This window comes from Hyaena hyaena, unplaced genomic scaffold, assembly GCF_003009895.1.
Source record: "Hyaena hyaena isolate Hyena2069 unplaced genomic scaffold, ASM300989v1 scaffold_562, whole genome shotgun sequence".
Taxonomy (NCBI): Eukaryota; Metazoa; Chordata; class Mammalia; order Carnivora; family Hyaenidae; genus Hyaena; species Hyaena hyaena.
The window spans coordinates 1,887-126,339 of NW_024081198.1; the positions used below are offsets into that span (position 1 = coordinate 1,887).

A 124,453-nucleotide genomic window follows, 5' to 3' on the forward strand; every position below is an offset into this window, starting at 1 on the left:
CTCAGTCACAACTGTAGCTTAGCTCATTGATAGAACATTCACTGCACGTTCTCTGCAAAATGCTGAAGACCTGCAATAATGTTATTATTGGGCATCTGATAGAAAGCCTAGAGAACCACAAACCAGTCAGTCAACTATTCAATACCCAAAGTGTTTGCAACAAAACAGTGAACAATTGACTTGCAACAAAGCTAAAATCAAACTACATTAAAGAATAGGTGTTCGAGCTGGACTTTCTATAATGCACTCCACAACCATGGATCAATGAGATATTAGAAAACCCAAACCAATCGTGGCTGACTGCTATGTGTTTATCCATGGTGACGCAATGTTGCAAACTGAAACAAAACAACTATATAAAGTGGTTTTCGGAGTGAAGTCAAAATTTGTTAACACAAAGAAAACTTCGTGCAATTTTCAATTTACTCAAATTAAACAATTCACAGATTTTGCATGCTCCTCATGAACAAAAACTTCTGTTAAGGTCAGCCTTAGGTCAAGTTCAAAAGCAGCTTCTGATTGGCAGGCTTCACCTCCCCAGTCTTCCTCCCTTATGTTTCACTTTCTTTCCCTTCTGGGTGTCACAGATGCTGTGAGTTAATCCATTAGGTCACCTAAGGTGTACTGGCCAGTTGGGGAAGTTCTCTCTAAGGAACTAACACTGGGGCACCTGGGTGGCTCAGTCAGTTAAGCATCTAACTCTTGATCTCAGGTCATGATCTCATCATTCACGAGTTCGAGACCCACGTCGGTCTCTCAGCTGACAGTGTTGCTTGGGATTCTCTCTCCCTCTTTTTCTGCCTCTCCCCTACTCGTGCTGTTCTCTCTTAAAATCAATAACAGAAAGAACTAACATTTAGGGGGCTCCTGTGACTCAGTTGGTTAAGCATCTAGCTCTGGGTTTCAGCTCAGGTCATGATCTCACAGTCGTGAGAGTGAACCCCATGTAGGACTCTGTGCTGATAGTGTGCAGGCTGCTTGGTATCCTCTCCCTCTCTCTGCACATCACCCATACATGCTTTCTCTCTCTTTCAAAATAAACTAAAAAACAATGACCAAAAAAAAAAAAAAAAACCCACAAAAACCTAACACTGAGGCTGAGGTCTAAAGCAGAGCTTCTCAAACTTTCCTGTGCATGTGAATCACCTGAGTACTATGTTTTAGCGCAGACTCTGATTCATTAGAGCTGGAGTGGAGCCTGAGTCCTAACAAGCATCCCCAGATGGCCATGCTGCTGGCCTTCGACACCACTTAGCTTAGCAACAATACAAGTAAATGCTAGCCAGCAAAGGGAGAATGGTTCACAGCACAGGCAGCCCACACAAGGCCAGCACATGGACCTGAAAGCAATGTGACCAGACAGATAATGTGAGAGGTGAGTCCAGTCAGTGTGTAAAGTGCCTACTGGGTACTGGGCACCAGGCTAGGCTCTGGGTAGCCATCAATAAATAAGGCAAACCTAGTCCCTGTGCCCTTAGAGCTTGCTATCTAGCAGAATTACCTTGTGGGTGGGAAGCCACTAAAGATTTTTAAACAGAGAAGTGAGGTGATCTAATTAAAATCTTTAAGTGTCTGGATGCTCTGTGGAGAAGGTAGTAGAAGGGCATAAAGTCGAAAAGAGGACTTGATGTTTGCTGACCAAGTAGGAGATGTCAACAGGGATGGTGGAAGATTACTTTAGGACATGCTTTTGAGGTAGAATAGCAAACAGTTATAGTGGAAGGGTGGCAGGGAGAAGGAAGCATCAAGGATTACTCATTGTTGGCAGAAGCAAGGAGGTAAAAGAAGGTGACTTCTAGGAAGAACAATAAGACCAGAGAAGAAATAAAGTTACAAGAAGGAATAGATACAGCAAGAGGCATAAGTTTGGGGGCAGAACTCAAGAGCTCTTATTTCTGAGATGCTTATAAAAACGCAAGTGGAAATTTTAAGAAAGGACGTGGACATAATGTTTAGGCACTTAACCAGAGAGGTCTCTAGGACAGATTTCTATTTGGGAGTCAGAATTTAAACTGTATTTAAAGCCCTAGGAATTAATAAAGTCTTGAGTAGATCAAGAAGAGGATTGGATCACCTGGGTGACTCTGTTGGTTAAAAATCCAACTCATGGTTTCAGCTTAGGTCATCATCTCACAGTTCATGAGTTCAGGGCCCTCTTCAGGGTCTGTGTGGACAATGAGGAGCCTGCTTGAGATTCTCTCTCCTTGTTTCTCTGTCCCTCCTCTGCTCACACTCCCTCTCTCTCTCAAAATAAATAAACTTAAAAAAAAAAAAAAGGAAGAACAAGAGGGTGTAGAAGCAAACCCTGAGGAACTTCAGCATTTACAGTTTAGAGGCACAGAAGGAGGAGATGGAAGTGTGAATTAGCCAAAGAAAAGGAGCCAAGTATAGAGTCAAAAAGCACCCCCCTAAAAGAAGAGGGTTTGAAACTGGAAAAAGACTACCCTACTGAATGTTCCTGAGATCCCAGTGAACTTAAAAACAGGAAGGCTATTGGTGACGTATGGACTTGACTGTGTTCCCCTAAAATTCACATACAGAAGTTCTAACCCCAGTACCAAAGGATGTGACTGTATTTGGAGACAGAGTCATTAAAGAAGTAATGAGGGTTAAATGAGGTCCTGTAGGTACATGAGAGACCAAACCTGCAGACACCTCCATCTTGGACTTCTAGCCTCCAGAACTGTGAAAAAATAAATTTCTGTTGTTTTAGCCACCCAGTCTGTGGTATTTTGTTACAGCAGCCCATATAAACTAATATAGTGACCTTAGCAAAAGTAATTTAATGGACTTGGTGAAAGTAAAAGCCAAGTTGCCCCGAATAAAAAGTGAAAGGAAAATGAGGAAGGGGAGATGGCAGAAGTGGAATGCTCTTGGGGTGCCTGGGTGGCTTAGTAGGTTAAGCGTCCGACTTTCGCTTAGGTCATGATCTCGCGGTTCGTGGGTTCGAGCCCCGCGTCGGGCTCTGTGCTGACTGCCAGCTCAGAGCCTGGAGCCTGTTTCAGTCTGTGACTCCCTCTCTCTCTGACCCTCCCCTGCTCACACTGTCTCTCTCTCTCTCTCCTAGAAATAATTAAAAAAAAAAAAGTGGAATGCTCTTGAGGAAACTGGCATGGAGGGAGAGGACAGATGGCTTGGCAGCTAGAAAGCCATGCAGAGTCAAAGGAAGTCTCTCTCTCCAAGATGGAAGACACCATTTTTTAAATGAAAGATTTATTTACGACAGAAAACATGGAGGTGGTGAAAGATTGAAGATATGGATGAGAAGTGGAAGAGCAATGAACAGAATCCCTGAAAAGCCAGGAAAAGAAGGGGCCCGGAGATCCTGTAGAAATCCTGTAGAGGGATCTTTACCCAACGAAGGATACTTCCTCCGTGGCCCCAGGACTGCAGAAGCTTACAAATGGCAGGTAATGTTATATGTCAAATGGCAGGTAATGTTATACATCATTACAGAATTTTATGCCTTTCAATATACTTGGTTGTATGTGATCTAAGACAGCCACTCTGTGAATTAAGTGGGGCAGACAAAGGTACCTACATCTTGCATATGAAGAAAGAAGGGGCAGAAAGATGAAATGGTTCGCTTGAGGTCATACACAGGGTTAGTCACACTGTCTGTCAGCTTTAGATCCCAGGGCTCCTGACAGTATTTCATACCAGAAAAGTAGACTGAATTAGATACAATGTCAGTTATTATATTTTTAAATCCCAAAAATGAAAAAACCCTCAGTAAGATTTTTATTCATTAACAAAGTAAAATCAAGGGGCTAGCCCCACAAAATATTTTGTTGCATAAATCACAAGACACAAGGGAGGTTCCTTTTTCAGCTTATTTGCAAGAGTTAAATAGCTCTGGGTCAACCAGAGGAAACTCAAATAGAGGGAAATTATTTTGGAGTGATGAAACTAAAGCCAGCACAATAGGTGAGCAAAATTCTAATGAAGTTAAAATGATGAAGTTAAAAATGAAAGGATTTCACTTTCAGGAATCTGAGATTGGGGGGAGGGGGATACAAATGACACAGAATCAGAAGCAGGGGGTGGGGTGGGCAAGGAATATGGCAACCATCAATTAGAAAAGCTCTTCAAATTCAATTGGACTATTAAAACTATGGAATCCCCACAACTAAACCCCAACTGGGAAAAACTCAGAAGAAAATGATCTCCCGCCCCCATGAGATAGCAAACATGATTTAGGTAAAAAGCTTTTAGTTTTATGGCTGGGGAGGTAGCAATAAAGAAAATGAACTTCCTGCCAGTGATTCTTTTTCAAGCCCTGCCAATTCCTGTGTCTGGGGAAACTATAAAGAATATCCAGTCTCATGTGAAGAGAATTGCTGCAAATCTCCAGCTTTACCTGCATTCAACCATCGGAACATCCGTGAGCCTATTCCTAGCCCAGCCTGGAAGGGACGGGACCAGGGGACCCTGTGCTATTCCGCACCTTGAACTACACTGTCTATGCGTCAGCACAATCAGGGCCATCGGCAGTAGGTGCTAGAGAGATACAGATTGCTGAAGCAAACAGCTGATGAAAAGCAGAATCTTTCCTCTTTGGCAGCAATGCCAATACCATGAAGCATGTTTCTTTTGGAGCTCTCCAAACCACTTCAAAAGCAAGTTTTCTGGTGTGGATCAAGAAAGCTAGGCAAACTGTCCCCAAGCGCATAGCCACCGGCCAAGATCCTGATGAGGGAAGGCAGCTGGGGACAATGCTCAGGCTGCAGCACAGCCCTACTCAGTGCTTTGTTGAACTCCAACAGGCATGGGAAGCATGTGAGGAAAGCACAGTTGATTTCTGTGATCTTTGGCTAACCTAAATGTGGCCAGTTGCCTAGACCCCTGGCACCACCCTTCCCCAGCCCCCGGCCTGCTTCCTGGTGGCCTGGCCCGGCTCACTATCCCCAGACTTGTCTTCTGTCCCTGTCCAAACTGACCAGTGCAGTGCCTGCTTCTCTTTGGACTACCCAACTAACCAACTGGTTTGGTTACTCTGTTAAGTGAACTTTGGTTAGCTAGGATGCGATGGGAAGTCACTCAAATAAGAGGGCTGAAAGCTTATCAGCAGAAGGGAGAAGGCGAAGGGACAAAAGCAGGGAAGGAATGTGTTTTGTGTTGCAGAACCAACAGGTCTGGCCAAGGAGACGCCCAGCTGGGTGTTTCACCTGATAGCCCCTTCCAGGTGTGTCTCACCCACAGCCCCTTCTGTGAGCCAGTTTGAGCTGGATCTGAGCTGACAACCTGCACAGAAGCCCCCCGAATTGTCCTGAGGTTACCTTCAGCTCAATATAATACAAAGATCTCCTATGCATGGGGCTTTCCATCACTGTTGGAGTATACGATGTATGCCCTGCCATGTCGACGCACATGCACACCTGAACCAGAAGTGCCCGAGTAACAGAGTATGTGTAAGTTCCTTAACGTATATGCAAGCTGCCTGCCTCCACCCCCTAATATACTGCATGAAAGTTTCCTGGACCGACCCCATGGGCGCACAGTGCTTTGAGAGCTATCTCCCTGTCTCCTCAATTGGAACAAGACGTAAAAAAAAAATTCTGTTTCCAGCACTTCCTTGGGTTGTGTTCCAATCTGATGCACCCCAAGCAACGGACCCACCCCTTGAGTTGGGTTACACTCTAACTCATGGTTTCATGAACACTGAACACAGGCAGGTATGCTGACAATTACCAAACTCTATCCTGCCTTCTTCAACGTGTACCAAGGCCTGTTTAGGTTGAACAAAATTCTGAGACCTAAGTATAAGGTCTGAGTTGGCTTTTTATCTCTCTCTCAGTCCTTTTTTTTTTTTTTTAACTTTTTACAGAAATTCTTTAATTTAACCCAAAAGGGACACTTGTATGACATTTGAACTAATATGGAAAGTCAACAAGACAAAGAATTTGGAAACAGTCTTTCAGGCCCCCACAAATGACATGAAGTTTATCTACAAAACACTCCCCTGTGCCTCTCTCAAGATCCAAGTCTCTACTTTCAGCCACGAAGTTTCACTCGGCAGTTTCTTCCTGTGAAATCTAAGAAGATTAATTCCTGAAAACCAAGGGCTTTGAAGAATCACAGAAAGAACTCTCTAGCAAAAAGACGGCATAAATATGGTGGTCCAGAGTTAGATAGAAGGGCTACACACCTCAACACCATCTTTTCCTACCTGCAGTTCTAACTCTCTCTGAACCTAGGTTTTGCCGTCTCTAAAATGGGTCTAGTAACAGGTACTTCAGAGTATTACTGTGAGGATCAAATGTGAAGATACTCAAAAATTTTTTAATATGGTTACTCTGAACCTAGGTTTTGTCGTCTCTAAAATGGGTCTAGTAACAGGTACTTCAGAGTATTACTGTGAGGATCAAATGTAAAGATACTCAAAAATTTTTTAATATGGCTAGTGCTTACCATTCAGTAAATATTAACAGGCTTCCAAGCTCCCTTCTCCAAATAGAGGGATCTCTAATAGACAAGAGAGAGTTCCCAGTAGTCCTATAGGTGGTGGTCTAATTTATCACTAACCAATCAGACCTAAATACCATTTTATGAAAGTCTAGAACTTGGTGAAAAGCAAAGGGGGAAATCATCAACATCCCTCTAAGAAGATGATAAAGGATCTACTTTCTCAATTCTTTCACAGTACTTTTTCTCAAACCTCCATTTAGATTTCAGTTCCACAAAGGAAATAAAATTTGTTATAATGGAAGTGGTTAAGATGGTATTTAGCCAGGGAACAAATTTCCCCACTATGTCCCTAAGAAAGGTGTAGAAATAACATTTCATTACTCCCCAGAGATTTTCTCCAAATACAACGAGAGGTCTAACGAGCTGAACTTAAGGCTGAAAGGACTCTGTTACTAACATGGTCTAATGCCAGAATAGACCACAGACCTCCTCCATCTACTCTCCCCACACCCAAATGAACTCGTAGATCTGGTCACGCTGGTACGAGAAAGGACTAGAACACCTGTCAGAGAAGAGGACAAGGAAGACAGCCAGACAGAGACCTGTCTCAATAATGGCAGGGGAGCTTGCCTAGGCTTTGTTTGTTTTCTGTTTTCCTGTTTTTGACTATGTGTTAGAAGACTATGTCTTCAGATGATGCTTATGCATGCATTGACAATACCACAGAACTCATTCTTTTCCCACTATGAATATTTAAGATTGGAAAGAATTTCTTGTCTGCTTTACAGTGCCCTATTCACAGATTTAAAGAGCTGCTACCCAAAAAGACGTAAGATTTCAAAAGAAAAGATGTTAGCACTCTCAGGGGCTTAAAGAGTATTGTAAGAGAATAGTAAATAGGCTCTGAAATCAGATAGACTTGATTCAAATCCCAGTTATACCACTTATTAACTGTGCAGCCTTGGGCGAGTCTCTCCAATTTAGTTCCGCTGCAGAATTGGAACAGTGAGAGTGGTCGACATTAGGGTTTCGTGTGGATCAAATTATATAATATATATAAAGCACTCAGCATTAGCTTTGTTCATAAATTCTGCCATATGATTTCAAAGCACATACTTTTACCAACAGTGTTATAAAGCCTTCTATGATAGATTAAGCTATTAGAAGGCTTGTGGAGGTCATTCGGTAAAAATTTGGTGACTATAATAGGGTAAGAATAAACAAATCTTTAGAGGAAATAGTCCAATGTGCTTTGTTATTAACAAATCCAGACAGACAATTTGGACAAGAATCAAGGCATAATTTTTTAAGTCTTTTTCTAGAAGCTAAGTTTTTATCCAAGGGACACTGGCTGTTCTTAGATAAAGGTTCTGTGAACTGCATGTTTGCGTCCTCCCCAAATTCATAGCATGAAGCCCTGTGGTGTTAGCAGTGGTATTGGGAGGCTTGGCTTTGGGGAGGTAATTAGGTTTAGATGAAGTTCTGAGGTAGGGAATGTAAAATGGGCCTCGTGTTCTTATAGGAAAAGAAAGAGACCAGAGCCTTCTGGGCCATCTGAGGATACAAGCCACCAGCAAACCCAGAAGCAGGTCTCACCAGACACTGGATCTACCTTGATCTTGGACTTCCCAGCCTTCCGGAATGACAGAAATAACTGTTCATTGTTTAAGCCTCTCAGTCTTAATAATGTGTTATAGAAGCCCAAGCAGACTAAGGTTTAAGGATTCTCTTTTTTTCAGAAATCCAGTTTAGTGAGTCACCCGTCATCCTGAGATATGGTTTCCTCCCTTCTCCCTCCCGGAAACTCCGGGACTCTCACTCCTCAGAGCCGTACCTCTAACCCACATCTGAAGAGTCTGTCTGTGCTCCTGTGGGGTGGTCCTGTCTAACACAGACAATCAAAGAATGTTTGTTAATGAAAGGAAGCGTCTCCGCGGGGCTCACCAGCCAGCATCCCTAGAAAGCACCTGTGAGACTACTTAAGCCCGCCCATCAGAATGAGGTCACAGATTCACCAGAAAGTTCAGATTCTGGGGTCAGCCTTGTCCTCAGAATGCACATTAGCACCATGGTTAGCAGTGGCCACTGAACACCTGGCCATAACCTCTGGCCAGTGAGTGGTCTCTCTCTCTCCCTGTTCTGATGCCAGTCAGCTGGATCCCCAGTCACCCTTGGCCTTCACTGAGGCCCAGGCCTGCTGTGACTCGGTCAAAGTCAGAGCATGGTCTAGCCCCCAATCCAGGGTTTCCCTTCAACTCCATCAGCACATATATTAAACAACTAGGCCAGCTTTATTTTCGTTTTCTCACTTTGCCACTTCTTAGAATTCTACATTTCGAGAATCCTGACCTCCCTACATTCCATAATCCCCTGGAAAGTGACACAGCAAATATGCTGCACTCACAGTGCAAAGAGAAGCTGATTTCATTTTCCCATCATCTAAAAAGCACATAAGGTAATTTCTAAACCAGCAGTAAAATCTATTTATAAAGAAAGCTGATTTGTTTTCTGCACTTTCTAGCACAGAGGTTCAATTTATTTCCTTACCATAAAAAGAACCATTACTTTTTTTAAACAATCATAGTTAGTGCATTTTAGAAATGTTTTAATTTCAAAAAAAAATCAACTTGCAAATTACAGTGTAAATAGCTTTCTTAAAATGGTCCCGTTTTAGACCCGGTTTGTTGATTGATGACTTCTCTATGCTTCAAGGCAGATGATTTCACAGTCATTGGGTATATAATATAATGATGTTTTTATAAGGCTGTTAGTATCACTAAAACATAATTATTGTAAATAAAATTATAGGGGAAATAGGGAGACCCTCACTCTAACAATGCTGAATTTGGGGCTAACTTATTGTTAAAATTTGTGTTTCTACAGGAAAAACCCTACACATTCCCTCCATGGGACAAACCTAATAGCACTTTGAAAACTGAATAATTATGAAACAGGAGCTAAGGCGATTTTTTAGAGTACTTGGTGTTCCTGGAATCTACTGCCTTGTGTTACTGGAAAGGAAACAGCAGCCCCTTGTGGACAAATAAGAAAGTGCCTACATTTTGCTCCAGGAGTATCGGGTTGTATTTAAATTCCCATTTTTTAGGTTTGTGTAGCCCTTTCTCCAAGAGATGTAGTGTCATGCTTATATTTAAAGGATAGCATAGCATTACTTATAGAGATTTAGAAGCGATCCTAAAATGTATTCAGGGAGACACATCACCTGAATGTAGTTGCATGGACTCTCTAAATTCCAAATTTGGGTGGGGACAAAAATGATCCAGATTTCTTTGAATATACCGAAAGTTAGAAGACAGGAAAGAAAGTCTTTAATCAGGCAGTCTCAGTGATGCGCATTCCCACAGTTCCTAGTTTATGGTAATATCATAAGCTAAAAAGCAAATTCCAGCAAAAACAGCACGAAAGGAAAAGGAAGGAAATGACAGCTGAAACTCCACCTCCATCCTCCTAAACTCCTCCTCCCCCACCCCACCCCCCTGCCCCCGGAGTCAACAACAGCAAAGCCCCCAACCTCTGCTTCACCCCTCAGCTCCCCTCGCCTCTGTGCACATGCCGGCCAGGGAACGCTGCGTGACCGGTCAGAGCATTTGGAAGTCGCTTCCTCCCCAAGGCGGGAAGCCACGCCCTCCTAACCAGTGGGAATTGCCCCTTATGTCATACCTTTAACAAGACATTCCCCTCAGCCTGGCTAAACTTGAGACAGACTTCTTTCTGACACTAGGCCCCTGGCCTCCCTTCTCTTAGAATATCCACTTTACAGAACTTGTGACTATAAATATTTCTGTCCTACTGAGATGTAAATCATTTTTAAAGCCCCCTGTCACTTTTACAACCCAGGAATATCTTACTCAGGGATCTGGGAGCCATTCCTTTGAAATGTAATCCTCACAGGAGAGAGTATTCCTGTCTCCCAGTCTCTGTGGGAGAGTGTGAGTCTAAGTTTGGTGGTGCCTTGATCCACATTATAAAACTACCTTCTGTTATAGAGATACAAGAAAGCTTCTTTTTCCTTTGGTTAAACTCAATTAGCAAACACAGACGGCCCAAGATCTCCCTTGCACTCCACCTCTTAAAATCCCCACAACCCTTTGTTTCAGTGGGGCGGAATTCAGACTGGATTCTCACGTCTCTCCCCTTCTGCAATAGCCTTGCATAAAGTCATCCTTCCTGGTTTAGCTTCCGTGACATATTCTCTTTGACACCTTCCACCTTCTCCAACTAAAGTGCATAATCCACCCCTTATAGGATGCTATGCAACCAATCTTGACTCTCCAACATGCAAAAAGTAACTTTTAGGCTTTTAAAACCCAGATCAGCCTGGTAAGTTGTTGCTCATAACTATCGTTGGGCTATGGGTTTCAAGTTCTTATCTCAGAATTGATAAGGAGAACACTGAGTTTTAATAAGTTGCTACCTACTTCTAATTTCTGCTATCATATTCCTATTGCTTTCCATGGCAATGGATGCCTCTGGTTCAGTCAGAAGAGAGCACAGAAAAATCTCACCAATATGTTTGAAAAAGTTACCTTCATTTAATAAGGAAAGCCTCACTTAACAGTCTTAACATCCCTATGAGGTGGATGCTATTATTATCCCTATTTTATAGGAAGTTAAGATTTATGATTTGTAAATAGCCAGCTTAAGGTCATGTAGGATTATAGATATGGCAGGAACACAAAGAAGCAATCGCACTAGAAGTAGGGGAAGGAAAAGGGTTGATGGGTTTTATCTAGGTTGGTTAGGAAAGGAAAAAAAAAACCTAGGAGGAGCCAAATTCTTGTTATAAAAAGGAATTGTCAGGATACTGGGGACTCAATAAGATAGAAGAAAAGGTGAACTGACAGTAAGAAAAGGAGTCAAAAAGAACAGAGACATTAGAGAACTCAACATTGGAAGTAGGTTTTGGTTACAGAAGAGTTAAGTTTATAGCCAAGGGAGCATGCAGTTCAATTGAAGTGGAAGTAAAAGACAATGAAGGATTAAATTATAAAGCATAATACATTGCTCGACATATGGTAGATTCTCCAGGAATGTTAATAACCTTAAGAAAATCAGGAACTTCAAGTCTACTTACAAATAGTAAGCCATTTTCATCATACTCACATACATGGACATATTAGTATTCTCTCTAAGGGGGGAAATCATTCAACAGCTTTGATTACAGGCTACTTAAAGGATACCTCAAATTATGACTCGTTAACCACAATGTATTAGAATCGCCAGAGCAATGTATTATAGGGAAAAATTGTGAAAGAGTTTCAGATGGACCAAAGAGATGAACCAGATATCTTCAGTGGAAAACTCCACCTGTCTACCACAAACTTTGGGGTTATCTGATTCTATGGGGACCTTGGGCCTTTCTTATGTTTGAGGTATTTGCAATTCTTTAAATTGCGTATCAGTGATACCATGCAAATGATTCTTTTTTTTTTTAATGTTTATTTTTTTATTTTTGAGAGAGAGAGAGAGTGAAAGCACAAGCCAGGAAGGGGCAGAGAGAGAGAGAGGGAGACACAGAATCCAAAGCAGGCTACAGTCTCTGGGCTATCGGCACAGAGATCATGAATTAAGCCACAGCCAGACGTTCAACTGACTAATACACTCAGGCATCCCACAATACAAATGGTTCTTGTGTATAGACAAGAAAATGACTGACTTCTGATGGAAGTATAATTAATTTTCTTCTTCCCTCTACCTCGCAGCAAGAAGTCAGTTTTAACTCTACGGAAGCAAATCTATTTCAATGTCCCTTACTGCATAGATATGTGCAGACTTTTGAATTCTCCATAGAACTCGCTGTAACATCTTATTAGATTGTTCATTAATTACTGAGTTAAATAAAAACCTTTTATAAGAGTTGTTGTATATACAAATATTTGTACATATAAATATACACAATTTTTATATTACCCTCTTTTAAACAATTGCTCTCATTTAAATAACGATTATCCTCTTTTAAACAATATGCCTTTAACGTTACTAAAAATGTAATTCCTGTTCCCCACTAGACCTATTGAATTGAAATCTCAGCCTTAAAGCCCAAGAATGTGTATTGTTGGTAAGCTCTTCAAGTGATTTTTAGGCACACTTAAGTTTATTCACTGCTGAGGTCTATTAATATAATCCTGCAGGCTCAAATAAATTATTATGTTTATAAATCCATCCTCACCAAAGTAACTTTTTGGTTAGCAAAAATGGAAGAAACCCTTTTATTCAATAAGAGTGGGACCAGTAATGGGTAGATTAATCAAACATTTCAGTTAAGAGGAGGAATCATAAAAAGTATCACATGTGTACCTATAAAACTTATTTTTAACTTAAAAGCTACCTGTGTAAATAAATTTGCCAATATTTTGATACACGTTCAAAGCCTTGTATAGATTCACTAGAGTTTCTTCCAGAAACCATGCCAATGATTCATTGTCCCTGCTTTCTAGCTTCACATCCTATAAAGTGAAAACTGGGGCGAAGCAATCCAAGAACTGAGTCACAGATTTTACAGATTTTTCCTATGTGTTTCCAGTTGTTTGGCTTACAATTTAATCTCGCAGCAACTGTTTTATTGTCTCATCTTTCCAATGCATTCAGCTTATTTTTTAGAGAAACAATACTCTTATTATATTCATTTTCTCATCTTACATACTATTTCATTAAATTATGTAATTGTATAATTATACAATTATAGAGCAGGAACAAAGGAGATAAACACATTTGGGAACAAACACAACTGTGTCTTAGAAAATATACAAGGTGCTGTGGGGATGAGCACTGGGTGTTATATGGAAACCAACTTGACAATAAACTATTAAAAAAAGAAAATATACAGGGTGCATGATGGGAGAAGAAATACATGGGCATAAGAGATCAAAACAATAAAGTGTAGCTCAAGAGTTTTCAGCTTGCAGTGGTCGTTAGTTAGTAGGCTTTCTGGGAATACCAGAGAACGTTGGTTTGTTGGGTAAATCAGTTAGTGGAGGTCAACTAAAGGAGTGCCTACTGTGTCTTAATTTATGAAGGAGATACTCCAGCACAAGAAGTTGTTTGAAAACCTGTTTTAAAGAAAGTACATTTATTTTTTTGTTACTTACCTTATTTTTAATTAAATATATATAAGGCTATGCATTAGAGATTCTAACCAATGAGATAACCAAAATTAATATACACCATTGACTTATGAATAAAATTAAAGAAAATATCCATATTTCAAAAATCTGTATAGCTTTATCTTTTATAAATGTATAATTTATTGACATATTTAAAATATTAAATACAACTTTTGGATATCACCAGACCTGGCTTCCCATTCTTACATTCAAGGATTCCTTAGGAGTTTAGGATATCATCTAGACAAACAATAAATATGGACACAATGGACTTGAACTACACGTCAGACAAAGAGATATTCCATCCATAATTTAGACTTAGTAGACATACACAAAACAGTCCATCCAACAGCAGCAGAATGTGTATTCTTCTCAAACACACAGAACATTCTCCAGGATAAATCAAATGACCTAGTAAATTTAAGAAGACTGAAAGCAACTATATTTTCTGACCAAAATGTTATTAAACTAGAAATAAATACAAGAAGAAACCTGCAAAATTCATAAATTTATGGACGTTAAATAACAACTCTTAAATAACCAATGAATCAAAGAAGAAATTAAAAGAGAAATTGAAAATATCTTGAAGCAAACAAAATTGGAAACACAACATACCAAAACCTATGGATGCAGCAAAAGAAGTTCTAACAAGGAAGTTTATAGTGATAAATGCCTACATTAAGAAAAAAAGAAAGAGCTCAAATAAAGATCTTAACTTTACATCTCAAGGAACTAGAAAAAGAAGAACAAATTAGGCCCAAAGCTTCCTGAAGGAAGAAAATTATAAAGATCAGACCAAAATAAATGAAATACAGACCAGGGAAACATTAAAAAATAACAACAAAACTAAGATCTGGTTTTTTGAAAAGATAAATAAAATCAACAAACCTTTAGATAGACTAATAAGGGGAAAGAAAAAAATTCAAATAAAATCACAAATGAAAGAGGAGGCATTGCATCTGCTACCACAAAAATACAAAGGACTATCACTTCTCGGCCTTTTGGCTAAGATCAAGTGTAGTATCTGTTCTTATCAGTTTAAAAATACAAAGGACCATAAAAATCACTGTAGCAATTTATATGCCAACAAATTGGATGACCTAGAAGAAATGGCCAAATTCTCAAAAACATACAACCAATCAAGAATAAATCATGAAAAATAGTCCAATAAAGAATAAGATTGAATCAGCGACCAAAAATCTCCCAGCAAAGGAAAGACCAACACCACATGATTTCCCCGGTAAATTCTACCAAAAATTTAAATAATTGACACCAATCCTTGTCAAACTCTGACAAAAAAATTGAAGAGGAGCTGGGGCAGCTGGGTGGCTCAGTTGGTTAAGCGTCTAACTTCGGCTCAGGTCATGATCTCAGAGTCCATGGGTTAGAGCCTCACGTCGGGCTCTGTGTTGACAGCTCAGAACTTGGAGCCTGCCTCAGATTCTGTGTGTGTCTCTCTCCCTGCCCCTCCCCCACTCACTCTCTGTCTCTGTCTCTCAAGATAAAAATAAAAGACATTAAAATTTTTTTTTTAAATATTAAAGAGGAAAGAACACTGCCAAAGTCATTTTGTGAGGCCACCATTATCCTGTATCAAAGCCAGATAAGGACACTGCAAGAAAGAAAAACATAGGCCAATATCTCTGATGAATACGAATACAAAATTCTTAACAAAATATTAGCAAACTGAATTCAACAACACATTAAGAGAATCATATGTCATGATCAAGTAGGATTTATCTCTGGGAGGCAAGAATGTGTTAACATACACAAATCAATAAATGTGATATACCACTTTAACAGAATGAAAAATAAAAATCATATAATCATGTCAGTATGATGAAGAAAAAGCATTTGACAAAATACATCCTTTCATGACAAAAACTCTTAACAAATTAGCTATAGAAGGCATGTACATCCGATAATAAAGGCATATATGATAAGCCCACAGTGAACATCAGTCACAAAGGTGAAGGTTGAAAGCTTTTTCTCTAAGACCAGGAACAAGATAAAGGCTCCCACTCTTGCCACTGCTATTAAGCATAGTACTTTAAATTCTCGCCAGAGCAATTAGACAAGAAAAAGAAATAAAAGGCATCCAAATCAGAAAGGAAGAAGCAAAACTGTCTTTGTTTGCAGATGACATGATCTTATATATTAAAAACCCTTGAGATTCCAGGTGGGGAAGTGGAAATGTTAGAATTAATCATTGAATTCAGTAAAATTGCAGAATATAAAATCAACACACAGAAATCAGCTGCCTTTCTATATAACAACAAAATATCTTAAAAAGAAATTTTTAAAAATCCCCCTCACAATAGCATCAAAAACAATAAAATACTTTGGAATAAATTTAACCAAGGTGAAAGATCTATCTGTATATTACAAACTACAAGACTTTGATGAAGGACATTGAAGAAGACACAAACAGAGGAGCCTGGATGGCTCAGGTTGGTTGATCATCCTGCTCTTGATTTTGACTAGGTCATGATCTCATGATCATGGGATCAAGACCTATGTCAGGCGCTGTCCTGAGCGTTGAGCCTGGGATTCTCTCTCCCTCTATTTCTGCCCCTCCTTCTCTTTCTCAAAATAAATAAATAAGCATTAAAACAATTTTTTTTTAATTTAAAAAGAAGACACAGGCACTTGGGTGGTTCAGGCAGATAAATGTCTAACTCTTGATTGCAGCTCAAGTCATGATCTCACGGTTCATGAGATCAAGACCCACATCAAGCTCTGAGCTGCACACTGACAGTGAGGAGCCTGCTTGGGATCCTCTAACTCCCTTTTTCTCTCTCTGTCCCTCCCCCTCTCTGGTTCTCTCTCTCAAAATAAATAAGTAAATTTTTAAAACTGTTTAAAAATTTTTTTTAATTAAAAAAATAAGATATAAACAAATGGAAAGAAATCCTGTGTTCATGGATAAGAATTAATATTGTTAAATGCCTATACTACCCCAGAGCCATCTAGAGATTCGACGCAATCCCTATCAAAATTCCAATAGCATTATTCACAGAAATATTTTAAAAAATTTTTAAATTCATACACAACGACAAAAGACCCCAAATAGCCAAAGCAATCCTGAGAAGGTAATAAACCTGGAGATATCATACCTCCTCATTTCCAATTGGACTACAAAGCTGTAGCAATCAAAACAATATGCTACTGGCATAAAAACAGATGTAGACCAATGGTACCTAGTTGAGAACTCAGAAATAAACCTTTACATATATGGTCAACTAGAGGTTCACAAGGGAGCCAAAAATATTCATGACAAAAGGATAGTCTCTCCAATACATGATGCTGGAAAAATTGGATAATTACATGCAGAAGAATGAAACTGGACCCCCGTGTTATGTCACTCACAAAATTAACTTGAAAGAAATTAAAAACTTAAATATAAGACCCAAAGTGAAAAAAATTAGGGAAAACATCGGAAAAAGTTCTTCGACAGGCTTGGCAATGCCTTTTTGGATATCACATCAAAAGCACAAGCAACAGAATCAAAATAAACAGGTGAGACTCTATCAAACTAAAAAGCTTCTGCAAAGCAAAAGAAACAATCAAAGAAATGAAAGGACAATCTAAAGAGAGGAAGAAAAATATTTGTAAATCACATATCTAATACAAGGTTAATATCCAAAATATGTAAGGAACAAAATATATAAGGAACTCATGAAACTCAGTTACAAGTAAAAAAATAAAATCCTATTAAATGGGCAGAGAAAGTAAATAGACATTTTTCCAAAGAAGACATACAAATGGCCAACTGGTACATGAAAAAATGCCCAACATGACTAGTCATTAGGTAAATATAAATCAAAAGCACAATGAGATATCATTTCACACTTTTAAAATGGCTATTATCAAGAAGACAAAAAATAACAAGTGTTGGTGAGGAAGTAGAAAAAGGGAAATCCTTGTGCTCTGTCAGTGGGAATGTTTTCCACTATAGAAAACAGTATGGAAGTTCCTGAAAAAATTAAAAATAGAACTACCATATGATCCAGCAATGCTGCTTCTGAGTATATATCCAAAGGCAAGGAAAGCAGTATCTCAAAAAGATATCTGCACTTCCATGTTCACTGCAACATTATTCACAATAGCCAAGATATGGAAATAAACCTTAGTGTCCACCTGTGGATGAATGGATAAGTAAGATGTGATATATATATATACATACACAATGGAATATTTATACACACATAATGGGCTATTATTCAAGCAATGAGAAAGAAAGAAAAGCTCCATTTGCAACAACATGGATGGGTCTTGAGGGTATTATGCTAAGTGAAATAAGTCAGACAGAGAAGACAAACAACTGTATGATCCAACTTATGTGTGGAATCATAAAAAAAGCAAACTCATAGAGACAACAGAATGGTGGTTATCATAGGTGGGTGAGTGAGGGAAATGGAGATTCTGGTCACAGTGTACAAACTTCCAGTTATAAGATAAATAAGTTCTGGGGATGTAATGTACAGCACAGTGACTATGGTTAACGATACTGTGTTATCTCCTTGCAAGTTACTATGTCTTAATGATCTCACTGCAAAAAAAAAAAAAAAAAAAGTAATTACGTGAGGTCTTGAGGTGTTACCTAGTGATACTGTGGATGATAATTTATCAAAATATAAATGTGGCAAACCAATACCTTAAACCAATACAATATTGTATGTCAACTACATCTCATAAAGCAAGATAAATAAATAAGTAAATAAATAGCGATGTTGCTGTGATGTTTTAATGAGAAACAAAAATAACAGAGACTTTGAGAATAGAATAACACCAACAAAAATGTCTTCAGGAGTCTCAGGATCTTATACTGGAAGCCATTGCTCCATGTAAACAAATGAATAAACAGACAAGTAAATGAAAGAGGGAGGGAAGAAGGATGAGCACATCTAAAAATTATAAATTCATCAATGCAAGTATATTTTATTAATTAATTTATCAACTTTTGGGTGCCAGATCCAACAAGATACCAAGATAGATTCACAGTGATACCACCTCTAGCAAGATTTTATTTTAGGTCACTGACCATATTACCAACATCATCCTGAAATGTTCTGAATTTCAGAGTTAATTCTGTGAGCAATTCTGTTATCAGTCACCCTACACACTCCTTAAACTTAATGGAAGGAATGATGCTGGGAAAGACAATACTTCCAGAAATAAAAGTTGTTGTTTTTGGCTCAGAAGAGACAAAAAAATGAATTTTTTTTCATTAAGGGATTCTAAAAATCAGGACGTCAGAAAAAACTTAATATAACTACAGATGTAAAGTGAATGAACGCTGTTTTCTGGTAGCAGCAAGATGTATAACAACTGTAGCTTTAATTTCATTAAATAGAGTTGAAAAGTCACTATAGCCTTGTAGTCATTGTGGGCTACCTTCATGTAGTCTTTTTCTTTCTTTTTTTTCTCCTCAATAATAAACTTAGCTAATTCAGTTTTTTAATTTTTTTAAATGTTTTGATTCATTTTTGAGAGACAGAGAGATACAGAGCACTAATGGGGGAGGGGCAGAAAGAGAGAGGGAGACACACAATCTGAAGCAGGCTCCAGGCACTGAGGTGCTGCTGTCAGCACAGAGCCCGACGCGGGGCTCGAACCCACCAACCGCGAAATCATGACCTGAGCTGAAGTTGGACGCTTAGACTGAGCCACCCAGGTGCCCCTAATCCAATTTTTAAAACATAGTATTTTTAACAGGCCAATGGCTTTTGACATAATCACTGACTATCAGTTTCAATAATCTTAGCTCTATTTCCTCCGTTTTTCCTTCTGCATCATACATACTTGTTGATGTTTTTTGTTTGTTTGTTTTTTGGTATCAGATCTAAATGTTTCTCTTCTGAGGTGCCTGCATGGCTCAGTCGGTTAAGCATCCGACTCTTGGTTTCCTGATGTCAAGCCCCGCGTTGGGCTCTGCGCTGAGAGTGAGGAGCCTGCTTGGGATTCTGTCTCTTTTCCTTGCTCTCTGCCCCTCCCCCACTTGTGTTGTCTGTCTCTCTCAAAATAAATAAACTTTAAAAAATTTTTTAAATTAAAAATTAAAAATAAATATTTCTCCTCTATTTTTCTTTTAACCCAAACAACAGAACAGGGTTCTAGTGACGTTAGTGCAACTGCAGTGGACCCAATGTAGACTTCAATGCTCTCACACTGAAATCACTATTAAATGTAATCTTTGCCACCAGAAAACTGAGGAAGAAAGTACGGTATCCCTTGTCACAATGAATTATTATACCTTGCTTTAAAAAAAATCAACGGAGTAGTTTATGCCTTCCAGAAAAATCAAGAAATAAAAATCTGGAATTGTAAAACATGTTGTTCAGTCTTTGCAAAAGGATGCTAATAGAGCATAAATAACAACTTAAATTTTCATTTCAAATGAAAGACAATTTTTAAGAGATGAAGGGTTAGTAATTTGTTAAAAGCCTTCAATTTAAATTGCTGCAACCACATATAAGGATTTTCCTTCATTGAAAGCCTTTTACAAGAACACTTTAAAGCATAATTGGTTTCTCCCCTAAATCTAGTCCAAAGTCACCATTTACAACTGAACATCAAAGAAGACTGCAGACATGATTCTGAAGCTCTTGCACTTTACAAAATGCTGTAATGTTAGATTTCTAACATTTTGGCTTCCTTTTCTTTGCAGCAGCAGCAGCAGTAAGCTGCATTTCTCTCCACCCCTACGCTCTCCTCTTTTCATTTAATATACAATCTGAGTATTCTTACCCATCTTTAGTTATAAATATGACAGAAGTATACAATATATATAGTGTATGTATAAATATTTTACCTAGTCATACAATTTTCCCTTTAAATTTTATTTTTTTAAAAAGCATAGAAGTCTGGGGAACAGGCTTCTCCAGCTGCCAGCAATGAATATATAAAAGCTAAACCCGTGTTTCCCAAATTTGCCTAACCATAAGAATCACTTTTGACACTTACCAAAAATTAGGGGCACCTGGGTAGCTCAGTCGGTCGAACGTCCAGCTTCGGCTCAGGTCATGATCTCATAATCTGTGAGTTTGAGCCCCGCATCAGGCTCTGTGGTGACAGCTCAGAGCCTGGAGCCTGCTTCCAATTCTGTGTCTTCCACTCTCTCTACCCTTCCACCACTTACTCTGTCTCTCTCTTTCAAAAACTAAATAAACATTTAAAAATTTAAAAAAAATACATGTTCCTGGGTCCCATCAGTGATCTTCTGAATAAGAATCGCTAAATGAAGTCCTAGGAATCAGTATCTTAAACAAAAATCTGCAGTGGTTCTTATCAGTAAAGTTTGGAAAATTGCCTAAGCATCCCTGTCATTGAATAACCTTGAAAACTTGGAAGTATAACTGAAAAACACGTGAACAGAATTTCAAACTCCTCCCTTTGCTGAAAATAGCATTTGTTCACACCGCCTCACCCTCCTCAACTCATCAAGAACCTAGAAGCCTCATTCATGTAACTCCCAAAAACCACTGACACGTGGGAGGAGCTCAACATGAAATTAACGAAGAGGAAAAGCAGCTGTTGAACCTAAAAACCAAGAGAGAGAGCAGAAAGTAGAGTCATGAATTTATCTTGATTCTAGGATAGTGTTCTTAGGTTTCTACAAATGAAATTAGTCTCATTTTTGCTTTCTGTAACTTTTTGCTGTAACTTTGTGCATCTATAGTGGTTGAGCAAGACAGAATGAAAGCCAGAAGTGCAGAAGGCTTATTTACCTCCCTTGCTGCCAAACAGTCAGTAGCAAACTGCTCTTACCTCTTCTCCACCTACTGTCTAGGTCAAGCCAACATCCCCCCCACCCCACCCCCACCCCCACTGCTCTGCTGAAAGCACTTCCCCACACGTTACCTGTAGGTTAAATCAGTGGCCTTCCTTCCATCCTGTTCTGAACATCTTCAATATTAAATAATACTGCTCTTTCTGGAGTTTATGATTTCTGTCAATTTCTGTCAGGATTCAATTATAATCCTGTTATTTCCTTCTTTTTTAATCTTCCTGTCTTCACTTTTTCTTTCTCCCCCCTTGCTATGGGGGTGTATGGCTTAATTCCTGCTCTTCTGATTTCTCCACATTCATTCCCTCCAAAAATGCATCCAGTCCCTTGCCTTCGACATTCCTGCGAGTGTGGTGACAACCACATAGCAATAACAGGCTGGTGACAGTCACAACTAACATCTACTGAGCGCTTGTAACCACTCTACATGAATTACACCATCAAATCCTCATCACCCTCAGAGGTACTATTACTAACCCAATTTTAAGAGATGAGGAAATTGAGGTTTTGCCAAACATCACTTAGAAAAGCCAACAGGAGCACCCTCTCATCCTGTCTCTTCTGTTCATGGCTCTAGGAATTTTTTCGTCATGACACGGATTGTTATGGTAAAAGAAAAAGGAAAGTATTGTGGAAATATTGGAAAAGATGTGATAATAGTATGCAAGGATACTAACCTACTAAATTACTGGCTCTGGTTTTGTTTTCTGAGTCAGGTAAGGTGGGCCCAACCTGATTCTATGGTGCACCAGGAATCATGAGTTTAATTATGTCTCCTAACATTATTGAAGCCAACTGGTCCCCTACAGTATGTAAAGGGCCACAGCTCCAGTGAGAGGGTTTTGGAATCACTCACACAACTCGTCACTGCTTTGTGCTGGTCTCAGCCTATCGACAACCAGCGTTGTGTATGGACCAGCCCTTCTGCTTTCTATTATGATTGCAAGATGCCCTTCAACAACAGGAAACTTTGAAAAAAACAGAAGTTTATTACTTATAAGACTGGAAATTACACAGCACAGCTGTGTAACAACAGAGAGTTCCCACAGGGTAGGGGGAGAGGGGATGGTGAGCACGCAAGTGTGCATAGGCCAGGGGGTTCTGCTTTTATTGGAGTCAAGGACGGCAGCCTAGAGTTTTGTAGGCCCACTACAAATTTCAAGAGCAGGAAGAGAAAAGGCAAGTGGCCCAAATGATCAGTTATTGAAATCAACCAAGATCACAAAGGAGTCTCAGTGGGGGCCGTGGCATGGCTCTTTATCTGGTCTTGTGGTTGTCAATGTATTTATTTGAGATAACCATCTTTTGTCAGTTTCTTGTATTACCAAAAAAAAAAAAAAAAAAGCCAAGACTCAGAGCTTGCACTCCATATGCTGAGCGTTGCAGAATTCCCATCCTGGAGTACCGCTCTCTTCATCTCATCCCCTTTATTTAATCCCCACAAATGCCTTCTGATTTCCTGCAAATTCGTTAGCTGCAAAATGACCCCACCCTGCTCTCTCACTTCTGGCTCCCCCCGTGGTACTCTGCAAGCTCTGTGCTCCGGTCAACAGGGCCACTCGCTGCTCTTTCACAACCCACACTCTTCCAGCTCCATGCCTTTGTCCTTACTGCTGCCACCAGCGACATGCCTATCCATGCCATCTCCATCTGTCAAAATCTCACCCGCTGTTCAAGACCCTATTCAGACGTCACTTTGACCATTAAGCTTCTTCTGCTCCCTGGAACAAGATAGGGGCACCTAACTCCTGCAGCATGTGGCCACTATATTCTGCTATACTGTTTTGTTTGTCCTTCTCAGGGTACTTGGATAGCTGATAATAATAGCTAACATTTGTGATGCACTTACTATTTTTATCTGTAACTTTGAAAACAGTTTTATTGATTCTCTTAGTCTTCATCATAATTCCAGGAGGTATCATTCCATTTTATAGCTGAAGAAACGGAGATATGTGGAGGTTAAATAACTTACCCAAAGTCTCATAGAAAGCAAGTTATGCCTACCTGATTAGTTTGTCTTCAGAAGCTATACTACAAGCTATGCTGCTTCTCACTGCACAGTATTCGATGAAGGCCCTTCAGATCAGACTTTCCTCTGAAAGAAGGAAGAAATACCTCAAATATACAACCTAATCTTACACCTAAAGTAGTAGGAAAAAGAACAGCAAATAAATCCCAAAACCAGCAGAAGAAGGGAAATAATAAAGATTACAGCAGAAATCAATGATATTGAAATTAAAAAAAAACAACAACAGATCAATGAAACTAGGACCTGGGTCTTTGATAGAATTAACAAAATTGATAAATTCCTAGACAGATTTATCAAAACCAAAAAGGAAAGGACGCAAATAAATAAAATCATGAATGAAAGAAGAGCGATCACAACCACCACGCAGAAATACAAACAATAATAAGAGAATATTATGAGCAATTATATGCCAACAAATCGGGCAATCTAGAAGAAATGGATAAATTCCTAGAAACATATAAACCACCAAAACTGAAACAGAAAGAAATAGAACATTTGAACAGACCCATAACCAGTAAAGAAAATTGAATCAGTAATCAAGAATCTCCCAACAGACAGAAGACCAAGGCCAGATGACCTCCCAGGGAAATTCTACCAAACATTTAAAGAAGAATTAACATCTATTGTTTTGAAGGTGTTCCAAAAATTAGAAATGAAAGGGAAACTTCTAAATGCATTCTATGAGTCCAGCATTACTGTGATTCCAAAACCAAAGATCCCACTAAAAAGGAAAACTACAGACTAGTTTCCCTGATGAACATGGATGCAAAAATTCTCAAGATACTAGAAAATCAAATCCAACAATACATTAAAAGAATTATTCACCACTATCAAGTGGCATTTATTTTTTGTATGCAAGGGTGCTTCAATATCTGCAGATCAATCACCGTGATATAGCACATTAATAAATGAAAGCATAAGAACCACAGGATCCTCTCAATAGATGAAGAAAAAGCATTTGACAAAATACAGCATCCTTTCTTGATAAAAAACCTTCAAGAAAATAAGGATAGAAGGAACATACCTCAACATCATAAAGGCCATATATGAAAGGCCCACAGCTAATATCATCCTCAATGGGGAAAAACTGAGAGCTTTCCCCATAAGGACAGGAAGATGACAGAGATATTCCCTGTCACCACTGTTGTTCAACATAGTACTGGAAGTCCTAGCCTCAGCAATCAGACAACACAAAGAAATAAAAGGTACGCAAATTGGCAGGGAAGAAGTCATACTTTCACTCTTTGCAAACAACATGATACTCTACATGGAAAACCCAAAAGATTCCACCAAAAACCTGCTAGAACTGATACATGAATTCAGCAAAGTCTCAGGACATAAAATCAATGTACAGAAATCAGTTGCATTTCTATACAACAACAATGAAGCAGCATAAAGAGAAATCAAGGAACCAATCCCATTTACAATTAGACCAAAAACCATACACTACCTAGGAATAAACCTAACCAAAGAAGTAAAAGATCTGTATGCCAAAAACTATAGAAAACTTATGAAACAAATTGAAGAAAACACAAAGAAATGGAAAAACATTCCATGTTCATGGATTAGAAGAACAAACATTGTTAAAATGTCTATACTACCCAAAGCAATCTACACATTCAATGCATTCCCTATCAAGATGACATCAACATTCTTCCCAGAGCTAGAACAAACAATTCTAAAATTAGTATGAGATCCAGGAAAGAATCCCAAATAGCCAAAGTAGTGTTGAAAAAGAAAACCAAACCTGGAGGCATCACAATTCTGCACTTCAAGATGTATTACAAAGCTGTAGTCATCAAGACAGTCTGGTACTGGCACAAAAACAGACATGTAGGGATGCCTGGCTGGCTCAATCAGTTAACCATCCAACATTTGATTTCAACTCAGGTCATGATTTCACGGTTCCTGAGTTTGAGCCCCACATCAGGCTCCATGCTGAGAGCACGAGGCCTGCTTGGGATTCTCTATCTCCCTCTCTCTCTTTGCCTCTCCCTCTCTCTCTCAAAACAAATAAATAAATTTAAAAACAAACAAAGAAAGAAAAAAGCAGACACATAGATCAATGGAACAGACTAGAGAACCCAAAAATGGACCCACAAATGTATGGCCAATTTAATCTTCAACAAAGCAGGAAAGAATATCCAATGGAAAAAAGATGGTCTTTTTAGCAAATAGTGTTGAGTAAACTGGGCAGTGACATGCAGAAGAATGAACCTGGCCCCCTTTCTTACACCATACACAAAAATAAACTCAAAAAGGATGAAAGACCTAGATGTAAGACAGGAAGTCATCAAAATCCTAGAGAAGATAATGGGCAACAACCTCTTTGACCTCAGCCACATACTAGGCATGTCTCTGGAGCAAGGGAAACAAAAGCAAACATGAACTATTGGGACCTCATCAAGATAAAAAGCTTCTGCACAGCAAAGGAGAGAATCACTAAAACTAAAAGGCAATGGATGGAATGGGAGAAGATATTTTCAAATGACATATCAGGTAAAGAGTTAGTATCCAAAATCTATAAAGAACTTATCAAACTCATAACCCAAAACACAAATAATCCGGTGAAGAAACGAGCAAAAGGCATGAGCAGATACTGTCCCAAAGAAGACATCCATATGGCTAACACACACATGAAAAAATGCTCAACATCACTCATCATCAGGGTAATACAAATCAAAACCACCATGAGATACCACCTCACACCTGTCAGAATGGCTAAAATTAACAACTCACGAAACAACAAATGTTGGTGAGTAGGCAGAGTAAAGGGAACACTTTGCACTGCTGGTGGGAATGAAGATGGGAATGCAAACTGGTGCCGCTACTCTGGAAAACAGCTTGGAGTTTCCCCAAAACATTAAAAATAGAGCTACCTTATGACCCAACAATTGCACTATTAGGTATTGTACCCAAAGGATACAAAAATGCTGATTCAAAGGGGCCCATGCCCCCCCCATGTTTATAGCAGCACTATTAATAATAGCCAAATTATGGAAAAATCCCAAATGTCCATCGACTGATGAATGGATAAAGGATACGTGGTGTATATATGTGATGGAATATTAATCGGTGAACAAAAAGATTGAAATCTTGCCACTTGCAACAATGTGGATAGAACTAGAATATATTATGCTAAGCAAAATAAGCCAATCAAAGAAAGATAAATATCAGATGTTTTCACTCACAGGTGGAATTTAAGAAACAAAACAGATGAATAGAGGGGAAGGGAAGGAAAAATAAGATAAAAATAAGATAAAAACATAGTGTAAGGCAAACAATAAGAGCCTCTTAAATACAGTGAACAAACAGGGTTGCTGGAGGCGTTTTGGGTGGGTGGATGGGCTAAAAGGGTGATGGGCATTAAGGAGGGCACTTGTTGTAGTGAGTACTAGGGGTTATATATAAATGATGAATCATTAAATTCTATTCCTGGAACCATTATTACACTATATGTTTACTAACTTGGATTTAAATTTTTTAAAAATATTTTTATTTATTTCTAGGAGAGAGAGAGAGAGAGACAGCGTGAGCAGGGGAGGGTCAGAGAGAGAGGGAGTCACAGACTCTGAAACAGGCTACAGGCTCTGAGCTGGCAGTCAGCACAGAGCCCGACGCGGGGCTCGAACCCACGAACCGCGAGATCATGACCTAAGCGAAAGTCGGACGCTTAACCGACTAAGCCACCCAGGCGCCCCTAAATTTTTAAAAATCAAGTATGAATTATACATACTTAGATACATCACATAGACTGTGATAATTCATAAGAATGTTGATATTTAATCTAGTTATTAATTATCTTTAATAATTTTTTCGTGGAAAGTAGTTTCTGGCATATTGAAATTCAGTAACTCAATAAGAATTGTTTATCACATTTAGGTAGATGGAGATAATTTTGTTAACTTGAGATTATCACTATTTATTGATAGAAATAATTGAATGGTAAATAGTATTTGATTATGAATTTTTATAGGTACACTGTTTAGGTAATCTGTTACTAGCCAATAATTTTATTATGGAATTCAACTAACCAAACATTACAAGCTACAAGATACAAAATTATAGATTTGACTTAGAAAAAAATAAAAAAGATCAGGGGCACCTGGGTGGCTCAGTTGGTTGAGCTCTGACTTTGGCTCAGGTCATGATCTCACGGTTCATTGGTTCGAGCCCCGCATCCGGCTCTGTGCTGACAGCTAGCTCAGAGCCTGGAGCTTGTTTCGGAACCTTTGTCTCCCTCTCTCTGATCCTCCCCTGCTCACACTGCCTCTCTCTTTCTCTCTCAGAAATAAATAACGCATTAAAAAAAAATCAGGCCTGGAGTCGGAGCATCTTTTGTATCGTCTTATCACCAAGCACACAATGTCTTTGCACAGATGGCTGATATATAAATAAGGAATAGACCTCCAGTGGCCTCCGTGATATATTATTCTTCACCCATCGAACTTTCTTCCTTCTGTTTTTCTACCACAACCCCTCCTATGTAGTCAAGCCTAACTCCTAAAAGCTCCACTGTCTTCATTATCCCACAGCTAAACTTCAGGCTTCAAAATCTTAACATGTTAACAGACACGTATGCAGGGCCTACTCTGAAGTAGGCTTAGGGAGGCGTATAGGTGAAACAAAGATGGATAAGCTACTTAGGTTTCTGCCCTGAAAGAGCACACAACTGGCTACAGAGTGAGAAATGCAGGAGGTCATTCAGAGATGGGCTTTTGGAGTGCTAGCCTGGAAAATAAAAATGGATTTATTCAAGAATAACAGAATTGCAATTTGGGACACACAAGCTATGGCAAAACCATGGGCAAGTCCAACAAGCAATGAAGAGGAACATTATTTTGTGCAAAAGGAGGAGGAAGCTGGGAGGCGTTGTTCTGAACAAAAGTCCAATGGAAACAAGCAAAAGCCTGGGTAATGACGGTTTGGAACGGGCTGAGCTGCAGGGGCAGTGATATCCCGTAGGAGATGCAAAGCACATCTTTCCCTTGCCGGGGCCTGTAATTGGTGACCTTTCCTGCTACGGGTTCTCCTTTTGGGGTTTTTAATCGACAATCCTTCCTGTAATTGAAGCTGAGTGGTAAGGCTTCCGCTTCTAACTTGCTCTTTTCTCCTCCTTTCTCCATTTTAGCGAGGTTTCTCTTTCTTACTTTTCACAGGAACAAATGACGCCTGAGTTTGTCTTAAAGGCTGAAACACAAGGCCTAGCGAAGACCGTGGGAAAGAGGAAAGGGCAGCATTCCAAGCAACGAAAGTAAACACGGAGCATTCAGATATTTCCAAGGACTTGGTGTGACCTGAACTAAGGTGACAAAAGGTTCAGTGGTGGGAAAAGAGGCGAGATTGTCGACAGTTTATCGAGTGATCCCGGATTTTCCCTCCCGAAAATAATCGGCTGCCTCAGATAGGAGAATAAGCAGGTTTTTCCTCTAGAAGGAGCATTCGGGAAGCATTATAAGACATGGTTTGGAAGCGGGAGAAAATGGAGTCAGCGAGGTGGACTATAAAACTATCGAAGAGATTGGAGCAGGACGGAGAAATAGTGGCAGACACCGTGAAAGCCTCTCTCAAGACCCCGCCTGCACAGAAAGACTTGTCTGATTGTCAGTTTCCAACGTCCACCTCCACCCACATTCCTGCAGCGCTTGTGAAATCTGTGGCCCAAATCTATGCACTTTACTATCTTTTACTTTACTCCCTTGTTGTTTCCTGTACAATTCTCAAGCCTCCCTAGTTAATACAAAGAGGGTTTGTGGAATTGAAACGGCTTGTTAAGGGGCGCCTGGGTGGCTTAGTCGGTTAAGCGTCCGACTTCGGCTCAGGTCATGATCTCGCGGTTCGTGGGTTCGAGCCCCGCGTCGGGCTCTGTGCTGACTGCCAGCTCAGAGCCTGGAGCCTGTTTCAGTCTGTGACTCCCTCTCTCTCTGACCCTCCCCTGCTCACGCTGTCTCTCTCTCTCTCTCTCTCCTAGAAATAAAAAAAAAAGAAAAGAAAAGAAATGGCTCGTTAAGTCATCTAAGGCCCGATGATGCATTCGGCCGCGCCGGGTGGTCAGGCCCAGTTCATAGCTGGTGGGACCAGGAGCTCTGATTGAGTCATTTCACCCGGTTACCCATCAAACTGTCGCCTTCCCGGGAAGCCTAGCAGGAGGAAACCTCTAGAGTGCCTCGCGGGGCCAACCGCAGCTACTAGACCCCCTGTGTCCACCAGAGGGCGCTCTCTGCAGGTGTCCTCACTTCGGGAAGCCGGAACTTTTCCGGGCTCACGACAGAGCAAAGGAACCCTGACGTATTTCGGCCCTCTGCTGTTGCCGTAGTCCCAGACAGTAAACAGGAAGTAGAATTCCGCGGTCGGGTGGAAAACACCGAGGACTCCGAAGGGGTCCACTCCCGCGGCTACGTGCGCTTTTGGGGGAGCCTCCCCTCTGTTTCTGTTGTTGGGGCTCTCGCGCGCGTTCCTACTCCGGGGAAGGTATTTTGCCCTTAGCTCGCTCTCACCTCTTTATACAGTAACCCCGGAACCATGGCCGAATACTCGTATGTGAAGTCCACCAAACTCGTGCTCAAGGGAACCCAGGCGAAGAGGTAAGGCCAGAGTTTGTGCGGGACTGTGTGCGTCCCCTCCCCTCCACCCGCTGCCAGAGAGTCTCGCCGAAACCTATCTGATCCCGCGAGGACTGATGCTGCGACTCAGTTCCTGGCACCTGGACCGTCGCTGCCAGAGACGCGCGCCCCGACTGTCGCCTTCAAAAGGGGGGAGACAGGAGAGCGAGACCAGTAGCCCAGGAGCCACGAGTTGGGGTCCATGATAAGGCCCCCCTCCAGACCTCCTAATGGAGGGTCTGCCATAGTCTGATGACATAGGCCATAACAATAACTTCCTTTATGAGGGATCATTATTTTCCCCCTGTCTCCCGCCCCCCCCAAAGATTCTTAAGTAATTTTTAATGCAATATGCAGATGTGGGTTTTGAGAGGGATATGGACTCAAATCTCGACTCCCACCAGTTTTGCGATTTGCGGCAATATCCTTGAGCTTCCATTTACTCGTTGATTAAGAAATATTAACGGTACTTTAAAAGGATTATTATGAGGATTATTAGATCGGATAACATACACAGTACGTAGAGCCAAATGCAAGGAGAAGGTTGTAGTGATTTATAATTATTAGATTTTTACAAAAAGGTGTCTTCCCACTCCTGCCTCCAACTCTGTCTTAACTGGCAGATGTACTCAGGGTTGATTTTTCATACAAGCTAAGCATTTCATCCTGTCTCGGTGATGGTTTTTGGTACTTGTAGGTAAGATGAAAGAAAGTGTCAAGCAGCGAGCTGCAGCCGCTGCCCTTGGGAACTCTGCTTCCATGTCTGGAATCACAAAGAATTTATCCTGAGTAAATCTGAAACGTGTCTGCATTCACAGGAGAGAGGGTAGAGTTAACTTCGGAAAGCTTACCTTGTGATGAAAATACAGGCAAGTGTGTCTTACAGTGATCACAACTCCACCGTAATTAACACACATACAGCGCTTTCTGTGTGCCAATATCTATGCATATAGGGGTGCCTGGATGGCTCAGTAGGTTGGGCCTCCGACTTCAGCTCCGGTCATGATCTCACGGTTTGTGGGTTCCAGCCCCGCATCAAGTTCTGTACCGGCAGCTAGCTTAGAGCCTGGAGCCTGTTTCAGATTCTGTGTCTCCCTCTCTCTGACCCTCCCCTGCTCATGCTGTCTGTCTGTCTTGAGTCTCTCTTTCTCTCTCTCTCTCTCTCTCTCTCTCAGAAATAAATAAAACATTAAAAAAAATTTTTAAAAAGCACTGTGCATATAACTTTTTTTGAACCACCCCTGTATTTTTTTATTACTGAGATATAATACATATACCATAAAATTCACATTTTAAAGTACAGTTTTGTGACTTTTTAGTGTGTTCACGAAGTTCAGCACTCTCAAGCTGCAGAACATTGTCATCATCTTGGCAGGAAACCCCATAATCACTAGTCACTCTCCATTTCACTCTTCCCCTAATCCCTGGTGACTACTCATCTGCTTTCTGTCTGTATCAGTTTGTCTGTTCTGAACACCTCACATAAACAGACTCCTGCAATATGCAGCCTTTTGTATCTGGCTTCATCCCCATTGTGGCATGTATCAGTACTCTTATTTTTATGGCTGAATAACATTGCACTGTATAGATATAACACATTTTGTTTCTCCATTCATGAGTTGATGGACATTGGATTGTTTCCCCTTATTGGCTATTATGAGTAATGCTGCTATGAATATTGTTGTAAAATTTTTGTGTGGACATGTGTTTTCACTTTTAGGTATATACCCAGGAGGAAATTGTTAGGTCATATGGTAACTCTGTATTTAAGGTTTTGAAGAACCCCAAACTATTTGCTAAAGCGGCTATATACCATTTTACATTTTCACCAGCAATATATGAAGATACATGTTAACTGTCATCACAGTAACCTTAAGAGCAGTTAAATTATTATCCTCATCTTATAGGTGAGAAACTGACAAGAGATAAAGTAGTTTTCCAAAAGTGAGAGAGCTCAGAAATGACAATATCAGGATTAAAAAGGCAGTTTGGCTCCAGAGTCTGTTCTCTTAACTGTAACACAATACATACAGGATCAGAAGTAAGTTCTCAGGATTAGAAGTAAGAAGGTATATTGGTGTAGACAACTGTAAATCAATAACTCATAAATCTATGTGCAGCTTAAAAGATTCCTCTAAGTTTGCATTTTGTGATATTTAACATCAAATCATCTATATATATAACATCTAAACTCATCTATATGAATTATCTCCTGCAGTAAGAAGAAAAAGAGCAAAGAGAAGAAGAGAAAAAGAGAAGAAGATGAAGAAACTCAACTTGATATTGTTGGTAAGTTTTTGGTTTTTTTGTTTTTTGAGAGAGAGAATGTGAGAGAGAGAGGGTACGAGCAGGGGAGGGGCAGAGAGAGAATCCGTGGGCCTTGATACCACGAACTGTGAGATCATGACCTGAGCCAAAATCAAGAGTCAGAAGCTAAACTGACTGAGACACCCAGGTGCCCCAGTTTTCTATACTTTATTATGCGAAAAGTTAACACAGGTTGAGATGCCTTTAAAAATATTTTCTTAAAGTGTTCAATATTATTTATAGTTGTGGATTCCTTTTATTGTCTACTACAGTAGATGTCACTAATGCCTTTTTCATCATCAGAACAAGGCACAGAGAGAGGAAACATAGCTCTGTGATTTAAAAGATACCATCATACTACAATGGCCTAGAGATTCTGAACATAATTTTAAAGACCTGATATAGATAAATAGTATCTAATCAGATATATTTCACAAATTATTTTCTTTGAACATGTATGCATTTTAATTGTAGAAGCCAGTGATACGCATGTCCCTAGAGGAACAGTAAAAATAGTACACAGTAAAAATGATTACTTTGTATACCGTGAAATGAATGAAATTCTTAATTGAACAACACAGAGCATCACGGTAGCCTGTAAATGGTACCAGAGATAAACTGACCCAAACAAATTTAACCAGCCTGGTTTCTGTTTAGTCCTTCTATCCTTTCCACATCTATACTTTAAGGCAATTTTTTTCCTCTTTTAAAACTTGGCCCGTTGATTTTGAAATTTCATAAATTTCCCTTACATTTTATAGGAAATGGTATAAAGCTAATAATCTAGAAAATTTCTCTTTTTTTTTGAAATAGCAAATGAACAGTTCTGAAATTAGGGTAAATATCTTGTGTGGATATCTAGACATGGAACTTGGTATGTCAGAAGATAGGTGAATATTTAACTGTATAAGAACCACCAAGAATTTTTGAAAGTGACTGCACCATTTTATACTCTCACCAAGAAGTAACACAGTTCTGTTTATCAGTCTTTGCTCCCAATCTGTGGTTTGACTTTTAATTTGCTGAAATGGAATTTTTCTAAAAGCAAAAGTATGAAAATTGTTTCACCTGTAATAAAATTCACATGTAACATTTTATTAAGTGTTAGGTGTACAACATGATTTGATATATGTGTATAGAAGTTTTTAGCTTTTATACAACTTTACTACTCTCTTTCTCTACTATAGCTACTACCTTATATCCTCAATCTAAGAAATTATCGCTTACCCCAAGGTCATGAAGAAATTTTTCCACATTTTCTTTAAGAACCTTCCTAGTTTTAGCTCTTACATTAGATCTGTGATCCATTTCAAATTAATTTTTGGTATGGTGTGAGGAGTCCAGGTTCTTTATGTTCTGTATGTTTATTTATTTAAAGGGGGTGTGCAGAGAGATAGGAAGAGAAAGAGAATCCTAAGTAGACTCCACGCCGTCAGCACATTGCCAAACACGGGGCTTGAACTCACAAACCATGAGATCATGACCTGAGCCAAAATCAAGAGTTGGACGCTTAACCGACTGAGTCGCCAACGTGCCCCAGAGGGTTTTTTTTCCAATTTTTCCTATTGATACCCAGTTGTCCCAGCACCACTGTTGAACACTTTCCTTTCTCCGGTAAACTGCTTTGATGTATTTGTCAAAAATCGATGGATTTTATATGTGTTGACATATTTCTGGACCCTGTTCCATTGATTTGTCTCTAATTCTACTGATCCATTTGTCTTGATTACTGTCACTTCATAATGTTTTGAAATCAGGTGATGCCGTCAGAGTTCATCCACGCTGTAGCGTGTGTCAGAATTTCCTTCTTTTTAAAGACTGAGTAATACTTCATTGTGCATATAGACCTCATTTTGTTTATCATCCATCTTTCAATGGACACATGGGTTGCTTCCACTTTTGCCTCTTATGAATAATTCTGCTATCAATATGGCTGTACAGATCTCTCTTCAGAGTTTTGCTTGCAGTTCTTTCGGGCATATACCTGGAAGTGGAATTGTTGGATCATATGATCATTCTATATTTTTTGAGGAAACTCTGTACTCTTTTGCATAGTGGTTGTAGCATTTTACATTCCCACCAACAGTGCATGGGGGTTTCCATTTCTCCATATCCTCACCAACACTTCTTATTTCTGGTTCCATGATAATATCCATCCTGATAGGTATGAAATGGTATCTCATTATGGTTTCAGTTTCCATTTCCCTAATGGTTAGCAATATTAAGCATTTTTCATGTGCTCATTGGTCATTTGTATATTGTCTTTGGAGAAATATCTATTCAAGTCCTTTGCCCATTTTTTGAACAGTCTTAAGTTCTTTATATATTCTGGATGTTAATCCTTTAACAGATACGTGATTTACAAATATTTTCTCCTGTTCTGTGGTTTGTCTTTTCACTCCGTTGATAATGTCCTGTGATGCACAAAAGATTTTCATTTCGATGAGTCTAATTTCTCTCCTTTTTCTTTTGTTTGTGCCTTTGGTGTCCTATCAAAGAAATGATTTCCAAGTCTAATATCATGAGGCTTCTACCATATACTTTCTTTTAAGAGTTTTATAGTCTTAGCTCATAAATTTAGGTCTCTGATCCATTTTGAATTAGTTTGTATATATGATATTAGGTGAAGTCCAACTTAATGTAAGTGAAAATTTTACTAATTTTTTATTGGTTATAAAAAGCCTTCCCTGTTTAGATGAATAAGAAATCTTGTGTAAGGGGGAGAAGAAGGGCGGAAATGGTGGGGGAAAGGGAGAGAGGCAAACCATGAGAGACTCTTGAATGCTGACAAAAACTGAGGACTCTTGGATGTGGGGGGGAGGGGGGTGATGGGCATGGAGGAGGACACTTGTGGGGATGAGCACTGAGTGTTATGTGGAAACTAATTTGACAATAAACTATTTGTAAAAAAAAAAAAAAATTAAATAAATAAATAAAATCTTGTGTAATGTAATAAATTCAATTTTTAAAAACTTTTTTTAATGGAAATTTTCAAACTAATTCGTAAGTACCGAGAAAAATAACAATGAATTTCCCGTGTGCCCATACCCCCAGAATTAGTAATGATCGTTATTTTGACAGTCTTGTTTCATTTACATACGTTCCCACTCTGAAATAATATCCTATACACACTTCTTTCTGGAGAATTTTTACTGTATTTTATTTTATTCTTTAAAAAGTTTTATTTATTTATTTTGAGTGAGAGAGAGAGAGTACACATGAGCAGTGGGAAGGGCAGAGAGAGGGAGAGAGAGAATCCCAGGCAGGCTCTGTACCATCAGCATGGAACCTGACGTGAGACTCCATCTCATGAACCATGAGATCATGACCTGAGCTGAAATTAAGAGTCAGATGTCCAACTGACTAAGCCAGCCAGGAGAATTTTAAAAGGAAACACAAATATTATGTCATTCTACTCATGTGTACATAAATGTATATTGCTTATAAAGTCAGTCTCTCTCTTCTGTTTTACACCGTTTTTTAATACATCGGAGTATGTCATTATCAGACCTAACAGAATTAGCAAGAAAGTCATCTAATATCTTATTAATGACTGACACATTTCTCTTTTAGCTAAGTACAATTTAGTTTCATACTCAACAGTGAAAATGTGAAAGCTTTTCCTCTAAGATCAGGAACAAGTCAAGGGTACCTACTCTTGCCACTTTTATTCAACACAGTATTGGAAATCCTAGCCAAAGCAAGAAGACAAAAAAAGAAAAAAGAAAGAAACATCTAGTTCAGAATGGAAGAAATAAAACTGTCACTATAGGCAGATGATATGATCTGACAGATAGAAAACCCTAAAGACTCTACAAAAAAACTGTTAGAATTAATAAATGACTTCAATAAAGTTGCAGGCTACAAAATCAACATACAGAAATCTGTTGCATTTCTGTATATTAATAACAAATTACTAGAAAGAGAAATTAAAATAATCCCATTAACAATTACACCAAAAAGAATAAAATACCTAGGTATACATTTAACCAAGTATGTGAAAGACCCATACATTGAAAACTATGACACTGATAAAAGAAATTGAAGAGGATATACAAATGGAAAGATTCCATGCTCATGGAGCAGAAGAATTAAATTATTAAAATATCCACATACTACCCTAAAGCAATCTACAGATTCAGTGCAATCCTTATCAAATCTCCAGTGGCATTTTTCACAAATAATGAATAAACAATCTAAAAATTTGTTTGAGACCACAAAGACCCCAGATAGCCTACAATCTAGAGAAAGAATAAGGCTAGAGGTACCATACTTTCTGATTTCAAACTATATTACAAAGCTCTCCTGATCAAAACAGTTTGGTATTAGCATAAAAACAATACCTAGATCACGAGAACAGAAAGAGCAAAGAGCCCAAAAACAAAGCTCATACGATAAACATAAGAATGCATTACCTTTCTGGGGCGCCTGGGTGGCTTAGTTGGTTAAGCTTCCGACTTTCGCTTAGGTCATGATCTCATGGTTCTTGGGTTCGAGCCCCGCGTCGGGCTCTGTGCTGACTGCCAGCTCAGAGCCTGGAGCCTGTTTCAGAGTCTGTGACTCCCTCTCTCTCTGACCCTCCCCTGCTCATGCTGTCTCTCTCCTAGAAATAAATAAAACATTAAAAAAAAAAATTAAAAAAAAAAATGCATTACCTTTCTGAATTAGTGTTTTTGTTTTCTTTGAGTGAATACCCAGTAGTGGAATTCCTGTATCATATGGTAATTGTATTTTTTATTTTTTGAGGAAACGCCATACTGTTTTCCACAGTGGCTGTCCCACTTCACATTCCCACCAACAGTGCGCAAGAGTTCATTTTTGTCCACATCTTTGCCAACACTTGTTATTTCTTGTCTTTTTTAGTTTAGCCATTCTAACAGGTGTTAAGGTCTTATCTCATTGTGGTTTTAATTTGCATTTCCCTGATGATTTGTGCCATTAAACATTTTCTGTGTGTCTGTTAGCCATCTGTATGCCTTACTTGGAAATTTTTCTTTTCAGGTCCTCTGCCTATTTTTTAATTGGATTATTTTGGGGGTGGGGTTTGGTGTTGAGTTGTGTATGTTCTTTATATAAGTTGCATATTAACCCCCATTGGATGTATCATTTGCAACTAACTTCTCCCATTCAGTAGGTTGCCTTTTTGTTTAGTTGATGGTTGCCTTCACTGTGCAAAAGCTTTTCGTTTCGGTATAGTCTCAATAGTTTAATTATACTATTGTTTCCTTTGCCAGAGGAGATACATCTAGAAAAATGTATCTATGACTGATGTCAAAGAATCAGGAAGGATGGATACTGCCTATGTTTTTTGTAGGAATTTTATGGGTTCAGGTCTCACAGTTAGGTCTTTATTTTGAGTTTATTTTTGGATATGGTATAAGAAAGTGGTCCGGTTTCCCCAGCACCATTTGTTGAAGATTATCTTTTCCCCATTCTATATTCTTGCCTCCTTTGTCATAAATTAATTTACCAAAAGTGTGGCTTACTTCTGGACTCTCTATTTTGTTCCGTTGATCTATATGTCTGTTTTGATCCCGGTACCATGTTTTTATTACTATAGCTTTGTAGTTTATCTTGAAATCTGAGATTGTAATACCTCCAGCCTTGTTATTCTTTTTCAACATTGCTTGGGCTATTTGGGATCTTTTGTGGTTCCATACAAATTTTAGGATTATTCTGATTCTGTGAAAAATGTTGTTATTTTGATAGGGATTGCATTTATGTGCAGCATGGATAGGGGAATAGGTGAAAGAGAATTAGAATTCCTTGGGGCACCTCGGTGGTTCATTCGGTTGAGCGTCCCATTCTTGATTTTGGCTCAAGTTGTGATCTCACAGTTTGTGAATTTGAGCTCTGCATTGGGCTCTGTGCTGACAGTGTGGAGCCTGCTTCAGATTCTCTGCCGCTCTTTCTCTCTGCTCCTCCCCCATTTGTACTCTGTCTCTCAAAATAAATAAACATTAAAAAAAAAATTTTTTTTAAATAGTACACTTATCTTGATGAGCCCTGAGAAATGTATAGAATTAATTATAGTGTACATATGTGACTAATGTAACACTGGATATTAATTATACTTGAATTTAAAAATGAATAAAAAAAGAAACCCATTTCTATTTGTATACATAGTATATTATAGCTTCTGCTCATTTTGTTTCTTATCTAAAATCTTAAGAATATGGTTAGACCATAAGAAAGAATGAAATCTTGCCATTTGCAATGACATAGATGGAGCTAAAGAGTATTGCATTAAGCCTAATAAGTCAGAGAAAGACAGATACCATATGATTTCACTCCTTTGTGGAATTTAAGAAACAAAACAGGTGAACATAGGGGAAAAAAAAAAAGAGAGAGGGACAAGCCAGAAAGCAGACTCTTAACTATAGAGGACAAACTGAGTGTTGCTGAAAGGGAGGTGGGTGGGGGCCTGGTGACAGGTATTAAGGAGGGCACTTGTTGTCATGGGCAGTGGGTGTTGTATGTAAGTGATGAATCACTAAATTATACACCTGAAACGAATATTACACTGTATGTTAACTAACTGGAATTTAAATAAAAACATGAAAAAAATTTTAAAAATACTGTGCTGGGAAGTCTTTCTGGAGGGATAACTAAGAAACAGGTTGTAATAGTCATTGCCTCTGAAAAGTAATCCTGGATGGCTGGGGATGGAATGAGAGAGACTGTTCTCTATCATTTTGTGCCTTCACGTGCTCTGCTAGTCTGTGTTTTTAAAAAATGTCTTGATTGTGGTAGTCACATCTATACACCTATATATAAACACACAAATGAGTGTATGTAAAACTAATGAAATCTGAATAAGGCTCATGGTTTGTAAAAAGGGTAATCTGGTTTTGATATTGTACTATAGTCATGCAAGATGTTACCACTGGGAGAAGTGAGTAAAGGGTTTAGAGATTGCTCTGTCTTATTTCTTACAACTGCAAAGTAAAAAGTTTTAAAAGAATAACTTATAACAACAGGAACAACAAATAACCTTGTATCAGATCTAACAAATTTAAAATACTCGTTTTACTTTTTAGGAATCTGGTGGACAGTTACAAACTTTGGTGAAATTTCAGGAACCATAGCAATTGAAATGGATAAAGGAACCTACATACATGCACTTGACAATGGACTTTTTACACTGGGAGCTCCACATAAAGAAGGTTTGTGTCTAGTAGAAGCAATGAAAGGGAAAAGACCACTGACAGTATATATTTTATAACATTCATTCAGTTTGGCCAAATTCCAACTAATCTCCAGTATGATTCAAAGGAACAAATCCATTGCATTTGACTCTTCGCCTTTTTTCCTTCCTTAATGTTTACCACTTTTTGGCAGATCCTTCTTTTTCAGTTACAAGCATTTATAAACATTCTATATGGTTCCAGAAGAGTATTTATGGAAATCGAAAACAACATAAATAATTGAAATTGAAAGGGAATCCTGGTTGAGTCAAAGCTTTAATTGCTTTATTCTTTAGACCTTTAGCTAAAACTAACCCAGAGCATGATTGACAACTTGAAGTTTTCATTATTCCTTCTAGACGACTGGAATAAGCACTAATGAGATAGGAAGTAACTGAAGATAAAAAGCGGTATCTTTTGGTGTGAATGTCCATCCCTTAGATAAGTTAAAGCATTTAGTTTTTTAAATATTAAGGGCTTATTTGTCTATGTATGGAGTGCATTTTATATATATATTTTTAAAGCTTATTTATTTAGAGAGAGGATGTGCACAAGCAGGGGCGAGACAGAGAGGAGAGACAGGCTCTGCATCATCCACGCCTGATGTGGGACTTGAACTCACAAACTGCAAGATCATGACCTTAACCGAGATCAAGAGCCAGACACTTAACTGACTGTGCCACCCAGGTGCCCCTGTATCAAGTGCATTTTAAAACACAAAAAGAAAAAAACTTTTTTTTTAATGTTTATTAATTTATTCTTGAGAGAGAGAGAGAGTACAAGCAGGGGAGGAGCAGAGAGAGGAGACACAGAATCAGAAGCAGGCTCCATCCAGGCTCTGAGCTGTCAGCACAGAGCCCGATGTGGGGCTTAAACCCATGAATCATGAGATCATGACCTGAACTGAAGTTGGGACACTTAACCCATTGAGCCACCCAGATGCCCCCAAAACAAAAATATCTTAAAAGTGACTGATTAAGCATCATGCTGACCTCCCTATTAAGTGTGTAAAACTAACGCTGTAGTTACAAGAAGCTAAGGTAGATCTTGATACTTTGAATTTGAATAATATATTAAAATATCACAATATTCTTATTTTAATTTTAAAAGAAAACTACTTTATTTAAAACGGAAGGATCTCTTTACATGTATATTTGTAACAAATGTCAAATTTATTTCAAAATGCTTTTTTCCCCATAGTTGATGAGGGCCCTAGTCCTCCAGAGCAGTTTACAGCTGTCAAATTGTCTGATTCCAGGTATGTTGAACTATAATTTAGTAACCTTTAATTTTTTAAATTTAAATTTTTTCACGGAAAATCCCCAGTGTGTAGCGAATTAATTAAGCCAACTGAATTCCACAGAGTAATTCTGAGGTAAAAAGCAAAACAATCTTTTTGAAAGTGTATTTGTGACATTTTAAAAATACAATATATATCCCATATTTAAGTATTATTAAATTTCATTTGCAGTAACTGTGTCTTTGAAAGAGAATTAAAACTCCAAATAAAAGCATAGATGATTCCTAGCAGTATATAATCTAGACTAGGAAAAAATTAGGATTAATACTGTCACATACCAAATAAGATATAGGTTAGAAGAAAGATCACGTAAAGAAAACAGACGTAGGACACAGTGGGGTCTGATGCTGCTGTGATATGTAAACTCACTGGTCAGAAGGCAAGAGATAAACTGGAAGATAGGAGAAAGGAACATTATTAAAACCAGTAGAGAATGTTACATAGTCACAAAGACCAAAAGAATATTTACTATTTTCACAGTCATTTCATAAGCTGACTTTATATTTTCATAGTGCCAAAGTACAGAATGATACTTTGGGTAGTATACACAGAAATGGAATTTCAGTATTCTAATAATTAGCTGCATCAGTGTGATAATCATTTGTATTATATTGTCATTAACTATAAGTGAATATAAAAATAATTTCTGGCATCATAAGGGATTGGTAAGCTAAAAAGTTAGAAATCCTATTTTTTGCTTTGAAAAACTCACATTAAGATTATTACTTCTATACCTTCTTTAAGTGGCAAATAAGTATGGTGGGAGAATAAAAGCAGCAGAATAGCAATCAATAAACACTAACTTCTTTACAATTGGAAAAAAAAAGCATAAAATAGGCAAATGAGGAAAATATGTGCAACAACCTTAACAAGCAATGAATTTTTATTCTTTACATGTGTATATAGGACTCATAATACTAAGAAAAAAAAATAAGACCCCAATAGAAAAATGAAGAAAAAGATGAAAATTTAAAGGGAAAGGAAAAGAAATACAAATGTCACTTACAGTGATTAAAATATAAAATATGACACTTTTTTCCTGTATCTGATATTCCAAATTTTTTAAAATTATAATATTAAAAATACTGTGGTAAAATAGTACTCTCCTGTTTTGAGGTGAGAATGTTAAGCTGATAGAATTTTTTTTTCTGGGAAACAGTTTGACAGCATGCAATAGAAGCTTTATAAGTAGAATATAAAATTATGGAGAGAGAACTACACTTTCCAATATGGTTGTCACTAGACATATGCTTTTGAAAATTTGGACTGTGGCTAGTCTGGATTTTTATTATCCACACCCACATTATTTTTATGTTCCATATTTAATTTTCTTTCTCTCAGTTTGTAACATTTTTTGTTGTTGTTGTTAATCTAAAGAATTGCCCTGAAATCTGGCTATGGAAAATACCTTGGTATTAATTCAGATGGACTTGTTGTGGGGCGTTCGGATGCAATCGGACCAAGAGAACAATGGGAACCAGTCTTTCAAGATGTAAGTGCATTTTGTTGTTTATAAAAAAAGCTTCTTGTCAAGGTAAGATACAGTCCTTAACAGTCAATGAGAGTATAGATTCTTAAAAACAAAAAACAGAGTTTAATAATAGAATACATTAAATTGGAGAAAACCAATATGAACTTACAACCTTAGAAAGATATCAAAATTTAGCGCAACACAGCAAAAGAAATAATCAACAAAGTGAAAAGACACCTAAGAAATGTGAAAAAAATATTTGCAAACTAGATTTCTGATAAGGGGTTGATATCCAAAATATATAAAGAACTGCTGTAACTCAATAGCAACAAAACCCAAATAACCCAACTAAAAAATGGGCAAAAAACCTGACTAGACTTTTTTTTTCCCCTCCAGAAAAGATATATGAGGGGCACCTGGGTGGCTCAGTCGGTTAAGCGTCTGACTTCGGCTCAGGTCATGATCTCATGGTTCGTGGGTTCAAGCCCCACGTCGGGCTCTGTGCTGACAGCTAGCTGAGAGCCTGGAGCCTGTTTCAGATTCTGTGTCTCCCTCTCTGACCCTCCCCTGCTCATGCTGTCTGTCTCTCTCTCAGAAATAAATAAAACAAAACAAAAAATTTAAAAAAAAAAGATATACGAAAGGCCAACAGGTACATGAAAAGATGCTCAGCATCACTAGTTGTCAGGGAAATGCAAACCAAATGCACAGTAAGATGTCACTTCATGCCGGTTAGAATGGCCATCTTCAAAAAGACGAGAGATAAATGCTTTTGAGGATGTGAATAAAAGGGAACCTCTGTGCAGCAGTCCCACATCTAAGAATATATCCAAAGGAAACAAAAAGATTTCACTAACATGAAAAGATATCTGCACCCCTGTGTTCATAGTGGTACTGTTTACAAGATCAAGGTATGGAGACAAGCTAAGCATCCACTGACAGACGAAAGGATAAAGAAGTTGTGTGTGTTTGTGTGTGTGTGTGTGTGTGTGTGTGTGTGTATCTATACATATATATGGATACATATAGATACAGATATATACTATATATCTATATGTATAGATATACACACACACACACACAGTGGAATAGTATTCAGGCATGAAAGATGAGTAAATCTTGTGTGCAACAGCATGGGTGGACCTTGAGGACATTATGCTGAGTGACATAAGTCAGAGAAAGATAACTATAAGCTCTCCCTTATATGTGGGATCTTATTTAATAACTAACTTAAACTCAGAAAAAGATATCAGACTTGTGGTTGCCAGAGTGAGGGTGTTGGGAGCAAGAATTAGAGGAGGAATGTGGCCAAAAGGCACAGACTTACAGTTACAAGGTAAATAAGTGCCAGGGATACAATGTGGAGCATGAGGACCACAGCTGACCCTGCTGTGTGATGTACTGGTAAGTTAAGAAAATAAATCCTGAGTTCTCATCGTAACGGAAACAAATTTTTTTTTTCCATTTTATGCTTGCTTTTTATTGTAACTGCAGGAAGTTTAAGTGATTACTTAAACTTATTGAAGTAATCATTTCACAACATACGTAAGTCAAACCATTACGCTGTATGCCTTAAACTTACACAGTGATTTTGTCAGCTATATCTCAATAAAGCTGGGTGGGGGGGAATAGTGCAATGAAAATACCAATAATATTTTTGCCCACCATCATTTCTGTATACCGTTGGTGCCTCGATTCAGTTCTTATTTTTCATTAAAGATCCAAACATTAGAGACTGGTAAGAGAACAGCGGAGCAAGCTTATGGCCAACTTGTGACATTCTGTGCATTAAATAGTAAATAGTGATAATGGCTCACTAAAATCAAATTAGTCTGTAAACATTTGAGTTCATGGTAAAACTCAAAAGCAAATACTGTACCAAAAGATAGTTGTAATACAAAAGAAGGATGAAGATAATACATTAATTTCTATTGATCTTAGTAAATAGGCACTTAGCAATGGATGGATGATTTATTAAGTGTCTGTTTATTTCAGAATACTTAAGTTCAAAAAAAAAAAAAACCCTAACATATAGGTTCCTTTTTCTATTTGTGTAAGCAGAAAGGATTGAACAAAAATATACCAGAGCTAAACAGTCTCTGAGCGAAAGGAGATACTATATCAAGGTCTGTACAGAGCTCTCTACAGCTCTATGTATTTAGCACCATACAGAGGTAAGAGGGGATACTGTGTCAAGAACAGGAAGGATGGGTGGAAGAGGAGTTTGGTAACTGCATAGCACCAGTGGGAATAGACAATAACGAATTCAGAATAGGATCTCACGGTGTTTTCCACATGCAATACATCCCCCCAAAAGAGAGAATTATTTAGACTCATTCCCTCATCTCCTAGGATAAAATCTCTGCGTCAGCAACTTTCAAACTTTTTATGACCTCAGTCCAGTGAGAAAAACATTTTTACATTGCAGCCCAGTACACACACTGTACTTAATACCTATTTAATCTTTGTGTTGTGCACTTCAATATTTTCTAGTCTGTTGTGTTGGACCACCTTTTCCAAAGGAGAATCACCGAGGACAAAGCCCACAAACACAAAAGGAGTTGGTTATTCAGGTTTATTTTAGTCCGGCCGGATGGCCCCTCCCAAGCACCCAAAGAGTCCTCGGAAGAGCGCGCCATCGAGCCATAGCTCAGGGTTTATATAGGGAGCGGGGGCGAAGCCGGTGTACAGAAGCGAGAATTTTGCGGTTAGAGGTGGGGGGTTAACTGTTAAGGTGGCTTAACAGTTGCTTGAAGAACATGTTTGACTGTTCTAATCACACTGTCAATTAAAGATTTACATCTCAGGGGCTTGCTGCAGCCAGGAGGAGCTAGGTTGCTCAACCCCTGACCTTTCACCCGAGTAGAGTTTGAGATCAAACAATGGTTGGTATGTCCTCATTTGCAAGCCCCTCACCTTTTGGCTCAAGGGAGTTTTACAGTTGTACCTCTTTTTATGTGTCTTTTTTTTTTTTTTAATACGGGCAGGACCCACTAAATTGATTTCATGCAACCCCTTCTAGGTGATCCTACTAACATGATGAGGTACTTCTAATAAAAATTATATCAACAGAAAAGGCCAGTATATCATCAGGCCACCATGATGATTAGCCAGATACTACTACTCGTACAGAATGTTAGGGAAGTTCCTTGCACTTTGCTTTGGGGAAAGACACTTTTAAAAATTTAAATGAAAAAGACACATGAAAGTTCCTGATGGAGCAAGGAAAACTTGATTGCTAAGAGGGATTCAGCTTTAAATTACAGGTTTAAATTAACAATTTAACAATATGACTTGGGGGTAAGAGGAGGAATTAATGTCATTCTCAAGGCTAAGAATTGTTTTGTAAGTTTTCTTGTGACTTTTTTCTTGTTTTGTTTTACATAGGGGAAAATGGCTCTGTTGGCCTCAAATAGCTGCTTTATTAGATGCAATGAGGCAGGCGATATAGAAGCGAAAAGTAAAACAGCAGGAGAAGAAGAAATGATAAAGGTAATCATGACTTTTTATACATTAATACATGTCACATATATGATGTATCCCTTTAAAATGTTGAGTAGTCATTTACTATCACTTTAAAGATATAATGCATAGTTTTTTATACTATGATCCAAATAACCTTTATTTTTAATTATAAATCCCATAACTGGTGGCTTGTTTGTCCCATGTGATAGAAAAATTACTCTGTATCTTACCCCCACGTCTTAGTATCTGGCCACATGCTTCGTAAGCCTATATTTTCTTTTTAAACCCTGCATTTTAAAATTTAATTTTTTATTTTTTATTATTTAAAAATTTTTTTTCCTTTTTATTTATTACTGAGACAGAGCATGAGTGGGGGAGGGAGAGAGAGAGAGAGACAGACACAGAATCTGAAGCACACACCAAGCTCTGAGCTGTCAGCACAGAGCTCAATGTGGGGCTTGATCCCACGAACTATGAGATCATGACCTGAGCAAAAGTCGGACACTTAACCGACTGAGCCACTCAGGGGCCCCTAAAATTTAATTTTTTTTTAATGTTTTATTTATTTCTAGGAGAGAGAGAGACAGCGTGAGCAGGAGAGGGTCAGAGAGAGAGGGAGTCACAGACTCCGAAACAGGCTCCAGGCTCCGAGCTGGCAGTCAGCACAGAGCCCAACACGGGGCCGAACCCACGAACTGCGAGATCATGACCTAAGCGAAAGTCGGACGCTTAACCGACTAAGCCACCCAGGCGCCCCTAAAATTTAATTTTTAAATAGATATATTCACATGGTTCAAAATTTTTAAAATACAAACATACTAAGACATCACCACCATCCTTCTGTAGCCTTCCAGAGTTTATAAAAATATGGATATGTTTATAATTTTACACTAAAGTTACCCTCCAGTACACACTCGTTTTAGAACTTGATTTTTTTTTTCCTTAACATTGTATCTTGGAAAATTTCCCTTATCATTATGTAAAAAATTTTCTCTTGCTTTTTTTAAAATTAATTTATTAATTTTATTATTTTTGGGAGACAGAGAGAGGAGAGTGTATGCAGGGGAGGATCAGAGAGAGAGAGAGACCCAGAATCTAAAGCAGCTCCAGGCTGTCAGCACAGAGCCTGAAGTGGGGCTCAAACTCACAAACGTAGATCATGACCTGAGCCGAAGTCGGACACTTAGATGCCCCTTCTCTTGTTTTTTTTTTTTAAGAGCTACATGATATTCCATTTTAGAGATGTACCACAATGTATTTAATCAGTTCCTTATAAATGCAAATTTTAGGTGCCTTCCTGTCTTTTGCCCTTACACACAGTGCTGTAACACATAACTGAATATTCATCCTTCTGTAGTTGTGCAAGTGTATCTGAGGGCACATTCCCACAAGCAGAATTACAAGGTGTATGAAAAGCGTTAGTCATTACATTTTCTAGTTACGTAAACAAAAGAAAAAGCAGAAGCAAGTAGCCATAGGCACTCTGCTGAAGGTGGCACATGCCTTGTCTTGAATGTTTCTAGTGCTCCCTGGAGGTAGCGAGTAACTTTCCTCGGAGGGGACGGCCTTTGGCCCTTCTTATGCCAAAGGAGGTTTGATCAGTCACTTCATGAAAGTCCCACAGCTAGCTACATTTGAGACAGGATATGTACCCAGGCCCAACTGACTGGGAACTACTGACATTCCATACCATACCAACTCTCAGAAAATAGGTCATGAGAAAAAATACTGGTGGATTTCTCACTTACCTAACAGTATGATTTTTGAAGAAAAACGATGCAAATAAAATGCAGTAACTTTGCACTTCATGGAAAAAAACAATACGATGCTGTATTTATCATTAATTACAACTTCTTATAAATTTTTAATTTTTTTAAATGTTTATTTTTGAGAGAGTGTGTGTGAGGGAGGTTGGGGGGTACAGAATCCAAAGCAGGCTCCAGGCTCTGAGCTGTCAGCACAGAGCCCAATGCAGGGCTCGAATTCACGATCTGTGAGAGCAAGACCTGAGCCAAAGTTGGACACTTAACCGACGGAGCCACCCAGGCACCCCAGCAGCTGTCACATTTGCCTGGTCCATCTGGTTAGTCAGGTACCTGGAAGATCTGAGCAGTGACAATCCAGAACTCTTCCCACCTTGCATTTTACTTTGCAGGCTCTGCTAGTCCGTATCATCCATCCACCTTTGTAGCCTAACCTTACCTAGCAGAGCACATTCCCCTCTGCTGAAAGTAGTATTGTCACATGCCCTGGCCGGTAACCTCCCCATATCTGTAAGGACCCCACTAACCAAACCTGTCACACACGTGGCATTGGTGCACGCCTTATTGGTCACTACTTTCTTTCTTTTTTTTTTTTTAATTTTTTTTTAATGTTTTATTTATTTCTGAGAGAGAGAGACAGCGTGAGCAGGGGAGGGTCAGAGAGAGAGGGAGACACAGAATCTGAAGCAGGCTCCAGGCTCTGAGCTGTCAGCACAGAGCCGGACGCAGGGCTCGAACCCACGAACCGTGAGATCATGACCTGAGCCGAAGTTGGACGCTTAACTGATGGAGCCACCCAGGCGCCCCTGGTCACTACTATCTAGGCAATCTAGGAATTGAGCTCTGAGCCACAGAGCTTACTTCAGAAATGTAAATCTTTGGAGATAGAATCCCGGTCCTTCCAGTTGCAAATTGCCAATTCCACGGGCCTGACTTCTGTCACCACTCCATGGACCCCAATTGCTGTGTCAGTTTATGGCACATGATAGTAAATATCTGTCACAATTTATGAGGACATAAGATTTAGAAGGACAGATTCCAATTAGGTAAAAATGAGTTGTGTAATGTTGAAAGTTTTAATGGCTTTGGGAATAGCTTATGCAAAGTAAAATACAATCTTAAATTTTCAGTCTTATAAACACTATTTACAGAATAATTTGAATATTTACTTTGATCCACCATTAAATTAAATTATTGCCTAATTGCTCAGCAGGATTTGATCTATAAAATGTTTTTCCAAATAAATTGCTCTGTGTTTGATGCAAGGGCTCTAGGGAAACCTATAGTAGCAATTACTTATATAAATCGTATATATATATAAACATATCTAGAACCTGTCTTTTTCTGGATCTAATTCCTAAGTTGATTGTTTTCTTCTTTTACATAAGAAATAAATCATCTAGACGGTTTTTACGAAATAAGTGGGAAAGGGGAAGATTCATGTATAACCTGTAGTGTTCTCTCCCTTGTCCAGATTAGATCCTGTGCTGAAAAAGAAACTAAGAAAAAAGATGATATTCCAGAAGAAGACAAAGGAAATGTTAAACAGTGTGAAATCAATTATGTGTATGTATTCTTTTCCTTTTCGACCTTATAGATTTGATGGGTCCTTCTCAAGGCCCGGAGGACAAGAGGCATAACACACTCTAAGACCAACAACTAGGCTGCTTTTTTCTCAGAACTTCAGTTTTCCTAATTATCCCACTGGCTTTCAAAGCTAAAGTTACTTGGGTTAGTCTGTGCACCCTGTTCATTAACAGAATGACTGTAGCTTATTAGTATATGATGCCGACCAGACGTTCAGAGCCAGCACTAGGGACCCCCAGTGGCCCTCAGTGGAAGGAAGGCCTTGTGCTGCTGCTCACGCCACTGCCCCCTGCAGGGCGGAGCACCGAGGTCATCTCTGCAGCTGAGAAGCTCTATGTTACTGATGAAATACGCTTAGTTTTTTTAAATAAATGAAAGACTTTAAAAATATTTGTAATTTCATATGTAAGCACGTATAATCAAAGTTTGAGACGATTTTCAAGAAAGGAATTGTCTTAACAGAAAGAAATTTCAAAGCTTCCAAGACCACAAACTTAAAATAAGTAAAGAAGACAGTAAAATTCTCAAAAAGGCCCGGAAGGATGGATTTTTGCATGAAACACTTCTGGACAGGTAGGGTATTTTTACTTATTTCCAGCCATTTTCAGGGTTCAGTAGAAATGGCATATGTGTAACCAATGTTCTTTCTCAGTTACTACAGTTCTTAAGTTTTTGTCTTCTAATTTGTGAACATGGTAATGTTACTTTAAAAGGACATGCTAAGTCTAGGAGAAGATCACCAATAAAGAATACCTAAAGATAGCTAGGTTCCAAAAACTTAAATATTTTGTTGTAAGAAATTCAGGTTTGACTGAAGCTCCTTCATGAATTTATTTATCATCATCTTTTTATAACTATTAGAACCAGGGCTATAAAGAAGTAGTTTAATTTCAAACTTCAGTGGTTTCTAGTAGGGTAGTACACGTTCCTAAAAATGAGGTAAAAATAGATCAATTTAAAAATTACTAAGTGAGGTAAATGAAATTGAAGCACTTTTACCAAGTTGAATTCAGAAGTGTACAGGATATTTATCAAAGCATATTATTAATATTTATCTGTTGCTATTCCTTTTTAGGTAAGCAATGTCCTAGATTTATAATACTAAAAAAAATGAGTAGAGAGGGTTGGCTGTACTTTTAGAAATACAAATCACATTAACTGCAAGATTGAAAGAGAGTGTGGTAATCTGCCACTCCTTCAAGTCTTGTGTTGCAAAATGCGTCTTAAAACATCTCTTTATATTACTTTATAAAGATGATGCTTCATCATGTATTTCCTGTTAACGAAGTTGATTGTTTTGTTATCTGAATTTAGTAAGTTACGTAAGAATTTTTCCTGCTGAGAAAGCATGTATGTGGTTTTAAGAAATAAGGATGTAAAAAAAAAAATCAGTATATGGACACACAAGAAATAAGGTCCGTGTCTAATAACTTTTACACTAATGAAAATAGAACATTGCCACCCTGTTAAGTAGAAGTTTAGGGCATGCTTAAATTCAGAGGCAATTAAAATTCTGTTGTGGATTGAAAAAGCTCTTAGGCAACATTTCTTAAAGATTAGGAAAGACTTTCATAAGAACAGAATGTGTATAGTATGAAACTACCATTGAAAAGTTAAATTTTAATTAAAATATTTTAATGTAAGTGGGATGGTGATACAATAATCAAAATTGAGAACACAGTTTGAGTTTGAGTATATATTTAGTAGCTGACTATATATGGCATGTTTTACATAATTTTTATCATTTGTGTTTAAACAGGAGAGCCAAATTGAAGGCTGATAGATACTGCAAATGACCAGAATTTTTGTTTCTGTCTCCTATTTGTTTTTTTGGGATTTTTTTCTGAATAAAATAATCATTGGAAGTGTTTTTACAGAGGTCTCGGGCTATTATGGAATTATTGCTGAAATAGCTAGTTTAAACAAGATGAATCAAGTTTAACTGAGATTCTTCATGGATGTACTTTTTAGTTAACTGCAGTGTTTCATGTGGAATTGAAACATTGAGTACACAGTGAACATGCCGCAGAATTTTTTTTTTTCTAGATTTTCTGTCCTAAAGCATGAGGTGCTACTCTCTGAACCTAATGTTTCTTGGGCAGCTTCTGGAGTGTCTTACTGCTTTACAGTATTACTTTATATTACTTACTTTCTACCACCAATGCTTGATTGGTACTTTTAAAAGGAAGCTAGACTCCCAGTCCATTCAACAAGGCCTTGATTCTGCTTCCTGAATATTGCCCAAATCACACAAACCAAACAGATCTTAGAGGGGCTGGGAAAAGAGAAAGAAATCAGTCTCGCCTGGGAGAGGGGGTGCTACTGGCATCTAGAGGGCTGGAGACGAGGGATGCTGGTGACCCTCAGACAGTGAGCAGGACAGCAGTCCCTACAACAAGGAATTTTCCAGCCAAGATGCTAACAGTGCCAGAGTTCTGATGTTTGCCCTCGGACTCAGTCTCTTCCTTGATTTTGCCAGGTCCCAACCCCTAGAAATAAGAATTGTAGGGATGCCTGGGTGGCTCAGTCGGTTGAGCATCTGACTTCGGCTCAGGTCATGATCTCACGGTTTGTGGGTTCGAGCCCCGCGTCGGGCTCTGTGCTGACAGCCAGCTCAGAGCCTGGAGCCTGCTTCAGATTCTGTGTCTCCCTCTCTCTCTGACCCTCCCCTGCTTATGGTCTCTCTCTCTCTGTCTATCAGAAATAAAACAAATTAAAAAAAATTTTTTTAAAAAGAAATAAGAATTGTGTACGGTACCTGCAGGTCTCCAAGACCTACCCTTGCCTGCTTAGCAAGCCTAGAATTGTATCCCAAAACTGACATTTTAACGAGAACTCCAGGTGATTCTGAAGCAGGTGATCTGAACTACACTTTGAGAAACACTCAAGGAATTAAAGTCTTCCCTCCAACACTATTTTGGTACCTGACACCATCTGCCAACTGACTGATTTCCCTGGAACAAGCATTCTGTCTGCCTCAGTGTCTAAACATCGTGCATTCCCAGATTCCCTGTACCTGTTCTCACCCTCCCCCCCCCAGTTCAGAGAGCGGAACTAATGAGAGGTCCTGGCAACTGGGAAGGAAAGTGCAGGTTAAAAATATGCACTGGACGCCCTCATGGAGTTTATGCTCTCCTGAAGGAGCACAGTGGTAAAAATTCTCAGGCAATTGATAAATCTTCCTTTCCTATTTCTATCATTGCACTTTATTCATCTCCCTGTTACAAGACTGAAGTCAGTCTGGCAGAGTGGTGGGGGTCAAGAATAAATGCACCTAAATACTGTCATCTGCTTCACATTCAAAATCAAGTCCACTGTCAAAAATGCGTTCTGGCCCAGCATTCCCCTGACTTATTAGTCTAGTAGCCTTATCAAGAAGGTTATATATAATAAAAACATTAATCAAAGACAAAGCTCCCCACATCCATTTTTTTTTGACTGCTCACATTTCAGATTAGATTATTTCAATTTTTCTGTCTTCAATTTCACCAACTCCCTTTTTTACCATCTCCAAATTGCTGTTACACACATTGGCCCAGGTCATGATCTCACGGTTTGTAGGCTCAAGCCCTGCATTCGGCCCTGTGCTTACAGTTCAGAGCTTGGAGCCTGCTTCAGATTCTTTATCTCCCTGTCTCTCTGTCCTCCCTCGCTCACACTCTGTCTCTCTCTCTCTCTCTCTCTCTCTCTCTCTCAAAAATAAATAAAACATTTTAAAAATCCTTTAAAAAATATATTTTCAGAGTGCATAGCAAGGACTTTTAAGATCTGCAGGTGTTTACTTTCTCTTACAGTGTTTCACAAATCTAATGAGGTTTTGCAACCCTTTTCTGAGTGCTGTTAGCAGAGAAAGGGGTGTAGCACTACTTGTTAGTGTTTATTTTTCCATCATGCAATTTCCTAATTCTGGTCCTTAGATACTAGGCAGAACTGTAAGGAAAAGAACAAAGCATACCTTTTTATTCCTTTAAAAAGGTGGAAGCCTGAATAAAAGTAGATGCCAAGGTAGGGAGTTAAGTCATCATTTCCAACCTTAGTTTCCTAACTGCCACCTGGCAAAAATAAGTTGTACAGTTGCAGTCAGTCACATAGGAAAAAAATAAAAAATAGGCAGTGCTTTAAGCTCCCAATGTTTTATTTATTCTTTTTCATTATTATCTCTTATGTTTAAGTATTTGTCCCTATTTTCTTTTTCTGATGCTAAATAGGTTCCACCAAGGGTTTTTTGTTCATTTGTTTTTTAGCTGATAGCAGAAAAACCTCAGGGATATACCTAGGTTCAGGAGAACTCAAAACTAAGATACTAGTTTAGCAGCCGACCAGCGTCCTTCAGTTTGGTATTACCTGTCTGTGTAAAATGACTTCCTCAAGTGTGGTGCTTCTTTCGGAAAGACCAGTGGACTTGCGACCAACATAGGCTGTTCTACAGCACCTCAACCCAAAATCCTAGTTTAAATCAGCTTGCAGAGCAGCAAGAATGTTTTTCAATTTATCCCTTCTGTTGTTTAGAAAGATAATTTCCCCGCCTGCCTATGCAGACAGAACACTCGTGCATGTTCCCTTGTTCTTCACGTTAGCCCACAAGTCCTCTCTGGAAGGCCCTCCGCGCTGCAGCCCTGCTGCCGCCTCCACCTGTGACTGCCAGCTTCGTCTTCCCACGCTCCTTTTACTCCTGTAGCCTCATTCCCCACCAGTGTGTCCTTTCCAGAATACAGGAAAATGGACAAAGACTTAAGCATTTAGCAGAAGAGTAAACAAAAATTTCTAACAGACAGATCTCCATTTAACTCTCGCAAGAAAATGCCCCTTCTGATCTTTTCCAAGTTGAATGCAGCTTTTCATTCTGGCGCGCCCAGAGTTGCAGACTCCTATACCATGGCCCCAAGTATCAGTCTTGAAACTTCTCATTATCCCCACCCGTCAACTCAGGCTTTGAAGCGCATACCATCTCCGCCCATTATCACTGCAGTTCCGCTCTGCCCTTCAGCGTCCTCACCCACCTGAGCCCTGGCTCACTGTCTGTCTTCACGGTCTCCCGTCTCGGTTTCACTGACTCCAGCATACATTCACGCTATTGCGACATTCTGTCCTCCTGGCTCAGCTGATCCTTCACTCCCCTTTTTAACTGTAGTTCAACCCAGCTGGGTTAAACACTGCTTTTGCTTCACTGTTTTCTGAGATTGGAAATCCTGATTTCTATCTCTGAATGACCCTCCAATAGCATCTCTTTGCCCAGTGCACTTTTATTTTAAAATGTTTTAGGGGCACCTGGGTGGCTCAGTCAGTTCAGCGTCTGACTTCGCCTCAGGTCACGATCTTCTGGTTAGTGAGTTTGAGCCCCACACCAGGCTCTGTGCTGACATCCAGCTCAGAGCCTGAAACCTGTTTCAGATTCTGTGTCTCCCTCTCTCTCTGACCCTCCCCTGCTCAGACTGTCTCTCTCTCTCTCATAAATAAAACATTAAAAACATTAAAAAATAAATCATAAAATGTTTTGAAATCCACTTTCTCAGTGCCATGTCCTCTGCTCTTAATAGATTTAGTTTTCTTGAATTTAGTGTTTTATTTCTAAATCTAATTATTTTCTTTTCAATACATTATATTATTTAAGTTACTGCATTCAAAGAATTATACAGTATCACTTTCAACCCAATACTAACATCTTCTGTTACAACAAATATATTACCTCTAAGAAATTTGAAATCTTGCCCAGTTCCTACTGTACAGAGGATCCAAAGTTTTCTCTTTAATATTAGAAAATCATTGACAAATTTGGCATATGGTGTAAATGAAATGAAAGATGAAAAGTCTCCTTAACATTCCTAGGAACACTGTCACTGTTCTTCCTTCTGTTCTTCCGCAGCCTCAGTGTTGCACCTCCTAGCTAGGAGCTGTGGGAAAGGGTGCTGATCTACTTACTTACCGCTGACCTACACTACATACACTACACAGGGTCTGAAACTAATAAGTGCTAAACGCACGGACTTCGTTCTTCCTTTCTCTTTCTCTCTCTTTCCTGGGAGTTTTCATCTCACTCACTTTAAACCCAAGAGAAGAGGAAGTGTTTAACCATGATTTTACACAACCAGGACCTTTCAGGAGTATGACAGCTTAGATACCATGAATGGCACTCCTTAGTAAAACAACTAATAACACTGGATAAAATATGTTTAGATACCTTTGTTTATTTTTGAGGGAGAGAGAGCACAAGTGGAACAGGGGCAGAGAGAGGGAGACACAGAATCCAAAGACAGGCTCTAGGCTCTGAGCTGTCAGCGCAGAGCCTGATGCGGGGCTTGAACCCATGGACCATGAGATCATGACGTGAGCTGAAGTCAGATACTCAACCAACTGAGCCACCCAGGGGCCCCTAAGTATCTTTTTAAACATTACTCATCCACATCAAAGAAAGTGAATCTATAGAAAGCAAACGAAGGGAAAGCAGGAACATCAGAGGAGAATGTGTACCAAGCTCACTCTGACCTGAAAGTTGTACCAAATCCTGGAGGATTTGATTTTTTAGCTTTTCCCTTGACAAGAGCCCATGATATGGGATGTAGATGCCTGTATTCATCCAAGAGGGAATCTATGACTACAAAGGACTATACCTTCAAAGGTAACAGCAAATGAGAAATCTTATTATGTAAACGGGTACAAAGAAATGTTTTGTTTGGCACTGGGTAGAATGAAAGGAAAAATATCTTGAGATGTAACCACAAGCTGGCTTCAGATGGGTTTGTGACTCAAAATCACACTTCTTATTTTAAAAGAAAACAAAAATCTCAAGGAGAGAATTCAATTTAAAACACTCAGTTCTGGGGCGCCTGGGTGGCTTAGTCGGTTAAGCATCCGACTTTCGCTTAGGTCATGATCTCGCGGTTCGTGGGTTTGAGCCCCGCGTCGGGCTCTGTGCTGACTGCCAGCTCAGTGCCTGGAGCCTGTTTCAGAGTCTGTGACTCCCTCTCTCTCTGACCCTCCCCTGCTTACGCTGTCTCTCTCTCTCTCTCCTAGAAATAAATAAAACATTAAAAAAAAATTTAAAAAAATAAAATACTCAGTTCTGTTTTTCTGACTTTAAAATAAATCCTACCAAAAATCTTTTTTCAAAGAAAATAAGCAGCTCACAGTCAAAATTAAACATACATAGACAAAATATTATTAGAACCAAGAGAAACAAAAAACAATAAAAAATGCCAAATGTAGAATAATGAATAAACTTAACATGTTTAAAGAAATAAAACTCCCAAATACAAGTAGGAAATATGACGTAATAAAAAGACTAAGCAGATAGGAAAAAAAATCAAAAAATAAAAAACAATTAAAAATTCAGCAACGCATTAAGCATCAAAGCCAGACAGTTGATCAACTAGTATGCATCTGAATAATCGGTCCCATGTACAGCTCACAGACTAGGAGATGGCCTACATGATGAAGTAAAGGTCAGGAGACACACAGAATATAATGAAAATGTCTAATATATGTCCAATTGAAGTACAAAAAGATGATAACAGAATGGGAAAGAGGTAATAGAGATAACTGAGAATTTTTCAGACACCAGATCTTGGAATCCTAGTGAATCATAACAAAGAGACACATTTAAACACATTGTGAAACTGCCAAACTACATAGGAAAAGTTTCATCTTAAAAACAGCTAGAAAGTAAAGAGTAATCGCCCAAAAAAGTATGGCAAATCAGTGGATTGCTGGCTTCTCACCAGCAGATAGGAAGCCAAAAGACAGTGTCAAGAGTATCTTCTGTGAACTGAGACAAATAATTGTCAACCTAGAATGATATACTTGATTGAATTATCTTTCAATAACAAGGCAAAAAACCCTAAAGAAAAATAAAGACATTTTAACATAAAAATTGAGAGAATTTATCACCAAGAGATCGTTATTTTCAAAAAATTACAACAGAGAAAATCTAGACAGAAGGAAAATGATCCCAGAAGGAAGGTCAGAGATATGATACGAAATGACAAGCAAAGATATCAAAGATATGGGTGAGGCTCAGCAAAACTGTATTAAAACCCCTAATACTTAAAGGTGCTTGGATGGCACTCAGTTGGTTAAGCGTCCGACTCTTGATTTTGCCTCAGGGTGGTGAGATTGAACCCGGCATCAGGCTCTGGACTGACAGTGGGGAGCTTGGTTGGAATTATCTCTCCCTCTCTCTCTGCCCCTCCCCACCTTGTGCTCACTCGCTTTCTCTTCCTTTCAAAAATAGACATTAAAAAAAAAATTTGTAGAAGGGATGTTAAACCTAATAATTAGACAAAAATGACATGTTACTGACAGGGAGGGGGCATTGGGTGAACTATTATAAGGTCTTAGATATGTTTTAGAGACGAGAAAAAATGTTAACTTTATACTCTGTTAAGTAGGAAAATTAAAATACTTAGGGTAAGCAAAGAAGAGGCAAAGAACATATATTCTCCAACAAAGGGGAGTAAAATTAATCCAAAAGAAATTTTAAAAGGAAAAAAAAATGCGGGAAACCACATAATGTGTGAATGTAAATTTGCCAAGCACTTATATTTATCAAACGGATTTTGTAAATGTCAAGCAAAAATTGTTTAAAGAGACAGAAGAATTCAGAAAATCAATGAATGGAAAAAAGATACTCTTAACACAACATTTGTAGCTGTGATAACTACAAGCTCAAAAGGAGTTACTATATTAATAAATCATGTTACTATATAGTGATAAAAGTCATTTCACTTTGAAGATAAAATGGTTCTAAGCTTGTACACATCTAATAATAACCTCAAAATTACAAGCAAAAATTGAGAACCACAAAGAGAAACTGGAAAATCTACCGTAGCATACCTCTCTAAATAATTAATAAATCAAGCAGACAAAACTCTGAGAATGGAATGGCATGATCATAAAGTGATGATGTGTAAATAACCCTGTACATAACAGGATTCATATTCTTTCAGGCATTTGGAACATGCAAAAATTGGACTCCTACTTGGCCATAAAGTCAGCCTCCAAAAATAAAGGGAACAACAGAGACCATATATTCTGTAAAATGCAGTGAATTGGTTAGAACCATAACAAAAGATAATTCACAGAGTTAACTGATACTTAGTGAGGGATACCTCTTATCCACCTGGAGTTGCCTCCTTTAGAGTTTATAAAAGACTACTAATTTCTTTACTATCCTCTAATATAATTACCATAAAGGAGATACATACCATATAGAGAAAAACATCAAAAATGGACAAACTACTTCCTCTTGGAATTTACTTACAGAAATTAACACAGAACTAAGGAAGACAGAAAATTCAAGCACAAGTGGAGTGTTTTTAAAAGAAATCTGGAGGTGCCTGGGTGGCTCAGTCAGTTAAGCATCCGACTTAGGCTCAGGTCATGATCTCATGGTTCATGAAGTCGAGCCCAGCGTTGGGCTCTGTGCTGACAGTTCGGAGCCTGGAGCCTACTTTGTGTCTCCCTTTCTGATCTTCCCCTGCTCATGCTCTCTCTCTTGAAAATTTTTTTAAAAATTTAAGACTTTACATATTTGGAAAGTGTAAGACAATCCTCAGTAGGAGAAAATCGGTAATTTCGACCCAACATAAAGATCTGTAACTTGCCATACGGGTAGATGTGGGCAGGATTAATTTATTTCCTTCTTATTTTCCCACAAATGCATAAAAATCTCCTGATGCTGTGATACCTGTCCAGGGATTAGTGTCTGGGAATTTCCAGTGTAGTACTCTCTTTAGGACTTTGGCTACTAATGGAGGAGAATGAGATTAGCGACAGGATCCAAGGGAGACTATTTTTAACACAGAGGAGATCTGAGTATGTTTAAATGCTAATGTCAAGAGGCCAAGAGAGAAGAATTTGGAAATGCAAGAGAGAAGGCATAATTTATCGCATCATATTCCTGAAAAGGAAGGAGAGGTGAGACCCTAGAAGACAAGAGAAGAGATTGGACTTTTAGGAGGGACAACCTTCCCACTGTGACAGGAGAGAAGCAGAAAGGTTGGGGATGGGTACAGACCTGTATGAAGATTAGGTGGTAGAGAAGTGAGGTTGTTCCCTTCTGGAATTTATATTTTCTTCATGAAGAAAAAGATATGGTAATCTAAGAATAATGGAAGATATAGTAGTGGTCAAAGTTTTGGGAAGAGGATTTTTTTGGTTTGTTTTTAATTATTTTTTTTATAGTTTATTTATTTTTGAGACAGAGCATGAGTGGGGGAAGGGCAGAGAGAAAGGGAGACAGAATCCGAAACAGGCTCCAGGCTCTGAGCTGCTAGCACAGAACACAACGCGGGGCTCAAACCCATGACCACAAGATCATGACCTGAGCCAAAGTCAGACGCTTAACCAACTGAGCCACCCAGGTGCCCTAGGAAGAGGGTTTGAAAGAGTTGTTGAGGACGGATGAAGTGCATGAGATCACAGACTTGATATACAGTATTAAGGAGCCAGAAGATTTGTATAATAATTTTATAATGATACTTAATCAGTGGAGCAGAACTCAGCAGCCCCGGTGTGGATATACAGAAGGTACAGATAGTTGTATTCACCCAGGGGTGGGGTTTTATGGGATAGGTAATGAAAGGACAAAAACTTCTCATATATTGGCAAGTGAATAGTTGATGGACCATGGGGTCAGAGCTGGAGAGCAGAGCACAGCAAGACAGTAGTGAGGCTGATGGAAGCAAAGACCATCAAGGAACGGGGGTGACTGAGTTAACAGTCTAGATTGCTGGGAGGTCAGTCCAGGCTCTAAATACAGCTATTTGTGTATAAGATAGTTGTCTTCCATTGTAGTTCTTCCTTTTTATAGACTATATCAGAACTACGTGACTTATGTATGGTTTTGTGATCTAGCCTGGGAAATTTAGTGTGGTGGTTAGATGTACTTGGAATCAGAAAATCTAAGCACAGTTACTTACCCTAAGTCTCAGATTTCTCAACCATAAGATGGGAATAAATAGTAACAGCACTTCCTCCATATCTTCATAGAAAATGCATATTGATTTCCAGATACGTCCAACTTAAAAACTTATGGAAAAAATTCCATTTGTAATTTGGTGATGCCTTACATTCTAGATACCACTTAGTATATGATATTAATGCAGTTCCTTTATTTATTCAATAGCTATTTGTTACAGAGTGCTGTTATAGAGTGCTATAGACACTGTTCTAGGTGCCGAGACTAAGTGCTAAACCAAAGAAAATCCCTGCCCTCATGAGGCTTACGTTCTTGCCAGGAGACAGAAACTAAACAAAAAGAAAATGTGTGCAACAGCAGGTGGTGATGATGTTTGGAGTCAGGTTAAGTGGGAAAAAGGAGGAATAAGGAATTCCTGTGGAATCTTATACATGATGCGGTAGGAAGGCTTCCCTAATAAAGGACTATTTGAGTATTTGTGTGAACCACATAGATATCTGGGAAAGAACATTCTACACAGAGGGAGAGGTTAGTGCCAGGCTTCTAAAATAAAGCATACTTGACATGTTTGAAGTCTAAAGAAGACCAGTGTGGCCACAGCATCATGAGAAAAGGCAAAGCTGGAAGGATATGAGGTCAGAGAAGTAGCAGGCCAGCCAGGTCATTCTCGGTGGCCCTGTAAGCCTTGGTAAGAACGCCAGCTGCCGTGCTGAGTGAGGCCGGAAGTCACTGGAGGGGATTGAGAGGAGTGACGTGATCTGATTCCTGTGGAGGTTACCTGATGGGAAAAAGCAGATACTGACTACAAAATTATTACAACAATCCACATGAGAGTAACTTGCACCAAGATAGAAGTAGAACTGGTAAGAAGTGATCAGATTCTGCATATAATTTGAAGGCAGATGCAATAGGATTTGCTGGTGTACAGGGTATATGGTAAGAAAGAGAAAAGGCAGGGGTGCCTGGGTGGCTCAGTCGGTTGGGTGTCTGACTTAGGCTCAGGTCATTATTTCATGGTTCAGGTGTTCAAGCCCTGCATCAGGCTCTTTGCTGTCAGTGCAGAACTGACTTCAGATCCTCTGTCTCCCTCTCTGTTCCCCTCCCCTGGTTGCGCTCTCTCTCTCTCTCTCTCAAAAATAAACATTAAAAAATTAAAAGAAAAGGAAAGTCAAAGGTTTGGTCCAAGCCATGTAGAAAATGGCATCGTCATTTACTGAGATAGGGACAGTGTAGATTAGGACAGAGAAAATAAAGAGTTCATTTTTAAAAAATATTTATTTTTGAGAGAGGGGGAGTATAAGCAGGGAAGGGGTACAGAGAGAGAAGACAGAGGATCCCAAACAGGCTCCTCACTGTCAGCCCAACTGTGACGTGGGGCTAGAATCCACAAACTGTAAAATCATAACCTGAGCCAAAGTCTGATGCTCAACCTACTGAGCCACCCAGGTACCCCAAGAGTTCATTTTTAAACATAATAAGCTTAAGATACCTATGACATGTCCAAAGTAGATAATGTTGAAAAGGTAGATAAGAATTCAGGAGATAGGTATGAGCTGGTGATATAAATGTGAGAATCATCAATACAGAGAAGGAATTAAATGTTGTGAGACTGGATGAGATCACATCAAGAGTGAGCAGAGGAAAAGAAGACAAGACATCTGAAGACTGAGCCCTGGGCCACCCCATGTATAGAGGTCAAATGATGAGAAGAAACCAACAGGGTGTATTCAAGATCCTCTGAGGACCTTGTGCCAGTGAGGAAGAACCAAAAATGGTGGTATTTTTAAGAAAAATGAAGTAAGTTTTCCAATGTCTCAGATACAAATGTGGAATTGGGTATTTGAGGTAAAATAGAGGCCAAGAACATTTCAAGGGAAGAGGTCAAGAAACCAGAATATTAAAAGGATTGTTTTTTGTGGATATTGCAATCACCAAGAATATTGAAAATCAAATTACAAAGAGTGACTGTGAGCCAGCTCTGAAAATGTCCAAGGGGTGAGGGGAAGCGGTACCCATGAGAGGTCTACAGCTGTCTAGTGTGATGGCACCAGCTTCCAAGTCAAGTAACTGTGAGTATGTCGGGCGTTGGAAACATTAGGATAGCCATGTGAAAATATTGATACTTAACTACTTTTTAGCCTATGAAAAAGGCAATTTCATATGGTTTAATCTAGTAACTGAACATACATAAAATGTGTGAATTGTGGTCAGCTTCATAAGTTCATATGGATATATGTTAGTGCTATTTTTTTCAGTTGTTGACTCTCTGAGATCAGGAATTTGTATTTCACCAGATGTGTTTCTGTCAAAGCACTTAGGATTTGCTTGGGACTGTTAGCTGGTCATATAGTACTTTTTTATACATAATTACTGTTATTGCTACTGCTGACTTCTGTTGTCATTTCAGGGTGATGATCTTTCTCCCCACCTTCTAGGTGAAAATGTCTAGGAGATATACACAGGCATTAAATGGGGATCAATTGAGCTTTATTGCTGAGTAAACCGGAATAGAGAAAACACTTGGACCTAAGGCCGAGGTGGGATCCCATGTCTTTCCACCTGGGAATGTATTGATGCACTGAGTCCCTGGACAGATGCAAACTGCTTCCCGGGGCCACAGCCAGTTTCTACCATGAGGGGAGGAGACTGAATGGAGCGTGAGGCTGGGCTGGCGGGTAGCAGACACAAGTACTTGCGAAACGCTCCGTGACTACCTTCTTTCCACATGTCACAGAGCCGGCCCTTCATGCTGCTTTCTTCAGAGTCTTCACAGCCATCTTGTTAACACAGTGTTTTTAAACTTTGCTGGGCAAGTGCCAGTTCTGGAAGATGTGGTCAAAGGCAGCAACTACTTCCCCTTCTACTCTTGTACCCTGGGACGTGCTGCAGTGAACGTACCACTATGGGCAAGCGGATCTGAACGAGAGAGCGGGAGAGGCCAGGCCACATGTGCGCAGTGACCCTGCCAGCTCTTCACCCAGTAGGTAAGGCACGCCTCTCCTAGGGACGTGCACGGAAGGAATTAGAGGGAAAGGCGGACATTTTCTCCCCCAAACATCTGATGGTAGATCCCGGTATTGTGAGGTCTGAGGTTACACAATTTGGATAGTCCTCTTTAAGGAAAAGAATATAAAATTACAAGTGTGAAATTAGGTCGAAAGTTTGGAAGAGGACTGAGCAAGGGAGTGAAGGTCTTAAAACTTAAGCATTCTACCTTTTACAATAAATCTTTCCTCTGCTCTTCAGAAGGTAGCAATACCTATTTTAATATGCGCATCTGCTACAGATACAAAATTGCAAGCAAATCAACTTGAACTAGCTTAAATAATAAAGAAGAGTAGCAGCTCATATTAATGAAGAGTCCAGCTGTTGGACAGGCTCCAGGGTTCGTTGATCTAGCAGCTTAACAATGTCGTAATGACCCGGTTTCTTTCCATTTCTCTTCTCTGCTGTCCACAGTATGTATTCCTCCTTAGGCAGCTCCTAAGGCATAGCATGAATAGCATGAATGCCAGTCGCAGTGAGGGCTCCTAGCTTCCTTTTTCCTGTTAGAAGGTAAAGGACAGTTGCCTCAATCATAGAGCAAAACCTTGAACTTCAAAACATGAGCTGTTGGATTCAAGAGTCTGAATGGTTAAGACCAAAGCCACGCACTGCAGCAAGAGGGATAGGTCAGCAGCCTCAGGGTCAGGCCATCCAGGGGCCACCTCCAGGGAGAAGGAGGAGGAGAAGACTCATCCCGACATGTGGCTGGTGCATCAGGGAGGAGTGGGAACTGAGGTTAGTGTAACATCTACAGTATTAAGCCAGAGATGAGAGTATGGGAAAATGACCTAAATGTACTGGAAGTTTTCAGGATACTCATTTGATTTACATTTTCCCCTCCATCATCATTTTCTCCGCCATGAGACTGAAAGCCCCAGGAAGGCAGCGCCATTGGTTCATTAGTTATTCAGCACCTAGTGCTCAAAATATATTGAGAGAATACATGAATCTACTGCAAACCAAGGAGAAACAACTGGCTGGAACGTTACTAGGTATCCCTAAGGGTGTATGCAAAATGGAACTACAGAAGAATATGAAATCAGAACAACAGCAACAAAAAATAAATGAGAGATTATTGGATTTGAGCCAAATTAAATACTTTTCAGGCCAGAATCATCAAAAAAAAAAAAAAAAGTACAAATAGGACAAAAGGATTTTTTTTAAAGTGTCTTCAAACTCTAACATGCTTGATGTTGTCAGAGATTCAATAAGAGATCACAAATATTTCACAGAGAAGTGCAAAGTGAAGGATAATTAAGATAATTATTTTATTTTGACACTATGTAAGAAAGAACAATTAGGTACAATGTGAGCACTGAATTCGTGGTGGTGTAACACAGTGCCTTGAGCTGAATGTGGTGACTGCATATCTTTTTCTATATATAAGTAAAACAAAGCAAGTAATCTTTTCTTAGTGTGACACACCTACCAGAGGAGAAGTCAGGTCACAATTTTGTATGACTTCTGGCTTTCCATTTTTTACATCTTTTATTCTCTAGAGCCCTTTCTGAAAAGTGGACAGTAGTCTTAAGTTTGGAAACTCAGATTACCTTTTAAATACAGTAAGCCTTTTTTTTTTTTTTTAATTAAACAACTCACTGGTAAATACTTCTGGCAAGAGGTTTATTTTTCAAACTGAAACACTCTACTTCTTGAGTTTTTGAATATTCAGTCTTTTTAAATCAAGCCAGACCTGTTTTGGGTAAGTAATGTAGTGTTATGTGCAGTAGAGTTCATTTAGGGTGGGGTGGCGAGAATTAAGAATTTTAAATCAAGACTCCGCCTCAGAAACCTAGGAATGTTAGCAGGAGACTTGGAAAGGTCCACAGCTTGCCAAGTAGTACTTCCCCATTCTGATACACAGTTTGATTCCTGATACTGACTCTGGCATACTAAACAGGTTATCCAAGTCTTAAACGTGATGCTTGTTGTGAAGGCAGTATTTGACTCACCCTTCCCACCGACAGTCACTTATTTGTACATTTAAATGTCATTTTCTGTGAATACATCAGTATGCCTCAAACCAAGGAAAAGTTTTTCCTGGGACTACACGCCTCACCTTGGCTTTCTGTATATTTCTAATCCTTAAGAATGAAGTAGGAAAATACATATGCTGACATATATATTGTGCTGACAGCTCAGAGCTGAAAGCCTGCTTTGGATTCTGTGTCTTTATCTCTCTCTTCCCATCTCCTGCTCACACTCTGTCTCTCTCTCTCTCTCAAAAATAAGTAAACATTAAACATTTTTTTTTTTTAAAAAATGGAGGCACCTGGGTGGCTCAGTCAGTTAAGCAACTGACTCTTGATTTTGGCTCAAGTCATGACCTCACAGTTCATGAGATCAAGCCCCATGTCACGCCTTGTGCTCACAGAGCAGAGCCTGCTTGGGATTCTCTCTCTCCCTCTCTCTGCACTTTCCCCACTTGCATGTATGTATGCACTCTCTCTCAAAATAAAAAATAAATGCATAAAATGGTATATTTTGGAAAAGTAGACTAAAATTTTTAAATTTGAAAACAGAATCAATAGTATATAAAAGGCCTTTGAAAGTTAGATGCAAAATTCTATGAAAATTGTGCCTAAGAATATTATAAAATATAATAAAAAATATAAAAATATTTTTTTGCATAAAGAATTTGATTTTGCTAGACCACTTACCCACCAATGAATATCCTCTCACAGGGAAAAATATATATTATAAAAATATTATACAATATAATAAAATATAAAAATATAAGATTATACAATATAATAAAAAATATAAAAATTTTTTTTGCATAAGGGATTTGATTTTGCTAGACCACTTACCCACCAATGAATATCCTCTCATAGGGAAAAATATATATATTTGATGACATGTTTAAAGCGCCCTCAGTAGCATTTAACGTGAATGATCTTCAAACCAAATAACTATATACCAGAAGATGGGAATCCTCTCCTTCTACAGACTGATTTTAAGGTCCAAGATAATTCAATATATTTGAAGTTCTTTACAACGGCTGGTAATGGCAAGCGTAATCTGCCTTACTCTTTTCACTGAGACTTCATCTACTCTTTCCCCTCTCTTCTGTTTGCTCTACCTACACCGCCTTCCCTGGTTAGCCACACATGCCAGGCATTCTCAAACCTTTCTCCCAGTTGCTCCCACTGTCTGGAACACTCTTCCCTAGACCTCCACCAGGATAACTCCCTCACCTCCAAGTCTCTGTAGACTTCACCTTCTCAGTAATTTAACACTGTGATTCTCCCCACTCTTTTTTTTCTTTAATGTTTAATTATTTGTGGGGAGGGGTATAGAGGAGGGAGAGAGAATCGCAAGCAAGGCTCTGTGCTGCCAGCACCTAGTCTGATGTGGGGCTCGATCTCACAGACCATGAGATCAAGACCGGAACCAAAACCAAGTCAGATGCTTAACAGACTGAGCCACCTGGGCACCCCTGATTCTCTTCACTCTTGATCCCCTTACTCTGCCTTTTCTGTACAACATTTATTACCTTCTAACATTCTATATGAATTTTCTTATGTATTGTGTTTATCCATTTCTCATCTAGAATGTAAGCCTCATAAGAGAAGAACGTTTTTGTTATCTGCTTAACCCCAGTCTGTGTCTGGAGGAAACCTTGGAACATTGTAGGCCGACAGCAAATGTTTCTTGAATTAACATATCTATGATCTGCTTGCTCACTGTCTAGAAAGGAACCACTTTAATCATGTGATATGTTTCACGAGTAAAACTTCCTCAAAGGGAGTGTGAAAATGAACAAAGGAAATCTCATTCAAAATGGAGTTGGGAAGCCCTGAAGGGAGGCTTCTCACACACTACCACTTCCCACCTTTTATAGACCCCAATAGGAGAAAGTTTACCTGTACCTTCCACAATAGGAAGAAGCTTACTTTACTACCCCAGTAATAGGAAAGTTTCTTACACAACAACTCAAACAATGAGTGGTGGCCACAACCGAACTCTTGCTCTCCTTCAGTGGACTTCCGATTCAAATAGATTCCAATTTCCTCCTTTCCTCTGTAAAAGCAGTCCCCTCTTCTTTGTTCACCCAACTTGCCTATCGTTTGCCATAGTTTGAATGTTCCAAACTGCAATTACTCCCAACAAACTTACTCTGCTGATAAAATAACTGGCTATTTTAAGGTTGACAAGAAGATTATCTACCCCCCCAACATCGAATTCGCATTTCCCAATCTCCAACTAAAAAGACTGATTTTTCTAAGGAAGAATCATAAATGAGCAAAATTGTAATTTCACACACACAAGAAATGAGAAATAAATGAATATTTTTGTGGAAGTATTCTAAGTTTCATTAGCCATTAAAACATTGCTAGTTGGGATATCCTAGAGACACCCGGAAAGTGCAATCCCGGTGGTAGGGGTTCCTGTTGAACTTTTAAGTGACATCCAACAGGACGACCATGTCCATGGAAGCCATGAATGACAAGCAACTAACTCTTTTTCAGGTGCAGGCTATCCAGCACTGACTACATCCCCCCTCCTGGGTTTAGCGTAGTTCTGCCAACGCAAAGGCTTCCCTGAGCGAGATGAAAACACACAGCTGCTCTGGGGCTGAAGACATGAGTGACGGAAGGTTTGCAATGCTCCCTGATCATTCCACCTGTGTCTAAGTTCCAATAACTGAAACCTAAATTCCGTGACTGGTCAGCCCTGCGGCGAGAGCCTAAGTGGGTACTTCTTCGTCCAGAGTGTCGGTGGGGATGAGACTCCCGCCACCGCCCTCCCCGCCCCTAACCACTGCGGCCGCCCAGGGACCCCGCGGTCGGGACGAGCAAGCTCCGGCTGTGCTCATCTGCAGGGATGGGTCGGGTAGCAGGTCACACCTCCGCCTCTGGAGACGCTTCTGACTTGGGTCCGTTTCGTGAGCATTTGGTACCTGTTGGCCTGAATGAACAGCTCGTCCTGGGCCGTTTGGGGGCATCGTACAGGCGGCACCAGGCCCGGAGTGGAGCGGACGCTCCGGCCGAGCGTCGCCCGCGGCCCGCACCCGAGGAGGTTCCGAGGTGGGCGCGGACCTCCCCGGCCAAGACCCGGAGAAAAGTTGCTGAGCCCCACCCGCCGGGGGGCGGGGCTCCGGCTGGGCCCAACCACTGCCCAGGGGCCTGGGGGGATGCCCGACCGATATCGCGGGTCCTCGTGAGAGCTGACTCCCGTCCCGAGGACCGCGCACGCTCTCCCGAAGGCCGCCCCTTCCTGCCACACCGAAAAGCCCCGGCCTCTCCTTCCCGCCCCGTCTCGTCCGCGCTCCCCCCGTCCCGCTTGGTGCGGTCCGGTGGCCCAGGTCACGCGGCGGCGGGGCGAGGCCTGCTTGGAGCCCAGGTGGTGCCTCTTCACGCCTGGGCAGGCGCCTCCAGGAGCCCCCGGGACCATGTCGGGCTGGGCTCGCCCGGCCTTCGTACTGCTGACCGTGGCGGCCGCCCGCGCCGTGGCTCAGCACGCGCCGCCGGTGAGTGCGCTCCAGGGGGCGGCGCGCAGAGGGGCGTGCCCCGTCGGGGGGGCGCAGGTGCGAGTGTGGCCGGGTGCGGGGCGGCGTCTGCCCGGGGGCCTGCGGGATCCCCCCTGGCGGTGTGCGTGCGGAGCGGGCTCGCCACCCCTACCCCGCTTTGATTCCATACGTGCTTGGAAAGAAACCCTTGAGGGAAATTGTGACCTCTGCGGAATGCTGGGTGTGATTTGCACGCCCCCAAATTTGAGCGATTACGCTCGTTATACCAGTTCCAGGCTTGCGCCTCCTGTACTGCGAAAAGTTCAGTCGACATGTGTACATAATTGTGATGACTTGGGCATTCTCTGCCAGGTGAAGAGGTGCTGAAGGATAAATTGCCACCCCGAGGCTTCTGAGATCCTTGGGAAAGGCCGAGGCGTCCCCAATCAGGGCTGTGGAGCGGCCCAGGCTGGCCCCGATGTGGCTGCTGTGGCCTTGATCCCCGAGTCATGGGAACGCCTGTCCCGTGGCTCTTTCCCCAGAAGGAAGTCGGGGGAACCCAGATTTGCCAACTGCAAGAGACAGTGAAGGACCAGCCTTATTTTACAGAGGAGGAAGTAAACTCAGTGGGAAAATGTCTAGCCAGAGGTTACGCTATCGTGTACTCAATTATGCCTAAAAACTCAGGCCTCTTGACACCCATCTGGTGTTCCTTCTCTTCTTTAAAAGCATTAAGACTTCATTTATAGAGTAGGTGGACAGGCTAGCAGATCAGATATATAGGAACTTGGGTGCATCTGACCTGAGGTTGGATGAGGGTGATCTTGAATAGCTTAGTTAAGATGTCAACAGTGGGAACAATGTATGCATTTTCTCCTTTTACTATTTTATTTTTCTAAGGAGAAATGATTTAAGAATAAAATCACGGTGGGATACTATTCATTCATTGAAATTGATAGAATATTCAGCAAATAAAAATAAAATAGTATGTACTGTGATTTCAGTAACAGAAAAATACACAGTATATACACGTGGATAAGGATTGGAAGGGCATAAGAAGAGATACAATTTGGGTGTTTTTAGTGTGTGTAGGGAATTCATTTGCTTTAAAGTGGTTGGGATCATGAATATTTTAAAATAGTTTAATACTTTGATACTCTTAAGTGCCCTTCAGCCAAAGGCCAAAAGTAAACCCAACTGTAGTTGAACAGATTGAATTTATTGCTCTTTACAGTGAGAAGGAACGCAGACCGTTGGCCTCTCAGTAAAAGGGCAATTGGCAAAACCTATTTCATAACTTGGACTTGGGTTGAGTAAATTGGAGTAGGTCCAAGGAATAGGGAGTTTGATCTAGATTGGAGACTTAAAAAAAATTTTTTTTTTTACTGTTTATTCATTTTTGAGAGAGACCAAGGCACGAGAGGGGAAGGGGCTGAGAGAGAGGAAGGAAGGCACAGAATCCGAAACAGCTCCAGGCTCTGAGCTGTCATCACAACGCTCAAACCCACAAACCCATGAGATCATGACCTGAGCCAAGTCGGATGGTTAAAGGACTGAGCCATCCAGGCTCCCCAAGATAGGATACTTTTAAAAGGTGGGGAAATTCTGTGATTGGGTAAAGAGGAAACATTAATTTAGGAAGAAAAGGGGGTGTTTGGTATTTTGTAGGTTGCACATACCCTTGTTTTGTCTGTCCTTAAGAATCATGAAGTAGCCTCGCCTTGTTTCATTTTATGGTTTCTCAGAGTAACTGTAACTGAGGTGGGTATTCTGTGACATTGGTTATATCCAACAGGAGAGCCGAGGTGGCCTGTGAGTGTCATACCAGTTTGTAATAATACTGGGGTCCGATTGTGAACCTCTGAGCAGTTTCAGATGTTAGGGGCTGGGTTTTTTTTTTTTTTTTTTCTCCTTTCAGTACTTTCAAGCGAGAGGTTTTATTTTATCTTAAAGTTTATTTATTTATTTTTTAGTAATCTCCACATGCACCATGGGGCTCAAACTCATGATCCCAAGATCCAGAGTCGCATTCTGACTGGGCCAGCCAGGCACCCCTACAATGCCATCTGTAGAACATCGGTAGTTGTATCCAGAAGAGCAGTTGTCAGAATCGAGTCTAGCAACAGGTGTCATTTTGGAAACCTGTTTTCACAAATCTTAAATGAAATGAGAAAAATGAGGGCATCATACCCAAATTATTCATTTAGAATGTTAGCTGTTATTTTGACTTTATGGTTTTCCAGTTTGTGTTGTTAAAGCGTTCTTTCTTTTACCTGTGTGGGGTTTTGTTTGTTTTTAACACCTCCATGCGGGAGAATAAAAATTTGCATTCCCTTGTGTGGGGCCTCGCAATATTTTATTGATCTGAAAAATTCTGGCTGGAAAGGACCTTTGGGACCTCATAGATGTATAGTGACCTCATTCATTCCCAGACAAGAATAAGCATTTTTTCACTTGAAATCATATGATCAACTGTGCATAATAACTTAGTAACAAAAGATATTTCAGAACTACTTTTGATAAACGTGAACAATGAAGACTGGCTTTAAGTTACAAACAAAAATCACTGATTTGGAATGTTCTGTGGGTTTTGTGTTTGAGGCTTTTCAGAATATAGCTTATTTTAAGGTCTTTCTGAGTCATTGTTAATTATTGACTTTGTTAAAAGACCTATGGAATGATGGTGGTGATGGGAACGGCACAAGAAATATCTGAAGAGGGGGGTGGAGACCGTGTCATTCAGGGCTCTGTGGACGTTGTGAAGGGCTTTCATTTTATTTATTTTTTTACTTTATTTTGAAAGAGAGGGAGAGAGAGATCAGGCACTAGTGGGAAAGGGGCGGGTGGAGAGACAGAGACAGAGAGAGAAAATGAATCTTAAGCAGACTCCACACTGTGAGTACAGAGCCCTACGGGGGCTCAGTCTCCCAAACTGATATCCTGGCCAGGTCGCTTAACCGACTGAGCCACCCAAGTGGCCCAAGTGTTTCATTTTTAAAAGTCTGGGGGCCGCCTGGGTGGCTCAGTTGGTTGGGCATCTAAGTTGATTTTGGCTCACGTCATGATTTTCTAGTTCCTGAGATTGAGCCTGGCGTCGGGCTCTGTGCTGGCTGCTGGGAGCCTGCTTGGGATTCTCACTCTCCCTCTTCTCTGCCCCTCCCCTGTTCTCATTCTCTCTTTTTCTCTCTCTCAAGATAAATAAATTATCTTAAAAAAATAAAAACATAAGTCTGGATTGGAAGGGAGCAGGGGTGGATATGAGGAGACTAGTCCAGGGGAGAAGACAGCTGGAGGGTGACGTAGAGGTGGAAGGCGGTGCAGTGAAGAGGGAGAGGCGGGTGGTTCCAGAGAACAGCAGGAGGTAGACTGAGCAGAAGGAAGGACTGGCTGAGGATGAGGGACAAGCACCTTTCTCCAGTGCTCCGTCGGCCGAACACAGGAAGGGGAAAGTTCGGGGTTGGAAGAATGAAAGTTGTTTTTATTCTGCTTACGTTGCATTCCCGTGGGTGCAGGATACCAGCGGGCCTTTGGGACTGAAGCTCAGAGGAGATTGGGAGTCCAGGCTTATCACGTGAAGCCTTTGGAGCAAGTGAACGTTGAGCAGATCGGTGACATAGAAAAGACGACCCCTAGGCAGGGGTTAGGGCGCCTGCACGTGGACGTGTGTCAGGTAGAGAAGAGATGGCAAAGGTGAAGCGGCAGCCAGCGTGGGAGCGCGAGCGTTGGGGAAGCTCACAGAGAGTGGACGGTGGTCTCCTGTGCCGGATGCCATTGAGATGTCAGGTGTCTCTTATACTTGGCAGCGGGAGGTCATTGGCCACTTGGCCTGAGCAGTGTCGGGAGCAGAAGAGACATTGCAGTTGGGCTGAGGAGTGATGAGAAGGGAAGGAACGAGCGTGGCAGAGATGACTTGTCAGTGATAAATGCGAGCAGGTTCCAAAAATGTGTGACATTGAAACCCAGTGGCCCAGTAATTAACTGCTGAAGCAGATTTATTTATTTTTACTTTTTGATGTTTGTTTATTTGGAGAGGGAGAGGGAGAGCCTGAGTGGGAAAGGAGCATTGCCGGGAGCCGCACTGGCCTCTATGGATGGCAGTCACAGCAAGGAAATGGCAGTGTTTGCACAGCTACCGCCATGAGAAATGAAAACTGATATCTCCTGCTACTACTGGCTCATGTTGTGCTGGTATTGACCAGGCCTCACAATATTCCATATCAGACCAATATTCTGAACACAGATACCTCATAAGGAAAAGCATATTCCTGCCTTTGCAAGAGAGATTTGGGATGAAAGCTCTATGGATGATTGTCAAAAGGCTCTTCCTAAGGGCCTTGCAGATCCAAGACTTAGGGGGTTAGGAACACAAGAATTACAACTGAGCCTGGCCCCGAGACAAAGAGCCTAATTTAGAGTTAAGGTACAGATAAGGACAGAACTTAATACTTACACCTTCTCCTAATTGGTGATGTATGGCAGTCCCTTCCCCAAGGCCTACTTTCTGCAAATACCCTCCCTTACAGGTGGCTGGGATGAGGATAGATAAGAGTAGCTAAAGCATTATCTTTACACTTAACCTATGACCTAACCTTAGCGTTATTAACTTAGAACAAATATGTATCCTGTCTTTTACTAAGAATACCCTAATTCTCTAGTTATAAGATTTACTTAACCTCACTGTAATTGGAATAGTTCTGCAAGAATATTTCTGTAAAACCTGCTTCTGTACACTTTCCAAAGCATCTTATCACAAAGAGTTATCCGTTGTAAAAATTCCTTTTTCTGATGTCATGTTATCATTTAACCTATAAATAAAGACCAAAACCGACAGGACAGAGATGCCTGCTGGGTGATCAGAAAGAATCACGGGGCTCTCTCACTCTCTCTCTCGCCGACACCGTCCATCCTTCAGGGACCCCTGGACCTGCTGGAGCCGGCTTGGCCTCCAGCAGGGCATAGAGAGAGAGGTAGGGAGAGAGAGAGAGGATCCCAAGCAGGCTCTGAGCACAGAGCCCAACTTGGGGCTTGATCCCAGAAACTCTAAGATCATGACCTGAGTTACATCAAGAATTGGACCGTTAACCTACTAAGCTACCCAGGTGCCCCTAAATCAGACTTTCTTTTATGTATGAACTTCTCATATGAGTAATAATAACGTTGTTGGCATTGGCTACTAGGTCAGCTTTTTAGCAATGATTTTCACAGAGTTTTCAGGAATCACATAAACACTTTCCTGCCTGCCCGATATAATTGTACTGTGTCTGCTTTCCCCAGTTACTCCAAAGGAAGGAACACACAGGTGTAGTCTGTTCACTGACCCAATACTGCATGCCTACTGTGTGTCAGGTGCTGTTCCGGATGCTGGGAACGGGTTAGTGATAGATACAAAGGTCCTAGCCCTCGTGGAAGGTTTACTCCCATTCCTTTCTCCTAAATACTCCTAGTTAAGTAGAATGCCATGCCATCAAAGGTCAGAAAACAAGTTAGTGTTGCTTGCCCATTGGAGTTTGCCGTATATTCAAGAAACATGCCTCACTCAGCAGATAGGTGCCTGCTCTTGTACACAGAGAACATTTTGAGGAACCAGTCTTACTTAGAAAATTGTTGTTGGTAAATTAATTAAAATTTTCTGGCTAGAATTGTTTGACTTCTTTTCTGATGGTGTGAACATGGGTGTGAGCTATATAATTTCTTCTAGTTGCTTTTCTGAGTATTTTCATTGTGTTTTTCTGAGTGTGTGAATAAGACAGGCACACAAGGGCTTTTTGAACGTTTTTGTGGCGTCTCAGAAGCACACAGTCCATGGACTGTCTCGCTAATTCTGCAGGACTCAAATATTTTGAGGACCTGGATGAGGTATGTCATTTCTCTTAGGATGGAGCATTTGAGTTGCTAATCGAAGAATTTTCACTTTCTATGTTATTTTCCTAAATAATAGTCTGTCCAGTAGCTCTGTAAATTTTCTTCACCTGTGGGGAGGACATAAAGATTTTTTAATTTCAAAGAGGTACAAGTTCCTATCAAATAACTAGAATATTCAGAGAATTCACTGACCCAGAAACTGTTGACAAAGCATTTTCCAGAGATTTTCACCATCTCCTCTGGTCCTGGGAAGCCGAAATGAGAGAGAGCAAGTGCGAGAGAGACTGAGATTCTAAGTTGGTTGTGTTTTCTTCTCCTGTGACAGAGTATAGCACAGTATGCCAGGCCAACTGCATAACCTTCTACCTGTTACCTGGTCGTATTCTTTACCTATCATCTATTTAAATGTTTACCTACCTTGATAAGGCAGTCTGTTATTAAAGCTATGTATAGTTAAATTTGGTGATCGTGATCGTGAGAAACTTTAAATAACAAATGAGCTGATTGTAATTCCATTTCAAGTCTCTACATAGATTTTGAAGTGTTCTTTCCTTTTAGAAATCTCCCTTGAAGGTAAGGACACAGCTGTTTCCACTCTACCCCCAAATCTAACCTTTTTGTTTAACATGACTTCGGTGCTAAAACCTTCTGAGCACCTGAAATACACTAGTCTTAAGCTGATGAGTTAAAAATTTCAGTCACATTTAACCTTAATCCTTTTTTTTTAACATTTAATTTTTGAGAGAGACGGAGCATGAGTGGGGGAGGGGCAGAGAGAGATGGAGCCAGAATCAGAAGCAGGCTCCAAGCTCTGAGCTGTCAGCACAGAGCCCCAAGTGGGGCTTGAACCCACAAAGTGTGAGATCATGATGTGAGCTGAAGTCAGACACTTATGAGCCACTCAGTTGCCCCTAACCTTAATTCTTTCAGATAGATTTTATGTAGATGTCATGTCTGTACTTCAGGTTTATTTTTTGCTGCCAGGATTATCATACTACAATGTTTAATTGCCCTCAAAGTCCCACATCTATTAGGGCGAGGCTGCTCTCACCTCTGGGGCAGGTTGATTTCTTCCCTAGGACTTGACAGAGCACTTCTGACTTTCCTCACATTGTCTCATAAGAAATAGACCTTGTAGTTTGATTTTTATATTGGCTTTTCCACCCAGCTCATGCGAATATAGTTACTGGGGAGAGATGAGCGTTATTACATCGCCCTACTTGCCATGTTGATTCTAGTGATCATTAAAAGCCCTGAAGGGAATTTAGATTGTTCACTATTAGGAATTAAATTGAGGTATTGGTTTTATTGCTCTCTCTGTGGGAAACGATGTGAGAGAGAGCAGGGGGAGGATGCTGGACCAGGGCTTTGGAGACTCGTTCTGTCTCCAGCTGTGTAACCTGCAGTCACTGATGGAGATGGGCCTTGCATCCAGAACATGAGCCTTAGATTCCTGGTAACTTGAAATTCAGTGAAAGGGCACACATTGGATTTTAATGAATCAAATCACATTAAAAAAAATTTTTTTTAATGTTTTTATTTATTTCTGAGAGAGAGACAGAGACAGCATGAGCAGGGGAAGGTCAGAGAGAGAGGGAGATACAGAATCTGAAATGGGCTCCTGTCAGCACAGAGCCTGACGTGGGGCTCGAACCCACAAACTGAGATCACGACCTGAGCCGAAGTCGGACGCTTAACTGACTGAGCCACCCAGGCGCCCCTCAAATCACATTTTAAACTAACCCAAAGTTGTGATATTTAGAAGAATCTTATGGTGAATAAGTTGGAATGAAGTAAGAGTTGTGTTTCCCTTATTAAGTGATCTGTTTGGAAAATTTGTAGTTGCAGCTTAAGACTTTAACTAGAGTGTGGCTTTTTAGTGTTCCTTTCTGGCTTTGCTGAAGAAGGACTGGTGAGCCCTGTGCCCTCCATTGCAGGTACATGTTGTTTCTGATTCCAGTTACTTAACACAGTGTAATGTTTCAGTGTATAATACAGCGATGCAACCCTTCCATACAACACCTGGTGCCAGTCACAAATGTCCTTCTTAATCTACCTCCTCACCCCTCCCCTCCCCTCTGGTAACCATCCATTTGCTCTCTATAATTAAGAGTTTGTTTCCTGATTTGATCCTTTCTCTCTCTTTTTCTCCTTTGTTTCTTTGTTTTGTTCCTTGAATTCCACATATGAGTGAAATCATATGGTATTTGTCTTTCTCTGACTGATTATGCTTAGCATTCTACTCTCTAGCTCCATCCATCCATGTCGTTGCAAATGGCAAGATTCTGTTTTTATGGCTGAACAATATTCCATTGTATATATGTTACCACATCTTCGTTTTCCATTCATCAGTCAGTGGACACTTGGGCTGCTTTCATATCTTGGCTATTGTAAGTAATGCTGCTATAAACATTGGGATGCATGTATCCCTTTGAATTCGTATTGAAAGAATTTTGTATTCTGTGAGTAAATACCCAGTAGTGGAATGACTGGATTATAGGGTTGTTCTATTTTTAACTTCTTGAGGAATCTCCATATTTTTTTCCAGTGTGGCCGCACCAGTTTGCATTCCCACCAACAGTGTAGGAGGGTTCCTTTTTCTCCACATCCTTGCCAGCACCTGTTGTTTCTTTGTTGTTGATTTTAACCATTCTGACAAGTATAAGGTGATAACTCATTGTGGTTTGGATTTACAGTTCCCTGGTGATGAGTGATATTGAACATCTCTTCATGTATCTGTGGGCCATCTGGATGTCTTCTTAGGAGAAATGTCTGTTCACTTCTGCCCATTTCTTAATTAGACTATTTGTTTTTTGAGTGTTGAGTTGTATATGTTCTTTACTGGATATGTCATTTGCTAATATCTTCTCCCTTTCTGAAGGTTGCCTTTTAGTTGTGTTGTTTCCTTCACTGTGCAGAAGCCTTTTATCTTGATGAGGTTCCAATAGTTTATTTTTGCTTTTGTTTCCCTTGCCTCAGGAGACATGTCTAGTGAGAAGTTCCTGTGGCCGAGGTCAAAGAGGTTGTTGGCTGTTTTCTTCTCTAGAATTCTGATAGTTTCCTGTCTTACGTTTAGGTCTTTCATCCATTTTGAGTTTATTTTTGTGGATGGTGTAAGAAAGTGTCCAAGTTCATTCTTCTGCATGTCTCTCTGTCCAGTTTTCCAAGTACCATTCGTTGGAGAGACTGTCTTTTTCACATTGGATATTCTTTTCTGATTTGTCAAATATTAGTTGACCAGATAGTTGTGGGCTTCATTCTAGGTCCTCCACTCTGTTCCGTTGATTTCTGTGTCTGTTTTTGTGCTAGTACCATACTGTCTTGATTACAGCTTTGTAGTACAGGCAGAAGTCCCGGATTGTGATGCCTCCAGGCTTAATTTTCTTTTTCATGATTGCTTTGGCTAGTTTGGGATCTTTGGTGGCTCCATACAAATTTTAGAATTCTTTGTTCTAGTTCTGTGAAAAATACTGTTGCTACTTTGATAGGGATATCATTAAATGTGTAGATTGCTTTGTGTAGTGTAGACCTTTGGACAGTATTTGTTCTTCCAGCTCATAAGCACCGAATGTCTTTCCTTTTTTTTTTTTTTTTTTCCCATATCCTCATCAGTTTCTTTCATCAGTGTTGAGTAGTTTTCAGAGTACAGACCTTTCCTTTTTTTCATTGGGCTTAGTCCTAGGTATCTTATTATTTTGGGTGCACTTGTAAATGGGAGTGTTTTCTTAGTTTTTCTTTATGCTGGTTCATTAATGGGGTGTAGAAATGCAACAGATTTCTGTAGATTGGTTATGTGTCCTGTGACTTTACTGAATTCATTTTTCTATTCTAGCAGTTTTTTGGTGGAGTCCTTAGGGTTTTCTATCCATAGTATCATGGCATCTGCACATAGTGGAAGTTTTACTTTTTTGTTGTCAATTTGGTGTCTTTTTTTTTTCCTTTTTGTTGTCTGGCATTTGTGGCTGATACTACGTTGAATAAATGTGGTGAGAATAGACAACCTTGTCTCATTTCTGACCTTAGGGAAAGCTCTCAATTTTTGCCCATTAAGGATGATGTTACCTGTGGGTTTTTCATATATAACTTTTATTATGTTGAGATATGTTTCCTCTAAACCTGTTTTATTGAGGGTTTTTATCAGGGATGGATGTTGTACTTTGTCAAATGCTTTTTCTTTGTCTATTGAAATGATCATATGGTTCTTATTCTTTCTCTTACTGATGTGATGTATCATATTGATTGATTTGTGAATATCGAACTACCTTTTCCACCCAGGAATAAATCCTACTTGATCATGGTGAGTGATTTTTTTAATGAATTGTTGGATCTAGTTTATGAGTATTTTGTTGAGGATTTTTGCATCTGTGTTCATCATGGATAATGGCCTGTAGTTCTCTTTTTTTGTAGTGTCTTTATCTGGTTTCGATAAATGAATGAAAATATCAGGGTAATGCTGGCCTCATAGAATGAATTTGAAAGTTTTCCTTCCTCTTCTATTTTGGTAGAATTCACCTATGAATCCTTCTGGCTTTTGGTGCTGGGAGCTTTATGATTGCTGACTCAGTTTCTTTGCTGTCTTTTCAAATTTTCTATTTCTTTGTGTCTCAGTTTTGGTAGTTTATATGTTCATAGGAATTTATCCATTTCTTCTAGGTTGTCCAATTCATTGGCATATAATTCTTTATAATGTTCTTCTATAATTGTATTTCTATGGTTGGTTGTTATTTCTCATCTCATTTGTGATTTTATTAATTTTGGGTTCTTTGTCTATTTTTCTTTATAGGTCTGGTTAGAAGTTTGTCAATTTTACTTATTTTTTCAAGGAACTAGTTCCTGGTTTCATTGATCTCTCCTATTGTTTGTTCTGTTTTATTTTGTTCTTTGTTTTTGTTTTGTTTTTTGGGGTTTTTTTAGTTTCTAGATCATTAATTTCTGCTCTAATCTTTATTATTTCCTTCCGTTGATTTTAGGTTTTGTTCTTTTTCTAGGTCCTTTAGGCATAAGATTACATTGTTTGAGGTTTTTCTTCTTGAGTTAGGCCTGTATACCTATAAACCTCCACTTAGAATCACTTTTGCTGCATCCCAAAGGTTTTGGACTATTGTGTTTTCATTTTCATTTGTTTCTATGTACTCTGTGCCCTCTTCTTTCATTTGAGATAAACTTCTCTGTCTTAAATTTTTGTCTAAGTGTCTGTGCCTGTTGCCTGCCGTGTGTTAGGAAAGTCTCCTGCATGCCCTCTCCTTGATGATAATGGCCTTTTGAAGAAGAGGTCCTAGTGCTGGGCTCTAGGTGGTGTCCTCTGTTCTCCCGGGCCCGGTGCTTCCAGGACTGTCTCCACTGTGTGCTGCCTGTGCTCTGTTGTTGGTGTTTTGGACACTTTATCTGTCAGACCAGTTGTTTATCTACAGAGACTCTCTTTGCCTGTCATGGGCAGTGGTTGGTCCCTGGTCCAAATGCGGCACATTTTAACTTGGTGCACCCTGGCGAGGCGAGATCTCCTGCCGCTGCTGCTGGAGCGGAAGCAGTGTGAGCAGGAGCTTGAGCGAGTCTTCTGGGGGAAGGGACCCACTGTGCTGGGACTGCAACCGGCTTACTAGGAGGGCCAGTTCCACTGGTGTGCACGATTGAGGCTTGGTTTCCGGACCGTAGGTAGCGAGTGTGGCAGTGCTGCGGTTCCTGCGGGTGGTCCCGTGCTTATGCGAGGGTCAGGGGAGGGAAATGTGACAGCCACTTCCTTTGTTCCTAACGGGGTCTCTCCGGGAATGCTGTGTCTCTGGGACATACTCCTTCATGAGTGAATAACCCCCTGACGTGTCCCCAGCCGCTCCTTCCCTCACCCTTCCACACAGTGTCTGCAGACTGGTGACCTGCCTTCTGTCCCAGAGCAGCACAGTGCCCTCTGGGGGTGCCCCAGCCAAGCCCAGTAACCTTTAAAATTCCCGGCTTTGAGTCCCACTGCTTGCCAAAAGTCAAAAACCATTTAGCCCTTCTTGCTTTCCAAGCCTGTTGCTCTGGGGATTTTGTTTTCCCTTGTGCTCCCCTCTTTGCTAGTCTGTCACTTGCCCTTCTCCATGACCTTGGCTCCCTCCCAGCTGCAGCAGCCGTGATCGGTTTCTCTCCCATACCTCAAGCCTTTGCACTTAGGACCTTCTCAGTGTGGCCTCTTCTTTACATTGATTTGTGTAGTATATTCTGCCAGTTTTCAGGTTGACTGCTGAGCTGTTTAGGATGGTTTGATAGTTACCTAGGTGTATTTGTGGGATGAGGAGAGCCTAGGACCCTCCTGCTCTACCACCGTGTTCCTGGCCTCCCCCTGTATGTTGTTATTTTAAAATAAGTTTACATAATGATGGCTTAAAACATTGAAACACATTGTCAGAGACTCATTCTTTGAAAATCTTCCACATCATGTAAATGAAATAACATTTTTTGTTTTTTTAAGTATATTTATTTTGAGAGAGCAAAAGCAGAAGGGGCACAGAGAGAGAGAGCTTATATTCCAAGCAGGCTCCACGTTGTCAGTTCCAAGCCCAGTGTGGGGCTTGAACCCATGAACCGTGAGATCATGACCTGAACAGAAGCCAGGAGTCAGACCCTTAACTGACTGAGTTACCCAGGCACCTCAAAATCATGTAATTTTTAAATTTAATGTTGTAAAATTTCTATCAAAGCATACATGGTTAAAGAAAATCAAATGATGTAGATAAGCTTATGATGAAAATCAGCAGTCTCCTGCTTCATTTTTTCAGTTCCCTAGAAGCAAACACTTCTAACCGTTAGTACTCAGGTGACATTCAGCCAGAACCTGGGTCTGCTCTCCTACTAGTAGTTTGCAGCTGAGTCTGTTCTGATTAACTGGTGCTGACGCCATATTGGAGACTGAAAGTTTTTAATCATTCTTGGTTATCTTTATGAATATGACTTCAATAGGTTTCTGCTCAATTTGTGTCACTCAGCTTTAGGCATTATCTACTCTAATACTGCGATGGATAAAAATTGAGCTTACCTTCAACCATTTTCCATGCACCTTTCTTTTTTTGTTCTTTTAACAGTTTTGAGATATAATTGACACACCAAACAATTCACCTCCTAAAGTGTATGATTTAATGGCTTCAGCATGTTTACGGAATTGTGCAACCGTCTCTCCAGGTGGTTTTAGAACATTTTCATCATCGATAAAGGAAACTTTATTCCTTAGCCCTGACCTTGAAACTTACTGCTCAGCGCTAGGCAACCACTTACATACTTTCTCTGTCTATAGATTTGCCGTTTCTGGACATTCTGTATAAAGGGGGGATCATAAAATATGTGGTCCTTTGTGACTGACATCTTTCACTTAGCATAATGTTTCCAAGGTTCATTCACATTATAGCATGTATCAATACTTCTTTTCTGTTTGTGAGTGAATAATTTCCAATATATGGTTATACCACATTTTTATCATCAATCCATCAGTTAGTGGACATTTGGGTTGTTTCAGTTTTTGCCTGTTATGAGTAATGCTGCTATGAACACTTGTATTTGTGTACATTTTTTGCATTTACATGTGCTTTCATATTTTTTCAGTTTATACCTAGGAGCAAAATTAACTGGGGGACATGATAACTATATGTTTAACTGAGGAGGTGCCAGACAGTTTTCCTTAGAAGTTGCGTTATTTTACATTCACACCAGCACTGAATGTGGGTTCCATTTTTTCTACATCCATGCCAACACTTGTTTTATTAGTAGTAATAGTATTGCTGTTAATGGATATGAAGTGGTATCTCATTGTGGTTTTGATTTGCATTTCCCTATTGACTAGTTTGGCATCTTTTCATGTGTTGACATATATTCTTCGGAGAAATGTCTCATCAGATCCTTTGCCTATTTCTGAATTAAGTTGTCTTTTTCTTACTGAGCTGTAAGGTATTTATATATTCTAGATACAAGTCTCTTGTAAGTTTTGCAGTTGGCATAAATGTGGGGGTTTATTTCTTGGACTCTGAATTCTCCTCCATTGATTTATCTGCCTTTATGCTGATACTGCAATGTCTTGATTACTATTCCTTTGATAGTGAGCTTAAAATCAGGAAGTGTAAGTCCTCCAACTTTGTTGGTCTTTTTCAAGACTGTTTTTCTATTATAGGTCCTTTGAATTTTGATATGAATTTTAGGGTCACTTCTCTTTCTGCAAAGAAGCCAGCTGGGATTTTAATAGGTATTGCATCAAATCTGTGGATTAGTGTAAAGACTGTTGCCATCTTAACAATATTAAGTCTTCCAGTCTATGAATATGCACGTCTTTCCATTTATATAGGTCTTTAATTTCTTTTTACAACGTTTTGTAGTTTCCAACGCGCAAGTCTTGCACTTTTTTGATTAAATTTACTATTAAGTACTGTTTTCTTTTTGATACTATTTTAAGTAGAACTGTTAGTTTCATTTTCAGTTTGTTCCTTGGTATTTATAGGATTAATTTTTGTACATTGATCTTGTATCCTACAAACTTGATGAATTCATTTATTATTTTAAAAAAATTTAGTGGATTCCTTAGGATTTTTTATAGATTATATCCATATGAAAATGAAACCGTTTTACTTCTTTTTCAGTGTGAATTCTTTTTATTTTCTTGCCTAAGTGTTCTGGCTAGATACTCTAACATAGTATTGAAGAGGTGTACATGGACATCCATGATCCCTCTAACTTTTTTCTCCCTTCTTCAGTTCTATATGCTTTTATTCTTGCATAGTAAACATTAATAACATAATTGTAATTGGGTCATCCATTCTTGTATATCTCCCTTGAAAAAATTGAAATAGTAAACAGTGTTTAAAGAAGTATAACTTGTAAATATTGGTTATTGTACAGTGTGCTGTGATTTTATTTCCTTTTCTGTAATTCAAAAGCCAGAACTCTAATGGCAGTGAAAGTATATTCAAATATATTTTCTGCCAAATACTCATATTCATGTCACATTTTAGTTTGCTTCATGTTTATACCATGGAATTCTTGTACAGATTTTTTTCCTTGGAGCTTTTAATTGCTTTCTTTTCATTTTTTGTCATTAGTAGAAGAAACCAAATCTATGCCATCCTGACTGTAGTCTGTATATTGTTCAGCTTCTGACTTATGTCAGTATTTATTGTGCCTGTTCTTGAAATCTACTGAATTTCTGTTCTAGTTAGGACCATTTTCTTTTTATTTGGACCATATTTTTCTAATACCACAGTTTTTCTTCCTTTAGTCTCTAGTTGTTGTTATTTGTTTTTTGTCCTTAAATTCTGTGTTTCTCTCCTATCCTCAAGTTCTTCCAGCCCTTCAACCATACAGTTTACTGTATGGAGTCCCCCTTTCTAGAACACCTGGATCCTGGAGTCCTCCATCACCTAAGAGTTCCCTTTACCACTCTGTAAGTTGGAGCCATTCTTTTGAGATTCGGTTCCTTCTTTTACTTGGTTTACTCCCTTGTTTTGCTAGAATACATCTTGAAGTCACTTTTTGAGAAATAATGTGTGGGAGGCAAACTGAGTCCTTGCAATGGCTTAAAATCAAAGACTTCATTTAAAAACAAAATTGATCAATGATTGATGAACTATAAAATTCTAGTTTGAAATTAATTCCTTCCCAAGGAAATAATGGCATCACTCCCCTTTAGCATTCTTTTTTTTTTTTTTTAAATGTTTTATTTATTTCTAGGGGAGAGAGAGAGAGAGAGACAGCGTGAGCAGGGGAGGGTCAGAGAGAGAGGGAGTCCCAGACTGAAACAGGCTCCAGGCTCTGAGCCGGCAGTCAGCACAGAGCCCGACGTGGGGCTCGAACCCACGAACTGCGAGATCATGACCTAAGCGAAAGTCGGACGCTTAACGGACTAAGCCACCCAGGCGCCCCTCCCCTTTAGCATTCTTATAGCTGTTGAGAAGTCTGATGGGAATGCTATTTTTATTCTTTTGTCAGACCCCCTCCCCAGTTTAGTGCTAGAGGCTTTTATGGTTTTAGTCCTTATTCTTTACCTCTAAAATAGCACAGTAATGTGTCAGACTGAAGGTTCTTTTTTCAGTTTTTTTTTCTTTTTTTTTTTTTTAGTAATCAGTAGGACTTTTCATTTCAAAGACATCCCTCCATTCAGCTCCAAAAAAATTTCTTATATTATTTCACTCGTGATTTCCTCCCCTTTATTTTCTTTGTTTTCTCTTTTTGGAAGTCCTATTAATCAGTTGTTAGACCCCACATATTGATTTTATAAATGTTTCTCTTTTTTTTCTCCTGTGATTTTATTTTATTTTTCCTGTGTTTTCTCTATAATTTTTGTATATTCTAAGACAGATTTTCTCACCTTTACTATCTTTTTATTTCAACAGTTATACTTTTAATTACTTGGTTCACCTTTTTTCTGCATATCATTCTGCTCTTTTTTTTATAGTTATCATAGTATATTGAATTTCACTTGTTAGTATTTGAGTACTCAGAATGTTGAAATTGGTAATTATTTGATATTAATTTTTTTCTGTTCCTTAAATTATTGGAATATTTTTGAGTTAGGTTGTTTTTAATTTGTTTTCTTTGTGTCTAAATATTAGAATAGGAGCCTGGATGGTCAGTCGGTTAAGCGTCTGACTTCAGCTCAGGTCATCATCTCACAGCTTGTGAGTTTGAGCCCCGCATCAGACTCTGTGCTGACAACTCGGATCCTGAAGCCTGCTTCGGATTCTGTGTCTCCCTCTCTGTCTGCCCCTTCCCCACTTACGCTCTGTCTCTCTCTCTCCTTTAAAAATAAGTAAACGTTAAAAGAAAAAGAATAGAAGGCCTTTATTCTCAGGCAGGAGTCATTGAACTTTTTTTTTATGCAGGGCCGGGTAGTAAATCTTTTAGGCGTTTTGGGCCAAGAGGCAAATCAAGGATATTATGTAGGTACTTATGTAACTTCTATATTGCCACAAATTTTCTATAATGAAAATATATTAACAAGTTAATACATTTTACTGTAATATGGGTCTGCTAAGGAGAAGAATTGAATTCTTACAGACAGGCATTGTGCTTATTGGGATTCAGGATTAGTGTTCTGCTTTGATTGCAAATGTTTATATTGTTCCTGCTCTGTAATGAGATTTCACATATCTCATCTTTGACAGTTTCTTTTGTATGGATAGTGTGGTAGGATGAATACCAACTTCCCAAAGACGCCCAAGTCCTGAGAAGCTGTGAATATATTCTTTTTATGGCACAGAGGACTTTACAGATATGATTTAGTTAAGGAGCTTGAGATGGGGACATTATACTGGGTTATTCCACAGAAGCCCATAATATAATCACAGAGGTCCTTGTAAGAGGGAGGCAGGAGGCCAGAGAAGAGAAAAGATGCTATGCTGGTGGCTGTGAAGATGGAGGAAGGGGCCATAAGCCAAACAATGCACGCAATCTCCAGACACTGGAAAAGTCAGGCAAACAGATTGTGTCTTAGAGTCTCAGAGGAAACTCCAGCTGCAGACCCATTTTAGACTCATGAGCTCCAGAGCTATGACATGATCAATGTGTGTTCTTTTAAGCTGTTATGTTTGCAGTAATTTGTTACAGCAGCCATAGGAAAGTTAAGTGCTGCCAAGTACTGTATCAGTCCATTAATGTGTAATTTTAATGGACTCTTCATTTGGGGCACTTTTAATTAATTTGGGGGATGTAGGTAGTAAATGGAGGAGTGTTGGCTGATGAGACAAAGTAGAAGAAGCTGTTATGAGGAAAGGAGATTTCCCCCAAGAGGCTTCTGGCTCAGAGTGGCAATTTTTCTGGAGGGTCTTATAAAAATAATAAATGAGGATGAAAGTAGAGTTAAATTGAGCGGTCGGTAAACAGAAAATAACCTCCATGCCGTCCTCTGCATAAAAAAACACATATGGCTTTATCACTGGGCCAAAAACTGAGCACACACAGTCTTTCTCTCACACACACACCCACCACCACCACCACCACCACCGGTTTTCCTCTAAAGAAAGTGAAAAAGGAGTCAAGGAAGAACAGGGGCAGCTTGTACAGGTGTTGCTGCTTTACAGCAGCGGCTGGCCCACTGCAGCCAGCTGGCCCAATACAGCCTGCCCTCTGTTGTTTTAAGACCTGCAAGCTAAGAATGGTTTCTATGTTTTTGAAAACTTGGAAGGAAATAAAATTAATATTTTGCGACATGTGCAAATTTTATGGCATTCACGTGTCAGTGCGCACAAGCAGAGTTGGATGGAACATAACCACACCTGTGTGTTTGCGTACTATCTGTGGATGTTAGCATAGCAGCAGTTGTGTTGTCTAGCAGAGCTGTGTGCAGCGTGCTCGTGGCTCTTCACAGCTCTCGGCACACTTCAGCAGACACTCCTGCGCTTTTAACTCAACAGCAATTTAAGTGCCATGTATCGATGCACTGTGTTGTTGTTGTTATTGTGTGCGTGTGTGTGTTTTACTTGAGAGAGAGAGAGAGAAGTAGCAGGGGAAGGTGGGGCGGGGGGGAGGAGAGTGCGTGAGCGAGCAAGAGCAAGAATCCCAAGCAGACCCCATGCTTGCCAGCAGAGCCCGATGCAGGGCTTGATCCCACTAACTGTGAGATCATGACCTGAACCAAGATCAAGAGTCGGACGCTTAAATAAATAGCCCTTGAGGCGTCCCATCGATGTACTGTGTTCTTTTAATCTTTGTTTTTTTAAATTTTTTTTTAATGTGTTTTATTTATTTCTAGGAGAGAGAGACAGACAGCATGAGCAGGGGAGGGTCAGAGAGAGAGGGAGTGACAGACTGAAACAGGCTCCAGGCTCTGAGCTGGCAGTCAGCACAGAGCCCGACACAGGGCTCGAACCCACGAACCGTGAAATCATGACTCAAGCGAAAGTCGGACACTTAACCGACTAAGCCACCCAGGCGCCCCTGTGTTCTTTTAATCTTTACAAAAAAAAAAAAAATTACCAATGCAAACCTATCATGTTTAAACAAAAAAAGTGGACTTCAAATGTTGTGCCCTTAAGGCAGTATAGAGAATGGGATTATCTTGTCACTCAGTTAGATGACATAGTACAACTAGAGTTGTGCTGAAAGAGTACAATATGTCAACACTGCATGATGAAGCACTCGCTTATCATGCTGTTCCTAACTCATAGGAAAAAAATGATCAGAAAAATGAGACAATTTAAAGCAAAATATCACAGCAGATTTATTTACAAATTTGAAAAAGCAGAATGAGGCTGCGGTCAAAGTAAGTTTTTTAAGTGGCTCATCTGTTACCAAAGAAGAGAAAACTGTTTACCAATGGTGCTTTAAGGGAGCCACATTTCATTGCAGCAGAGGAAATGTGTCGTGAAAAAATTTGTGTTGCACTATTAGCCTTCAGATGAGAACAGCTGTCTGGGACTTTAGCAGAAACATCCATTATCAATTGAAGAACAAGGCAAATTGATTCCCAGTTATTGAAACTGACCATGTATTGCTATTTATTAAAGAATCATGGCCAAGTTTGAGGCTGAAGAACATGACGACATCGCTTAGGTATTTATGTTGTGTGCACAGAATTTTGTTGTGGAATTTGGGATTTTTTTGCCCAAATAAATATTATAAATTTAAAAGAAAAAAGAGTGATCTGCACAGAACAGGCAAGGATGCTTTCAAAGAACTTGAGAACTTAGTAATTCAGTAAGACTTGAATTGGAATCTGCTGTTTTGTAGAACAATTGACAGTGATAAAAATATGTGCAGAGGAGACAGAGCTTAGCTGGACGGATGTACAAAGCTTATGAAAATGCAGGCTGTTTCAAGCTTGTGATTGTCAATTATAGTACTGATTGGCAGGTACTTTGTGGAAAATAATTGAATCCATCATGTGGTAATGAACCAGTAATATCAACCATGAACTTCTTTGGCTCTCACAGCCTTAACCATTATTATCATGTCTTTGAATTTTTATAAGAAACAGGTGGTGAGTATCCGAACTACCGTATTACCTAGTGGTTAGATAGGCTGGCAGCACTGAAGGTTTACTGTGGGTGGAATTTTACAGGGTTACTGAACAATGAATGCCTTTGGACATTAGCTTTTGCCAACTTGATACTGAATTAGCAAAGTGCTATTATTTATTATATAGTATGTTATACTGTAATAATTTAGAAATAGAGTTGAAATTCTAATGATTGGATTAGCTTCTGATCATTGGATGCTTGGTGCCTTTTCTTAGTGAATTCAGTCTGAAATTGCAAGGCCAAACTTTAGCACTTCTATAAGAAACTTGTACTGTAGTGAAGTTTTTTAGACAGTTAATATTTGGATCACAGGTAAAGTCAGGGTACATTCTAGACTTCCTTACTAAAATTTTACTTTAAAAATTTCACTTAATAAAAAATTAAGTAAAAATTAAAATTTTTTACTTAATAAAAAATTAAGACATTATGAAATGAGTAAGTCATAGGGATGAAAGGTACAACGTAGGGAATGTAGTTAGGAGCATTCTAGTAGTTTGTATGGTGATAGATGGTAGCTTGTGGTGAGCATAGCACAACAGAGAGAATCGTGGGTTCACGGTGTTGTGCACCTGTGACTGATGTAACATTGTGTATCAACTCTACTTCGATTTTTTAAAAAAAAGTTAAAATAAGATGTTAGATATACGTTCCCACGCAGATGTGCTACATACACATTTTCTAAGCTCACACTTTAGTTCTAGTAGTCCCCTTCCCTATTCCACCTCTTATTGTGGATTTATACTTTTTTTTTTATAATTTAATGTTTATTCTGAGAGAGAGAGAGTGCACAGGGGAGGGACAGAGAGAGAGAATCCCAAGCAGGCTCCATGCTGTCAGCGCAGAGCCCACATGGGGCTCCGTCACACAGACTGTGAGATCATGACCTCAGATGAAATCAAGAGTCAGACGCATAACCGACTGAGCCACCTGGGCGCCCTTATACTTCTTTATAAAAGTTACCGTACTTTGACAAAATTGGGTCTGTGGAGAGAAGAAGACAAACACGCTTGCTCTCTTGAACCAGTAGTCAGAGAATCATAAATCCACATGGACTTTTCTCATGTTATGTTTAGAGCTGATTTTAGTTTTTTTTTTTAACTTTTTAAAAATGTTTTTTATTTATTTCTGAGAGAGAAAGAGACAGCATGAGCAGGAGAGGGTCAGAGAGACGGAGACACAGAATCTGAAACAGGCTGCAGGCTCTGAGCTGCCTGTCAGCACAGAGCTGGACGCGGGTCTCAAACCCATGAAGCGTGAGACCATGACCTGAGCCGAAGTCAAGACGTTCAACTGACTGAGCCACCCAGGCACCTCTGTTTTAGAGCTAGTTTTATCTTGCTACCAACCTTAAACACTTCTCCCCAAAACAGTGTCATTCATTCATTCACTGAGTGGCCTCAGCGATGAGGGCCATCATCTCCGGGAGCACAGAATCTGGTCGTGGAGAAAGAAACAAATAATTACACTGCAGTGTCCTAACTACGGTAGTAAAGCGGGGCACGGGTGCCCTGGGCAAGGTAGAGGAGAGGATAGCTGTTTTCATAGGAGAAGCACAGGAAGACTTCACAAAACAGACAGCATTTGAACTGGATCTTAGAAGTTAAAGCCCCGAGTTCACTAGGTGGAGAAAAGGCATGGTAGGCAGCAGGAACAGCATGCCCGGGCAGGGAAGGGCGAGCCATCACAGAATGTGGTTGTGTGTCTATACGTGGTGGGGGGAGTGGCAGTAAGGAAGCTGAGAAGGAAAACTACGGCCAGATCATGAAGGGCGGTACGCAGTGTGTCCTGAAAATCTGGTTTGGGATGCAAATCTCTATTGCAGTGGAGTTGGCTCATAAATTCAAGCGAGAGCATTTTTTGTCAGGTAATTTACTGTTCCTGATAAATCAGCCTATCCGACATAAACATTTCCAACTACTTTTTACATTTCCTCCTTACTCGGTGTGTTTGCAACGTAGAAGCCGCGTTAAAGCACTAGTGCAGAGTGAAGTAAGACTGAAAACGCACTTAAGTTTGAGACTTTAGAAGTTTTCATGGGAGGAAAAGACTTTTCAGAGGTATTGAAATGATCTAAAAGGACAGATCATACTTGATTTTCTCTCTGACTTTTAACTATTTTTGCAGATTGCCTATTCAATTGGTTATTTTCTGAAACTTAATTTTCTTTGTTTTTTAGTGGACAGAAGATTGCAGAAAATCAACCTATCCTCCTTCTGGACCAACGTGAGTAAATATCAAATAGTCAGAATAGACTGACCTTTAGGGAGATTTTTTCCCCTGTGTAATAATGATCTCATAAAAATGACTTAAGTAATGAACAAAAAATTAAGTGATGTCTTCTATCCTGAGACCATTTTTTTCCCCCTGAGACTAATTTTTTTTTCAGTTTTGTGTATTATGTATTTGGTTACTACCCTGGACAAAAAGAAAAATACCCCATGATTAAAATGTCCATTTCTAGCCTATCAAAAAAAAGAAAAAAAAAAGAATCTCCATTCTCCAGGAAATCTTGTCTACCACTAAGCACTTTTTTTCATCCTCACAAGTGCAGAACTAACTGAGTTTCTGTGGTACCTCAATATGAACCACTGGATTTTGGGAAAAGTGTAGAGCCTTATGTGTGAAACCTTCAAGAAATAAATCCTGGCACAATCATCAAAGCTGTCAAAGACAACACACGATTCAGAAACATAAGGGAAGGAAAGGCCAGTGTCATATTGTAGTGCATTTATTTTTTTAATTTTTTTTATGTTTTTATGTCTTTATTTTATTTTGAGAGACAGAGACAGAGAGTGAGCAGGGGAGGGGCAGAGAGAGAGGAAATCACAGAATCTGAAGCAGGCTCCAGGCTCTGAGCTGTCAGCACAGAGCCCAATGTAGGGCTCGAACCCACGGACTATAAGATCATGACCTGAGCCAAAGTTGGATGCTTAACTGACTGAGCCACCCAGGCGCCCCTATTGTAGTGCATTTAATGTTTAGATTTTCAATCTAGATGTATGGCCTTTTCAAATATTTTGTGGCTAATTGGGTCTGTGAGAAAGACCTAAGAATAGCCCACCCACCCAGAGGGTACAGAACGTGGAAAAGAAGGGGAGGTATAGGGAAGGGTAATCTTTTTGCCCTGCTTTCCTACTTTCTGAAAGTAGCCTGCTGGGTGTGGGGGAAGGCAGAGAACAACTTGAATGCATTAGAAATGAATCTGCCTAGGGGCGCTTAGGTGGTTCAGTTGGTTATGCATCCGACTACATTGGCTCAGGTCACGATCCCACAGCTCATGAGTTTGAGGCCTGTGCTGGGCTCTGTGTTGACAGCTCAGAGCCTGGAGCCTGCTTCAGTTTTTGTGTCTCCCCCTCTGTCCCTCTCCCCTATTCACATTCTGCCTCTCTCTTTCAAAAATAAATATTTAAAAAGAAAAAAATGGAAAGAAAGAAATCCAGTTATTTTACCAGCAAAAATGGGTTTATTTGGGAACCGTAGAGAATTCCAATCCTGGACGAGCAGGCTACAGCAAAACCATAGGCAAGCCTTCAGAACAAAAGAAGGGAACACTCTTAGAGAGGAGGGCAGGGGGTGGGGGTGGGAGTGAGGGGGAGTTGAGAAGGCTGTTCCAACAAAAAAAGTCCATTGGAGTAAATGGAGTTTGAAGTGTAGTGGCTTCTCATTGGCTGGGTTACGGCAGTCTCTCATTGGCTGGGCTATTGCCAGGGGAGGGAGAAACGTTTTCTTCCTCCTGCCAGGGTAGTAAAGTAGCATCTAAAATACTATCAATTTGCAAGACTCCTCCCTTCCTGCCGGGTCTGCAGTAGAAAAGTGGGCCGGCATGAGAGCTCCCCCAGATGCCTCCTGATTCGATCCTAAATGACGTTTCCTTTAATTAGTTTTCCACATTTATCCCTTTCTTTGAGTGTATCAGTGATCAAGTGTTAGGTTGTCCGTATTTAGTGGTTTTCCCCTCCCCTGAGGTCCGGAGAGAACACTCAGACGTTTCTCATCTGAAGTCTGTATCTTCTTGGTTTGTTTGGTTTTTTTTTTTTTTACATTTTTATTTATTTTTGAGAGAGAGAGACAGAGACAGAGCACGAGTGGGACAGAGCCAGGGAGAGAGGGAGACACAGAATCTGAAGCAGGCATCAGGCTCTGAGCTGTCAGCACAGAGCCCAGCGCCAGGCTCAGACCCACAAACCGCGAGATCATGACCGGAGCCGAAGACATATGCTTAACTGACTGAGCCAGCCAGGTGCCCCTGAACTCTGTATCTTCTTAGGTCATAAGCATTGGAGATCTCAGAGCATTGAACCAGCATCATCTTACTGGGTACGTTGCTTTTTTAGAAAGTTTGATCAGGAACAAAGTACAAACTTTAAAATGATTATACAAAACAGAAGAAGTAACATAAAACCTCCAAATTGGATGATGGCTCTAAATGAGGACTCTGGGTCTGAAAGTGGCTAACTGAAATATCTATTGGCACTTACTCTGAGGTTTCCTGTGGAGGGAGGCTCTCCTGTGATGACAAATTTGGAGTCATATATGCCTCCTGGAAGTCTCTGCTTAAAGAGAAGCAGCACACTAAATACTGCCAAGAGCACACCGAAAGAATTGAACTGAGCACATTTGGAAATACACCGCACTGGTTTAACATGAAGTAATAGCTGATGAACTTTTTGCAAAATAACAAAACTGCAAAGACCATTTAAAACCAGTATTATCTAAAAGAACTATTTGGAACCAAATGTATCGTCGACAGATAATATAGCCTGTAAGGTTGTAAATTCAGAGACGATGAATTAGGATAAGGATCCAGAGTCAGGTAAGAAGGCAGATGAAAGAATGAGTTTTGTGAATTGTGAACCTTCTAGCCTTTCAGGGAAAGCAAGTGAAATAGTAATTTGTCCCAGGATCTTGATGAGGCTCTTTATGGAAGGTTTCCCCCTCTCACAGAGGCTTGGGAAATGCTGACAAGGACCTTGGCTTTCCACGAAAGAGAGGAACAACAGTGAGAAAAAGGCATACAGCCTGGTCCAGACATCTTAGGAAAGCTGTTTCATCAGATGTCATCTGCTTTATTTCCGGGAAAACTTGATAATTCTTTTTTTTTTATGTTTACATATTTATCTTGACAGAGAGAGTAAAGGCAGGGGAGGGGCAGAGAGAGAGAGAAACAGAGAGGGGGAATCCCAGGCAGGCTCCAAGCTCTGCACTGAACCCGATGCGGGGGCTTGAGCCCACAACCATGAGATCACGGCCTGAGCCAGAATCGAGAGTCAGATGCTTAAAGGACCAAGTCCATCAGGAGCCCCCCAGGAAATCTTTAATTTCAGGTCACCAGTTGGTGTGGGGGCCGAGCCAGGGTTTTAGTAGATGTGTCACTTAATCCAAGAGTCTGTTCCTGGAGGTTTGGAGGTACACGTGTTGCTTAGCAATTCCTGAAAAAGGCCTTTTAGCGAAGTTAAAGAGTCTTTCTGGAGATGTCTTTTCCAACAGACGACATCTTCAGGTTGCAAGATATGTTGCTTAAGATCATTGTCTCCTAGGAGTGCGCTGTGAAAATATTGCTGTACTGCAGCATGGTTATTTTTAATAGAAGCATTAGGCCTTCATAATATTGAAGTATGTCTCCTTTATGACTGTGGGTCAGAGGAGGCAGGGACCAAGTGTATTGAACACCCTGTAACTATGTCAGGAGGTTGAGTCTGTGATTTCCCAAGGGGTGGATGTGAGATTTGGGAGGACCCATTGCAGTGCTTTCTGCCAAGGTATTTGTTTGAAGGGTCCCCACGCATTGTGTCAGTTGAATGTTAGTAGTGCCATTAGTACGTTCAGCTCCCGCTGAGGATTGAGAATGGTACATGCAGTGAAAGGTGCACAACATTGAAAGGTGCACCACTCGTTAAAAGCACCTGACCCATCAAGTTGGCTTCCCAATCACTTTGAAGTTGGAGGGGGGTTCCCCAGGTAGGGATAATTTTTCTACAAGAATTTTAGCCACAGGAGAAGCATTGGCCTGATCTATAAAAGAAATCTTTGGTCCAGTGAGAAAACATACAATCTGTGACTAAAACATCTTTGTATCAGTGAGAAGCTGTATGAAATGAATTTGTGTGAATAGGTTTCCCTGGATTATACTTTGGACAGATGGGACAAGTGAGGTAGCCACTTTTTGCATGCTTATTAATACTTCCCCACCAGTATTGGTTCATGAATGCTACCATTTTGTTAGTAGACCAGGGGTTTAGTGCATATAAGTAGTGGGAATTTTAGAATTTCTGGTAGGGCCAGATTGTTATTTGATCCAAACTAGAGTTCTCTTTTTTTTTTTTTTAATTTTTTTAATGTTTTATTTACTTCTGAGAGAGAGCCTGAGCAGAGAAGGGTCAGAGAGAGAGGGAGACACAGAATCCGAGGCAGACTCCAGGCTCTGAGCTAGCTGTCAGCACAGAGCCTGACGCGGGCCTCAAACCCACGAACCGTGTGATCATGACCTGAGCTGAAGTCGGCTGCTCAACCGACTGAGCCACCCAGGCGTCCCCAGAGTTCTCTTTCTATCCAACCAACAATTAATAGATTTTCAATATTGTTTTTCCCTCTCTGAGACCAATCGTTGGGTATCTTGTGTCAGTTTTTCCAAATTAGCATTTGGACCCTTCACACCATGACAGAAGTTTGGCTAGTGTTTGCCCTGAGAGCAGCATTTTTGGTGGAAGTGTCAGTGGGTGGTTTTGTTTGTCCTCCACGGAGGTGAGTGTGGTACGCCCAAGAACCGTCTTAATGCAGCAGCCGGCAATAGTATGACATCTAATACATTTTGGACATGAGAGCCTTTTTAATTTATTTTTATTTTTTTTAATCTTTTTAAAGTTTATTTTGAAAGAGAGCGAGCGTGTGCAAGTGAGCGCACTTGAGTGGGGGGAGAAAGAGAGGGAAAGAGAGAATCCCAGGCAGGTTCCTTGCTGTCAGTGTAGAGCCTAATGAGGGGCTGGAACCCACACATCGTGAGATTGTGACCTGAGCTGAAATCAGGAGTTGGACACTTCACTGACAGAGCCACCCAGGTGCTGCAAGAGCCATTTTTAATCTTATGCCCATTGGAAGTAAGGACACCTCATTGTTTCCATAATGTTTCCAAGTCATGAGCTACCCCAAAGGCATATGGACTCTCGGTCTAAATGTTTGTGGTTTTACCCTTGGCTAAGGGACAAGTTTGAGTAAGGGCATATACATCAGCCTGTTGGGTAGAAATAGCCAGAGGTAAAGGAGCTGCCTTGGTGACTTCAACAAGAAGCTGCGATAGCATACTGAACACGGTATTTACCATTTACATCCTTTAAATTAGAACTGTCAGTAAGTCATGAAAAAGCTGCATTGGTTATAGAAGTTTCTTGTAAATTGTCATGAGGGATTAGAAAGTAATGTTAACATTAAGCAATCACTAATGGTTTCATCTGGATCCAAATGTAGGTCTTCTCTTGAGATCAGGTGCCCTAAGTATCAGACCTAAATTTGAAAAGACTGTTGGGTTTTTTTCTGCTTTGGAGACTTTATATCCCTTAGGGCTACAAATTTTAACAGGTGGATGCTGTCTCCTGTGAAGAGGTTTGAGAAGGGGGTTTAGAGAAGCAAATCATCTACATATTAGAACAAAGTAGGGCCTTTAGGAAACTTCCTGGCATCCACACCATCTTTTAAGGTTTGCGAAGAGTAAGAGGGATCCTGCAAAACCCTGGGGTATTTTTGTCCAGGTGCGCTGCTGTTCTTCTCAAGTGAGGGCAGAAAGATACTGGCTATTGTTACCAGCTAGAAGACAAAAATGTACAGCATTGTTAAATTATGAAAAAATTAGCTTTCACTAGGAATGGATATCAGAAGCATAGAAGAGTTGAGAACAACAAGATGCCAAGAGAAAACATTGGTATGTGTTGCTCTAAGGTCCTGGACAAACCCCCATCCTTGGCCTTTGGGCTTTCTTACAGGTAAAGTAGGAGTATTACAGGGACTAGTGTAGGGACTAGTGAAGCCTTGAGCCTTAAAATCTTCTATTATGGGCTTGGTGCCTGGAGGGGCTTCTTCATTTACAGGCTACTGATTAATTCTGCAGAGAGGTTTTGAGGGATCTGTCTGCATCTTGATGGGAAGGCTCACTGGGATTCTCCCAATATCAGTTGAGGATGTGGCCCATTAGGGGGATGGCAGGTAATCTAACAGTAACAAATCAGTGTCCCTAGATGCAGCCATAATCAGACGTGGAGCAAATAAAAGATGTGGAAGGGTCATTTAATCCCCCTGGTTGGCTATTTTGAGGACTGTTGTCAAATTCAAGAATTCCGCTTTGGGGAGAAGGAGATCCTGACATGGGAGCTCTGTGAGAAATCTGGGCCCAGTAAGTGGATACAGGTAGAGGAACTAAGGAATAAAGGTGCCTGTTTCTCAAAGGGCCTGGACAAAAGGGAGTGGCTTCTGAGATGGGAACCTGTTGAGATTTATCAGAGACCCCTCTCCGTTTGAACTGTTTTGGGGCTCCTTTACAGCACTGGCACCCAGCACCTGGAGTGTGGCTCTGGTGTCGCTACAGACAGAGGTTTGTTCCCAGTCTGGAAAGTGGTTTCTCCAGGTCAGGTGGGAGGGAGACTTGGGACAAGCCCCTGTGGTGCCTCGGGGCCACTTACTAGGGAATTGGGGGGGGGGGGGCACTGGAAAGACAGCCTAGGGGGCTAACAGCGCTTGGAGCACTTAGGTTTCTAACAGTCTTGTGTCTAACGCCCTGGGTCGTTGCAATAATAGCAGAAACGAGGAGGTTTTTGGTTTTGTTTAGGGGCCTTCATTTGCCGAAGTTGAAAATTGAGAATGTTAGCAGTCTGTTTTCAGGTGACCCATTTAGGATGCAAGTGAGCTGGTTTACCAAGTCAAATCTGGAGTGAACACAGTTTTCCATTCCATCTTGATCCTTTTAACTAAAGGAGAAATTTCCCAGTTCAGGTCATTAGCTCAGTGCTACCTGGGTGGATTCAGCATCTAAAGGAAAACCAGAATTTCTTTAAATACAATGTGGAGTCAGGGCGCCTGGGTGGGTCAGTTGGTTGAATGTCTGACTTCAGCTCAGGTCATGGTCTCACAGTTCGTGAATTTAGGCCCCACGTCGGGCTCTGTGCTGACAGTGTGGAGCCTGGAGCCTGCCTCGGATTCTATCTGCTCCCCCCCCCTCCCCGCCCCTTCTCACGCCCTGTCTCTCCCGCCCTCGCGCTCTGCTGACAGCTCAGAGCCCCGCCCCCCCCCCCCCCCCCCTCCCCCCCCCCCCCCGCCCCTCCTCTGCTCACGCCCTGTCTCTCCCTCTCTCTCAAAAAATAAACATTTAAAAAATAATAAAGTAAAAACAATTTGGAGTCCTATTATAGTAGCCATGAGGAGATTCATCAGGCCCTTATGTGCAGGCCTGAATTTTTGTTCCCACCAACAGGCTTACGAAAAGCTACTGTCATTGTTCATTGCGGATTTCATGCCAGTGCGCCAGCATCTTGCCAAAGTTAGGAGTCTGTTTCTCCTAAAATGTCCTTCAGGGTGTTCCCAGCGGGCTGGTTTCATCCACTGTGGCCCTCACAAATAAGCGTGTGGACTATTGGATAGAAATCTGAGAAACTAGACTGCTCAGTTTGAATACGTAGGTTGAATTCAGTAGCAAGCTTACGGGGATTGTCAGTCACTTTCGAGAAGTCTGTCCGTGTGGCTTGCCTGGCTCCCTTGGTGCAGGGAACGTAAGAAACTTGGAGTTTCTGTAGAGCCTCAGAAGAGTCCCTTGTAAAGAGGCAAGTTTTAGTAGGTTCAGGAGAGGCATTCGGGAGCATTTCAGAGGACAGCGGAGGCTTGGCAGTGAGAGTAAAGGGAAGTGTCACCTGATGTGGGGCCTGACACAAGGTGGCTGCCTCGAGTCTGGGAGCAAAGAAGGTGGAGGAGGAGAGAAAGAGGTATCAGAAACCATTCTGACTCTTTTCATTTGTTACAGCAGTTAATTTAGAGATAGTACTTTACGAAGAGGTGAGCTCAGGATCCTAAAATGATTCAGAAGTCTCAAGGCACCATCTAAAATAGGCATCTGCCTGCTTGAGATTCTTTCCCTCTCTGCCCCTCTCCTTTGCCCGTGCGCTCTCTCACACTCGCTCTCTTTCTCAGAAATAAATACATAGATAAAATAGGCATCCTATTTAGGTTTGTTTGTGTTTTTACGAGGTGTGTTCTCTGGTTTACTTTTGAGTAAAACAAGTTTGGGGAGACAAAATTTCCCCACCGTGGCCATTGAAAATCTAAATTGCATTTGGTTAACTCCATCCATTTAGTTGTGCACGCAGATGGATCCGTTTTTAAACAGAAAACAGCAGGAGCCCCAGTAGGGGCTGGGTACCCTCAGAGCGTTTTGTGACTGAGATCCCTTTTTTTAGATGTTTTTCTGAAAAGAGAAAAGTTCCCAAACAGTACAATTTCAACGTGATCTGCCTGGTTCCAGAACAATCCGACCAAAGGCCAGTATGTTTCCAGTAGGAACAGCCCAGTTCCAAACAGCAGTGGGACCAAAGGCTAGTGTACATTCCCGCAGGCATGGCCCAATCCCAAAATGAGTCGGGAGCAATGTCAGCCTGGTCAGACGGGTACAGTTCAAACAGGGACAATTGGTTCTAAACAGGAATCAGACTGAAGGTCGTTACATTCACAACACAAACAGTCCCGTGCTGTAAAGGAGTCAACAAGTACTCTCAGGTTTAAAAAAAAAAAAAAAAAAAAAAGCAAGTCTTTAAGACAGATCCCTAATAAAGCCTGAAGAGCTTGGACACAGAGGGGAGCTTGAATCAGGGAGAAATGTTACCCTGAAACCCCAGGATTGGCAAGAAAGCAGGGAGCCCAGTTGACTCTGGGTACAGGCACTTGTTTGTTTGCTCACTAGCTTGGGGATTGTTGGGGGTTTTCCACTACTGATCACCAGGTAATGTGACCCTTAAAAATAAATCTGCACGTTGTTTTACCAGCAAATACAGATTTATTCAGGAATAGCAGAGAATTCTACTGAGGGACAAGCAAGCTATAGTGAAACCATAGGCAAATCTGCAGAACAAAGGAGAGGAACAGGCTTTTATAGAGGAAAGGGGAATTTGGGAAGGCTCTTATAAATAAAAAGCGCCCAGAGCAAACTGGGAGTTGGAAGAATAGTGGCTTCTCGGATGGCTGGGCTGTCGCCAGGGGAGCCTTTCCCCTGCTGGGACTTGCCCCTTCTTCCTGTTAGGTTGGCAGTTGGGGGGGAAGGTGGGGCACTGTCAGAGCTCCCCTTTTCAAATTTTGTAGCACTCCAGTTATATATATATTGTGCTGCACTTGCCTAAGTTATATATTCTAAATAGCCTCTGTCCCAGATACATGCAACTGTAATAAACACCGTTCTTTTGATTTACTAACCTTTCTCTTGAAAGAGGTGAATATTTGGCAGGGAGTAATTTAGAAGTAATCAGTTTCTGGGGTGCCTGGGTGGCAGAGTCGTTAAGCATCTGACTCTTGATTTCGGTGCAGGTCATGATCTCACGGTTCATGGGTTCGAGCCCCACAGTGTGCTGACAGTGTAGAGCCTGCTTGGGATCCCCCCTCTACCCCTCCCCGTCTCATTCTGTCTCAGTCTCTCTCAAAATAAATAAACTTAAAAAAAAAAAAAGTAATTCGTTTCTCTTATTCTAAAGCCAGTGCACCGTCCAGCCCTCTGTAATGGTTTGCTCTCTGGAGGTCTGCCTTTGTGTAAACACCGGGACCAACTTGGCCTTCAGTGCCTTACTGAGTGCGTGCATCCCCTGGCCAGTGTCACTGCCACAGTTCATTGTAACATGTGATGAATACCTACCATGTTTAAGACTTTTTTTCTACTCCCTTTCATGTGTACCTTAGCGGTGTCTATGAATTGATTACCCTGCAGACCTTCCCTGCTTGGTTCTAGGTTGTTGAGTGTATGTATGTGTATACACGTGTACACATGCAGGTGTGCAAAGCCCACACGTAAAAATAATCTTGTACTTATATATCTATACAATGTAAATATTTTTGCCCTGGTATTCCCACTGGATTTCCTCCTGCCTCAATAGCCTGTTCTCCACATAAAAATCTTCCATTCTACTCCGATCCTTTTCTCTGAACTGTAAATGTGACTTGGGGTGTGAGGGGTGAGCATGCTATTCATTTACTTCTGAATGACAACAAAATCCTCTTGTACTGTTTTTGACCAAATGCATCACTTCCGGAGTTCTGCCAGGGCATCTGTGCGGGAGGAGAGAAACACCCGTGTGTCCAGCCTGCCCAGTCAAATAACTGCTGGAGATCTGGGGACTGACAGCGGGGCACCCCCAGAATCCATCCAGATCTCATTAACATTTATTTTCTCCTGCTCCCTGGTGCTTGGGCTCTGCCCTCTGATGTGTATGTGCGTGTATTATGTCACTTGGACTAGTTTACAAGCCACCTGGTGAGCCAGATGGCTTCAGTCACTTGTTAATCGTGACTGTGATGATCTGGACATAGTGGTTACCAAGTCTCAGAAGTAATTGAATGATGTTTATTGTTTGTAGTCAAGTAGGAAAATGTTCTCTAGTAATTACTATTGTTTGAGTACCAGTACTGCTGAGTACCTTTTGTGTATTTCATGTAATCGTCACTGGCCTCATAAGGTCAGGAATTCCTCTAGGAATTGGAGGTAGAGATGTTAAATACTTAGATATCTTAGAAAATGCTTAATGTGAAATAAAATGTGGGATCATGGCTAAATTCTAGTTATTAAAATAGCTTTATTTGTTCATTTTAACAAAAGAATTTTCAAAGAATTCTCATTAGTGGAGGTATTATTATTATAGAGAGGTTTCTGGGGTCTCCCCATGCCCAGTTGACCTCATCATCTCCTGTAATGAGTTTATTTCCTCTCTATTTCTTCTTTGCAATCCTGAGCCTACCCAGGGCTCTGGACTGAGAAAGAATCAGGAGGTTAAGGGCTTTTTGGGTAGTCTAAAGAGAGGAGCAGCTGTTGGAGTTCATAGGTAGGAAACTTATCTTAGGGCAGCGTTCCCACTGTGGATAGCTCCCATGGGCCACTGCTGCGTCATTGCTAGTAAACATGGAGATCTAAGTGCACACTGGAGGGGAGGCCACTGGGAACACCTGCCTCTGAGAGGATGAACAAGAATCATCTTGTTGAATTGTCACACAGAATTTTGCCTCTGAAATTATCATCAGTCAGAAACTGAATTAATTTGTTTTCATGTTAAGCTTTTATCTGGGAATTAAGTGTCAGTCTTTTAATATAGGTATCAGTTACTGTGGCTCACACCAGATCAATACGGGAACGGAGGCTGGCTATTTTTAGGCTTAGTTCTGAGCTGATAAATCACCAAATGGCACACCCTTAGAGGCTATTTCAGTTTACTAACAAGAGGCGGAAGATACTGTTTCAGCAGCTACAGAAAACAGTGGTAGAGTTCATCCACTGGAAATGTGGCCCGCCTCCATTGATAAGGGAGTGGATGTTGCGATATCCTCACCGTAGAAATTGCTCTGTGTCAGTTGAAGAGTAGGAAATTGGGGAATACATCTGATGGAACACTGCTTGGCCTTGGACTGACTATAGAAGCATGAGAAGAGAGAGAAGATGGCAGGAAGAGTCACATGGCTGAGTGAGTAGGGAACGTTCTTGAAGCCAGTCACGGGAAGCTAATACATGTTGTGCCACTTCTGGGGGCTTAAAAGATGACCTTACCTGCAGCCAGTGCTAGAGACATGATTTGACAGTGGTGATAGACTGGGGAACCAGGCAGAGAAGTGCCCAGAGCCTGGAGTAAACCTTTGCAGAGATTTAGGAGGGGTGAAAAAAGCAGATATTTTCTTTCTTTCTTTCCTTTTTTTTTTTTTAATGTTCGTTCTTGAGAGAGACAGAAAGAGAGCACGTGCGCGAGAGAGCAGGAGCAGGGGAGGGGCGCAGAGAAAGGGAGACACAGAATCCGGTGCAGGTTCCAGGCTCCAAGCTGTCAGCACAGGTCCCTACATGGGACTCAAGCTCACCAACTATGAGACCATGACCTGAGCTGAAGTCAGTCACTTAACCCACTGAGCCACGCAGGTGCCCCCAAAGCAGATATTTTCTAGTACTGATACTCAGATTGCCATGAGGCTCTTGAGCAAACATTGATTCTTTCACATGTCACCCATTCACCTTAATCTCCCAGAAGGTATAACTCTGTTCTGAGATTTCTGAAAGCACGTGTGATTGCGTATGCAACACAGGGCAGAAGTACTCGGGTGGGAAAATGAGAGCTTCTCTGCAAACTTTGGTTTGAGAACCATCGTCTGTATTGCGGTTAAAACTATGCCTCTGATATTTCCATATAGATGTAACTGTCCAGCTCCCATCAAAAAACTGCTTTTTACATTTCATGGTGATGCACCTCTCCTTACAGCTACAGGGGTCCAGTTCCGTGGTACACCATAAATCTCGACTTGCCGCCCTATAAAAGATGGCATGAACTGATGGCTCACAAGGCACCAGCGGTACGCTGATTGTTAAATCTTCTCTTTCCGACGTTACCAAATATAATTGCATTTTTAAAAGAGCATTTCATGAGAGTACACACCAGGTATTTTAAGGAAACAGATTTGATACTTCCCTCCCATTAACGGTAATAGAAGAAAAGATGTCATTTTTCTGTAATTTTCTGCTCTTTTTCCTAGCCTTTGCCTTTGTTTCTTTCTGTATTGTCTACCTTCATCTTAACCAAATAGCCTAGTAAAGGTGCATTCTGTGTATTATTATATTAAAATATTTTCAAGTAGTGCTCTGTTTATGCATGAATAGGTCAGAAAGTCTATGATCTGTTTTCATTTTACCATTACTAATCTTAAATGTCCACACGTTTTATGTCTCTTATTAATTAAATAATTTATTTTTCAGATAAAGGTTTTGTTGAATTCCATGAAGAATATGGTAAACGCTTTTGTGCCTAGTGGAAAACTTATGCAGATAGTGGATCAAAAGTTGGTAAGAACTACTGTTTTCCACAATAAATTTTAAACATACACACCTCCCCATATACACACAGTTCAGAAAAGGCTCTGGGATTTAAAGACCTAATTTGACAGCCTCTTCTATGGAATTTGGATGAGTTTGCACTGATTCTAGAACACCTGTCACAACTTTAGAGGCACTTAAAATTCTGGGGCCTGGTAGTATTAGAGTAACAGGACACAAAATACCATGGCAAATTTTGGCAATTTACTGCACCTTAATTTTTTTTTTTAAGTATGGACTATTTTATAGAACATTGGACAAATATATATTTCATTTGGGAGCGTGTCATTTCCTTCCCCTCATATGGTGTGTTGACTGTTGAACTACACAGGTTTAAATTGGAAAGGTCCATTTATACATGGCATGGATTTTTTTCAAAAAATTACTGTAAATGTATTTTCTCTTCCTTTTAATTTTTTTAACATGTTCTTTTCTCTAGATTTTATTTATTGTAAGAATACGGTATAAAATACATATAAGGGGCACCTGGGTGGCTCAGTCGGTTGAGCATCCAACTTTGGCTCAGGTCATGATCTTGCATTCATGGGTTCGAGCCCCACACTGGGCTCTGCGCTGACAGTTCAGAGCCTGGAGCCTGCTTTGGATTTTGTGTCTCCCTCTCTTTCTGACCCTCCTCTGCTTGTGCTCTCTCTGTCTCTCAAAAAATAAAATAAAAAAAGTTCAATAAATTAAAAAAAATACATATACAAAATATGTGTTAACTATTGATATTATCAATAAGATTTCTGGTCAACAGTAAACTATTAGTAGTTTAGGGGAGTCAAACATTATATAGAGATTTTCAACTATATATGGGGTAGGAGCTCTGAACCCCCCACATTGTTCAACATTGTTCAACAGTCAACTATACATTTTCAAGTTCACTATTGAAAATTTGGGGGTTTTTGGGGCGCCTGGGTGGCTCATTCGGTTAAGAGTCCGACTTGGGCTCAGGTCATGATCTCACAGTTCGTGGGTTCAAGCCCCGCATCGGGCTCTTTGCTGACAGCCAGCTCAGAGCCTGGAGCCTGTTTCAGATTCTGTATCTCCCTCTCTCTCTGACCCTCCCCTGCGCTCGCGCTCTCTCTCTCTCTCTCTCTCTCTCTCGGAAATAAATAAAACATTAAAAAAAATTTTTTTTAAAAATGGGGATTTTTTTTTCTTCTTCAGTACTTTGCCTGCCTATCCCAGGACACATTTTCCTACCTCCATACAGCCGGACGACATATGCAGCCCAGCTCATTGGCTGTGAAACTCACTTGGGTTGTGTGTTTCTTGTAGCTGTATATTCACAAAATCAGTTCATTTCCCTCCTGGTCATGCAAGAAGACTCTGTGTTTTCAGCTCCTTTAAAAAATTTTTTTTAAAAAATCACCAGATGTCCCCTGGGGGTTGAAACCACTCCTGGTTGAGCATCACTGTGTCCTGGCGACTGGACCCTCTAGGCCTGTCCTCCCTGTGACCCTTGCACCCGCCAGGCACCACACCTGTCAGCCCTCATGCTTGTGTTCTCTGAGCTTTTGATTGAGGGTATCCCATGGGTGCCTGGGTGGCTCGGTTGGTTGAGTGTCCAACTCAGTTGGTTTTTGTCTCAGGTCATGATCCCAGGGTCATGGGATCAAGCCCTGCATTGGGTTCTGTGCTGAGCATGCAGTCTGCTTGAAAATCAATCTCTCTCTCTCTCTCTCTCTCTCTCCCCCGCCTTTCTTCCTTTCCCCCCTCCCTCTCTCCCCCTCTTCCCGTGTCTCTCCTGCCTCTGTGCCCGTGGGAGGGCAGCAGGCCCAGGCTTGGCATTCAGACAACATTGGGGTTTTTCCCCTTTAAACGTTGGATTTTAAGGTTGGATCAGTCACCTAATAACTGTATCCATGGACACGTTTCTTAAGGTGTGCAGTGTGTTCTCATCAAGGACGATATAGTAGTAATAGGCATTTTATATGGTGATTGTGAGGATTAGATCACATAGCTGATATGAAGCGCAGTGCCTGGATGTAATAAATGTTTACAAATGTTCAGTAAGTCATCTTTACATTGGCAGGAATATCCCACTTGTGCAATGCTTTGAATTCCTAAGGGAAAAACATTTGCTTGGTTAGGTCACGTGACCTATAAAGACAAAGTTGGTGACAAATGGGACTTGTAAAAATTTTAAGCACATTATTTTATTAGCAGAAGGCTGTGAGCTTAAATTGTTACCTCACTGTTAGTGAATAAAAGTGTGTGTCCACGGGGAGTTTGTTCCTGGGTCCCATTGGCACCCAGAGTGTGGTAATGCATCACGACGGCCCAAGAAGCCAGTAATCAAGACGGAAGGCTTTGCGAATGACTCAGACAGATTTGTTTTTAGGAGTGTGGGAAGGAAGTAGTAATGAGGGTCTAGTGCCAAGGCGAGAGGGTGAGTTTGGGCGGAGATAAGGGGTGGTGGTTGTGATGTTCCTGGGTTATCTGAGTGCAGTTATCTTCTCTCTCTAGAGAACAAGGTGAAATGTGAGGCCGGAAAAGCAATCCTACGTCTTCGCACCACACCTGAGAACAGCCGAGTTTAAGGCTGTGAAGGCAAGAGATCCAGACTGAGGGCCCAGTATTGAGTCTTCCATAGAGTCTTTTAGAAATACGGGATGTGGAAGTGCTTTACAAATAACTTCAGTCATTTACTATGGAGGGGCATCTAGAACAAGTTATATGTAAAAAGAACAAATCTCAAAGCAACCCTTGAGGCGAATGATGGGTAATTTATTTGTTTTCCAGCCTGGTCTACTTGGCAACTTTCCTGGTCCCTATGAGGAGGAAATGAAGGGGATTGCAGCTGTTACTGACATACCTTTAGGTAAAGTTCCCTTTGCAGTTTTTTAAAAGATTTAATAAAACACTTTGAAAATGTCTGTTGAAGTACACTGCATAGACCTTAAGTACACAGCTCAGTAGAGTTTTTAACATGCATTCATGCATGTAATCACAACTCAGATCAAGATATGGAAAATTCCAACAATCCAGAATGTTCCATCATGCCATCTCCCAGACAGTACCACATCCCTAGGTAACCGCTTATTCTGACTTCACCATACATTAGTTCTGCCTCTTTTTTTTTTTTTTATGTTTATTTTTATCTTTGAAAGAGAAGGAGAGAAAGAGCATGAGCAGGGGAGGGGCAGAGAGAGGGAGACACAGAATTTAAAGCAGGCTTCAGGCTCTGAGCTGTCAGCACAGAGCCTAACGTGGGGATCATATCTACCAACTAGATCATGATCTGAGCCGAAATCGGACTCTTAACCGACTGAGCCCTCTAGGCGCCCCAGTTCTGCCTCCTCTTGAACCTCCTAATCACAGTGTGAACTGTTGTGTCCGGTTTCTTGTACTTCTCATTATAGGTAGAATGCTACTGAATAGTGTGTTTGGGTGGTTTTTAGACTTGGGATATGAATAATAAGGCAGTTAGGAACGTTCTTGTGTCTGCCTTTTGATGGGAACGTTCTTGTGTCTGCCTTTTGATGGGCAGATGCACTCACCTCTCTTGGATACATACTTGGTTATGGGCATTGCCAGCCAGGTTTGCAAAGTAACTGTATCCACTAACAGTCAGCATAGTACACGAGTTTCAGTTTTCCCTGCTTGGTACTTCTCCACCTGCTACCATCGGTATTTGTCATTTGAGCCATTTTGTTGAGTGTATGGAATCCCATTATTGTCTAATTTGCTTTTTCCTGATGACTATGAAATCATGCAGCTGTAGGCCTTTCCTTTCATTGGTGACTGTTTTGATTGTTTTTGCTTCTTTAAAAAGAATGGTTTAAAAAGATAGCCTACCTGTCTCTCCTTCCTTCTCAAGGTGACGTGTTTGTTACAGTCTTTTAACTATTTTTAGTTGGTTTTAAAGAGTGTTTTTAAAGTTTAATTTTAATTCTGGTTAACATACAGTGTTAAATTAGTTTCAGGTGTACAACTTAGTGATTCACTAATTCTGTTCATTACTCAGTGCTCGTCACCTATTTCATACCTCCCCCACTTGACCTCCCCTCTGGTAATCATCAGTTTGTTCTCTGTAGTTCAGAGGCAGTTTATTGATTTTTCCCTCTCTCTCTCTCTCTCTTTTTTTTTTTCCATATATATACACACATACACTACATCTTCTTTACCCGTTCATCTGTTGATGGACACGTGGGCTGATGCTGCTGTAAACATAGGGCTGCATGTATCTCTTTGAACTAGTGTTTTTATATTCTTTGGACAAATACCCAGTAGCGTGATTGCTAGATTGTAGAAAACTTCCATTTTTATCTTTTTGAGACCCCCTCCATATTTTTTTCTGCAGCGGCTATACCAGTGTGCATTCCCAACAGTGCAGGAGCCTTCTTTTTCCCCCCACAGCCTCCCTGGCACCTGTTGTTTCTTGTGTTGTTTAGTTTAACCATCCTGACAGGTGTGAGGTGATATCTCATTCTAGTTGTGATTTGCATTTCCCTGATGATGAGTGATGGTGAGCATCTTTTCATGTGTCTATTGGGCTTTTGTGTGTCTTCTTTAGAGAAATGTCTGTCTGTCTTCTGCCCATTTTTTAATTGGATTATTTGGTTTTATGGGTGTTCAGTTATATAAGTTCTGTACATATTTTGGATATTAATCGTTTATTAGATATGTCATTTGCAGATATCTTCTCCCATTCTGTAGGTTGTCTTCTGATTTTGTTGATTGTTTCCTTCATTGTGCAGAAGCTTTTAATTTTGATGTAGTCCCAGTAGTATTTTTTTTTCTTCCCTTGCCTCAGGGGACCTCCTATCTAGAAAAAAGTTGCAATAGGTGATATCAGAAACTACTGCCTGTGTTCTTCTCTAGGATTTTTATGGTTTCCTGTCTTACATTTGGGTCTTTCATTTATTTTGAATTTATTTTGGTGTGGGGTGTAAGAAAGTGGTCCCGTTTCATTCTTTTGTATGTTGCTGTCCAGTTTTCCCAGCACCGTTTGAGACTGTCTTGTTCTTGGATATTCTTTCTTGCTTGGTTGAAGATTAGTTGACCATATAATTGTGGATTTATTTGTGGGTTTTCTATTCTGTTCTACTGATCTGTGTCTGTTTTTGAGCCAGTACCATACTGTCTTGATCACTACAACTTTGTATAAACCTTGAAGTCCAGAATTGTGATGCCTCCAGCTTTGCTTTTCTTCTTCATAATTGCTTTGGCTCTAGAGGGTCTTCGTGGCTCCATACAAATTTTAGGATTGTTTGTTCTGGTTCTGTGAAAACTGCTGTTGTTGTTCTGATGGAGATTAGGTTGAATGTGTAGACTGCTTTGGGTAGTCTAGATGGTTGTAAGGAGGTCTTTATATGTATTCTGGCTACAAGCCTTTTGTCAGATGGATTCTGAATCTCTTCTTCCAGTCTGTGGCTTGCATTTTTATTCTCTTACTGATGTCTTTTATTAAGCAGAAATTCTTAATTTTAATGAAGTCCAATTTAATTTGATGAAAAAGACTTTTCCTGCCACCCCAATTTTATTTTTGAGCTACCAGACTATTAGAGTTGTTATTTTAAGTAGCTAGTAGTACCTTGGTTTTACAAGAGAGATGAATGAAAATTTCTGCAAATCAATAGTATTTTTTAAAAATTTTAAATGTTTTATTTATTTGAGAGAGAGAGACAGAGTACATGTGAGGGAGGGGCAGAGAGAGGGAGACACAGAATCCAAAACAGGCTCCAGGCTCTGAGCTGTCAGCACAGAGCCTGACACAGGGCTTGAACTCACCGGTCGAAGTCGGGCACTTAACTGAGCCACCCAGGCCCCCCAAATCAATAGTATTTATCAGCAAAAGTGGCTAAGTGTTTATTGCTTTTTGCTTCTTTAAAAAAATGATGTAAAAAGATAGTCAACATATTAGAAATATATTCTTGCAGCCTATATGAGAAGTACTTAATTCCTTTATTATGTAAAGAACTCCAGAAAGTAAATACCACATATAAATATCTGGAGAGAAAAATGGATTATAAAGATTAACAGATGATTTGTAATAATGGAAAATAACAGCAGAATCTTGCCAAAATGAAAATGAACGTTAGGTTAGGATGGGAAAAAAATGATAAGCTTTACACGTTAACATCAAATGCAATGGAGATAAAAAAAAAAAGTGCCGTATATCTTTAAGTATTTAATTGAAATAATTGTTTTTGTTTGAGTATAGTTGAAGCACATTGTTATGTTACTTTCAGGTTTACAGTTAGTGATGCAGTAGTTCTATGTGCTCAGCACAAATGTAGCCTCTACATTCCTCATACAGCGCTGTGACACTACCACTGGCTATATTCTTTATGCTGTGACTTTTACTCCCAGGATGTATGCCCTTTAATTAAGTGCTTAAAGTGTTACTATTATACAGTTTTGGAGAATTATTCAAAAATTAAAATGTTTTAAAATGGATTTTTAAGGGGCACCTGAGTGGCTCAGTCGGTTAAGTGTCCGACTTCAGCTCAGGTCATGATCTCATTGTTCATGGGTTCGAGCCCCATGTCTGGCTGTCTGCAGACACCTAGCTCAGAGCCTGGAGCCTGCTTCGGATTCTGTGTCTCCCTTTCTCTCTGACCCTCCCCTGCTCACGCTCTATCTCTCTCTCTCTCAGAAATAAATTAAAAAAATAAAATGGTAGCTTTGCTCTAATTTTATTATTTTACTCAGTAGTTCCTCACCTTAGAAATATTGTCACTTCTAGGGGCACTTGGGTGGCTTAGTTGGTTAAGCTTCCGACTTCAGCTCAAATCATGATCTCTCAGTTCATGAGTTTGAGTCCCATGTTGGGCTCTGTGCTGACAGCTCAGAGGCTGGAGCCTGCTTCAGATTCTGTGTGTGTATCTCTCTCTCTGTCCCTCCCCTGCTCATACTCTATCTCTCTGTCTCAAAAATAAACATTAAAAAAAAGAGAAAAGAAATATTGTCACTTCTAAAAATATGAGCAAGGGGCACCAGGGTGGCTTAGTCAGTTAAGCATCCAACTTCCGCTCAGGTCATGATCTTACCGCCCATGAGTTTGAGCCCTGGTCAGGCTCTTTGGTGACAGTTCAGAGCCTGGACCCTGTTTCAGATTCTTTGTCTCCCTCTTTCTCTACCCCTCCCCTGCTCATGCTCGCACGCTCGCTCGTGCTCTCTTTCTCTCTCAAAAATGAATATTTAAAAATAAATATAGTAAATAAATAATTAAAAAACATGAGCAAAATCCATCTTCAGTATATAACCAAGAACCAGATGTATTAAGTTACCATACTTCCAGGTGTATTAAGTTACCCTCAAACCAAAGTAAAATGAAGCAAATTGATGGAAAATTGGGACATCCTATTATAATACAATTCTAACGCGCCCACATAGCTGACCCGTTGGGGGCTTGTTTTATTTTGTGTCTGTAGCGTACAGGCTGGTGACCAGCTCTTTAGGCATGTTTAAACTGTGTGCGGACACGTATGCCGAGGCAAAAAGTCACACAGTGATGATTGTTAAACTTTTTCTTAAAAAAGAATTTTCTAATCATCTCATGGTTCTATATATTGACCAAGAAATGTCCTATCTTTTCTCATAGGCGAGATTATTTCGTACAATATCTTCTATGAAATTTTTACCATTTGTACTTCAATAATCACAGAAGATAAACAAGGTAAATGTATGCTAAGGGAGGGTGGGCAGAGCAATGTAAAAAGTAAAAGAAAATGTAAATGGAATTACAACTTGTAATATCCAGGCTTACTCTTCCAATTCTGTGTATGTTGCATATAGTTTTCTGTTGTTGTTTAATTTTTTTATATCTTTATTTTATTTTGAGAGAGAGAGCGAGTGGGGAGGGTCAGAGAAAGAGGGAGACACAGAATCTGAAGCAGGCTCCGGCCTCTGAGCAGTCAGCACAGAGCTCGATGCGCGGCTCGAACCCACGGACTGTGAGATCATGACCTGAGCCGAAGTTGGACATTTAACCAACTGAGCCACCCAGGCACCCCTGTTGCATATAGTATTATAAAAGATCTCAGTAAAATTTTAAAGATGAATTTAAAACTGTCATTACGTTGAGACCATTGTAATGCCTTTAAAGTTTAATTCAGGTATGCAAAAAACTTGGAAGGGAGAAGTGTTTCAGGACTGTAAACCTTCTTACCCTTCCTCTTAGTTTCCTTATACTCTTAGTCCTGTTTTCGTGTAAGTACTCACGGGTACTTCATTATCTTTATGTACATGGTGACCCTGGCCTTCCCCCAGAGCCCAGGACAAACCTCGTCGCATTGCTTCCCAGCCCAGGGACCGCGCTTTCCTGTGCTTTGTTCTGGCCGCTACCCAGGATGCAAGGCACAGGATGGTGTCCCCGGACTCACTTTAATTTTTGACCTCTACTACGGGTAGAAAGTCTGCCCGTACCTGACCCTCGAGGTGTTCAGCTGTAGGTGACATTTCCTGACGGGAAGCCCGGTGGCAGGTCACAGGAGCTGAGGCTGGGATGGCTGTGTCCAGGAAGCTGACACAGTGGACCAAAGAAGGACCCCTCGTCGTCTTCCTATGCCCTAACTTCCTGGAACCCTGCGCTCAGGTGGCTGGGAGGGGAGCTGGCCAGTGTGACACGGACAGCCCTTCCGTCATTTTAAGGCTTCGGATACTAGGATGCTGCTTGATTCTTACTGTTGGACCGAATAGTTGTATCAGGGAGCCAGACCTACGTGTCCAGCTTTGAGTAAGAGTCAGTGATCCTGTCATAACTGCTACGACATGTGTCTTCCTTCTTTATATTAGGTCACTTACTACATGGGCGAAACTTGGATTTTGGAATATTTCTTGGGTAAGTAAAGAATGCAGTGAGTATCAACCCTTCAGAAGAGTAGGTTGTATTATGTTGATGAAAAGTAAATCCCAAATCATGCCCCAAATATGCCCAGAAGTAAAGATCCTGGATTCCTTAGTTTTGAGACCCGATGGGCACCCCATTCGGGTAACAGAGTTGCACCTGGTGAACACACGTCCGAACAGCCTGTGGAGGACTGAAGGCCCCCATGCACATCCGGCTTACCGCACAGAAAGGAAAAATAGCATATTCCATTTTATGTCTTAACCTTCCTGAAAAAAATACAACAGGGCTCTGTAATTACAGACCTAAATTTGAATCTGGGGTTTGCTCTTTAGTAGGCTGTGTTCGGTTGGGTTATTTCACTTCTCTGGGCCTCAGCTTTCTCCTGTGGAAAACTTGGGGTACGAGCACTCCTCTTGCAGAGTTGTGAGGCGTGAGCCTTACGGATGGGCTGCATGGAGACCTAAGTGAGTGCCTGGCCTACAGCTTCAGCTTCATCCTTATTACCATCACTGTTCTTAACGTCACTGAAATTTGTCTTTTGTAGGTGGAATGTAAATAACAATACCTGGGTCGTAGCTGAGGAACTAAAACCTTTAACTGTGAATTTGGACTTCCGAAGAAACAATAGAACTGTTTTCAAGGCTTCAACCTTCGCCGGCTATGTGGGCATCTTAACAGGATTCAGACCAGTAAGAAATCTACTGTGACGTAATTTTACAGGTAGCTCTGGGTCCTGCTGTTACTGCCTGTGACCGGTGGAGGGAGTGTGAGGAAATGAGGACCTAAAACGGATATGAAGCCCCAGTTCCTCCCTTTGTACTTCTGGTCAGCGCCGTAGCTGGACGTTGGACGTTGGCGGAGAGTAGAACGGGGATGGAGGCTTGTTTCTGAGACGAGACCGTTAGGAGGAAGGCGCGCGGGGCCGGACGCTGAGGACGGGGGTATAAGATGAATCTGCGTCTGGTCCGTAGTCTGCCCCGCAAACAAGATAGGCATTCATTCTCCGCAGTTCGCTTTCCTTGTCCGAAAGCGCGGCCAGTAACATTCCACCTCCTCGTGTCACACAGTGCACGCGAAGATGCTCTCAGCTTCTGCAAACTGTTCGTAGAACGTGATGATAAAGTGTTGTCTCGTCCTGCACCCCCCACCTCCCATTCCGGGACCTGGCCCACCGGCGTACAGTGAGAGGGCCTCCAGCAGGAGGCTTCAGGTTGCTGATCTCGTTGCTTTGTCTTGTTTACAGGGACTCTTTAGTCTCACGTTAAATGAACGTTTCAGTTTAAATGGCGGTTATTTGGGTGAGTAGTGTGTTCTTAAATGGGAATTTCATAGATGTTTTCAGGGGAAGGCTGGACTGTATATTCCGGTCCACAGCCTAACCTCATTCCAGGCCTGTGACACTGTGCACGTTTGATTTCTTCCAGGTATCATAGAATGGATTTGGGGAAAGAAAGATGCCATGTGGATAGGGTTTATCACTAGATCAGTTCTGGAAAATGGCACAAGGTAATATGTTTGATTGCTTTATTATCAAATTTAATATTCATTTTAAAATTATATTTTTGTTGGAGATAAAAAGGGACAGAAAACATTTTCTTAGTTTCAGGGTGCGCCAGAATGTTTTGATATCTGAGTATACGGTGAAATGATCCCCACAGTCAGTGTAGCTAACATCCATAGCCACATGTTGCTGCAGAAATTGTTTTCTTTGAGTTGAGAACTTTTAAGATTTACTCATAGCATCCCTCCAGCATACACTACAGTATTATTAACTAGCACCACCGTGTTCCACATGACATCCCCAGGACCGACTTCTTTTAGAATTGGCACTTTGTACCTTTCGACCCCCTTCATCCATTTTGCCCACCCTGCATTCTCCACCTATAGCGATGACCACGCTGTCCTCTGCATTTACAAGGTTTTCTTAGATTCTACATGTACGTGATACCGTGCGGTATTTTGTCTTTCTCCGTTTCCCTTATTTCACTGAGCATAATGCCCTCAGGGTCCATCCATGTTGTCACAAATGGCAAGATTTCCTTCTTTTCTATGGCCGAGTAATATTCGTTGTGTAGACACACCACAACTTCTTCATCCACTCACCCCTCAGTGGTCACTTGGGTTGTGTCCATATCTTGGCTATGGTGACTAATGCTTCAGTGAACATGGGGCTGCAGGTTATCTTTTAAAGTTAGTGTTTCTGTTTCCTTTGGATGTATCGCCAGAGTGGAATGGCTGAATCATCTGGTATTTCTATTTTTATTTTTCTGAGGACCCTGCAAACAGTTTTCCACAGTGGCTGCACCAGTTGCATTCCCACCAGCAGTGCAAGGATCACTTTTCTCCACATCCTCGCCAGTGCTTTTTTCTTACCATTTTGGTAATAGCTATTCTAACATGTGAGGTGCTAACTCGTTATGGTTTTGATTTGCATTTGCCTCGTGAGCACATTTTCATGTACTTGTTGGCCATCTATCTGCATCATCTTTGGAAAAATGCCTACTCAGATCCTCTACCCATTTTTAAATCACATTTTCTTATGCTGTTGAGTTGTATGAGTGCGATACTGTAATTTTTTTTACCAAGAGGTATTTGCTTTTCTTTTTCATTTCTAGTTCACAGCTCCCAAAACCCTTGAATTTCCTAAGTGTTGAGAGTGATAAAAGGTGTTTTTTGTCATGTTAATGAGGCAACTTTTGGAAAGCACCTAAGGTTGCGGGTTGGTAGCCTGTGGAGGCAACCACCCATTACCGGATTGGAACTTTCAGAGCCACAGGACACCCCGGAAGGGAAGAGGGGCCTGAGGTTGCATCAGTTGCCAGTGGCCAGTGACTTAATGAGTCATGCTGATGTAATGGAGCCTCCATAGAACCCCAGAAGGAAAGGGTTCGGAGAGCTTCTGGGTTGGTGAACACATAGAAATTTGGGGAGAGTGGCATACTCTTAGCACATGGAAGCCCTGTGCCCTTCTCACATGCCTTGCCCTCTGTGTCTCTTTATATGGCTGTTGTTTCGTATCCTTTATCATATCTTTTAATAAACTGGGACACATGATTACTTGAGTTCTATGAGTAACTGTAGGAAATTAATGGAAGCTACGGAGGACCTTGTTGCAATCTCCAGTCTTAGCCAGTCAGCTAGAAGCACAGGTAATGCTTACAGTTGGCTTGATGGGGCTTAGGACTGACCTCTGAAGTGGGGGATGGATTACAGTCTTCTAAGTCTGAATCCCTAACCCACTGAATCCAGTGTTATCTCTGTATAGATAGTGTCAGAATTGAGTCAAATTCTTGTACAGTTGAGGATGTCCAAGAATTGTCGGGTGTTATGTATAGGGAACCACCCCATGATGTTAGGGTTGGGTCCAAGAATCATAAAAGAATGAGTTCTCTACATATTTTGTATATTAACTCTGTCAGATACACAATTTGCAAATACTTTCTTCCTTTCACTAGATTGCCTTTTCATTTTGTTGATGGTTTTCTTGCTATGCAGAGGCTTTTTAGTTTGATATAGTTCGACTTGTGTTTGTTGACTCTGCTTTTGGTGTCAAAACCAAAAACTCATCACCAAGGCTAATGTCAAGGACTTCATAGCCTATTTTTTTTTTTTCTAGTTTTATGGCTTTAGGTTCAGGTCTTTAATACATTTTGAGTTGAGTTTTGTATATGGTATAAGGTAGTGGTCTAGTTTCATTCTTTTGCATGTTACTGCCCTTTCCCAATTATATTCTTTGCTCTGTTGATGTAAATTGATTGACCATATATGCATGGGTTTGTGTGTCTCCTTTATGACAATATCCTACTGTTTTGATTACTATAGCTTTGAAATGTAGTTTGAAATCAGGAGGACATCAGAAATCCAGCTTTGTCCTTCCTTCTCAAGATTGCTTTGGGTATTTGGTATTCCTGTGGTTAAATTTTAGGATTATTTGTTCTGTTTCTGTGAAGAATGCTGTTTGAATTTCAACAGAGATTTCACTGAATCTGTAGCTTGCTTTGGATGGTATGGACAGTTTAACAGTATTCCATGAGCACAGAGTATTTTCCCAGTGTCCTATAGTTTTCAGTATACAGGGCTTTCACCGCCTTGATTAAGTTTCTTCTTGGGTATTTTGTTTATTCTGTTGCACTTGTAAATGGGATTTTGTCCTTAATTTCTCTTTCTGATAGTTGTTATTAGTGTATAAAATCCAACTGATTTTTGTATATTGATTTTGTATCCTGTAACATTGCTGAATTCATTTATTCTAACAGTGTTTTGGTGGAATCTTCAGAGTTTTTGTGTAGAGTGTCATATTGTCTGAATAGTGATAGTTTTACTCCTTTCTTTGTGTGTGTGTGTGTGTGTGTGTGTGTGTGTTTAATGTTTATTTATTAATGACAGAGACAACGTGAGCAGGGGAGGGTCAGAGAGAGAGGGAGACACAGAATCTGAAGCAGCTCCAGGCTCTGAGCTGTCAGCACAGCCCCAGGTGGGGCTCGAACTCATGAACTCAGAGATCATGACCTGAGCCAAAATCTTCCACTTAACTGACTTTAGCCACACAGGCGCCCTCCCTCTTTTCTGATGTAAATGCCTTTTATTCTTCTTGCCTACCTGCTCTGGCTGGGGTTGTCAGTACTTCTGAATAAAAATGGTTGAGAGTAGGCATCTTTGTCTTGTTCCTAATGTTAGAGGAATGTTGAGCTTTTCACCATTGACTATGATGTTGTGGGCTTGTCCTGTATGGCCTTTATTATGTTGAGATATGTTCCCCTTAGACCCGCTTTGTTGAGTTGTTATAATGAAAGGATGTTGAATTCTGTCGGATATTTTCCCCACGAATCTGTTGAAATGATCATATTTTTTTATCCTTCATTTTGTTAATGTGGTGGATCACATTGATATGTAGATGTCTGTCTGTTTTTGTACCCCTGGAATAATGCCCCTTCCCCACTCATGCTCTGTCTCTCGCTCTCTCAAAAATAACGTTTAAAAAAAAAAGAAAGAAAAGAACATGTTTCTCAGGTACTTTGATTTTCCCTTAGTTTCCACAACTAAATATTTTTCATTCCAAGTCAACTAAAAAGGTTTGCTTTTTTTTTTGTTTTGTTTTGTTTCTATGTAGTTATGAAGACGCCAAGAATATATTAACCAAAACTAAGTTACTGGCCCCAGCATACTTTATCTTGGGAGGCAACAAGTCTGGGGAAGGTTGTGTGATTACGCGAGACAGAAAACAAGCTTTGGATATATATGAGTAAGTGCATTTGTTCAAAGAAAATAAACAGAAACTAAAGCACAGACTGACATATTTACAGGTTTAAGGCATGAAAACTAGTCAGAATCTCTCCTTTTGTATTTAGACTCAACCCCAAGCAGGATATATGGTATGTGCTAGAAACAAATTATGACCGTTGGAAAAGTCCTTTCTTTCTCGATGATCGCAGAACATCTGCAAAGAAGTGTCTAAACCGGACAACTCAAGAGGTACAGTCACGGTGTCCTTCCTATGTAGAAAGAAATGGTCCTTTGAAAATTATCTTACTTGTGGCATTTTTCCTTGGCCTTTGGGAAACTTATAAACTTCCCATTATTCAGTATCTCTGGACAATCTGTACTGAGTTTTTGTTTTGTTTTGAATTGAAAGGGTAGAATTTTCCAGTACTTGCCTTTCTTACTCTAATGCTGGACACCACTCTTAAGCTGAATGACGAATTAAAGAGGGCAGGGAGAGAGAGAAAAAGTGATGTATTAGAACCATTAACTCTTTCTAACAGTGACCCCAAGGGAAATTCTTTTAGGGGCTTCAGGAGGTTGACTGAAGAATGTCTTTGTTGCTAATGACCCATTGAGTGGATAAACCTGCCGACATGGGCATTTAACGTAATGAACAAAATTACTTCTGTGTTTTAGAATATCTCATTTGCGACCATATACGATGTCCTGTCAACAAAACCTGTCCTCAACAAGGTATTTTTTTTAAATCTATATTTATATATTTATAATTTAAAATTAATAAATTTTAATTATAATTTTATGTTTTTAATATATATATCCATAAAATTTACTTTTAGGGAAATAATCTGGGCCTGTGTTATATTTCCCTGTTACTGTGGATTAGTCAGAGCTATAAAACCGCCAAGTCACATTCTGCTTAAGGTTGATTTTTAAAAATGTTTTTGTGGGACTATAACGGTAACTCCTGCGGTATGACAAAGTGTTAGTGTGGTTTGAGCCACTCTGGCCAGAGTATTGTTTCCGGTTTTACTTCCATGCCGTTTCAGTTAAATGTAGCCTTTTTCTTTTGACTTCTTCCTGTCAGAAATCACGCTGTCCACTACAGTGAACACCTAAAACTCAACGAAGTCTGAAGTCTATTTTCAGAGGGAGCTTTTTGCCTGTGGTCCCGTGTCCCCCGCCCCCCGCCCTCCGTGTTAGAAGTGCGTTAAGGCTCAGAATGGCCGTCGCTCGGCCCTTTATACTCTGCCTTTATACTCTGCAGTGCCCCATTAGGCTCTGCACGAGCTGGGGGCAGGGCGGTGGGGGGTGTTAGCGCACTGGTGGTGAAGCAGCGCACTACTCAGGAACAGGATCTTGTAAGGAGTTAAAGGGCTTCTTTCCAGAGCATATTCATATTCATGATCTGGAGCAATGGTTCTATTGAAGTCAGTTGTTTGAGTTCTCATTATTGTTTTTTTGCTGTTGTATTCTTAAATGGTGAAATATTATTATTAACTTCTTAACTGTTTGGTTCTTTGTATATTTATTTTTATATCTTTGATACATACAATTTATATACTGTTTTATACTAAGTAGCTTCATAAAGCAGCTTGACATGTATAGAAATGTTAATATAAGTCAGGACATTTTAGAATTGGAAACATCCTTAAAAGTCACTTTTCTTTCAGCTGACTGTATACACAACCCTGATGGATGTTACCAAAGGTCAATTTGAATCTTTCCTGCGGGACTGCCCAGACCCTTGCATAGGTTGGTGAGCACAAACCTGGCTTCTAGAATGCTCTCTGTGTGGCATGAAGATGGAAACTCACCCATGTCCGAATAGCGCAGCGTCTGATCTCCTTCCAAAGACAGGGCATTTTCTCTGTGAGGCATGAACTTGTCTTTCTTACCAAAGTTCACAGACTGTTTTTGCCGTAAAAGTTGATGGTTCTCCTTTACGGATAATTTCATAACAGAAACCAATCCCCTAGAATTTGCCGCTTCACTTCACTCGGACATTTGGGGATAGGGACGTTGTGGGGCCCACCTCCACAGAATAAAGCCAGAGTCCCGGTGGGCACGGACTGCAGCACATCTGTACACCGTCCTGTTTTTCACTTTAATCCACATATTTGTATGGTTTTTCGAACAGCAGTCTTTCCCCCTTTGATACTGACTACGATTAAAATTAGCCCACCGTGGTCTTCGCTGTTTTTGACAGCAATGTGATTTCACAAGTTTTGGTTGGAGAGGGATGGGACAGACATTCACCTGTGTAGTTCTCTTAACAGGCAATAATACTAGAGTCTTTGACCCTGAATAGAAGTACTTTTTTGGGTCCATAGAGTAATCTGTATGTTCCCTTTTTCATCATTAGTCTACCTCCCGGTAACTCCAGGCACTTGTCAGCTTCAGAATCTGAGACCCAGGTTCTGTGAGTGAGCAGTATTAAGGTCCAAGCCTTGTGGAAATCGAGAGGTGAATCCAAAAACTCTCATAAATATCATTCACTTAATACAACTTTAGTTTGTCTTTCTGATCAATATGTATTTATTGAAAACGTTACTAACAGTGTTTTTCAGGAATCTGTTGATGAGAAGTGCTGATAGAACATGTTAACCTTTCACACAGTTAACTGTGAAGTGCATGCCACTCGGGTGAGACTGTATCCACTTCATTTTGTATAATGTCACTTGTATTCATGACTTTATAATAAACAGTCACTGGAAGTAGTGTCGGCAGGCACATGTGCTGATTCAGTGTGGACCTACGTGCTGGTCTGAGGGTCGGGGTGATGACGGAGAAAAGCAAGCTGAACATACTGGAATTCAGTTACAAGGCTTACGTGATGGGTTCTTCAACTCAGAACTCACAGGTCACTGGCTTACGTGACCAGTCCTTGCGGCCTCTCGACCCACCGGTGTCCGCAGTGTGCGGGTGTCCAGAGGCTGCTTTTTTCCTGGTTGGAGGTGCTTCCACGAAACTGTAGTCATGCTAGTATTAGCTTAGTGAAGCAAGAGGAATCATAAGCAGATTTGCATTAAAATAAGATTTAAAAAAAAAAAAAACCCTTAGATTTTGCCCCTTATAAAAATAAAGTGAGGTAAATTTGTATTTTTCCTAAGCAATAGCCTTTGATACTCATAATAGGGAAGATGCTGTTTTTCAGACCCAGTTCCTCAGGACTCACCAGTGTGGAGGGAAGTACTGGCATTGAGATTTTAGGCAGTAATGTTTGGTGGCTACAGAGCAGTCACAGGATACAGAGTACAAGCCTACTTGAGTCTGTCCTTAGGTCTCCAGTGTAGAAAGAGGACTGCAAGGTGTTTGCCAACGTGGTGACAGTGTCCCCACTGCTGAGTTAACTTGGAGAGGACAGCGAACGGGATTGCAGGCACACCCGGTTTTACTGTGTGTCGCTTCACTGTCCTTCACAGAGTGTTTTCACAAAGAGGTCTGTGGCGACCCCGTGTCAAGCAGGTCTATTGGTGCCATTTTCCAACAGCGTTTGTTCACTGTGCGCTGTGTCCTTTTAATAATTCACACAACACCGTATTGCACACTTTTTCATTGTTACTGTATTTGATGTGGTGATCCACCCACCGCCCATTCCTCCATCTCTCTCCCTCCCCCTGGGCCTCCCTATCCCCCGCTGGACACAACAGTATTGAAATTAGGCCACTTAATCACCTGACAGTGGCTTCGAAGTGTTCCAATGCTAGGTCAACCATACATCTCTTTTTTCCTTTGAAAGTCTGTACCTCTTATAATCTCCTTATTTCATCACCACCCCCAATTCCTCTGGCAGCCAGAGATTCTCTGTATTTACAAATCTGGAGAGGCTGATTTTAGATTCCATGCACGAATGAAATCATATGTTATTTATCTTTCTCTTAATCCATTTAGTAGAATACCCTCTATGTCCATCCTTGTTATTGCAAATGTTAAGATCTCATTCTTTTTTTATAGCTGAGTAATATTCCGTTGTGTATGTATATATAGAGATAGCTATATACATATACACACCTATACCACATCTTTATCCATTCACCATCAGTGGATACTGTGTAGCTTCCATATCTTAGCTTATTATAAATAATACTGCAGTAAACATAGGGGTGTACGTTTTTGAATTAGTGTTGTCGTTTTCTTTGGGTAAATAGCCAGTAGCAGAATTACTGGATCCTGTGGTAATTCTGTTTTAACTTTCTGAGGAACCTTCATGCTGTTTTCCACAGTGGCTGCACCAGTTTGCATTCCCAGCAGTGCACAAGGGTTCCCTTGCCTACACATCCTCGCCAGCGCGTTAGATCTTGCCTTTCTGATACTAATCATTGTGACTAGTGTGAAGTGCTATCTCATTGTGGTTTTTACTTGCATTTCCCTCATGGTTAGTGAGGGTGAGCATCTGTATATCTTTATTGGAAAAATGTCTTTTTGAGTCTTCTACCCATTTTTAATCTTTTTTTTTTTACTATTGGGTTTTAGGAGTTTTACATATATTTTGGATATTAACTCTTTACTGGATACATCATTGACATATCTCCCATTTAGTAGGTTGCCATGTCCGTCACTTTAAATCAGAAGCTCACAATGACTCAGCTCGGCGAGGAAGGTGCACAGAAAGGCAAGAAAGACTGAAAGCTGGGCCTCTTCTGCCAAACTGGCAGGCCAAGTTGTGAATATAAAGAAGTTCTTCAAGGAAACTGAATGTGGTATTCTGGTGAGCACATGAATGATAAAGTGAAAGAGCCTAATTGCTGATAGGGAGAGTTTTAGTGCTCTGGATAGATCACCACACCAGCCACAACATTACCTTAAGCCAAAGCCTAATCTAGAGCAAGGCCCTACTCTTTTCAGTCGTGTGAAGGCTCAGAGATGGGAGGAAGCTGCATTAGAAAAGTTGAAACCCAGCAAAGATTGGTTCATGAGATTTGAGGCAAGAAGCCTTCTCCATAATATGAAAGTACAGGATGAAGTAGGGAGTGCTGATGTATTAGATGTAACAAGTTATCCAGACGACGACGACGAATGTGTCTAAATAATTTTTTTTTTTTTTTTTTTGAGAGAGAGCATGCCTGAGTGAGGGAGAGGGGCAAAGGGAGAGAGAAAATCTTAAGGAGCCTGACATGGGGCTTGATCCCACGACCCTAGCTAGGATCATGACCTAGGCGGTAATCAAGAGTCGGGACACTTAACCAAATGAGCCACACATGTGCCCCTAAGCAATAAATTTTCAATGCGGGTGAAACACCTTTCTTTTGGAAGATGCCATCTAGGACATTCATAGCTAGAAAGGAGAAGTCATTACCTAGCTTCAGCGTTTCAAAGACAGGCTGACTCTGTTAGGGGCTAATGCAGCTAGTGACTTTAAGTTGAAGCCAGTGCTCATTAACCGTTCGGTAAAGAAAGCACATCTGTTTACAACATAGTTTACTATTTTAAGCCCATGACTGAGACCTAACAGCTCAGGAAAAAATTTCTTTCAAAATATTACTGCTCATTAACATTCTACCAAAGAACTCGGATGGAGATGTACAACACGATTTATGTTGCTTTCATGCCTGCTAACACAACATCCTTTCTGCAGCCCATGGATCAAGGAGTATTTTTGACTTTTGAATCTTAGTTTTTAAGAAATACCTTTTGGGGCGCCTGGGTGGCTCAGTGGGTTAAGTGTCCGACGTCGGCTCAGGTCATGATCTCACAGTTCACGGATTTGAGCCCTATGTTGGGCTCTGTGCTGACAGCTAGCTTAGAGCCTGGAGCCTGTCTTCAGATTCTGTCTCTCTCTCTCTCTCTGATCTTCCCCTAATCATGCTCTCTCTCTCTCTCTCTGACTCTCAAAAGTAAATAAAAAACATTAAAAAAAAAAAAAAACTTTTGTACAGCTCTAACTGCCGTAAGAGTGAATCCTGAGGTGAATCTGGACAACATAAACTAAACTTGGAAAGGATCCACCATTCTAGATGCCACGAAGAACACTTCTGATTCAAGGGGAGAGAGGTCAAAACATCAATGTTAACAGAGTTTGAAAGAAGTGGATTCCAACACTCAAGGCTAACTGTGAAGGATTCCAGACTTAAGTGGAGGAAGTAACTGCAGATGTGGTAGAAACAGGAGAACTAGAATTAGGGAGCTTAACGATGTGACTGAACTGCTGCCTTCTCATAAAACTTGAATGGAATGAGGGGTTGCTTCTTACGGATGCGCAGAGAAAGCAGTTCCTGGAGATGGAATCTACTCCTGGGGAAGATGCTGTGAAGACTGTTGAAATGACAAGAAAAGAATTAAGCTTAATTGATAAAACAGCAGGACAGCTTGAGAGGATTGACTCTAATTTTGGAAGAAGTTCTACTGTTGGTAAAATGCTATCAAACAGCATAGCATGCTAGGGAGAAATCTCTGAAAAGAAATCAAGATGATGGCAACCTGTAAGAAATTGCCACAGCCACCCCAGCCTTCAGCAGCCATCAACACTGAGGCAAGACCCTTTACCAGCAAAATGATTACAACTTGCTGAAAGCTCGGATGACGGTTAGCAGTTTTTAGCACTAAAATACTTTCTAATTAAGGTATGAACATTGTTTTTTCAGCCATAATGCCATTGCATAGGTAAGAGTATAGTGTAGTGTAAACATAAACTTTTATATGCCCTGGGAAACCAAAAACCTGACTCCTTGTTGCAATACTTGCTTTATTTACTGGTCTGGAGTCAAATCTGTAATATCTCCAGTGTATGCTTGTATTTTTTTTTTTTTAATTTATTTATTAAGAAGGAGACAAAGAGAATCCTGCAGAGCTCAGTGTGGGGCTAGAACTTACCAACCTTGAGATCATGACCTGAGCTGCAACCAAGAGTCAGACACTTAACCGACTGGGTGCCCAAGGTGCAACCAATGTATGGCTGTATTACTTTTGCTCCATTGTAAAACTGAAAAACCCTAATTTGAACCATTATTAAGTTGGGGACTGTCTACACAATAGCTATGTTAAGAGAGAACTCTAACTCAGGCTTTATAATGTGATTTGTTTTCAAAATATCCAAATCAAGAACTTTTTATAAATTGCTGGCCCAGAGTTTGTTCTGGGCAGATAA

The 124,453-nt window shown here is 40.4% G+C and overlaps 2 protein-coding genes, 1 long non-coding RNA gene and 1 pseudogene across 3 annotated transcripts; all 4 read left to right on the top strand.

Annotated features, from left to right (window-relative positions):
• The first annotated feature begins 14,517 nt into the window (after positions 1-14,517).
• LOC120248102 lies at positions 14,518-14,655 on the top strand (annotated as a pseudogene).
• A 13,654-nt stretch (positions 14,656-28,309) lies between these two features.
• LOC120248099 lies at positions 28,310-28,953 on the top strand. The gene is made up of 2 exons (XR_005532494.1): positions 28,310-28,430; positions 28,510-28,953. It is a non-coding gene; the product is annotated as an uncharacterized LOC120248099 (long non-coding RNA).
• A 430-nt stretch (positions 28,954-29,383) lies between these two features.
• On the top strand, positions 29,384-50,910 carry FRG1 (FSHD region gene 1). The gene is made up of 9 exons (XM_039256301.1): positions 29,384-29,934; positions 32,171-32,241; positions 39,300-39,425; positions 40,647-40,704; positions 42,124-42,238; positions 45,605-45,709; positions 48,920-49,011; positions 49,495-49,605; positions 50,792-50,910. The coding sequence occupies exons 1-9, from the start codon at positions 29,873-29,875 to the stop codon at positions 50,826-50,828; spliced, it is 777 nt and encodes a 258-aa protein (XP_039112232.1). The 5' UTR covers positions 29,384-29,872; the 3' UTR covers positions 50,829-50,910.
• A 17,264-nt stretch (positions 50,911-68,174) lies between these two features.
• ASAH1 (N-acylsphingosine amidohydrolase 1) lies at positions 68,175-120,088 on the top strand. Its single transcript, XM_039256298.1, has 14 exons — positions 68,175-68,465; positions 90,450-90,496; positions 102,736-102,826; positions 103,227-103,313; positions 106,092-106,170; positions 110,899-110,973; positions 112,092-112,137; positions 112,691-112,835; positions 113,390-113,444; positions 113,571-113,652; positions 117,257-117,388; positions 117,495-117,618; positions 118,045-118,101; positions 119,040-120,088. The coding sequence occupies exons 1-14, from the start codon at positions 68,388-68,390 to the stop codon at positions 119,127-119,129; spliced, it is 1,188 nt and encodes a 395-aa protein (XP_039112229.1). The 5' UTR covers positions 68,175-68,387; the 3' UTR covers positions 119,130-120,088.
• Positions 120,089-124,453: the final 4,365 nt, after the last annotated feature.

Excerpts from the sequence above, each read along its gene's own strand:
- FRG1 (XM_039256301.1), top strand. The coding sequence starts at position 29,873 with ATGGCCGAATACTCGTATGTGAAGTCCACCAAACTCGTGCTCAAGGGA. Across the intron at positions 40,705-42,123 it reads GTCAAATTGTCTGATTCCAG|AATTGCCCTGAAATCTGGCT; the intron begins GTATGTTGAACT and ends GTTAATCTAAAG. Across the intron at positions 42,239-45,604 it reads GGGAACCAGTCTTTCAAGAT|GGGAAAATGGCTCTGTTGGC; the intron begins GTAAGTGCATTT and ends TGTTTTACATAG.
- ASAH1 (XM_039256298.1), top strand. The coding sequence starts at position 68,388 with ATGTCGGGCTGGGCTCGCCCGGCCTTCGTACTGCTGACCGTGGCGGCC. Across the intron at positions 112,138-112,690 it reads GATTTTGGAATATTTCTTGG|GTGGAATGTAAATAACAATA; the intron begins GTAAGTAAAGAA and ends TGTCTTTTGTAG. Across the intron at positions 112,836-113,389 it reads TCTTAACAGGATTCAGACCA|GGACTCTTTAGTCTCACGTT; the intron begins GTAAGAAATCTA and ends TCTTGTTTACAG.